General features: G+C 40.3%; 2 protein-coding genes across 2 annotated transcripts; one reads left to right on the top strand and one right to left on the bottom strand.

Annotated features, from left to right (window-relative positions):
* The first annotated feature begins 1,245 nt into the window (after positions 1-1,245).
* GPC4 (glypican 4) lies at positions 1,246-120,629 on the top strand. The gene is made up of 9 exons (XM_059679919.1): positions 1,246-1,992; positions 82,228-82,386; positions 98,758-99,149; positions 110,367-110,532; positions 115,785-115,915; positions 116,008-116,154; positions 117,026-117,162; positions 117,799-117,974; positions 118,069-120,629. Exons 1-9 carry the CDS (start codon positions 1,833-1,835, stop codon positions 118,269-118,271), a joined length of 1,671 nt encoding a protein of 556 aa, XP_059535902.1. The 5' UTR covers positions 1,246-1,832; the 3' UTR covers positions 118,272-120,629.
* Positions 120,630-125,375: 4,746 nt separating this feature from the next.
* On the bottom strand, positions 125,376-125,802 carry LOC132224966 (small nuclear ribonucleoprotein F-like). Its single transcript, XM_059680148.1, has one exon. The coding sequence runs from the start codon at positions 125,707-125,709 to the stop codon at positions 125,449-125,451; it is 261 nt and encodes an 86-aa protein (XP_059536131.1). The 5' UTR covers positions 125,710-125,802; the 3' UTR covers positions 125,376-125,448.
* Positions 125,803-144,179: the final 18,377 nt, after the last annotated feature.

A 144,179-nucleotide genomic window follows, 5' to 3' on the forward strand; every position in this document is an offset into this window, starting at 1 on the left:
GTCTCAACAAACCCTACGAGGGTGATAATTGTAATGATGGTTCATATCTTCACCCTATGTAATTTTATGGGAATTGAGAGTCTAGCCAAATAATAAGTTCCAGCCCCTTTTATCTGCCCAGTTCCCAGCACACTCCCGAGGTGTCTGAGACACTTCTCACTGTAACTCTTAAAGCAGATTGTAACAACACCGGTAATGACAAGTTCCCAATCTGCACAGTTCCCTTCATTAAAGGAGACCTGGGAGTTTCAAAAACACTCATTAATGGAATCTGACAAAGCTTGGAAGGAGGGAAGACTCGCTTATTTCCAGTTTTCTGACGGCTAAGGGGAGACTGGGTCCAGGAGAGGTGAGGGTAGAGAAAAATTGGGGGTCTTGGGCTACCTTTATTGCATGTGACCCGGGAGTTGAGTCCAGAGTTCTGGTCCCAACCCACCTAGCTGCAGGCTATTAGCAAGTCGCTTCCCTTCTCTGTGCCTCAGTTTCCTACGTGCAGAGGAGGGTTTGGGCCAGGTTTATAAGGTCAATCTTGACTTTGTCCCATCGCCTCTAAGTTTTTTTTTTTTTCTTCCGCACTTCAGGGTTTGGTTAGACTGGTAGCAGAACCAGGCGTGGTGGAGAGGGGTGGAGGCGGGGAGGTGAATGGAGCAAGTCGATGTTCCATGAGCACCATTTGATGGGAAGCAGGTATGAAGAGCCCAGGTGAGGAGGCTTTAGGGCCAGTTCCGAATCTCAAGTTCCCCTGATGCCTGCAGAGAAACAAATGCGAGTAATGCCAGCGCCTTTCCCTCCTGGCCCAGGAACTGGGCGGTTAGGAGCGTCCTCTGGCGGGGCTGCAGCGCGGGGGCGGGGAGGGGGGCAGGTATGGAGGCCAGAGGGCTTCACCTGGCTGTGGACTGCGGGTACCGGGTCAGGTGGCCGCGTGCAGAAGGCCTAGGACTCGGACGTGGGCTTTGGGACAAGCCCCCACCTGTTGGATCCCCCAGGGCTTGGGCCCTTAATCCTGGAGAAGTTAGCCTTTCCTCTCGACTGGGGCGGTGGGCAGGTTCTCCGCCTCCCGGGAGGAGGGGAGGAAGGAGGAGCCCAGCGGGGCGTGTCTCCGGAGGGAGCGCAGCGCGCCCGGTGCGGCCCCCTAGGAAGTGGATTTAGCTGCTCCAGATCCAACCCCGCTTCCAGGTTTTCTCCCATCCCGACCCTACCAGCTCCCGCCCGTCTCCGGCACCCCCTTACCCCCCTCCCCCATCGCCCGCCCCTACCCCTTGTGCCGCCCGCTGGGCCAAGTTTGCCGTGCGTCGCAGTGCACGCCGGCTAGTCAATCAGCGGCGGAGCTGAGGAGGGCACAACCGCGAGGCCGAGGGCAGAGTGAGTGAGCCGGGTGGAGTCAGGAGAGCGGATCAGCGCCGGGCAGCCCGAGCCTCGCGCAGCGAGCGCCAGCCGCCGCCGCTCACACCCTCCGCGGCCCCCGCGGCGTCTGCCACCTTCCACTCCTTCCCCGCGTCCCTGTCCGCCGGCGGCCAGCTCGCCCCACTCACTGTCTTCGCGGAGCCCCGAGGTCACCGGTCCGCGCCTCCGCTCCATTGGGCCGCGCACCGCCTCTACACCCTCCTCCTCCTCCTTCCCCAGCCGGGCGCCTGGCACCGGGGACCGTTGCCTGACGCGCGAGGCCCAGCTCCACTTTTTCGCCCCGCGTCTCCTCCTGCGGATCTCCTCCTCCCCCAACTTCTCCAACTCCCTCGCTCCACTCACGAGCCCCCGACTCCGCTCCTCACGGCCCGCGCCCGCCACTTTCCGTCCTGTCCCGAAGGTGGGAGCGCGTCCGTCCTGTCCGCACCATGGCACGGTTCGGCTTGCCCGCCCTTCTCTGCACCCTGGCCGTGCTCAGCGCCGCGCTCCTGGCTGCCGAGCTCAAGTCGAAAAGTTGCTCGGAAGTGCGGCGTCTCTACGTGTCAAAAGGCTTCAACAAGAACGATGCCCCTATGCATGAGATCAACGGTAGGTGGGAACCCTGGGGGGCGAGCGCAGAGACGGGCGCCCGAGTGAAGGGGCCACAGAAGTCCCTTCGCCCCGCCGCCCCCAGCGCCGGGCGCAGGTAGCCCACGGGGAGAACTCCAGAGCGAGCCCCTGCGGCGTAGAAGGTTCCCGCGGACACGGCGGCCCCCCGGGGCGCTGCGTGTGGCGGGGCGCAGCCGAATTGCCCGTTGCTACCCCGGCACTCTGACCCTTCGCCCCCAGTCCCGGGAAGCCCCAGAGGACTCTGGTCCGCAGAGTGCGCGTCACCCGCTCCTTGGCCTTTTCCGGGTTGAACTTCTTACGGGGCTCCCCGCTTTGTTGTGTGGGTGACAAGAGGCCGGGTCGGGGTGGACGTAGCCTGTGGGGTGGTGGTGGGGAACCTTCTTGCCAGAGTACGGGGAGCGCAAAACGCGGGACTTGAATTGATGTTTCATTGATGTTATTTAAAAACCCTTTGCCCACCTCTTTCCCACTGCTGAGACGGATTAGTTTTAGTAGCTACAGCGGCTTTAGTCGCCTTTAAAAAGCAAAAGACTCTCCACCCCTCCAAATCTGACTTTTGGGAACTCTTCTGAAGGTGTTGGGCGAGAAGGGTATTTCCCCCCCTTTCTTTTTTTCTCACCTCATTTTAAGGGTTAATTGCACGTTGAATTACAAACCTTTGAAAGGACTGATTACAGGAAACCTGAATCTCGGCTAGGAGATGGTTATGCAAATGGAGACTGTTTAGCCTGTGAAAAAGTTCCCCGGATTTTGGCGCTTGGGGGTACTTGGAGGTATTTGTGAAAGTCCTTCTTGGAGCGCCTGGGAGGCAGCTTTCAGGCCGGCGCCCTTCACCCCTCCCAAGGCCGGCAATGGCCGGGCGGGTCCCCCCTGGGTCGCACTCTCATTCTGAGAGGCCAACTGTTGCGTGCAGCCCCGCGGGCCGCGCTGGGGCCAGAGGCTGCGCAGGTAGCCCGTTTGCCCGTTTGCCCGGAGGGTTCAGAAAGAAATACGAATCTCGCTGGCTGGTGGCCAGAATAACCTAACGGAGAAGTGAGCGATTCGAGCTCAGGGGCCAAGCCTCCATTCCGAACCTTTCATGGAAGTAAGCAGAGCGCGCCTTTGCCTCTAGGTTTTGGTCGCTCGGGTGGGGCGAGCAGGGGGCTGGCAGTTGGCAAAGGAAATACTGTAATATCAGCCAGGCACTCCCAAAGGCTTAAGAAGACTTGGGGATTATTTTTTGGGAGGACTATTAATAACCTTGGAGATTAAGTGCAGTCATCAATTACATATAAATTACAAAGGTAATTGAGGGAAGTTTCTGGGCACTTTCCGAATGTAATCAGCAACTGTTTAGAAATAGAACCCAAGAAGTTGTTGAAGCAGCATAGAAGTCCACTGCACCTTGGCAGTTATCAAATAACTCCCACACTACTGATTGGAGACTGTTTGCCCTTGAGCTGCCTGTCTTTTGGGGAGCTCAAGTATGTCCTCACAGTGGCACGATTTTATTGGTGGTAGAGCTCTAAAAAGCCCTCTTTCTTTCCACTCTCCCTCCTTCCCAGGCAGAAAAAGTGAAGTGAACCAGCAGCCACTGAAGCTTGGGGGCTCTACAGGTCTGACCTGGGTCTTTGTGCCCTGCATGGTTTGGGCCTGGGCCCAGCGGAGATGATTGGCGTGAAGGTTACAGTTGTCATTCCCACATTTTGAAGGGATAAATGCAGTGATGCACTTAATGGGAGTGTGACAAGTTTTCATCTTCTGATCATGCAAACAATATGTGCCTTTGAGATAGACTGAAGGTATTCAGGGAGTGGGTTGTGAAATGGCCCTCCCCACTTTCTCCAACTTTGCTCTGTGCAGTCTCGAAGCTGCAGGACATCTTCCCCAGGCAGCATCTCAGGAAAAAGGAAGTTTGATGAGTGCTCAGAGAGTGTACCAGGTGTTCCCTTTGATTGTCATGATCCCCAGAAAACACCTGAGGAATACTTTTGCGTGAATGTCTATCTGGACGTTTTCCCTCCAAAGATAGGAGAGTTATTAGTGACCAGCAGCAGGAAATGGAAGCTAATGTGCTCACACCCAAAACATTTTATTCTTTTTGTCTTGTCCTTCATCTCCCTCCCAGGGCTGCTGCTTTTATTTCCCCTTTTGAATGACCTACTGGACTGCATTCTCCTAAGGAACAAAGGAAGTGCCTTTTTAGCTGGAATCCTTGGAAGACCACCAAGGATTTTAGCTCATGCGGTGCAATTTCGCACCACTTTCAACAATAACAAAAATGCATGACTGAATGGCTCAAAAATGTGGAGTGTTAGAGGCATTCATTTGAGTCTAGGACACTGTCACAACACAGACAGACCCAAGTAAATACCTTTAGACGGCTAGTATAGAAACAGGGTAATCTTTACCATCAGCCAGCCTGGCCTCTCCAGATGCATACATTAGCCTTGTCTTCTATGGGCTACACTCAGATAATTTTGGTCATTTTGGGGAGTAAAGTCATATAATGACTTGTATTCAGCTTATGTTTGAATGAATGAATTGTTGAGCACTTTCCCTGGTGTGTGGTGGAGGGGGGGTATATATCTGTATTTAAATACAAAAGTCCAGGCGCACAATGTCTGGGTGCCTAGCCCAAGGTTAAGGTTTTGTTCCCAAGGGCCTTGCACTTGCCTTCTAGATGTTTGAACAGGCTGTTAGAATACTCCATGTTCTTAAGTACTCTCAGTCTTTTTAGATCATAATTAAGATCATTTGATATGTTCTCAAGTGTGTTAGGGAGTACATCATGCTGATAGGGCTTCCAACTGAAGTCCTGCATGTACCTTTATACTTACCAAGTAATGGGTAGCTAAGATGCCATGATCACAAGGTATCTTTAACACAAAGGATATGTTTTTGGTTAGCTTTCAATAGGTATATCTTTTTGGAGTGCCTACTATGTGTAATATTTTGTGCTTGGCATAGTGGAAGAAAGAAGGGCAGGAAGGCCTCTGCCACCAAAACCTTTCCTGATAGTAGAGATAAGCCATGCACACACATAGTTGGAATAAAACATAGTGTGTGATAAATACTATGTGAGTGGTACAGATGAGGAGGAAGGAGTGCCCAGGAAGTTCCAAAGGAGAAGGGATTAGGACGCAAGTGTTAGCTAGGTAATTCTAGTCCACAAATAAAAAATTATATTAAAAAGAAGTTTTAAAATCTAACCATTTTCAGTGTGCCTTCCTCCATAAAGATGCGATAAACGATATGCAACAATTGGCATTTTATTACTAATCTAATCTTTGTTGAAATTGTCTTTAGGGGTGAGACAGAAACATTCTTAAGTTTGCCAGAAGTCTCTTCCATAGTGTCATTGAATGATATCAACAAGAACTTTGTGTCATAGTTGTGATTTTGGAATTTTTGTTTCCTGTTCCCATCTATGTTCATGAACAATACACCTGTGAGTATGCTGGTGGGAGCACACATACACAAATGTATGCCCTGAAGCAGGGGTGGGAAATATCCAGCCTGCGGGCAAAATCATTTGGTCTGGCCCTACCAAGGCATTAGGGGTGAGTTAATTAAATGTTTGACCAAATATAGCAGGTTAATTTTAAATTGATAATTTTCTATGGCCTGTGAATGTTGTTATAAATATCCAAATGATCCTTGGCAGAAAAAAGGTTCCCCACCCCTGCCCTAAAGGATTCTGGATCTATGTAAGCTATGTTAGGATTACATGGAATAAAAGTGTGTGTGAAGGGAGAGGTAGGAATACTTTTTGCTACTGAGTTGATTATTATATGTAATACACAAAACATACGTCTTCAAGATTTGTATTCTCTCTTCTCCAATATAAGTAGATGGATTAGATTTATAGAAAACTTGTGATCTTCTATTCTGTTGGAATCATCAGTTTGGCTCCCTGAATAAAACATGGTGTGTGTTAAGTACTCTGTGAGTGGTACAGATGGGAGAAAGTGCCCAGGAAGTTCCAAGGGAGAAGGGATTTGGGACTCAAGTGTTAGCTAGGTAATGCTAGTTCATTAATAAAAAATAACATTATTTTTTATTAATATTCACTTGAGAAGAGGGTCTAATTGAGCCACAGGGCCTGTCAGTATAGAAATTGTCCCAGGTATTATAGTAACTACCTCCTAGATGTGCTCATAAAAAACTTAGTAAAAATTCTGGATTATGCAGCTCTATCTCTCGTTAGAACATACAAATATAAAATGTTTTATTCAGCATAATTACTATTTTCCTTTTTTTTGACTCACATTGGGTTGCATGCAATTTCAGGATCAGCTAGGACTGGACTAAAAAATGAAAAAGGGAATTTTTGTTTTTACAAGGGAAACAACATCAATGCTAATCTAATCAGTTGGAAGTGAGTCTCTGGCTCCCCAATAACAGTAACTTTTATCACTGATGTTGTTTACAGATGTGTTCACAAAAAAATACATTTTGGCCTCATGAAAAGTAGCTATTGAGTGTTTTCTCTGGACCTGGTGTCCCTAAGGGATTTACATGAGACCATTTAAAATCCACAGCAACCATATGAAGTCAGAATTATTTTCATCATCCCCATTTTACAGACAAGGAAACTGAGATCCCAAGGGACTTCTAAATATATTCAGTCTCACAGCTAGGGAATGGTACAGGTGCGATTTGAATCTAGGTCTTATCTGACCCAGAGTATGGTCTGTGCTATGTTCTACAGATAGTAAGACAAGAGTGTACCTTTGCAACTCCCATGAGGGCTAGTTTTAGAAATATAAGCTGTGAGGGGATCATCAGTTAACTAGTAAAGGACCCATCATCATAGCACTATTGTGATGCTGTAGTAGAGAGAAACCAATCCTGTCCTTTGCAGGCCACTTCTTATACCCAGACATAGATAATCTATTGTTAATAGTAGAAGCAATATAAATTGTAATTCCTGGGCCATGTGGAACCAGTGATGGTTTCTGAGAAGGTAAATGTCATTAGTCAAGCTGTTTTAGGAAGATAGCTAGTGGCATAAAGGCAGGGAGAGCTGTTAGGGAGCTGTTTTAAATAATTCTTTACTGGTCTACCTGCCATTGTCTTGTTACTCTCCCATTCCACAGGGAACATTGCCAGCTTCATTTCTTTACAGCAGTGTTTTGAATGGAGTAATTTCTCTGCTTTGAGCGTCAGTGGCTTCAAGTTTCTCAAATGATATGTTTATGGAGTCACTTTTGAATTTCTCTTCCTCCTAATTCCCTTCTTGAGTCTGGTCCATGGTCTTTGCACACAGTTGTCTTGTTTAATAGTTAATTGTATGTGCAGGCACACATGTGTCTTTTCAACTTTAAGCAACCTGAGGACAGAGGTGGTAGCTCCTGGTGTTTTGTGTGCCCAACAGTATACCACGTGCAATAGTTAAAACAAGTGGGGAGGGTGTGGAATGGCAGACAATTCCACATTCATTTCCAGGACACCAGTGTGATGATGGGATTATACTACCTGATAATAGATTGTCATCCCATGGTCTCTTGCACTCCTGTAAATCTTTTGGATCTTAGCTTCTGAAGAGAAATACATTTAGGGTTAAATCTCCATGATATGTTGGTATAATGTGGAGAATATTGTTATTCTTTTGGGGGAGTATTTACTTTACCACTTCATCAATAACCAAGTGTTGCAGGAATTTTTCAGAAAGATTCAGAATTGAGTTTTTCTTTGCACTTTGAGTTATATAACATATATTGATTTCAGAGAGGGAGGGAGGGAGAGGGAGAGAGCGATAGAAACATCAGTGATGAGAGAATCATTGATTGGCTGCCTCCTGCATGCCTCCCAATGGGGATCAAGCCCACAACCCGGGCATGTACCCTGACCAGGAATCGAACGGTGACCTCCTGGTTCATAGGTCGACTCTCAACCACTGAGCCACACCCACCGGGTGAGTTATATACTTTTAAAAATATACATATATTATTGATTTTTTTTTTTACAGAGAGGAAGGGAGAGGGATAGAGAGTTAGAAACATCCATGAGAGAGAAACATCTATCAGCTGCCTCCTGCACACCCCCTACTGGGGATGTGCCCGCAACCAAGGTACATGCCCTTGACCGGAATCGAACCCGGGTTCCTTCAGTCCAAAGGCCGACGCTCTATTCACTGAGCCACACCAGTTAAGGCTATACTTCTTTAAGTAACAAACAATCGAGACTTCTGTGATTAGGCAATTTAGAACAAATTTAGAAGTATAATTTAACGCATTAGGTTTAAGATATAGAGCTGTTCAATGCACATTGGTTAACTTTATAAAAATAAAACTTGACTTTATTTTCTTTACTGAACAGGAACACAGGGTTAAGGATACCAGAAATTTTTATATAAGCAGACATACTAAAATCCGAACAAGTAAGAACTAGCATTTTAGTTCCTCTTGGTTAAACATCTGTTGCTTACTATAGAGAACATGAAAGTGTAGAAAATTCATGAAGCAATTCCATCCTGGAGGTAATTTGAAATATTATATTTAAGTTCTGATGCATTTAATTCAGCAATCTGGTGGGAGAGAAAAATCAAAGAGATCTATCAGTCAGGTATTCAACTTTGGAAAAAGAAACTCTAACAAATGTTAGAAATTAGGGAAAAAATTGAATGGAAGAGTTAAAAAAGTCAATAACCTCCAGGAAGCCTGGAAACTATGTAAAAACATCTTATTGGAAGCCCAGATAAATGTGTGCCAGACATCAAAAAGACCAGCTGCTTGGGGGAAGAAAAAAAGAACCCTGCATGACTAACTGGCAGAGTAAAAGAGGCTGCTTCAGGGAAAAAGGCATCTTTCACAAAATGGAAAGAGTTTAAGCCAAGAGAAGATGGAAGTCCACAAAGTATGGCAGGGCAGGTACAAACTAGAAATTAATTGAGCCAGAAGAGAATTGGAGGTGATAGAACTTAAGTGGGCTGAAAGAGAATGGTAGGTAAACCTGGCAAGGGATTTGAAAGAAGGCCATGTGATGATAATGGTGAAAAAGATGGGCTGAGTCTAACTTATCAGAGGAAAAGTAATATGGCTTTAAGGGGAACCATGCCTGATTAAACTCCCAAAGTTCTTTGAGAAAAAAGAAGGGATACTATAGGGAAGCAGACATACATAGTTTAGGTTTTCAAGAATTATACAATAGGATTCCAAGGCAAAGAATATTCAGAAAATGCATTTACTTTGGGACAAGTGGGGATGTTGGTTTAGTGAGGATAGAAAATAATGGAAGAGAATCTCCACTGTCCTAGATAGAGTAGTTTACATGGAGAGGACATAGTTTCTTGGAAAGAGCAGTCCTAGCCTACCTCTGTGACAAATTAGTTGTTTGATACCTTTGGTGAGGTGTGTTTTTTTCTCTCCTTTGTCTGAAAAAAAATGTGAGTGGGGTATTAGAATGCTGGATTAGGTCAGGGATTCTCAACCCTGGCTACACATTAGAACCATCTGGAGAGCTTTTAAAATCTTATGTCTGGGCACCACCCCAGACTAATTAAATCATACATTCTGGCAGTGTAACTAGGTCATGGTAATTTTTTAAGAGCTCCCTAGTGGTTCTGATGAGCAGCCATACTTAGAGCCACTACCCTAGATGATCTCTGATGTCCCCTCCATCTCTGACATTGTGATTCTAAACTTTCCAATGAAATTCATCACGAAGTGTTATCTCATTATAGAGCTTTAATTTAGACTCAGTGCATGCTTGTTTTAATTTTGACTAACTTGGAGTTAAGAGGAAGGTTTGTTAAACTTGGAAAAACATATTTTTAATCAAGATTTAGTATATGCCATAACCAGTGATGATTTGCTGAGGGTAGAGAAATAAGACTAGGGTATTGAAAGTGCTTTGGAGAGAATTAGATAGAAAGGAATCCAGCCTTGTCATGTATTGATTAGGTGTCAGTGTGTTGGGTGATATTTTTCCCTTTCTCTTTATTGGTAAAATAAAAAAAAAATCTCTTTATCCCTTACTTTAATGTCCTCTTTGCCATGTGTTTATTCTCTTCAAGTATCTTATCAAGAAATAGAAGTACGGTAAATCCCTAGGCTTGTGGCCGGCACAGCCATCCAGAACACAGCTGGGAATGTGGAAGTAAGCAGGAAAGCTAAATGATGGAAACAGCTGTCATGAAGCCCTTGCATTCTGTCTACTTGGGAAAAGCCTTCAGAAATTTATCATCTGCAATCACTGAATGAAGAGCTCTTCCATCAATAGCAGAATGCTAGGTGCTGGGGATTCAGTGACGTTTAAAACAGGAACAAAGCTTTTGAGGTGCTTACATTCAGATTAGGTAGATAGGGTTTAAAAAGGGAAGATAAAGTTTAGGTTATATAGATTCTCATGTCATAGCTGGTTATAAGTAACAAGTAGTGCTGGTTAGGGAGGGGAGGGGTGAGAGGATGGTCTGCTTTTATTTATTTATTTATAATATATTTTTTTATTATTGATTTCAGAGAGCAAGGGAGAGGGAGAGATAGAAACATCAATGATGAGAGACAATCATTGATTGGCTGCCTTCTGCACACTTCACACTGGGGATCCAGCCTTACACTGGGGATCCAGCCTTACACTGGGGATCCAGCCCACAACCCGGGCATGTGCCCTGACGAGATTGAACCAGGACCTCCTGGTTCATAGGTTGATGCTCAACCACTGAGCCACGCCAGCTGGGCGAGGAAGGTGTGCTTTTAGAGGTGGGCAAGGTGACATATGGGAGAGGTGACCAATGCCAGTGTGAAACAGGGTGGTGAGACCAGAAGTTGAAAAATAGACCCAGAACTTACTGATCTTGGCAATTTGAGATATTTTAGGAGGGGTGAATGCTCAGAGGTACCTCTGTAAACCTTGAGAACACTAGTATGTTTCAGGATAGTATTAAATAATTGTGTTTGGTATATTCTGGTTTCAAAGTTTAGAAAGTTTTATTTAGAAAGAGGGGGCATATTTAAAATACAAGAATTGCTCTTGAAAGAGGAAAGGTAAGTAAACTTACATATTTACCTGTTTAGAGCACCTAGTTTCCCAATAGTGCCAGATCAATAAGGAGTGAATTCTATGTGCTACTTTGCCCTTTCTGTAAAAAATAGGTTAAAGACTGTATATTATTTATTCAGAGGCTTATTCACTAAAGAGATTTTGGTTGATGATTTTGTTCCTTAGTATCTTCTCTTCTAAGCCTTCTAGAACATCTGGGTTATATGTAGTTCCTAATACTGTCTGCTGTGTTAAGCTTGGGAAACTAACATTCTGACCTGAAGTCACAAGAGGCAAGAGTTGGTTTTTAGTTACAGGTGACAGGTTTAAATATTTGAATATTGGTTTCCCTTTCAAACATTTACCAAACTAAGTAAATGTATAATCATAATTAAAGAAACACTAGAAGTTAAGGATAGGAGTGCTGTATTAAAAATGAGGGTATATTTGATGGTCCTTGTCTCTGACCTTGTGGTTATTTGAACGCTAAAAAAAGCTCTTCTTGCCCAATCATGCCTGATCTGAGAGGCCACATATCTCTAATTTATATCACATGGCATGGCACATGGTAGGTGTTTGAGAAATGTTTTCTATTCAAAAATAAGTTCAAGCATGATTTTTGAATTTTTGTACTCATTTTAAGAATGGATATTTTTATTTAATCCCCTTTTAATGAATTTATTTTAAGCTATATAGTTTCTTTTAAATTTTAGATTACATTCAGTCTTGGATGCCTAAGTAAGAAAGGGAAAATAATCTTTTTTTAAAAACACACACCTAGAATATAGTGTTATTTATTCCTTGGCTTACTTAGAGGTAGGATCTGAGTATTTCATGTGGTTTGTTTTAATCCTGGTCGACATGGTTTCTTCTTACATTGTCTATTCTAGACATTAACAGGAACTTAGCTGTACCTGCAGAGGTGCTTGTAGAAAAAGAGAGGCCGCCTTGGCTCCTGTTCCTTGCTTCAGCTTTTCTATGAGGTGCTCACTTCCCTCTTCTCCAGGAAGCTTAGGTCAGGTCCCAGGCAGGATTGCTGTCTTTGTCTAGTCTAGCTCAAGGTCACCTGGTCTCAGCTTCATCCCAGCCGTTCTTTTCATGCTAGTCCTTTCTTCTCATGGCTACTTTGTCAGTTGGCTTTCTATAGCCTCTTTCAGCCTGGCTTCATTCTTGTATGTTGGGCTTCTGTCTACAGGAGCAGACTGGAAGTGGTTTCTTTTGGACTGCAGAGGTTTTCTTAGTTCTCCAAACCCTTGACGTAGGCATTCCAGCAAGCATTAGCCGCAGAATATTTTTTTCCTTCAGTTATTGTTTCTTTCCACCACATGGTTTGTCTCCATTGAGTTTTCAGTCTGGTGTTTGGGTAAAGAGGAAAACAAAGCACTGTGTCCTTGCAAACTGCAGTGTAAAGCATGTGGTTAACAGTTACTACTTGCAGTGGTCCAGTCTGAGTGGGAGTATCATTTTTCTTGGCAGTCACTTCACAGCAAGTCCTGCTTCTTTGGTGCCAGAATAAGCAGTCATTACATTCCTTACAATTTATAGTCAAATTATTATCTACTATTGTTAAAATTGCCTTAATTATAGAATATTTCCCCATGCTAAGATTTGAAAAAGCAAAAAGGACAGCTTTTAACTGGTGCATTTTAGAAATAGTCCTTAAAAATCACTCCCTGCCTAGGATGTTGAAGGCTATGATGAAGAATAGTTTTTTGTGTGCATTTATGGGGAGAATTTTTATAAAAAGGGAGGTGTGCAATGGGATCACTTTAAACTGAATGTGAACTAAATGTCTCCAGATGGCTGGATGGTTAATATTCTGCCTTGTTTATCCCCAGTTTATAATTAACTTTTTTCCTCCTGTCCCTTTGGGTCCCATGGGCCTGGGCACACTCTGGGAAGAAGATTCTACTGGCGAGAGGTGGATTGATCATTAAGCAGTATGGCAATTTTAGAAGATGGTTTCATATCTTCCAAGTTGGAAAACAAATGAAGAAATCACCACTTTCCCAAATAAGGGATTGTGTCAGTTTTCTTGTGATCTGGACAAAGATTTGGAAATGTTCTGTTTAGACAGTCTCTCATACTCTCTGCCTTTGGGCTCTGCTTTCAAGATAATATCCAGAATCTGTCTTCCTCTTCCCACCTTGACAATTACTAGCCTGATCTCATTCCCCATAATCTCTTGCCTGGATTATTGCAGTTGCCTCTAGCTAATCTCTGCTCTGGCTCTTGCTCCATTTGCCCCAGGCTATTCTCAACACACCAGCCAGTACCATCCAACTCTGTTAAATATTACTCTGTTAAATCTAATTCCAAATCATATAATTTCTCTGCTCAAAATGTTCCACCTGCCCCTCTTGCCATTCAGAGTGAACGCCAAAGTTTATGAGGCTTTACACAATCTGCCCATTGCCCCCTCCCACGGCAGTTTATATCATCTCCTCCCCTGTCTCTGTTCCTCAAGCACACCAGGCACACTCAGAGGGGCTTTTGTGCTTATTCTCAGTACCTAGAACACTGATCCCAGATAGCAAGCAGCATGGCTCACTTCATCACATGTTTCAGGGCTTTGCTTACCTATCACCTTAACGGAGAAAGCCTTTCCTGACCTCTACATGAAGTTAAATGCTCCACAATACACTTTGCCCCTCTCCTTCTCTGCTTTATTCTTTGCAGCTCTCACCATCTGACCTGAGGGCAGGGACTCTGCCTCTTTTATTCACTGCCCTTATACCCAATGTCCAGCACACCGTCTGACACTTAAAAATGTTTGTTGAATGAATACATGAAACAGTACTCCTTGTAAATAGGATGCTCTTAGTAGAAGCTTTCTGAGGGCACAGTTGACTCTTTAGGACTTATGAGTGTGAGGCTACACATTTGAACCTCCATTTGTAGAAAGAGCCTGTCTAGTAAATAGATGCTGAATTCATTTAGCAATTGTTTACTGAGTGCCTACTAATTGCCAGGCATTATGCTAGGCACTGGAGATAATGCATTGATCAAAAAGCACAATAGGCCAGGCTTCACACTTGGAGATCACAGCCTAAATAGAGAGATAGATATTGACTCAGGAATTCTTCAAATAAGTACTTAGTTACAGTTGTGATAACTACTTCCAAGGAGCAGCACTTGATGAGTGATAATCAGGGTGCAAAGTAGTGTTCTTGAACATGTAGAGCAGGGGTCCTCAAACTACGGCCCCCGGGCCACATGCAAATACAAATATTGTATTTGTTCCTGTTTTGCTTTTTTACTTCAAAATAAGATATGTGAAGTGTGCATAGGAATTTGTTCATAGTGGTTTTTTTTTAAACTATAGTCCGGCCTTCCAACGGTCTGAGGGACAGTGAACTGGCCCTCTGTTTAAAAAGTTTGAGGACCCCTGATGTAGAGTCTGCATTTAGGCCCAATGTGGCTCTTCTCATTTCCTAGGAATAGTGCTTTTTATGTGAAATTTGAATGGCCAGCCCGTTTCTCACAGTGGGTAGAGGTTAATTCTAGAGTACTTAGTGGAGCAGTGTAGGGAGATGGGCTGAAGTTAGTGAGGTTAACATGGAGTTCTCTTCGATGGTTATAGACCTTGGCCATCATTTTAGGAATTGGGCTTACACCAGAAAATGCAAAGTGAACTGTTGTGTCACTTTGCACTATTTTTTCTCTTCTCAGAGTGGTCTGCAGAGGAACGACCACAGTACTATGAATATAAAAGCCTTCTGGCTTGTCTTGGCTGGGTAGTTTAGTTGGTTACAGCATCACTCTGATATACCAAGGTCAAATTGATGTCTCCCCCCCCCCATCAATTGATAAATAAAATTAAAAATTAAAAAAGAACTTCTGGCTTTTGTAAAAGGTCGATATCTACTCTCATTCCCCATAGAGACCACAGAAATACTTTTTTCAATGGTGAGTGGCTCAAAATGAAACCCTCTAGCCCAGAAATGATTGTTACAGGAGAAGTTTGGTTCAGCAACAGATGAAACAGATGCATCTGTCAATTGGTAGCAGGATTCCTTCACTTCCCCAAACCTTTATTAATGGTGACCAAATGTATAGGTTGTCAAGAGGAGAGGAGGACCCTGACTATGGGGAACAAGTGCAGAAGCTGCCAAGAGATAGGATTGTAAGCAAATGCAACCTCAGTGATAAGTGTTTGCAGTTATACAAGGATGGGAAAGGAGGCTTCCTTGCCACACTGAGGCTCTGAGAACAGGGTTTTCCCCATTTCAAGTAAGATTATTTTTTTGGAATTTTATTTTATTGTTAATGGAAATATAATGGATGATTTCCAGAATTTTAGATGAATATTGCAGATAAAAGCAGGGCCCTGTTTTTGTTAATTTGTTCAGAAATTTAGAGCTCTGATGAGGGACTCTGAGGATGCAATACATATAGGCACCACCTTGCGTGCCTGGCAGTTTTACTTAGAGGTACATGAGTAGTCCTGAAATCCTGGTATTCTCAGTGTTTCCTGGTTACAATCCAGTGTTTTTAGCCATCTTCTAATCTAGGCCCCTTGTGTTACACCAAGGGTAGACTAAATTACATTGCAATGACAGAGGCTGGAGCACCAATTTCTCCACTTAATGCAGTGTACTGACTGTATGGTAGTGAATTGGGTGCATAGTTTGTATACAGAGGCCAAGCCTTACTTAGATATGCAGATTAAGGTGTGCCTATTATAAATATCTATACTAATAAAAGGGTAATATGCTAATTAGACCAGGAGACCTTCTGGGAAACCTTCTGGACGTCCTTCTGGACAAAACCATGGTGGCAGGGCTGAGGCAGAGGTGGTTAGGGGCAATCAGGCCGACAGGGGAGGGCAGTTGGGGGTGAGCATGCCAGTAGGGGGAGGGGCAGTTGGGGGCGATCAGGCTGGCGGGGAGGGGTGATGCAGTTGGGTGCAAGCAGGCTGGTGGGGGGGGGAAGTTGGGGGCGAGCAGGCCAGCGGGGAGTTGCAGTTGGGGACGAGCAGGCCAGAAGGGGGGGCATTTGGGGGCAAGCAGGCCGGAAGGGGGGCATTTGGGGATGAGCAGGCCGGAAGGGGGTGTAGTTGGGGGCAATCAGGCCAGCGGGGGGGGGGGCAATTAGGGGTGATCATGCCAGAAGGAGGGGCAGTTGGGGTGATTAGGCCAGCATGCAGAGTGGTTAGGGGCAACCAGTCAGGCAGGCAGGCAAGCAGTTAGGAGCCAGCGGTCCCGGATTGCGAGAGGGATGTCCAACTGCTAACTGCGGCAGTTGGACGTCCCCTGAGGGGTCCCAGATTGGAGAGGGTGCAGGCTGGGCTGAGGGACCCCCCACCCCCCGCACGAATTTCGTGCATTGGGTCACTAGTTAATTTAAATATGAAGATTGTGGCAGATGCCATGATTTAAATACTATTATTATAAGGATAAACTGCCCGATTAAGGATAGAAATAAGCATTTTGTTTCCTGTTGTCTAATCAATCTAATGGTCCATACACTATGAAGTAGTCATGGTGTAGACTAAGATGTGAGTTCATGAAAGGACAAACCAATCCTTAGTTATCTTATGGTAAACATAGCTTTAACTTTAGGGGGAAGTGATTAATTTGTCTCTGCTATTATTTTTAAAAGACACAGCATGTACCATTTTCACCAGTAACTTCTTAGTGTTTCTTTCGGAGCCCTGACATTTTCTTGGTTGCTACTAAACTCAAGAATGAAGTAAAATACAATGAAATTCTGGGGTAATGGAGGCTGAGGCTTATCTTGTTTATCTATGTTATGTAATAAAAGATTTTGCTGAGCAAATGAATGGTGTAAATACGATAATAGGAGATATTTAACACCTACATAGGAGGAGAGAGTATTTCCAGACACCTCAGGAACAGCCATTTCATTTCATTTCATTTATTTTATTTTATTTATTTATTTTTAAATATATTTTATTGATTTTTTACAGAGAGGAAGGGAGAGAGATAGAGAGTTAGAAACTTCGATGAGAGAGAAACATCGATCAGCTGCCTCCTGCACATCTCCCACTGGGGATGTGCCCGCAACCAAGGTACATGCCCTTGACCGGAATCGAACCTGGGACCCTTCAGTCCACAGGCCGAAGCTCTATCCACTGAGCAAAACCGGTTTCGGCTTATTTTATTTTATTTTTTTAAAAATATGTTTTTATTGATTTCAGAGAGGAATGGAAAGGGAGAGAGAGATAGAAACATCAATGATGAGAGAGAATCATTGATCCACTGCTTCCTGCATGCCCCATACTGGGGAGCAAGCCCACAACCCAGGCATGTGCCATGACCGGGGAATCGAACCATGACCTCCTGGTTCATAGGTCTGTGCTCAACCACTGAGCCACGCAGGCCAGGCAGGAGCAGCAATTTTAATTCAAACCATTGTGTTAATTATAAATGTGTATGTTTATTAAAGTAAGTCTCTACATTACTTTAGTTGGCAATACTTCCCTGGTGTGTGTGTGTGTGTGTGTGTGTGTGTGTGTGTGTGTGTGTGAACTTTGTGTATGAAAGTGATGTTTGCATTTCTTTATTCCTTCCTGTTAGTCAGACTTAGAGATGACTTTTCTGTAATTGATCATATTAACATGAGAGACTAATTAGTGGCAGCTATGCTGTTAGTAATAGGATATTTGTTTTCCTTCTTGAAGTTCCAGCCACTGTTGTATCCTCATATTTTGCAGAAAGAAAAAAAAAACACCAAAATTGAGATGTGTTCTTAATATGAAAGGAATGCCAGCTGATCACTTAGAATAAAGGGAATGATTACATTTGGTGTGGTTATTAATTTCAGAAATGTCTTTGAATCTGTTACATGCTTGAGTGTTATGCCAATGTTTTGTGGTTTCCTGGGTTGACATTTAAGAAATGTAGATTTAGATGCTACATTTTGCCAAATATTAATTGACTCAAGTATTAAGTATTTTTCTTAACAAAAATTGGCAGTAGAGGAGTTTTTCACCATTTTCAACAGTTACTTGATGTGTGATCAGAGTTATGTCAAACCTTAAAGTTTATAATATTATATGTTTAGTAGTATATGCTCTTGAAGAAAGTATAACCTCAGCTGCGGACAGTTTTCAAGGGACCATTACAATGTACTTAAAGTATTTTAATTGTGATAGTCATTCTTTGCACAATAAAGGTAAATTTTTATCATTAATCTAAATAAGGAATAATAGCAGGACATTTTACTCAGGTAAATGTAAAATGTTGGAAATTTCTTCAAATACTACATACCTTAAGTATGTTTCTTAGTTGTATTGAATTTTGTCCACTGAAGCATTGGACTTTATGCTCAGGTTTCTTTTTAAACAATTTATTATGACCTTGACCAGACCTTTCTCTTCTCCTCTCTCTTCTCTTCCATTCCCAATATTTATTTTGTTTAGTCAGTCAATATTCATATTTTTTTCATTAAAAAAGAAACAACCAAGAAGAGACTAACCTGGTTATTTCTTCAGCCCTCTAATTGCTTTACTAATGGAAAGCTGTTGATCCCTTAAACATCAAGGGTGCAGTTTTAAAAGGAACTAGGGACCAATTTTTCAACCATATGTCTTGAATTCTTAATCTTGAAACTTTAACAAGTCACATCATTTTCTTCCAATGCTTTAAAAATTTAATTGTAATATAAATCCTACTTACTTAAAATATTTAATGCATATTCAGTAAGATCTCTACAATCATAAAAATAATTGTTATTAATTATTATTTTAATAACAATAGATGGCATTTACTGATCACTCACAATGGGTCTTTTTTGAATTCATTATGTAGATTAACCCATTTATATAAACAGAAGAGAAAAAGGCTCATGGAAGAAGGATGGGATAAAGAATTTTAAAAGCAAGGCTGTTACAGCAAATGAGCCTTCATTTGTCCAGTAGTCATCCAGATAACTGAGATAAAACAGGATACCAAACTGGTTTGGTTATGCATTTCCCACTTATCTGATAAAAATAAAGAACAGTTCTTCAGGCAAGACATTTTCTTGTTGATGCTAAATCTGGAAAGAATTTATTATATAGGTTCTTATGTAAAAGACATTATTAAACAGTATAATAGTGTCGTCAAAAAGATTTCATTTCTTGTACTGTTCTCCCATAAAACCCAAAGAAATAACATTTGAGAAATTTAGTCAGGCTTTTATGTCCATTTTCAGTGTAAAGAAGCAAACCCCTCCTACCTTCCTTTTTTGTATATTCATATCTCTTGGTCTCTGATTATGAATTCTCCAATAAGTAGCTCAAAAAACCATAACAGCAAATACAGCTACCTGCAATGGCCATAAAACCAGGAAGACTTACATACCAGGGGAAGTGAAAGCCTCTGGGCTGACTCCATTTCAGATCTAGGAATTGAAACCATTTTGGAGCTCTGGAAGGCACCTGTGCTTCTTCAGCCATTTTTATTCTCTCTGCCTTAACTCTGCTATCAGGACTTTGTACCTGGCACTAAGAGTTGTCACAGTATCATTTGGCTTCCAGAGATATTGGTTTATGGTAGGTTAAATTTTTTCCAATTGAAAGGATGATATAACAATAGTAAAGAGTAACTTCTATATCATTTGCATATCATAGCCCAATCCCTATTCACATGTATACATTTTTATATGGCTTACATTGTAGTATATACTACTTGGTATATCTGATATTTTTAATATAACATGAAATTATAAAAATGCTTTTATATCTATACAATTAAATTCTTCAAATGTCTGAATAATATTTCCCTGAAGCTGATGTGCTATAATATGAACATTTAGATTATTTTTGGTAGTTTGTAGGTGTATGTGGGGTGTGTGTGTGTGTGTGTGTGTGTGTGTGTGTGTGTTTGTGTTTGGTTTTATATTGAGCACGACAAAGATCATCTTCATTCCTAATGAATTTGGCTTCTATTGAATAACTTTCTTAAGTTAAATGATATGGTATTTCTTGTTTTTTAAAATTTATATTGTTGAAGTATTACAGATGCCTCCTTTTTATTTCATTACTCCCCCACTCCTCCAGGCGTTCAGTGTACTACTATCTGTGTCCGTGGGTTCTGCATATATGCCTATAATTTCTGTGTTTTTTTTCCCATTTCACAAGATTTAAAAGAAGGAAACATTCATCCTCCTTGTGCCTAAAGCCTAATCTAACTGCAGCACACACCAAGCTCTTCTGTTCCAGGTATGCAGGGAAGGGAAATGAGAAGAAATCTGAGGTTTGAACCTAAGAACTTGGTCAGTTCTAAGAGTTAAGTTTGTTTATTCTTCCCAGCGTTTCCCAGATGCACCCTCTCTGAGCTCTTGCCAGGAACCTGCATCTAAAAACTTAGTTCAGCAATATTCCCATAAAAAGCTAAAATATTGGCTGGTGGGAGTGGGTTTTAAACCTGAAGGCAGTACAAATTAGTTGCGTAAAGGGCAGTGCCTTTTTCTGTGGTTCGTCTACCCTTTGCTTGGAGGAGTTTCCTACATGTCTGTGTTTCTCACTTTAAAAAACAAATCCCTTCCTAAAGCATTTGTCATCTGAACAGAACTTCCTAGAAAGCAGTGTCATTGCTTCTAAAAGGAGAGGCTCGTAATAACCCTCCATTCTCCCTCCTCTCCCACTTTTTTACAATGAAATGATTTTATGACTATTAGTTGTGAAATGGCTTAATTCAGCTTCTTATTCTTTATGGAAAATAACTTTGCTATGCCTAATGTCTGTCTCTGGTCAAAGGGCGTTTCCTGTGTCATTGGCTTCCACGGTTTGTCTGCTTTCAGCTTTGTGATCGGGAGGGTACAGTCTCGCCTTTTAAATTGTCTGCTTCATCTATTATCTTTCAACAGGTCCTGGAAAGAAATCATCCAACAGCTTATTTCCAGTGTCAGTTTTTGAAAGATCTGTGTCTTGTTTTATTTTGACAGGTGGCTGGTGAAAGAGGTGCTTAAAGGGTGGGGTAAAGGCGGGGGTGGGCGGCATATAAGTGGAAGAGGAGAGCGGTTAGCTGCTTCTTTTGGGGCTGTCTAACAAATGGTGAGTGATTATTCTGCTCTTTTTCCTCAATTGGGCCTTGAAAGAACAGTTTGCCAATAAGACCTGCAGTTGGAAGACAGCTGTACCCTTTCACCACCATTTCTAGGTCTTTACCTTTTACTGGTGTACCCTCAATGGGAGCAGAATCAGGGTATAGAAGATGTAACTCTGCAGCTTAATTTCCTGTGATGAACAAGAGTGATAAATCATTCACAAGTTTAGGTATCCTTCTCAGAAGGAACTGTCCCTTTGGACCGACCACAGAGTCCAGGTCAGCACAATGTCTCAGATGATCCCAGGGACCCTGGTGTTAAGGGATATCTTCCTATAGCCCTCATTTGCTTTAGCCATGCTTTTTTTTTAGTTTATTACTGGGGCTAGTACATTGACTATTGACTGCCTAATGGATAAACTCGTGCTGCTTTGATATAACTGAGATCACTCCCCACCACTTTGAATCATTGGTTGTTTGTTGGTAGCTTCCTAAGATTGTCACTTCTAGGGTCTATGGGCCTTTATGATATCTTAAAAATTAGAACTATGCATGTATCCCTTTAAATCTTCTCTACTATATAAGACTCCCCTCATTCATCATCCCACTGTATCCCCCGATTCTCCATAATTTTAGCTGCCATCTCACAAACTTTCAATTTACATCTTGCTTCATGCACAACTCAACATTATACAGTAATATTCCAGGTGGCTTGAATCTTTTCTGATTCCTATGCCCTCCTGTATGTGAACAATTTTTTTGTATTGTTGATTACAGTATATATAACATTAAAGCCTGTTAATAATTAAGAACAAGATGTAAGGTTGAAACCGACTTAAAGAATTAACGAGTAGAAACAATTGAAGCTATGATAGTACATAGCTAAAATAATCTGGGATCAAGGCTATTATTTTCCAGGTCCCCTTTTCTTTTTCAAATATATTGTAATTGATTTCAAAGAAGAAGGGAGAGGGAGAGATAGATAGAAACATCATTGATAAGAATCATTGATCGACTGCCTCCTGCACACCCCTCCACTGGGGATGGAGCCTGCAACCCGGGCATGTGCTCTTGACCAGAATTGAATCCGGGACCTCCTGGTTCATAGGTTAATGTTCAACTACTGAGCCACAGCGGCCGAGAGAGGCACCCTTTTCTTGTGCTGTTCCGATCCTGGATCACAAGTGGCCACTTGGGGGGAAATGGAGAGGTCAGCAAGGGTAAGAACAGGGAGCAGAAAGCAGTCCACATTGCCTTTTCATACTAGAACTCTGTTGTAACAAAGACTGCTTGGAAAGAGGGCCATCTGCTGAGGAGAGAAAACTTTGACATGAAGGGATGCTTGTTGCGTGGTGCTTGAGGAATTCACTATTATGTAGAGAGACCTGATATTAAAGATGATGTCTCAGTCTCATAAGTGAAGGTAGATGATAGCAATAGCACCAATAATATCAATAAAAATTGATTAGGGAGGTGTTTCTCAAAACTTGATAATATACATAGCTTTTAATTCCTTGTACTGTCCTGCTTACTTTTCAGTTTGATGTTATGAAATTTCAATATTTACAAATAGACTCTATTTTTGCCTTAGTTTAGTTTTTTTGTTGTTGTTTTTCTCTAAGTCGACATAAGTAGTAGCATAAGCACATAAACATATGACTGCCAGGCAGGAGAAAGGCTTGGATGCTATGCTGCTCCCTGCTCTGCCACTGGCCATCTGGGTGACAGGCATTCACTAAGTGATTATATCAGGGCCTTGTTCCTGGTGTTCATAAAATGAGAGCGTTGAACTAGATTATCACTAAGATCCTTTCTGGCTCTGATATTCTGTGTTTCATGGCAAATGTATTGAGAGCTGATGAGATGATCTGGAAAGATAAGAGAAATATGAGAAAAGCCTTTTCCTCATTGCATATGTATTTTTGAATACAATAAAACCTTGAAATGAGCAGTTCTGGGTAACTGAGCTTTCTGAATGGTTTTTGTCTCCTTCCTTGCTGTCAGCTGTCATTCTGTACTGCTGTCAGTATGCCTGCTTTTAGCAACTCCTGTCTGTCCTTGTTGGCTGTTTCCCTCGTGGTCTTAGAAACCGTAGCATTAAGCTTACCCAAACTCTTCGCCAAGTGAGCCTACACAAGAGTGGGGGAGGGGGGTGTCCAGCCCATGGACTTTAGCTAATCAGAGACTTTTAGGGTTTGTTTTTAGGTTCCAGATAGGTGATGTGTCACTATATCCCCATTTGTCTTAAGTTAGATATTAAGTAGAGTTGATAAGCACATTTCTTCTCTGTGCTAATTAATTAAGAAGGAAGAATAGATGAGTGGGAGGAGGCAAGGAAGAACTTAGACTAGGGAGGGGTCTATGCAGGGCCTAGACAAATAGCTAGACATGTATCAAAGGAGACCTCATTTCATTAAGAGAAAAAAGCAGGTTTAGGTGAAAAGCTAGGCCAAGGAGCTTTTTGAAAAAGCTGGGATCACCCTTGTTGCTTGGATTCTGAAGAGAAAGCTGGATTAGTTGTGCCTCTCTGCTTGAAGTAGGATGCTGGGAAGTGCAAACTGCCTCAGCCAGTGTGTGTATGTTTATGGTTTGCTTGTCTGGCTGGTGCCTGGAATGTTGCCCATGAACTTCTGAAAGGCCACAGAGACTCTGCTCCCCGTGACTCAGAGTGCAGTCCCACAGTGGGAATTTTAACCAAGTCATTTTTTCAGAAAGTTAAATGGCAAGGCATTAACATCTAACATATGCTTCTTTATTCCAAATTTTCTTTAAATTGCTGCTGCACAAAATATAACTCAGGATCAATTTTTATGTTCAGAATACAGTTGACCCTGAACAACATGGTGGAGATGGGGCACTGAACCCCCATGCTGTTGAAAATCCAGGTATAATTTTTGACTCCCCAAAAACTTTACTAATAGCCTACTGTTGACTGGAAACTTTATCAGTAATACAGGCAGTTGATTAACACATATTTTGTGTATTATATGTACTATATACTGTATGTGTACAATAAAGTAAGCTAGAGAAAAAATAGTATTAAGGAAATCATAAGACAAGTATGTTTACAGTATTGATTGAAAAAAATCCACATATATATGGACCCTTACAGTGTTGTTTGAGGGTAAACTATAGTCTTTCTGGCCATCAGAACAATAGCAGTACACACCCTCAATTTGCAGCATTGGCCACATGTATATTTCGTGGTCACAACACAGTCATCTGGGATAGAGGCCCTTTACCCACCCTCTCAACGTTTCTACCCTTCCTGGCTTTATGTACTCCTTTCCACACCCTGTACTCTATCAATATATAGCCAAATCACATTATTCATTCCTCAAGAATAGCCCTGACTGTTGTTCCCAGCCCAAATTCGTTCTTCTCCTTAAATTTGCCCCTTCTGCTTCTGCCAACTAAAAATTCTCATCTCTCATAGGTCTTTGTATCTGTTTTTCTGACACCCATGGTTGGACATCTCTCCTTCTTCCATATAGCATTTTACTATGAATGAGTAAAAATAGACAAATGAATAGACATTAGAATAGTTGTTTATTCATTTATTCTGTTAAGTATTTATTAAACATACTTTATGTGCTCAGCTAAGTTGTTTATTCTGTTAAGTATTTATTAAACATCCTTTATGTGCTCAGCTAAGTGTCAGTTGCTAGTGCTAGAAAAATAAGACAGTCCTAAAGGAAATAATAACTACCTTATCTTAAAAGTGGCTATTGATTTTATTACCTCGAAAGGGTTGTAAGCTCCTTGAAGTCAGGTGTCATGCCTTGCTCAGCTTTATAATCTCCCATCATGCCTTGCAGACAGTATAGGGGCTCAGTAAATGTTTATTGGTTTGATTCAAAAAACACCCAGCTGCTTTCCCATGAAGAAACGGGGCATACGTTCCCACAACCCTTTCCAAAGCATCCCCTTTGGTGCAGCACTTCGATTTAACAACAGTGGGCATGTTAGACTTTGAAAGCATATTCTTCTCTCCACATTAAGTGGACTGAAAACACAGCGGGGTTAAGACTGCCAGATACAGGAAGGGTTGTCCTTTCACTGTGAAGCCTCAAAAGTAAGGACTTCTGACCATTTGTGCTAATAATTGCAAATAGTGTGCAGATAAGTGCACATTCCAGTCTGCCACCTATTTTGTTATGCCCAGAGTTGCTAAAGTGTATTTAGCTACAAACCTGTGCATCATTTGAAAAGATTGGATGGCATCTACTCAACTGTAGGAGAGCCCAGCAGAAGAATTATTCCAGGAACAATAAGGCTTTTGGACAATACAGAAATGTTGAGGAGAACAGTTTTCTGATAATATAGTTCTTGAACTTAAGCCTAGCATGAAAATAATATAGCTAGGGATAATATACATTGAGTGTAAATGGATGTTGAAAGTTAGAAACCAAAGAACTTACTGAGGGAACTCAATTAGAGCATTTGGGCCCATATGTGAGGCACTAGAGTTAGGATAATGAAGGTCTGTAACCTCACAAGTTCAGCATACCAACATACCATGTGGTTAATGGTAAGCAACAAACATTTTGAAGTACAATGATAAAATTAAATCCAGCTCTAACTTACAGGAAACCCTGCCTCTAGAACAAATTATAGACTTATTAGTTTTATCTGGCAATACTTGTCCTTTAAGTGGTATATAATTATTCCTAAACCTTTCAGGAAAGAATTTGAGAATATTTTAATACCATAAGTTGTAGTTCACTAACAAGTGGAAATCTCATTGTCTGCCGTGCACTTTGTAAATTTTATTTATTTATTTACTTATTTATTTATATAACTTTATTTAATGTTCAAAAGTTAACCTTTCCTCACCAGAATTGCTTCCAATCCTCTGCTGGCAGACAACTATAAATAACAATGAATTAATATCCCTACAAAAATGCTTCAGGACAATTATTTGCAGCATATAATTGAATCCCACTGCTGTCTTTCATGCATCATTACTACAGTAGCAGGAAATACTGGGAGACGGAAGGAGAGACTTTCATTCCACCCCAAGGATAACTGTAGGCCCTTGTCCATAAAGCCACTTTGCTTTTGAGATATGTTAGGGCCAGGTAAGATTTAGTGGACATATGTGAAAACAGGGTCCTGTCAGGATGCTGATCTTAAGTCATTGAGCAGATTTACAGCCTCTTCACAGAGGTGCAGGTATTCCTCCTCTATGTCCTGCTGATCCCAGCTTCTACTGCCACCAACATGCCCAAGTTGCATGGAACTCCCTGATTGAACTCTCAGAGGGGAGAGACTGGGGGCTTCTGACTGTTTCCCCCCTCAAGTATTAAGACAGATCTGGCCTCTAATGGATATGAGAATTAGCTTGTGGTCCAGAAGCACCAAGCAGATTAACATATGAGTGATTTTCCCTCTAAAATCTAATGCTGCATAAAATTAGCTCTAGTTTCAAAACAAATTAAACGGACTAGAAACTGGAGCAGGGAGGAGGTAGTTCTTTGTACTCAGAGAATAGGTACTTTTACTTCAAGTGTGTCAGAGTGAATTAGGACTATTAATACTTTAATAACTCTGCTAGTTATTGAGTCAGTCCTTAAAACAAGGGAGGCAAAGGGGGATCTGAATAGGCAGATCTCTGACTTAATAGCCACTTCTCAGGTTGTTCTTTAGTTTCTGGGTATGTGCACCTGCCTCCCATTTCCATTAATACCATTAAGGGCTGCTTATTGTGTGTAATACAGGATCATCAAGGTCTTCATTGCTGTACTTTGAAAGGGAATAAAATCATGTCCCTTTCATTCTCTTTGAAACATTACATGTTACAATTAAGAGCCCTTGTGCTTTGCCCAATTACTTTCCAAAGTTTCTTGATGATGTGCCTAGAAGTAATTTTAATTTAAACAAGCAAATATGAATTCTGCATTTAAACATTTTCCAATTCCATCTGTGTTCCTAATAGAATCCTCTGAAAAAACTGCTTAGATGAAAAAAAAAAAAAACCCCAAATGAAAACCTGAAGTAAAATGGACTCTAGTGCCCTTACTGCTGTTTAACAGCCACCTCTCCACCCCCCACCCACAAGGCCGCCTCATAGAGAAGTTGATGCACAAAGAACATGTATCAGTGTTCTCAACGAAGCTGAAATCCCAGTCCTCTCCTGTGCAAAGTTGCTATTATTTTAGAAATATCCTTTAATTTTAGCATTGGCTTAATAATACCTACACATATATAATCCATTCTCAAAGCAACCATTAATTTTGGCTGCCTCATTTTTCAAGATGTAGATGTGGGATAGCAGAAAGAGCTCAGCAGTTAGATGACCTGCATTTTAACTAATACTGGAGTGCCTGTTTGTTAAGCTTGGCATTTCCTGTATTTATTTCATTGAATTTTGTATTGACTTCATAAGCACCGCAGAGAGGATTTTTATCTTAATTTTTCTGATCAAAACTGAGCCTCAGTTTCTGTAACTGTAAAATGGGACAATGTTTTCAGGGCTTCTGGTGAAGACAAAATAAAATAGCATGTGAAGAGGCTTTAAGCACCATATGCTGGTGGGCCTGGGGAAGTCCAGACAGGCCCCTCCTGGGGTACTTGCTTCTGTTTCTCAGGGTTGCATTATGGGCCCTTTTCCTCCTTTCACTTGGGCCTGGCCACCAACCTCCTTTAATCCCATGATCTGTACCCTGCCCTGAGGTTTACTGGTTCCTTGTTGAGAAACTAAAGCTGGGAACATGATTGACTTAACCCTTTAGGTATTGTTACTTAGGTAAGTCAAGTACCTGGCCTCACCCACCTATGCTGTCCCTCTCCCAGCCTAACTGGTATGGTAGTCTTGGCCATGGAAACCTAGGCCTGCCCCTTTCCTCCTGACCCACCAGGGGTATTCATTGGCAGCAGCTGTTCTGCAGTGGCCCTCAGTTGCTTGTTAGTAAATGCATGTGATATTGTTCTACCGAAGAAGCTGATCTCTGAGAGCTTGAATGGGCTCAGATGCTGTCTCCATTAGGCTGAACCCTGCCCCTGTGCATGTGTTCTCTGCCACAAAGAAATGTTCCCAGCAGCGGTGTCCAACTGGCCCTCCTATCTTTGGACCAGAGTACACTCAGGGCCTGCTAAACCAATCCACAGCTCAGTGGATTATCCTCATGGCCCCAGTGCTGAGAAGGATGGAGGCCCATTGTAAGTTGTTTGTTGCATTCCTCCCCTACAACCTGCCCCAATGTCTCAGCCATTGCCTTCCTTTTGAGACCAAGTGTGGAAGGCCTATTAGCTGTTTTCCTCTTTGACATCCTAATTTTTGGCCTGTGCAGGCAACAGCCTTTCTTCAGGACCCCATCAGTGAGAGGCCAGAGAGGCTGAGCCCTGACTTTGAGCTGAGTCAGGGAGGAGCAAAGCGATGGTCAAGGTTGGCCCTTGCCCCTCAGCCCTGTACAATTAAAGGTATGAGCCTAGACCAGTGATGGCGAACCTATGGCATGCGTGTCAGAGGTGACACACGAAATCATTTTTTTGGTTGATTTTTCTTTGTTAAATGGCATTTAAATATATAAAATAAATATGAAAAATATAAATCTTTGTTTTACTATGGTTGCAAATATCAAAAAATTTCTATATGTGACACAGCACCAGAGTTAAGTTAGGGTTTTTCAAAATGCTGACACACCGAGCTCAAAAGGTTCGCCATCACTGGCCTAGACTGACTTCTGCAGCACTGGTGTGGAGGGACTGGGACCAGACATCAGTCTCCAGGGGACAGAGCCCTCCCCTCCTCCAACCTACCTTGTTTGGAAATATTGAGTTATACTTTAAAATGTATTCAAGAGAGTTCCAATAAATTTTTTCTGTACTTTACAGCTTCCTGTCCTGCAAGTTGTCTAAAATCCTAGCCCACTGCCTCCCACTTCTGTGCAGGCCAGGGTCAACCACAGGCTCCACTGAAGGGGAAGAACGGTGCCATGTGACTCTCAGAGAGGCTTCTCAGTCACAGCTGTTTTGACTCGGCATGTGGCCACCTATGAGCTGTACAAGCTTGGTCTGGTGAGGAAAGCTCTTAGAACCTGGTTTTCCTGGGTTGTAATGTTCCCATTTCAGGGCTTGTGTGTGAATATTCAGTGAGATGATGCGTATGAAATAGATGTGCATATTAAGCACACTCACAGTAGAATCTCCAGAAAATGTAGGCCAGTCAAAAAAAAAAAAAAGCACCATATGAAAGGGATGTTGCCATTAAGACAATTACTTCTGTTCTGATTCTGAATACTTGCAAGTAAAAATCAAAACCAAATGAATGAGCCTAATCTTTTAACTGTTCTTGATTAACAATTGAATTCTTTAGTGTTTCGGAGATTTCTACTAAGACAATCTCTATTACAAACATTTTTATGCTTCTCCCCCCTCCACCTGCCACCTCATAAAAACTGATTTGCAAATGTTACTCTAAGTCACCCAGTTTGCAAGAAATACTGAGTCCTTGAACTAAATGCTGTACTACAAAGTCAAAATGGATCTGTTCCTGTGAGGCAGAAGCTGTGTGGCACATAAATACATTTACTTTTTTCACCCACAAGTTGGAAAGGTGCAGGGAAATGGTAAGGAGGTAATACTAAGCTCTCCGAGGCATCATTTACTTGTATTAAGATGTATTTTATTATCTTTATGCAAATAAATGTGCTATTATTGTGAGTCTGGGCAGGGGGGTCTCTGGCTCTGATCTGTGGCCTCTTTGAATCCAGAAGGCTTCTACAGAGATCCTGAAGGGCAGTGCTTCCCAGCAGGGTTAGAGACTATGCAGAGAGGGCCTTAGTTTTCAAGCTGAGTTCAGCTTGACAGGTAGCACAGTTATTCTTTTTGTTTTGTTGGGAGTGGGTAGTGGGACAGAAAGGGGAATGCTGGCTAGTAAGATTAGCAGGACTGCTGAAAGGTATTCTTTAAGAAGAGGAAGAAGAAAAAGGAACTCTTACCATTTGCCACAGCATGGATGGAACTGGAGAGCAGATAAATACCACATGATCTCACTCATTTGTGGAATATAATGAACAACATAAACTGATGAACAAGGACTGATCCAGAGACGGAGAGGCATTGATTGGACTGTCGGGCTTTGGAGGGAGGGGAGGGGAGGGTGGGGGAAAGGGGGAAAGATCAACCAAAGGACTTACATGCAGGCATATAGGCCTAACCAATGGACACGGACAACGGCGGGGGGGGGGGGTGAGGGCACGAGCGGGGGCAGGGTAGAGGGTAACGTGGGGACAAGGACACATATGTAATATCTTAATCAATAAAAATATATTTAAAAAAAAAAAAAGATTAGCAGGACTGTGGGGATGAATGTGCTTGGGATCTGACATCTTTACTGGTAGCTTCTTAAGGCTCCTGGTTACTCTTAAGGTCTTTGACAGCCTTGGTAAGTGATACCTGACCTTTTAAGGTCCCTGTTTGTACATGTAGTTCATGTAGTTCGATAGCCCGAGGTCTGAAGCTTTCCGGAAATGCTTTACATGTGCCAAAGACAATGGCCAGAGTCTGTGTTTGGCTTGGGCTCTCACTCCTACTTAGGTAATTGTGCATCCTTAAGTAACCTTTCCAACTGAAGACTGAAACATTTATAGCAACCCTAAAGTTCCTCTCATCTCCTCTCCTTACTCTTTTTTTCTTTCAAAGTTTGAACTTTGAAATCCTCATAAAAAACTTTTTAAAAGAAAGAAATGACTTGAATTGACTGCAGATTTAACAACAGGGTATGGCTTTACTGCCATCTTTAGCTGAAGGACATGGCTTTGTTTGACAGAGATCCTTGAGTCTTATTAACTTTGAAAAGTTGATAACACTGTTCCTTTCAGGAAAAAATAGAAAAAAGATTGTATGGCTTCTTTTTATTAGAAAGGAGTAAAACTATCACAATTAGTTAGGGCTTTACAATTTTTATCTTGCACATGGCCATTTGCTCTGGGTAGTAGTTTCATTTGGACACATGAAAGTGTGATTCTTTGTGCATTTTTGTTTCTCCTTAGAATATTCTCATCTTGCTTTGTCACAATAATAAGCATAAATGTTTTTGAAAGGGCTTTTAGACTTATTTAAGAACTACCCTTAATATGTTATAATAGACTATTTTTAGAGCAATTTTAGGTTCACAGCGAATTTGATCAGAAAGTACAGAGAGTTTCCATGTGCTTCCTGCCTCCCCACACATGCACAATATCCCCCATTGTCAGCATCCTGCCCCAGAGTGGTACATTTGTTACTGTTCATGAACCTATATTGACACATCATTATCACCTAATGTCCATCATTGCATTAAGATTCACTCTTGGTGGTATACATTCTGGGGTTTTGATAACTATATAATTGCATGTATCCACCACTATAGTATCACAGAATAGTTTTACTGCCCTAAAAATCTTTACTTCAACTATACATTCCTCCCATCCCCCCCAACCCTTGGCAACTACTGATATTTTTACTGTCACCATAGTTTTGCCTTTTCCAGAATGTATGTAGTTGGAATCATACAGTATGTAACCTTTTCAGTTTGGCTTCTTTTACTTAGTAATATGCATTCAACATTCCTCCATGTCTTTTGTGGTTTGATAATTCATTTCTCCTTAGCACTGAATAATATTCCATTATCTGGATGTACCACAGTGTATCCATTCACCTACTGACGGACAGATTGCCTGCTTCCAGGTTCTGTAAATAAATACCAGTGTGCAGTTTTTATGTGGAGACCAGTGGCCTGGTGCACAAAAGTCATGCACATTAAAAGGGAATTAATTAAAGGAAATATTTCAGTATTGCTATTTGCCCATTTTCTATAATAGAAGTGTCAGAGATGAAATAAAATTAGTAAAATGTATATGAAAATCTTCCTCCTGTCAGAGTCTGGGGCATGCTGCAGGACCCAGAGTCAAGTCCTCGCCCACCCACATGCACCTCAAAATCATGTGAGACACAGACCCGGCCGGCCTCACCCCCATTGGGCGAGATCCAGACCCGGCCAGCTCCACCCCTGTCAAGCCCCGCCGGGTGGGGGGCGCAACCTCAGGTCCCCCGTCAAGCCCCGCTGGGCAGGGGGGCACAGCTTCAGGTCCCCTGGCCCGGTGCTGGGGTGGGTGGCGTGGCCTGAGGTCCCCTGGTCTGGTGCCAGGGTGGGGGGCATGGCCTGAGGTCCCCCGTCAAGCCCCACTGACAAGAGGCACTGCCTGAGGTCCCCCGTCAAGCCCCACTGGGTGGGGGGGCACAGCCTCAAGTCCCCTGGCCCAGCGCCACACATCCTCAGGTCCCTGCTGATAGCTTATTACAGCTCGTTATGGGAACTCCACCTCCACTGTGGGTGCAGCCATGTTGTGTTACAGGAACCCTGCCTCCACTGTGGGCACAGCCATCTTGTGATGGCGTGATGGAGTGAGGGTCAATTTGCATATTACCGCTTTATTATATAGGATGTTTTCAGCTCATTTGGATAAATACCAAGAAGTATGAGTATATCAAGTTTTGTAAGAAACTTCCAAACTGTCTTCCAAGGTGGTTGTGCCGATTTGCATTTCCACCATGAATGAATGAGAATTCCTCTTGTTCCACATTCTCACCAGATTTTGGTCATGTCAGTGTTTGGCATTTTAGGCCTTTTAATAGATGTGTAGTGGTATCTCACAGTTTTGGTTTTTTTAAAAGATATTTTAAAGATTTTAAAATTGATTTTTAGAGAGAGATGAAGGGAGAGAGAGAGTGCAACATAGATCAGCTGCCCTCCTACATTCCTCCTACAGGGGATGGAGCCTGCATGTGATGATGCCTTTCCAGGAATCAAACCTGTAACCTTTTGGTGCATGGGATGACAGCCAGCCAACTGAGCCACACAATTGTTTTAATTTGAATTTCCCAATGACATATGATATAGATCATTCCTTCATGTTTGTTTGCCATCTTTACATTTTCTTTTTTTGTTGTTGTTGTTAATCCTCACCTGAGGATATTTTCCCATTGATTTTTAGAGTGAGTAGAAGGGAGGGAGAGAAACAAAGAGAGAGAAACATCGATATGAGAGACACATTGATTGGCTATCTCCCACATGCACCCTGGCCAGGGCCAGGGGTCGAGCCTGCAACCGAGTTTCGAGGTTTGAGCCCTTTGCTTGGAATCAAACCCAGAACCCTTCAGTCTGTGGGCTGATGCTCTAGCCACTGAGCCAAACTGGCCAGGCCCATCTTTATATTTTCTTTGATGAGATGTCTGCTTAGGTCTTTCCCCCATTTTTATTTTTTTTAAAGATTATTTTATTGATTTTTTTTTTTTTTTTTTTTTTTTTAGAGAGAAAGGGAGAGGGAGAGAGAAACATCCATATGAGAGTGCAACATTGATGGCTTCCTTCCTGGACATGTGCCTTTAACTGGGAATTGAACCAACAACTTCCTGGTGCACAGGCCAATTTGCCCAATCTACTGAGCCACATCAGCCAGGGCTATTTCCCTATTTCTAATTGAGCTTGTTGTCTTATTATTCATATTTTTTTATCCTATGAAAAAAGTATTTTGGTCTTTTCTAACTAGCACCTGGACGTTTTGATTCTGGTACATATTCCACTTAAGTATGTAGAGTTTAAGGCAGATCATGCTGGTATATGTTCCTCTGGGCATGCTGAAGGATTCACGTTTATTAACAGGTTTCTGGTGAAAGGGCAGATAGTGATCTACTCTACTCAGTGTGCAGCAACTAGTTAACTTATTGAATATACAAACACTGAAGGAAAGTATAGTCAGTTCTATTACACAACATACTCTTTCCTAAAAAATCTCTGTGCTATGCCAAAACATGAAGTGAAACCACAGGCCTTATCGGAAAATTGGGGTTAGATCACTTCAGCAAAAATCTTTGCCAGTGGCTCATTGAAAAATTAAGGAACCTAATAAAAAACCAGTAGCACAGTTTTGTACATGCTAAGTGGTTAAGAAATAAATATTACAATAAATATGGCATTTTACCTTTAAAACCACCTGTACTTTGCTTGTGGACATGGGCATATAACGATGGCAGCTTGTGAGTTGTGAAGTGGTAGAAGGAAGGTGATCTGAAATCAGATGGAAAATTGTTAATACTAAATGTGAATGGATGTGACTCTTAACACAATGAACTGAGGGAGCTGGTGGATGCTTGATGTGTGTATGTTTTGTGTGTTCTTACAGGGTTGGTTTCAGCTAGTGCAGTTTTTTTATTTTACCCAGTGTTTCTTGATGAAATCACAAGTAAGCAAACATGAGATTCACATTATGCTCAAATTGTTTCCTAATACATCCGTCACTTTGGAACAAATTCAAATTTTCAAAATAAGTGTTATAGCATAGACCATAATTAATATCCTAAGTTGCATTCTGGAGCGCAGGTTCCTTTTATCCATGTAGTAGCTGCTCACATATGACCTGCTTTGTATGTGCTACTCAGAAGTGCTGCCATGGAGAGCAAATGGACCGAAGCTCTTATCAATAGTCTGTGCTTCCACCAAGGGTCTTTTGTGTTGCTTGGGAGGGCAAGTTAGCATGCAAAGAGCTAACTTCTGGTTTTAGGTTGTTTCAGATTTAGGTTGTTTTAAGACTTATTGCTTATTCAGAATTACTGGTATGGATGAAGCATTGACCGGGCTGAGCGGTGAGAAAGCTTCCCTAGAGCCAGTCTAACCAGGGTTGGATGCATGTTTGAGCCATCAGGTGGACTGTCTTCATAGAGCAATTAAAAGCATATTTGAAGCAGGTCTTCTTTCCAGTTTCTGGCCTTGGATCTTAATAGTATTCAGTTGGGTCTGCATCTCTTTTCTGTGCACATTTCCCCTTATGGATTACAAAGTTCCCTTGCTGTGGAAACATTAAAAAATTTTTATTGAATTTATTGGGGTGACAGTGGTTAATAAAATTATATAGGTTTCAGGTGTAAAATTCTATAACACATCATTTTTATATAGTATTGTGTGTTCATTACCACCAGTCAAGTCTAATTCAGTCACCATTTCTCCTCACTACCTTCCGCTACCTCTCCCACCTCCCTTTTCCTCTAGTAATCACCACACTGTTGTCTGTGTCTATGAGGTTCCCCCCCCCCCCCCGCCCAATCATGTTAAAGACTGGTTTCAAAGGGAAAACAACACCTTAGAGAGGAAATTATTTTCAAAAATAGATATTCACATTACATATAAATATACAGACAAGTGCTCCAATAACAACAAAATGCTGCCCTTCTGTTCTAGGAAATAAATACCTTATTTTCATTGTGGAAGGAGGAAATCTTCACAAATAGAAATGCTCTGCTCTCTGTGTATTATTTCCTATAATCCTCCCATCCCCCACTGAAGATGCTGGGGACTCAGAGTGGCACTATTAATATTTTTTTGAAAGCTTTAGGTTTTCCTTTAGATTGACTGATATGCCATCCAGGAGCTATATCACATTTATTCTAGGTTTGATTGGGAATGGTTTTTGCTTGCATTTTTTTTTTTTATTGCTTAAAGTATTACAAAGGGTTGCTTGCATTTTAAAAAGGTTTTGTAAAGAAGATTCAGGACTCTCATCTCTAGGTCAAAGCAGTCCAATTTTATGGAGCCCCAAATTTCTCTATCATTTGCTATTTAGAACCACTCTGTTGTATATAGAAACTTCATTGGTTCAGGTGGAGAATAGGAGTTGGTATCTTTGCTTAGAGTAGGGGTAGGGAACCTTTTTTCTGCCAAGGGCCATTTGGATATTTATAACATTCTCAGGCCATACAAAATTATCAACTTAAAAATTAGCCTGCTATATTTGGTCAAACATTTAATTAACTCACCCCTAATGCCTTGGCAGGCCAGACCAAATGATTTTGTGGGCCTTGTGGGCCAGACGTTTCCCAACCCTGGTTTAGAGAGTGAGGGCAGTGATTTAAATCCTTGGCTTACTGATTGCTTCTCTTACTCAAGAACTTACTATGCACCAGTTATGATTTTCATGTTTTTATTCTTTAATCCTTGCAAGACATTGTAAAATTAGTTCCTCCTCCCCCATTTTTCACTTGAAACTTCTCTGAGTTACTTGCATGCAATTTGAACCCAGAAAAAATTTTTTTAAAACTTTTGCTTCATTTTTTATTGAGGTGAATTTCACATAACAGAAATTTCGCCATTTTAACCATTTTAAAGTGTACACTTCAGTGCTATTTAGTACATTTACAATATTGTGCAATCATCCGCACCCTAGTTGTAGAACTTTTTCATCCTCATAAAAGTTAAATCTTATACCATTAAATGACCACTTCTCATACCCCCCTTCCCAGTCCCTGGTGAGCACTGATCTGCTTTCTGTCTCTGGATTTGGCCCATTTTTGATATTTAATGTAAGTGGAATCATAATATCGAACCTTTTGTTTGGCTTCTTTCATTTATAATATTTTCAATGTTCTTTTCCATTGTTGCATATATTGGCACTTTTTATGGCTGAATAATATTCCATTGTATGGACATACCATATATTTTATCTGTTTGTCATTCATTGGTCATTTGGGTTGTTTCCATCTTTTGGCTATTGTGAATAGTACTGCTATGAACATTCGTGTACACATTTTTGTCTTAACACCTGTTTTCAATTTTCTTGAAAAAAATGTACAATGAATGGAGTTGCTGGGTCATATGGTAATGCTGTTTAACTTTTTTAAAAAGTTGATTTCAGAGAGGAAGGGAGAGGGAAAGAGGGATAGAAACATCAATGATGACAAAGAATGATTGATCAGCTGCCTCCTGCATGCCCCCTATTGGGGACTGAGCCCGCAACCTGGGCATGTGCCCTTGACCGGAATTGAACCCAGGATCCTTTAGTCCTCAGGCCGATGCTCTATCCACTGAGCCAAACTGGCTTAGGGCCTATGTTTAACTTTTTGAGGAACTGCCAAACTGTTTTTTATCATGGCTGCACCATTTTACATTCTCATCAACAGCGGGTAAGGTGAACACAAAAAGTTTTTTACTCCGGTGGGTGTGCTCATTTTCTTTGGCTATACTGTGTCCTAATAACTCCCCGAAGGTTCCAGCAACCCCTTGGTAAATCTCATCTCCAGCCAACATAAAAGCATGTTGCAGGATGTCTCATGTTTCAAGGGGAAGTTGTTGGTAATCTGACTTTGGCTTGGGGAAATAACAGGTGTTTGAGATTTATCAATGGACACTGTCCTCTTCCTCAGTATCAGGTAGTAATTAAGAGTATAGGCTCTGGAACTACAACTTGTATGATTCCAATTCCAAGAAATATCCAAAATGGACAAATACAGAGAGAGAGAGTAGGATCAGCAGCTGCCTAGGACTTAGGGAGTGATGACTAAGGTATGGGATTATGAAAATATTCTAATATTGATTGTAGTGATGGTTGCACAACTCAAAATATACTAAAACTATTGTATGGTGCACTTTAAATGGGTGAATTGTATGGTATGTGCATGATATCTTATTAAAATACTAGAGGCCCGGTGCACAAAATTCATGCATGGGTGTATGTGTGTGTGTGTCCCTCAGCCAAGCCTGCACCCTCTCCAATCTGGGACATCCCTCTCACAATCCAGGACTGCTGGCTCCCAACTGCTTGCCTGCCTGACTGCCCTAACCGCTTCTCCCTGCCAGCCAGATCACTCCCTAACCACTCCCCTGCCAGCCTGATCGATGCCTAACTGCTCCCCTGCTGGCCCAATTGCCCCAAACTGCCCTCCCTTGCCAGCCTGGTCACCCCTAACTGCCCTCCCCTGCAGGCCTGGTCGCCCCCAGCTGCCCTCCCCTGCAGGGATGGTCCCCCCCAAATGCCCTCCCCTGCAGGCCTGGGTCCCCCCAACTGCCCTCTCCTGAAGGGATGGTCTCTCCCAACTGCCCTCCCCTGCAGGCCTGGTCGCCCCTAACTGTCCTCCCCTGCCAGCCTGGTCACCCCCAACTGCCCTCCCCTGCAGGCCTGGTTGCTCCCAACTGGCCTCCCCTGCAGGCCTGGTTGCCCCCAACTGCCCTCCCCTGCCGGCCATCTTGTGGTGGCCACTTGTGTCCACATGGGGGTGGCCATCTTGTGGCCACATGGGGGCAGCCATTTTGTGTGTTGGAGTGATGGTCAATTTGCATACTGGTTGTGACTAATTAGCATATCAGGGCTAATTAGTATATCCCTCTCTTGTGTTGGAGTGATGGTCAATTTGCATACCGGTCATGACTAATTAGCATATCCTGGCTAATTAGCATATCCCTCTCTTATTATATAGGATTAAAATAGTATTGTAGGCACTGGAGCTTTACTACCACTTATTAGCTCTGATCTTTGACAGGTTCCTTACTGACTCTGCTCTAGTGTTCATATATGTAAAAGGGGGTAAAATAATAGTTTTGTACCTACCTTACTGAGTTGTGAAGATCAAAGGAGCTAATATAGATAATACAGTACTTCCTCTGGTACCTGACACATAGCCAGTGCTCAATGCATGTTACTAACTGTCAATATTAGCATCATAAATATTTTTTAAAGATTCAACTGATAGGTGGTGTTAATGAGAGGGCAATGAAGACAGGAAGTAGATAGAATTCCTCTTAAAATTTAAATTCTTAGTTCAACCCTGTTGCCAAGGAAAATAAGCAATATGGAACAATGTAATGAGGCAATAATTTGGATAGGAATGGGAGATGAGGTCATGTAGCAGGGGTGTTGAGTAGACCTGGGGGCTAGAAAAATAATTTTGGTGCTGATGTAGGAGAGGAAACCGTATTAAAAAGATTGTTGTGCCCTCACTGACAACAGATGTTGGGAGGTCTTGGGCTCTGGGCTCCAGGGCTTCTGACACCCTTTAAGTTCTCTCTTGTTCCTTCTCCAACACAACCTCACAGTTGGAGAAGTCCTGGTGTAGATTAGCTTCCTTGGATATGGTTTCCTCTCTATTTTCTTAAAGCCTCCCATCCTTTGTGTCTCCAGGACCCTGAACGTAGGTGCTCATGCTAGTAAAGAAACCAGCAGCTTTTCAAGAGAAACAGGGAAAATCTGGGATGGGATAGAAGGCAGGAGTTTACAAGACACAGATCTATGAGTGAAAAGAAAGCAGAATAAAACACTGAGCTGCCCGACTGGTCCAGTTACTCTCAGGTTGCAAGTACTCCAGAAAAAGCATCCTCACTGTGGTCTGTGTCCCTGCAGGCTCCAGGCATTAAGCTTCTGCCCAGGGCTTACCAGTCAATGTCCTGTTGAGGGGCAGGCAAAAGCAAAGGTGAGCAGCCCCCTCCCCACAGCTACTTGAGGAGACAGGCCCAAAGCAGACACTTCCAGAGAACAAGCTTGAAAGTGCAAGTGGACAGGCTGTAAACCAAGTGTGTAGAGTGCCGAGGCAGTATGGGTCACACTTTATTTTCACCAAGTGCGTTGTTGCCCTCTCTATGCCTCCTTTCAGTAAGCCAGTGCAGTGGGTGGACTGATTCTGTTTTACAGCTGGGGAAACCCTGAGCTACCAACATGTTAAATAATTTGTCACTGAGAAAACATTGAGCCTTGATGTCTGCTTCTGCGAAGATATTTGTGTTGGATTGCAGGGAGCTGATATAGGGTTAAGCCTCGGACTGACCTGTGGGCAAAGTCACAAACAATTCCCAGCTTAGAAGGCACAGTCCTCTTAGCATAATTAGGCTTGACCTTATAACACTCCCTAGATCTTATCTGGGAAGCTAATGGGCTGAGGAAGTGCAGGAAGTATAACCATGGTGTAAACAAGTGAAACTCACAAGAACAGTGTAACTTTGGTAACCACTACCTTGTTTACCTCTCACTATAAAATAAAGGCTCAGCTTGCCTTGGGATCTCTCTCTGAGGCCTCAGCCAGGCACAGGGAAGATCCACGGAGACTAAGGAAAGCTAGAGAGTTCTGAACGCTGTCTCCGTGTAAAACATTCTTCACCGACTCTGTCCACACCTTTGGGAACCCCTGGACCCCTGGGGTTGGACCCCAGCATTGGATTCCATCATGGAGGTAGGAATGCTTATGTCAGTTGAAGCTGCACACGTGCACACCCATGCCCAACACATGCCTGGGCAATCATGGCCGAAACGGGGATTTCATTGCCAGAAGTCTGGTGAATGTGAAATGCCATTGGCAAGGACTGGGGCTGGAGTGGGCAGCCTTGTTGCCCTGGGGAGGTTTTTCTGGGTAGCAGGAGAGAGCTTGGGGGTCAGATTTGTAGCTTCTCCCTGCCCATCCACCCCTCCCCAGCCTGCTGTCTGTCCATCAGCTGCAGGGCCATTGGCCTGAACATACAGGGCTGCTCCTTGGCTTTGAGCCAGTGGTGAGCTGGGAGCCTCTGACTTTGAGACTTGGCCCTTTTCAGTTCTCTTTGTTCAGAAAAAAGTTTCATCCTGGCTCTTCTTCAGTGGCTGCTGAGGATTAGGAGAACCCTGGGGAGACTTGGCTATAGGACAGCTCTCAAAGCTCTGTTGGGAAATTTGAAGAGAGGCCATTTCTCTCTGTCTTATTTCATGTTACATTCTTCTCTCCCTTCCTAAATGAGATTTTACTGTTGCAAACCCTACGGCATAATCCCCTAGTGTACTTTTGTGATTCTGCAGCTATGTGATTCTGCAGCTATGGAGGGGATTAGATCAGTATCTGGACCAATAAAATATTTTAAGGACCGTACAAATGGACAATATGAAGGAAAGTTCCAATCTAGGTGCTTATTTTTAATAGTTGCATCAGTTAGAGCCACTACTTGCTTTCCTTGGTTAACATTTCTTGTTCTATTTTGTTTTCTTTTTTAAAAGCCTGCTTTTCAGTGACTGGATAGAAAAAGAAAGAAGGGAGGCTTCGCTCCCTTGAACAGAGTTGGAGAATTTGATTGCTAGATGGCCAAAGTCTGTGGTATTCCCAAGTACAAGTGGACCATTTTCAAGAATGTATAACTACTTGTAATATCTCCAGTTTAATATTTTTAAGAAATGGAAATTGTCTCGGTTGTAAAGTGGTTTCCTATTAAACTTTCATTTTCTTTTTGTTGTTTGTTTTTTAGTGTTTGTGGCTTTTACCTTAAAAATATGATTTATTCCAGGATCATGAATAGATTGTTTTTGAAAATATGATTACATTACAGTAGATGAGACAGATATTTTATATTTTCCATATACTACCCTTTGGTGTAAATCTTAAATATCCCTTTATCCATCGTGTTGTTATGTTTCTTTTGGTAATTGGGGAGAATTTTACAGTGAATTGCTTCCATTAGAATTATTTTCTTGGGGACACATTAAGAAATCCAAAGGCTGTAGACTACTACATATACACATACCAGGGGTGCGTAGTTCAGTTTCTGTAATCCCACAATACACAAATGTTGGCAGGATTTCACTAATTGCATTAATCCTGTGAGATACTTTGTCATGCATGATAGATGATATTTACAAATTGAGGTCTGAAATGGTCAGAAGCTTTGAAGATGCTTTATTATGCAGCATGTGGTGATGGAAGTGTTTATATTACTTGTTTTAGAATATATTGGCCAACCAGGCAGCAAAAAAAATACAGTCTCATAATAGGCTGCAACAATTTCATAACAAACCAGAAGCTTTCTGGCGAGTTTTTACATCCTATGCCAACAAGGTTTGACAAAGGTTTTTTCAAGGTCTTAAAACCCTATGGAAACTTGGAGGGTTTTGATATCTCATATGAAATTTATGTCATCTACATACCTGTTGAATGACTTTATTAGTAAATTTCTGTATAGTGAACTTGCAGTGGAATATGATAGCCCTTCTAGGAGCTTCTGGCTCTTTAAGGTCTCCCCTTGATTAATGAGAGAGGATTTGAGTATAATTAGGAATCACATTGTGTTTGAAGACTGGAAGTGGAAGCCCAAGAAGGGTCACTGATTTATTCTCAAGGTCATAGAGTCAGATTGTCTCACTAGGCCTTGTTTCCTCTCAACATGTGTAACAGACTGTAGGTTTTTCTTGCCCCTTTCTCCCACTCTCCCAATTAGATACTTTTAAGCTTTTGAAGGTTTCCATAATCAGAAATTCTAGGTTCACCCTAGCCATACTCTTCGTGACTTCACATATTTCCCTTTTCTTTCCTTCATCTACTTTCACCCGTTAGTCTGTTTCTCTCACTGGGCTTCTACCTTCCTGTTCCTTTCATTTATTTGCTACCTTTTTCCAGAAAGTCTCTTGGTAGTGTTCATGAGATTTAGAATAGCATATGGTATTCTAGGCACAGATGAATTGCCCTATTGTATAAAGAGTAGGGTTGCTTTTTTTCTTTGGTGGCTATGGGGGCGGGGGGCGGGGGCGGGGAATGTTTGTTTTGTTTTCTCTGACCCTTCCATGTGATGCCAAACACTTGCAGCCACAGCAGTATCATGGATTGGGGTAATTTCCCCCCAGATTTGTAGAGCTAAAAGTCATATACTATAAAACTCACCTTGTGAAAGTGTACATTCCAGTGGTTTTCAGTATATTCACAGAGTTGTGCAACTATCACCATCATCTGTTTTAGAACATTGTTTTTACCCTAAGAAGAAGAAACTGTACCTTTTAGCAATCATTCTCCCTTCATCTGTCTAACAGCCCTAGACAACCACTAATTTGATTTCTGTACAGATTGATGTGGCGAGGGCCCAGTCTACCATCATTTCCTTGTAATAAAAGCAGTCACTTGGCTGGTCACTTGTCTACCAGTGGCCTTCCTGATTTTTGCCCATTTCCCCTTATTACTTTGATATGTCAGTAACTATTTAAGAGTCAAGTAAACTTGAAGATGAGTGTACTCTGCACACCATTCTTGTTCTATAGACCCTAACGTGGGACCCTAGAAAACCTATATGTGAACTCCCTTTCTGATGTCTAAAGTTCAGCCTCATTTTGTCAGATGATCACTTATCTTTTGCCTCTGAGCCCAGTTCTAGTGGGGAACCCCAACTAGAAGCTTTTCTCAAGGCAGAGACTTTGTAACCCCAGCTCCAAGCCCAATGCCTGCTGCCACATGGTAGACACTCACTGTTCACTGAATAATGAACTCATGCACTGATATTGAGGATTAAATTACCCTAGCTTTTTGACACATACCTGTCATAGTTAACTAATTGAGCTCATTTATACTTCTGTGCTTTTAAAAAATATATATAACTATATATATAACTGTAGAATAATTTTAAAAATAGCATGTAAAGCTGATGTCAGAATAAATTCTGGGTGTTCTGGTTATATCCCATTTTGTATATTAATTAGAAATGTATGCTTTTCTCTCTACCTTTTGTTTCTTATCTTGTGAATCTGGTCCTATCCGGGAGAAAACAACATGATGCTTAGAGGACATAGTTATGTTTATTCTTTCCTACTAATGCTCTAGAAATCAGTACTCCAGGTAGCTGCATTGATTTTTTTTAGCTCTTTTTTCCTTATCTGAGGATGAACATCTAGGAAGGAATGTTTTTCCTTGCAATCCAGGACATGCCTGTTGTAGTCAGAACATAAATGGGAGTGTAGAGATTCTATCTCAAATTCCTTTGATTGCGCTAACAGTGGGTCTGGTGTAGAAGTATGAAAAGTGCCAGTAAAATGTTAATGGGGATACTCAAAGAGTTCAAGGCATTTTGAGACATAGGACATGTTCACATCCCTCTGGTGTTGGTAAAAATTCAAAAGTGAAACCTATAAGAGTCATTTGGTTTTAATGTTGTCCAATAATAGGATATGAAAAGCAACACATTAAGGACAGTATTGACAATTGCTTTGCGCTTTCAAAGCTTGCTATCTAAAATATCCCAGCAAATTTCAAAAAGTGATAAGCAGGAAGTGCAGCAGTTTGGAAGACATATGCTTGCTCTTAAGTAAACGCCTAAAATGCTCCTAATTTGTACCAGAGGCCTTATCAAAGAGTTTTGCAAAACTTCCAGTTCGGCAATTATGAGTGTTAGTTGAGCTTAACCTCTGAGTCGTGGGTTGGGGAGTGGGAAATTATCATTTCATTCTACTTTCAAGACAAGTAGACTTTTCTAAGAGCACACAGTGGGCTAGAGGAAAAAAGGAGGGAATTTGAGAGGTTCCTCTTTTTGGAGCTGGTACACATTTCTTCTAAGAGGACTTTCGCTACTGAGCAATCTAGATATGAGTGTTTGTAATAAATATTAACCCCACCAGTGAAAATTGGCTTCATGTTAAGCTTTGAATTTTACCTGTTCCAACCCTCAAGCCCTATTTAGTTATGATACAACTAGGAATCAAGGTTGTTGTTTTTACAATTCCTTTTACTTTTAATTTTTATAAAGACTTTTTAGCAGTCCAGAAGACAAACTCCATATTAGGACAATAGTGACACATATCTTGGTGTCTGTGACTTTTAAGTAATAACTCATTTTCCTAGAATTGGGATCTGTGTTTCTTGAGAAGTTTTAAAATACAGTTAATCCTTGTAAAAAAGACGGTCAGAGAAATATTGTAGGAGATGCAAAGTATCTAACTTTTTATATATAACTGTCAGCAACCAGGATTTTTAAAAATTGAATTTATTGGGGTGACATTGGTTAATAAAAAAGCAACAAGGATTTTAAAATAATACAATCTTCTTCAGGAAAGATGAAGGGATACTGGTTTCTTTATGAGTAAATGGAGACCATAGTTATTTTTCTCTAACATGGGGCAATGGAGTAAAAATCTTTTACTATATTTTGGCATTTAGAAAAAACTGTTATAACTTGGAGAGGAAGAAGAAGAGAGAGAGGGAGAGGGAGAGGTAGAGAGAGAGAGAGAGAGAGAGAGAGAGAGAGAGAGAGAACACATTCCCCTTTATGCCAAGAGTCTTGATTTTTAATCATTTCCAGAAAATGTTAAAACCTGGAAGAATTCTGAAGGGGCTAGCTAGTAAGTCAATGAATGTTCTTATTGAACCAGAAACTATATTTTCTCTGAACATCTGAGGTGTGGTGTTGGGAAGAAACCTGAAGCTGATGGGCTGTAGGTAGTTGTAGACAACTCTAGAAAGTGTTAAGCTTTGGAAGGGGTCAGGAGATTTCTTTCTGGAAAATGGACACCAGCATGTTATGATTACCCTTAATTTATACCCTTGGGGCTGCCTTACCAAACAAAAACTTTCTGGAATTCGAAAGCAAAATTTGGATTTCCTATAAGCTCTTTCAAACTGTTGAGCCAGGGCTGATGGAGTGGCTTGGTGTTTGGGCAGGGTGTTGAAGGAATGAATGTGTTCATTTATGGTACGAACAGTACTCATTTCTATGAAATCACCTGCAGCCCTGGCTCAATTTTAGAATGACTTTTAGAATGTTCTGGAAATTAAATTGCTTATCTTGGGGGCCTCAGTTTCTGTTGGATAAGTTAATTGCCTCTCCCTTTGAGAAACATAGTAAGAGGCATAATGACCTAAGGTTTATTATATTTGTATTAACCAATTTGGAAAAGAGAAATCAACTCAAGGATATTTTTTTTCTGTCAAAGAAATGGTATGCTCATTAAGGACAAGCTTCATGTATAAAGGTGGCTTTATTTATATTTGGAACTGATGGCTGCGGGCTTTTATTTGATAAGTTTGTTTAGATAACAAAACAGTATATTTCAGCATTGAGGCATGGAGGCTGCTGAATTTTCTCAAAAGACAAGAGTGGTTTGAATAAAATACAAGAGTTTGTGGTAATATATGTGTCTTTGGGTTTTTAGTCCTGAAACTGAAGTAATTTAAATAATGAACACTGCAATTCAAAGTACTGCATATTTGCTTTAGGAATGTAACTGAATACAAGTTGTTTCTTAGCAATTTGTAGTTATATTCTCCTGTCTTGTGTGTTCAGTGGTTTTGACAGACTCTACGAGAAGAGATACTGAGGCTAGTCTAGGCATAGAAGTCAAGAATTAAAGTACGTTTTTAATTAACAGTTTTTAAATTTGTCATAGTTCCCAGTTACCTTTATATTTGAACAGGAAAAAGGCTTAAGACTTTTCTTAATTTCCTAATGGTGCTCATAAAACACATTGAATGGAAATTTGTCTAAAATTAATTTCATATGTGAGTATACACATACACACATCCAGACACACAGCAATTATAATGGGATGACTTGGTTTAATGAATTTTTCAAATATTTTAGCAAAGGTTTCAGAGCACTAATGAAACAAAAGCATTAAGGATTGCTTGTCATAGCTAATAAAGTTTGCTTGGATCTCGTGTAATTTTTCTGCCTCACTTCACAAAGTAATTGAAACTTCCTTTTTGCTTCTAGCCCCCCCCCCTTCACCCCCAGTCCCAAGAGCTACAGTCTTAAAAGAACATCTCTTTGGTTAGCAAGTCTATGGAATTTTTCTGAATGTAGATCTAGGTCCTCAAATAGTGACTGAGCTAGTGATCATTCAATCCTTGGAAGGGAAATGAGTTAAATCTGTCAGTGGCTTCTAGAGGCTGAAGAACATCCAAGGAGAAAAAAGGCTTGTTACACAATTGGAGCATTTGAAGCATCTCTTGTGAGCCTGAAAATATGATCCAGGTTGAAATGTAGAGATGATGGAACTGTCCCTCTGGAACAATGAAGGTAGGAAAAAAAATAATCCCTAATCTATAAAATACTGAAGAACTTCTGTAGGTATGGGAACTGTCAGTTGAAGCAGATTAGCCAAAATGATAAGCTTTCCCAATGTTCCACATCCAGTTGTTTGCTTTTTTAAATTTCAAGTAGTTCTCTAGAAAATTGCTCACCCCCCCCCTCAAAATAAAACAATCCCGGAACTCTTAACCATCTCTTGCAAAATAACTACCTTCTTCCTCCCTTCCAACCATGTTTTGTTTTGGGTTGACAGTCAAAGACAAAACTGATTGTTGACTTTACCAGAAAATTTTGGGGACAGATTTTGCTGCTGCGGCTGCTGAGGTGAGCAAAAACCTCAGATTGCATATCATCTATTCTCAGGACAACAATTTATTTTTGGAGCAATGTGGGTGGGTTGTGAGGAGCTCTTCTGTTTTTGTTTTAAAGCATTTGCTAAAAAGACACTTGACTTTGAAATTTTATTTTCATATGTACTGGGCTGAGAAACCTGACCTCCCACCTCCACTCAATCTAACTTGTCAACTTTCATTTTTAACTAAGTACTCAACTAGTTGACAAAACTTGCTTATTTTAAAAGCAATCATATGGGAATAATTTGGCCTTTTTTTAAAAATTAAGTTGAGTGTTAATTATTTTGATCTGCTTTTTGAATGGTGGGTTGTTAAATAATAATATTAGTCACAGCTGGGCTGTGAGTGCTTGACTCCAGATTCCTTGGTTGAATGTTTCATAAGTCACTAAACAATTTCCTGATGAAAATGATTTATTTAGACCCTAATTCTCAATCATTGTCTTTCCCCTTCCAATCCTGTAGGATAATTAAATGCCCAATACTGTACCTATAACTAGTTATTTGCTATTCAAGAATCCTCATTTAGCCCTTGCTGATTTATGCAGTGGTTAGGGTGTCGGTCAGTGGACCCAGGGTCATGGGTTTGATTCTTGGCCAAGGGCACATATATCCATTGCAGGTTGGATCCCCTGCCCCAGTCGGGATGAGAGTAGGAAGCAACCAATCAATGTGTTTCTTTCACATGATCTCTCTCTCTCTCTCTCTCTCTCTCTCTCCCTCCCCCTCCCCCTCCCCTCCCCCTCCCCTCCCCCTCCCCTCCCCCTCCCCCTCCCCCTCCCCCTCCCCCTCCCCCTCCCCTCCCCCTCTCCCTCTCCCTCTCCCTCTCCCTCTCCCTCTCCCTCTCCCTCTCCCTCTCTATCTCTCCCCTTTCCTCCCTCCTCGCTCCCTCCCTGCCATCCACTCGGTCTAAAAAATCAATGCAGAAAATATCCTCAGGTGAGGATTAAAAAAAAAAATCATTTAAATGTCCATATGCAGAAAGTTTTATTTATCCAGGAAAGGAAGCTTTGTAAATACTGGGGTGTTTAATTCAATTTAAATTGATTTTGAAGAGAATAGTACCATAGTTGAGTAATTGCATTATAGTTTACCATGCAAACAAATCATTTAAAAATATTTTGACATTGTTTTTTTCTTTTATTGATTTTTTACAGAGAGGAAGGGAGAGGGACAGAGAGTTAGAAACATCGATGAGAGAGAAACATCGATCAGCTGCCTCCTGCACACTCCCCACTGGGTATGTGCCCACAACCAAAGTACATGCCCTTGATCAGAATTGAACCTTGGACCCTTGAGTCCACAGGCCGATGCTCTATCCACTGAGCCAAACCGGTTAGGGCAATTTTGACATTCTTGTCTAGGTTTTCATGCCATTCTTTATCAACTGTGTTGTAATACTATATTAGTTTTCTTTATTTAGCTCACACTATCTAATAGGTACAAATTTAATATCATTTAAGACAGACTGGTTATTTCATGAAAGTAACAATGCTTCTATGAGAACTATAACTTAACAGAAATATAAGAAAAACAGGAACTAGGCTCAAAAACCCCCACAGGGTATAAAAGAGTCATAACCTTTTTCAGAGGAGACAAACTTAACTGATATACTAGTTTTTAAAAAGCACTTGATTGTATAAAGGAATGCAATAACAGGATTGAAAGTAAAGATATAGCACATATAAGGATTAAATTAATTATGTGACATGCTTGGGGGAAGATTTAAAGGATGTGGTTTTATATAAAGTTATTTAATTGTAAGTAGGATAAAATTAATTTCCTGGTTTTGCTTTTTTTTAAAATGTATTTTATTGATTTTTTTTAAAAATAGATTTTATTGATTTTTTACAGAGAGGAAGGGAGAAGGATAGAGAGTTAGAAACATCGATGAGAGAGAAACATCGATCAGCTGACTCCTGCACACCTCCTACTGGGGATGTGTCCGCAACCCAGGTACATGCCCTTGACCAGAATCGAACCCAGGACCCTTCAGTCCGCAGGCCGACGCTCTATCCACTGAGCCAACCCAGTTAGGGCTGGTTTTGCATTTTTTTAAAAATATATTTTATTGATTTTTTTAACAGAGGAAGGGAGAGGGATAGAGAGTCAGAAACATCGATGAGAGAGAAACATCAACCAGCTGCCTCCTGTACACCCCCCACTGGGGAAGTGCCCGCAACCCAGGTACATGCCCTTGACCGGAATTGAACCCGGGACCCTTCAGTCAGCAGGCCGATGCTCTATCCACTAGCCAAACCGGTTTTGGCAAGGTTTTGCATTTTTAAGGTACTCTAAGGGTAGGATCTACTCTTAGATATATGAACAAAAAAAGGGCCATGTCAAAGTATAAAAACATACCACTTAACATTATATTAATTTATATTGAAATAATTTCGTCAGTATTTTCTTAAGTAGAAAAATTGCCATGCTGTTCAAAATCTTAAGAGAGTGAAGCTCTAAATCAGGGGTCCTCAAACTGCGGCCCGCGGGCCACATGCGGCCTGCCAAAAACATTTATCCGGCCCGCCGGGTGTTTTTGCTGCCGCTGCCTGTCCTGCTTAGCAGCCGACTTGTCCTGGGCCCGCAGTGCGCATGTATGGAACGTCTGAGGGACAGTGAACTGGCCCCCTGTTTAAAAAGTTTGAGGACCTCTGTGAATGAATCAACAGTCTTTTCGACGATAAGTCACAAGAGTAAAAAACATGTTGAAAGATGGCTAATTTTTACTAACAGTGCTTTTATGAATTAAAACAACCCATTAGACTTCGGTGTGGAGGATGGAAAGAATGAGGTCTACAGTCAGTTCGGATGTTTGGAGTGCTATAAAGTGTGCTACATTGCTGTCTCCAGGATGTCTTGTTCAGGGAGGCCTCCTGCATACTAATTGTAGGGCCAGGATTGGCCATCCAGATAATTGAGATTAAATAAAGACTGCATGTGCTGCCAGAAAAAAAATATAGCACATCCAATTTATTTCCTATTTCCAGTACTGTTTCAAGATGATTCACATTTGAACGTTAGATGGAAAGCAGGTTTAAGAGTTACACATTTTTTGAACCCCTTTATTCAAAATAATCGTGGTAAATAGATACTTTTCTTGAACAATTATAGGTAAGGGAGAGGCTCATTGTTCCAATTTGCCCAGCACAATCCAGGTTCACACCTGTTGTCCCAGCATAACTGTTAATAGCATCTCCTTTCACTCTCAAATGTGTCCTCATGTGGACTATAATTTATGGTCACCCTAAGGACAGGAAACAGTATATTCACAAAAAGAACTTGATAATTAAAAATGATTTAAAATAGTTTTGCTTCAAAAGAATCTTAAGTGAACTTGAAATTCTTTGCTAGATATAACTCAGCCTACGGTTGAATAATGAGGCACCATCAGGTTGATCTCCTGGCTAAGCAGGTTCTACATAGCAGGTTGGAAGAGCACTTTTCAAAGAGGCAAGAAAGTCATATATACTAATGTCTAAAATGAATCACAGAGTCTGATTCTGCAGGCACCTCGGGGCCATCTTCGTGAACATCACTTCCCATTACCTTGGTTACACATGCAAATGCAATAAGAGCCAGGGCTCACTCCCTAAGAAGAGTTTTCTGCCTCCACAGAGCTTCTGCATAAAAGTTGCATACAATAAAACTCAACTGCATTCCTCCAGGGCCTTCAATGATTTTGTTTTTGAAATGACCAATAGAGCAAATCTTTTATCTTTCTGAACCTCTTCCCAGGGAGCAACAAACAGCAGCAAAGAAAAAACGCTCTTTTCTGTTTTATTTGTGCATTTTGTTTTTCAGAGTGGTTGCAGTGCCATAGGCTAAAGTATGAATTATGGTTTTGTGCCCAGTGATCAAATATCGTCAGCCTAGGGAATACCATAATACCTGAATTGTACAGAAATGTCCAGCTAGTTTAGAATAGGTGCTTTGGAATCAGATTTATGTGTTTATTATTATGGCATGTGGTTTAATGGACTTGGAACTAGGAGACTGATTCCTGAGCTATATGGAATGACCTTGGATAAGTCATTTAATCCATCTGTGCCTCAGGTCCCTTTTCTACTTTCTGAGGCTTAACAAGATTACAGAAATCCTCTTCTGGTGTTAAAGAAGTGAATTGCTTGCTTCTAGGAGATGTATTTACGCTCTCAGCCTTGTGTCTCACTTGCTAAAATAGGAGAGCTCATGAAGGGTTTTCTAAGTGTCTTCAGCTGCAATCCCTGCCCTAAGCCTAATAAGATTCAGAATGTGGAGAGTTCTTGACAAGAATGTGAAACCTAAGTGTAAGTGGGAGTTAAGAAGGCCTGAACACTTGTTCCTCTTAGCTAGACCTGGCCAGCTTGGGACAATAAGGTGGGTCAGCTTCCAGCCCCTGCACAGTGTTTTAAACTGGAGCCTTAAGATTTAAGTTGGGCTAGCCCAGTCCTGTAGTAAAACTTAGTTATTTGGGCACTAGTGGGTAGGTCAGTTAAGTTACTTACCCATAGGATATTTCAATTGAGATAACTGGATTACCTTGTAGCAATTGGCAAGTGCTTCTTAAGCAATCTGGTTCAGAGAGACCATGATAGAGGGGAAAATAAGGCAAGTACCAAGGATAGAATCCTAGATCCTCTGTGTTTTGAAAATACCTTAGCTCATAAAGTCCAAATTTGGTATCAAGAAGTTTCTGGATCATCTCAGTATGCTTTTCATGGAGCGCTTGCAGTTCATGGTAAGAGGGCTTAAAGTACGGACCTTTGTAGTCATGTGAATAAGTTGTTGGTCTTGCTGACTTTCACTATTAGAACACTTACTTCTTAGGATTTTATTAACCTTAATCATTGCAAGTGATTTCTTCCGGATACTTTTAAATGAAAAATTAAATAGGGAGAGACCATAATACATTCGAGCTGGAAGTAGTCTGCAAGACATTCATTTTGATAGGGTAAACTGAGACGCCCAAAAGGTAAGTGCTTTGATTGAATACAATTTATGAAGTTTTTCTAATGGACTTCTGTCCTGCCAAGCCTGCACTGAGGGTAGGTGAGTCTGGCACTGACCATGGGATAAATGTTTGCCTTTATTCATTACTGTTTAATTACTGCTTTTCAGTCCTTCACCTTTTCATAGAATGGGAATCATATTTTGTTTCTCAGTGATGGCAGTTTAAGTTGTCTTCTAAAGCAAAAGTCTGCAAAGTGGCCCTATTTATTTTCTTTACACATGCCCCTCCCCCTCCCTCCCCGTTACCTTTATCGGGCTTTTAGCCCTACAGACATAATGGACTGACTGCTGGACCCTAGCTTTTAGCATTCATAGAGTGGACTATACAAACCAAACCTCCCCACAGAGGTAAACAGCTTTGATCTCATAATTTGTAAAAATACTTTTTACTCTCTTTGGCCTGCTACTCAATGCAGAATGTAAGAGGCGGGGTTTAGGGAAGAGAAAGTACACTTCAGAAGCAATCAGACATGATCAAAGGGCTTTCCTAAGAACCTCTATGGACCTCAGTTGACTAAGAAATGAGAGGTTGGTCTACATCTGTTGCTCTGAAGGATCTTTCCAGCCCTCACATTCATCTGACAAGTCTTTGTTGAGATCAACTCAACCAGGAACTGTGGCTCTGAGGATGCACAGGTGAATAAAATAAACATGGCTTCTGGCAGAACACCCAGCCTAGGAGCTCATTTGGGGGGCTCAGGTTTGTCGGCCCTGCCTTCCCACAGGAGGCCCCTGGGGCTCCTGAGAAACAGAATCATGGTAACATAGGCTATTAGAGCTTCTATGAATGTTGGAACCAGAGTGGAGATCAGAAGTCATTTTACAGATGTGGTCATTGAGATTCAGACAAGGGGATACTTGCCCCAAATTATTCAGCTGCTTTGTGGCAGACTTACTTTGAGACTTACAAGGTTTCTGATCTTTTTCATCATTGCTTTTATTTATTTAAAAAAATCTTTATTGTTGAAAGTATCACATATGTCCCCCTTTCCCCCCATTGTGTGCACTGTTGTTAGTCTCGCTTTTTTTGTCCTAAGGGAACATTGGATTGGTGTCATCTTTGGTGACCATTTGCTGAAGGTCCATTTGGAGAAGGGTTCACCATCCTTTTATAAATTATTTTCATAATCTGTCTTAAGTGCACCAGCTCACTGAGGTTTCCCTGCCACTTTTTCTGCCCACACAGTAGTGCTTAGTGTTGGCTGCAGTGGATCACAACCTTTTGTAGTCTGAGAAAACTGTGGTGTTCTATAAGTGAGACAGTATTCAATGTTCAGAAAGTCCTTGGCAGACCTATAAATCCATAGACTCTTGGAAGTACCTCTAAGATCCACAAGCTCAGAACCACTGAACTGAACCATTGAAAACATATGTGTGTGCTTTTATCTAATGGTAACATTTGGAGCTTTGGTCTTAGAACTTGATATTATGATCTGAAATGCTTTTAAACTTGAATCATCTCAGTGCATACCTGATTCGTGCTTTTATTACATACTTTTGGCTTGAAATCCATGATTCTGATAAGGTCTTGAGATGGCTACACTGATAGCATGTAAACACTTGGAGAGCTGATGAATGTTCTTGTATATAGTATTTTATCCTTTCTGTCCAGCTTTTCAGGGATTGCTTATTAACATTTAATTATTCAGTGTTTTGCTATTTCTGATCTTACTGTCTAAAATGTATGCCCTCTAACCTAAGATGTTGTTCCATACTTTTTCAGAAAAAGCCTGTGAAACAGCTGCAACTATTTAGGAAGAGTGAGTAATGCAGAAAAAGTGCATATATGTAGGTTTTAATAGTTCTATTTTCTTTTCTACCAAAAACTAAAGAAAAAAATCACCATCTTTAGGTTTGGAATATCTTTGAAAATAAAATCATATTACCTCTGGTTTTTATTAATTGAGGGTAAAAAAAATCTTAAGATTTTCTTGTTCTGAATAGATTTTCCTATCAGTGTTGTGTTCAGGATCAGAATAAAAATTGAATAATTTGAGTTATGATAGAGCTGTTCATCAGATAGTCCCCTGGGAACAGAGAAGGTCAATATAGCCAGAACTGAAACTCAACAGGCTCTTGGATAGCTTTGACATGGAACCTTGGCAAGATACTGTCATACTGGGTTGGAATGGAAATGTACAAGGATGAGCTATTGGAATAATTCATACTAGACTTTGAATTCCTCGAGGGCAGAAAGTGTGCTCATTTTTTATTTTCAACAGTAGAGGCCCGGTGCACGAAATTCGTGCACTTGGGGGAGGGTGTCCCTCATCCCTCAGCCCGTACTGCACCCTCTCGCAGTCCCGGAGATCGATTGTCAGATTGTCCTGCAGAGGGAGGCCCCGCCCACCCGTTGTAGCGCTGCTGGCCGGATAGCCTGGGCCTCCCTTTTTGAGATGATCCTGTGGTGATGGTGGGGGCTCCCCTCTACCCTCCCTCCCACCCCGAACAATCACATCACACCTGCCTTGCCTGTCCTGGCACCAGTGTGTGTCATAGCATGGTCGTCTTTACGGTTGTTTGGCCATTCTGTCGATTTGCATACTAACCTTTTATTATTACAGATTTGGCACCATGCCTGACACATATTAGGTACCCAATAAATGTTCTTTGAGTGATTAGAGAAAGACAAGTTAACTGGTGTGGATATAGGTAAAGCAAGCATGGATAGTGGTGAAAGATTAATGAAATTGGGATAAAAGTGAAGTTTTAAAAATTAGGTTGAAACCACAGGGTTTATCTGCAGGCAGTCACCAAAACTACAAGTGAAATAGAATAAAACATTAAGAAAAAAGAAAGTTGGGGAAAATTACTTATTTGGCTTTGGGGCTAAAATTCTGCAGCTGTGATCAGGGAAAATTCTCTGCCCAGCAGCCTGAGTAATGAATAAAAGTAATTTTCAGAATGAAGAGAAATCAACAAACTCTGTGACTTTCCACAGAAAGGCCAAATGCTGCCTCCCACTATCTTTGACAAGAATGACATTTTACCTACTGAATTAGTCTCTTAAAAATGAGTTGATAATGTTTGCATTAGTAGGATCTCTTGATAGAGAATGAGACCATTTTAAATGTCTAAGTTACTCTAGGAAACATCTATTTTTCATTTTAGCTCTGTTAGAAACAGTGGGTATTATTAGATTTTCAGTAACATTCATATCTAGATATCTTTTGGATAATTTGTTTTCTGATCCAGAAAGTTGATTATGTATTCCTTTAACCATTTCTGAAAGATGTAATTTGCATAAGAGTTATTAAAGGAAAGGGGGTATCTGATTCGTATTTACTATTTTATTCCCCTTTCATAATTATGCGTGTGTATTGAAGTTCAGAATGCCCTGTCTAAATTTTAGGATGAAAACAGGAAGTAGTGCTAAATTTAAAGTGTGTTTTCTTATTTGAGGAATTAAAACCCATGTTTTGGAGTTTGTTTTGTTTTGGTCATCATTCCCAATTTAAATGTCATTGTTGTTTCTCATGACCAGAGCAGCTTGTGGAGACCAAATAACTCATGTTAAGATTATATCTGAGGCCTGTCAGATGGAATTTTACTCTAAAATGTTATGGGTGGGAGATTCTCAAAAAGTTCAGCATAGACATTTTGGCCTATATTGCCCAACAATCCCACTACTAGATATATACATAAGAAAATAAAAACCATTTGTGGAAAAAAAGAAAAGAAAAAAAGAAAGCTAAATTTGAAGATTATTAGGATTTTGGTATTGTAAAGAGGGTTTCCTACCAATATTTGTATTCAGCATCCAAATTCAAACAATATAATTTAAGTATGTTCATAGCAGCATTATTCACAGTTGCCAAAAGGTGGAAAACAACCTAAATGTCCACCAACTGATGAATGGATAAACAAAATCTAGTGTATCCATACAATGGAATATTATACAGCCACAAAGAGGAATAGAACACTGATACATACCACAACATGGACAAACCTTGGAACCCTTATGCTTCATGAAAAAAAGCCAGTACAGAAAGACTACGTGTTATATGATTCCTTTTATATGAAATGTCCAGAATAGGCAAATTAGTAGAGACAGAAAATAGATTAGTGGTTGTCTGGGCTGATGTGTGTAGGTGAGGGAAGGGAGTGAGAATGACTGCTAATTGGTATGAAATTTCTTTTGGGGGTGATGGAAATGTTCTGAAAGTAAGTAGTGGTGATGGTTGCACAACTCTTTTTTTCAAAGCTCATTGAATATACTAACACCCAATGAACTATATACTTTGGTCGTATTATATGTGAATTACATTTTGACTTTTTAAAAGTTGAGGAAAATGCCTATTGGAGGGCAGGCAGCATGTCTAACAGCATGTTGGTCTCATGAATTTCCAATTTGCAGTTCTCTAAGGGCTAATGTCAGGGTTCACCTCACTGATTAAGGGATGGAAAAATCACAAACTGGACCACAGGAAATGAGGGTTCCAATCCTGACCTAATAAGTTACTGGCTGTGCTACCTTGGACACGTTCACCCACATTTGTAGGGAACTTCATCTCATCTTGTATAGACTAAGGAAATTAGATTTCAAGATCATAGTTTTTTACAGTTTAGTGGTTGGAATCTTTTTGTTGTTGTTGTTGTTGTTGTTGTTAATCCTCACCCTAGGATATTATTTCCATTGATTTTTTTTTTAAGAGAGTGGAAGTGAGGGAGGTGTGTGTGTGGGAGGGAGAGAGATATATATATAGAGAAAAACATCGATGTGAGACATATCAATTGGTTGGCTTCTGCATGCAACCCGACCAGGGCTGGGGATCGAATCTGCAACCCAGGCACATTCTCTTGACCAGGAATCATACCTGAGACCCTTTGGTCTGCTGCCTGATGCTCTAACTATTGAGCAGTACTGGCCAGGGCTAGTGGTTGGAATCTTTAATTGCATTTGCTTTCATGCAACTTACATGGTTTATTTACATGCAACCTTATGTCAGTGTTTTCCATCTCCGGAGAATGGAGAGGTGATGTTGGGAGGTGTTGAGTGGGAAAATGGCATAATTCTTTCATAATAAAAATATTGAGGGTATTTGGGGAAGGGTGAGAGAAAAAGGAGCTTGTCTTAGTCATTTTGGGCTAAACTGAAAAAATACCATGGATTGGGTAGCTTAAACAACAAAATTATTTTTCTAGTTTTTTAGGCTGGAAAGTCCAAGATCAAGATGCTGGCAGATTCAGTGTCTGGAGAGGGCCTCTGGAGCCTCTTTTATAAAGACACTCTTCCCATTTATGAGGATTTTTTATTGTCTAAAGTTTTACACAAGTTTCCTTTTTCCCCAGTTGACCCCCCCCCCCCGCCTCAGCCATTCCCACCCTGGGCAAGCCCCCACTTCCCCAGTGTCTGTTTCCATTGGTTATGTTAATATGCATGCTTACAGGTCCTTTGATTTGCTCTCTAACCCCCACCCCCTCCCCTGCCATTTGTCTCTGTATCTATTCTTGCTCATCAGTTTATAATGGTCTTTATTATCCATAAATGAGTGAGATCATGTGGTATTTTTCTTTCACTGACTGGCATATTTCACTTAGCATAATGTTCTCCACTTCCATCCCTGCTGTTGCAAATGGTAAAAGTTCCTTCTTTTTTATAGCAGCATAGTATTCCATTGTGTAGATGTACCACAGTTTTTTAATCCACTCATCTGCTGATGGGCACTTAGGCTGTTTCCAAATCTTAGCTATGGTAAATTGTGCTGCTATGAACATAGGGTGCATATATCCTTTCTGATAGGTGTTTCTAGTTTCTTGGGATATATTCATAGAAGTGGGATCACTGGGTCAAATGGGAGTTCCAATTTTAGTTTTTTGAGGAAACTCCATACTATTCTCCACAGTGGCTGCACCAGTCTGCATTCCCACCAGCAGTACATGAGGGTTCCTTTTTCTCCACATCCTCTCCAGCACTTGTCATTTGTTGATTTGTTGATGATAGCCATTCTGGCAGGTGTGAGATGGTACCTCGTTGTTTTTATTTGCATCTCTCAGATGATTAGTGACCTTTGAGCATGTTTTCATATGTCTCTGGGCCTTCTGTATGTCCTCTTTCTATTTATGAGGATTTCAACCTCATGTGACCTAATCACATCACAAAGGCTCCACCTTCAAATACCATCACATTGGGGATTGTTTCAACAATGAATTTCTAAGGGACACAAACGTTCAGGCTATAACAAAGCTATATGTTAAAGCAAACTTTATTTCTTAAACCATTGGGTGAGGACATATATGTATGGTTAATTTCTATTCCTGAACCAAGCTGGGTATTGACAGTGACTTACCCAGGCACCCCTTGGCCTTTCTGCCATGGCATTCTCAGCACTTATGCCCTAGATTTCTGTCAGAATAGTAAACCACCACCACCATTTGTTTTACCAAGAGGAATCATCTCACCCAACCCCACCCCCTTCTGTCCTTAGCCTGGCAATCCTGACTTGATTTACCTGTTTTTTATAGTAGGAGAAGCTATGCAATGGACAGGAGTTTGAGGGGGGTCCAGAACCACAGCAGCACTCATCACTGTGAGAGGAAACAAGGAGTTTATAAGCTTTCACTGAAAATTCATCATTGTGTCAGTTTTCATGAAATAAAGATTGTCTGAGCCATCACAGAGGGCTGTTTTCAGGACAGTCTTCACAGAGGATGTTTGTTCCTCTTAGAAATGCTTGCCATATTGTAAGCTTTTTATCCCTTCTTTAGCAGGGCATTACTCTGGTGCTTTTAGTGTCTGATCCTGCTAAGAAGTAGGAAATATTAAGAGGGCATTGTTCTAAAGAAATGATCTCCGAATATCATTGCTAAGCACCATCTATGACCACACATATGTCCGTTTATAAAATGTCCTGTGAGTCTGGAGCAGTGATGGGTTTATATCAAAGTTCAATCTCCAAATCAAGGCCATTAAACTTGTAAAACTGCTCTTATAGTTTCAAATGTAGAAAATTTGTATTGTGTTGGTGTTACATATATGGTACAGATATGGCATGTGACACTTGATACATTGGCATTTTTGGAAAGAAGAAGTAAGCCACTGTTTTTTCCTACCTTTTCTCTGCTCATTTTCTTCAATGTTTTTGTTTCCATTATTTTATGTAATTTGTTTTGGGCTCTTTTCCTTACTCAGAATCCTATACTTTCTCTTGTTCTCTTTTATAAGAGATGAGCAAACTTTGCATTTGGGTACTCTAATGTACAGGAGAATGAACAATATAATTTATGCAGTTTTGTTTTCAAGGAAACTTTGTTATTTTCGCCTGCAATATGCTATACAGGATTTATCCTATTTCATTTTCCTGGAGCACTTTAAGACTAGCAATGATGCCTTTGGTGTGCAGTGGCTTGTTCTAAGGCAGTGATGTCGAACCTTTTGAGCTCGGCGTGTCAGCATTTTGAAAAACCCTAACTGAACTCTGGTGCCATGTCACATATAGAAATTTTTTGATATTTGTAACCATAGTAAAACAAAGACTTATATTTTTGATATTTATTTTATATATTTAAATGCCATTTAACAAAGAAAAATCAACCAAAAAAATGAGTTCACGTGTCACCTCTGACACGCGTGTCATTGGTTTGCCATCACTGTTCTAAGGCATGGCTTTCTCCCTGGATGTTTCATCTCTGTTTTCTTATGAAGCACAAGTTGTCTTGAGAGAAATAAGGAATGGTGTGAAGTACAGTTCATAGAGTCTGTTCCCAAATGGGAAAATATGTGTTTGAAGAAATAAATAAGGCTATTTTGATAAATAAACCTTATTTTTATGTTTACTTAACTCTTGTCTTCCAAGTCTTCTGGTATTATTTTTGGCAACATGAATCATCTGTTTGATGTCTTTTAAAAGGAAAAAATATCCTTGTTCCATGGGTCAGCTCTCTGCCCAGTTGTGTCTCAGGCAAGGACACCATAATTTAGGTGGAATGGAAATGTTGTTTTTTTGGAACACAAATTCAAAGGACCTAAATGTATATAAAACAAGCCAATTTTTCTTAATATATCACTTTGTTGATCTGCGCTCTGAACACATGTAGAACTTCTGTGCAGCACTTGAATTACAACTTGTAATAACTATTGACCTTCCACTTGTGGCTTTCAAGTAATGTTTTAGTTATCTTGCTTCATATGATAAAGAAATATTTTGAGTAAGAGATTTTTCCAGATAATTGTCCTTTCACATATCAAGCAAACTTTAAAAAGTGTTCTCAACATTTCAATGGAAATATTTCTGAAATATTTGTGCCCTTGCCTTATTAAACAGAAGGATAAAACCGTAATTAATTAGTTAAAGAAGACACAGGGTCATCATCATGGAAATTATTTAATAAATGGTGCTCTAATGCAGTGATATCCTTAGGGCTCTTTGAAGTAGGAGGAACTATTTGCCCCTAAACTAAATGGCCCCAGACTGTTCTGTTGCTGTTGCTTCGGCCTCCCTTTTCAGCTGTCACTTCTGCTGTCATTGATTTGGGTTCATTCTTTGTCCTTTTTAACCCAGGGCAGAATTGAATGTCTAGAAATCAGACGGAAGAGTCGGTTAAATATGCAACTAGAGTATTTGTGTGCAAAATAAGGGCTATGTCCCAGAGGGTGGCTCCAAAAGTCTACAGTAAATTTCACAGACTTTAAATATTTCTTTCTTTTCTTTTTTTGTTAGACCTTGCTTATTGGGTTGACTTGAAAGTTGAAGCAAAGTGAGCCACTGCTATATTTCTAAGGTTGCTTATTGAATGGCTAGTATATCAGGAGGCTATAAAAAGACCACTTTTAATGACTTTCTGTATGTTTGATTAAAAGAAATATTCCCATCTTTCCACACTGAACTTAAATTTATTTTCCTTTGTCTCCCCCACTTCTTTCAAATAATTACTTTGATCTTTTTATCTAACTTCTGAATTTGGCTTATCTCTTTTGTAGCTTTTAAGACATATTGCCAGTACACATTAGCATAGGTACATGATAATACTTTGTTGTGTTTTTAGCACCTCCATAAATTTTATCTCTTTATTCAGATGCATTTTCTCTTTGCAGTGACCACCCCACAACCTTTGGTTTATTACACCAACATGATTTTTCTCCTTTGCCAAAATATTAGGTTTTGTCTGTTCCCCATAGGCTTCATTTTGTAAATGGGCAGTGATTTCACCTTTATTGTGAAGTTGGCCAGCCTACTTGATATGGAAATGAGTTTTACTTGTTTTTACTTCCCAGGATCCCTTCTGGAATCCTTCTTATGAATAGGAATCACATTGACAAGCACCAGTCTCTCAGGCACAGTGGCTGTTTGTAAAGACAGCCTACACATGTTGGCCAAAACAATTTCACCCTTGAGTTACTTCAAAACTGACTGGTGGATACCATCTGGTCCCAATGATTTATCTAGTTTTGGTTTGTTTATTAGATGCAGAGCATCATGTTTACCACTATTTGATCTAGTACCTCTGACCTGTGGACTTCAGAGTTCTCGTTTGGGAATGCGAATCTTCTTAGAAGACAAAAGATTCATTCAGTCTATGGACCATCTCCTTTTTAGCCCCGTGACTGTGATTAAGTGGGTCCTTGGATGCTGTAAATGGCTTCTTCCCTTTGCTAGAGCGAAAGAGCCTCTTACTCTATTGGCTTTGCAAACTCGTGCAAGTTGCTCCTGCCTAATTTTTATTTTGTGTCTAACCTGCTATGCCTTCTAGATTTTCTCTAGTCCCAGTCTGGACTAGCTTTTTATTCATTGAAGATAACCTTCACTTCTTTTCATTCTGCCTTTTAGCCACACAGAAGGTTCCCTTCTCTCTCTCTCCAGCCCTTTCCTCAAAATCTAAGTACTTAGGAGCACTTACTCTTAGGTAACCATAGGTAAGGTTTTTTTTCTCCCTATTTTTAAACCAGTCTCCAGGCACCTTGCATGTTGTTTACTTTTTGAACTCTTTCTTCCCCAGTAATGCCTAATTTTGTCATAGTGTCTCACTCTAAAATAGAAGAAACACACGTGATGGGTTCTGAACTTCTTTCTCTCCTATCATGTTAAATTTAACAGTGCTCTGATCAACATTTCATACTTTTATCTAGTTACTTGGTGCCTTAAGTCATATATATACTCAGCGCGAAGGCCAGCGTATCTCCCAGGGCTCCTGTTCCTCCCTGCGTCCTTGCAAAGTCCTTACCCTTCTCATAGAAACACTAGTTCAGGAAGTAGTCATTTTTCATCTCTCCAAACCTTGCCTACCCATCCTGGCAAGTAAGTATTATATTATGTTGATGAATTCTTTTTCTCATTCATAATTGTGAATCTTATGGACAATTATAAGGGGATAATGAAGGGAAATCTATGGTACCGGTCTAAAACCTAGTAGAGGAAGACTTATTTGACAGAAATATTTAAAAAATAGACTGTGGAGAAGTAATCACGTGACGAACTGAAACAATCTGAAGTCCATATACTTTCATCAGCAACATCAAAACATCAGCACTTAAAATGCATCATAATTGTGCAGGGAGCTGTCATTTCCATCTTTGTTCTCCCTTTCTTTGATGTGATAGGGAACAAACTCCCTTCATCTCAGGGTGGTTTGTTTTTTTGTTTTTTTATTGGACATACATTTATCCTCAGATATTCTAATAATTTCTGAATCATCCACCTTTATTTTATAGAGCAGAGTATGCTTTCAACAAAATGATTGGCTGTTAGGAAGGAACTGATCATTTGTCAGGATTGTACTGTTGACTTAACAGTGCATACTCTGGGCACACAAACATTTTAAGAAGGTAAGATACCTATGTAACTAAGTAAAATAGTGTCTTATTTTAATGTTTTTAATTGTGTTCATGAGTGCAAGAATTCTAGAACACAAATTATTCCTTGTTTATATGTAGAAATATTTGGATGTTGATACAAAGTTAATTCTTATGTGAAATTACTGAGTTGACCTTTTTTTACTTAAGGTAATGGCAATTTCATATGAATCAGTCTTTACTACTTTGTTTTTTATTAATGTCCAAGGTCTTAACAAAGTCATTTGTTTTGTTTTGTTATTCCTCACCTGAGGAGGATATTTTTTTTCATTGATTTTTAGAGAATGTAAGGGAGGGAGGGAGGGAAAGAGGGAAAGAGGGAAGGAGGGAAGGAGGGAGGGAGAGAGAGAGAGAGAGAGAGAGAGAGAGAGAGAGAGAGAGAGATGGATGTGAGGCACGATTGATTGCCTCCCGCATGTGCCCCGACCAGGGCTGAGGATTGAACCTACAACCCATGTTCGTACCCTTGATGGGGTATCGAACCTGTGACCCTTTGGTGTGCAGGCTGACACTCTAACCACTGATCTAGGGCTTAACAGATCCATTTTAGAATGAAAGAAAGCGTTCTCTATACAAACCCCAGAGTGATATTCCTATCGCCTGATTTTTTTTTTTTAAACCAAAGGGTAGTTTCTGTTTTGGCTATAAATAAAGCTAAATTAACATTTGGTCTGTAATTTTTAGAAATAAATGCTAAGACTTAATAATACTACTACTAGTAGTAGTAATAACAATAAGAAAACAAAAATTCTTTTCTTTTGATTAAATATAGCTGAACCCTGAAGCACAGAAAGGATCCTCCTTCTGAACAATATATAGCATCTTCAGACATCAGCATTCATTATAATAGCCACTATTAGATGAGACACTATATACATTTAATGCTTCCAGTGACATTGAGGTATATCCTGTTTTTTGTCCCCATTTTACCAAAGATGAAGTAGTCTCAGAAGTGAAGAGACTGACCCAAAGTTGCACAGGTAGTAAGGAACAGAACTCAGTTCAAACCCAGGCCTATTTAATCCCGAAGCCCTTATGCTTTCTTTATCACATGGTGCCTACCTGCCTCAAAGACTTAGCACAAGTACTGAGTGTTGTAAGCTTTTCTATTCTCTTGGTTGAGTTTTCTGCTTATTGTGACTTTGTTTGTATTGAACTGGACTGACCGAGGAACCTTGCTGATGCTGAGTAATCTGAAGCTCTTGGTTCTTGAAGAGCCTGACCCTTCCATTTCTGAATTGCTATTCACTGTTGGGATAAGAAGCAGCTTGGGTTCTGCATGCTATCAGAGGGCTACCAAATTTGCCAATGCTATTATAAGAGTTTTAACCAATAAACAAAATGTGTCATGATTTTTTCTTAACATAGGTCCATTTTGTAATAATTCTCAACATCATTTGCTTATGTTTGAAGCCACAAATCATGAAGGCTCATTTCATAATAATGAAACAATTTCTTTTTTTTTGTAATAGCATGCCCCACACTTACCCATACCTACTGGTCATTAGGCCAAATGGAAGCTCAGACTTGTATTACCAAGCACCTATTCAAAAACATGTTTATGAAAGTTGAGAGCGCTATGGTTCTTTTTTAAGCTTATTTAATTGTAGTGTTGCCATTCTATGTGATTAAATTTACCATAGTAAAGTTAAGCTTGGTTTACATTAGTTGGTCTTTTTTTGTATTGGGCTGTGTTCATTGTCATATATTAAAAATAGAAACACCCATCGGCAAAAAATAAGTATTATTTTCCAGATAGCCTGGTTGGATTCATTCTGATTTAGGCAGTTAGTTTACTTGCAAAAATCCAGACTTTAATAATGGATTTTTGTTTTGCTTCAGCTTTACAAATCCCCCCTCCACCAATTGAAACTGATTCCAGACTTGTACTGTGGTAATGTATATGCTCCTCCTGTAACATTGGATATAATTTGGGATTATGCCACCTTATCTCAGAGTTAAAACATAAGATTAGGTAGATTTTTTAAAATGTGACCTTGCACTGTTTATTATCCTATGACAGAAAGAGAATTAAGCGAACTATTATGTATTCTTGTATATTTCTAGTTACCAACACTTATCTAAGTATACTAAAATGTTTCCTAATTCAAACAGATAAGCATAGCACTGCCAATGTTATCTTGAAAAACAAGACTAATATATATTTAAACACACACACACACACACACACACACTAGAGGCCCGGTGCACAAAATTTGTGAACTCGGGGGTGGGGGGAGGAGGGGTGTCCCTCAGCCCAGCCTGTGCCGTCTCGCAGTCTGGGATACCTCGGGGGATGTCCACCTGCTGGCTTAGGCCCGCTCCCCTGGGGAATCGGACCTAAGCTGGCAGTCAGACATCCCTCTGGCAGCCCAGCAGCCCTCAGGGGATGTCCACTTGCCAGCGGGGAGCAGGCCTAAGCTGCAGTCGGACATCCTTAGTGCTGCTGAGGAGGCAGTAGAGGCTCCCGCCACCACCGCTGTGCTGGCAGCCATCAGCCTGGCTTGTGGCTGAGCAGAGCTCCCCCTGTGGGAGCTCACTGACCACCAGGCGGCATCTCCTGCATTGAGCGTCTGCCCCCTGGAGGTCAGTGTGTGTCATAGTGACCAGTCATTCCCAGTCATGCTGCTGTTAGGGTCAATTTGCATATTACCCTTTTATTATATAGGATAGAGGCCTGGTGTATGGGTGGGGGCTGGCTGGTTTGCCCTGAAGTGTGTCCCGGATCAGGGTGGGGGTCCCCACTGGGGTGCCTGGCCAGCCTGGGTGAGTGGCTGATGACCGTTTTCAGGCTGGTCATGCCCACAGGCTAGAAGCTGGTATCTGGGATTTATTTAACTTCTATAATTGAAACTTTGTTGCCTTGGTCCTGCTCCAAGCCTGGGTTGCCCCTGCAACCCAGGTTCCCAGCCCCTCCTTGAGCGGAGGCAACGCTGGCTGGAAGCAAGTACCTGGGATTTATTATTTTTTTAAATATATTTTATTGATTTTTTACAGAGAGGAAGGGAGAGGGATAAAGAGTTAGAAACATCAATGAGAGAGAAACATCGATCAGCCGTCTCTTGCACTCCCCCTACTGGGGATGTGCCCGCAACCAAGGTACATGCCCTTGACCAGAATCGAACCTGGGACCCTTGAGTCCGCAGGCTGACGCTCTATCCACTGAGCAAAACCGGTCATGTATCTGGGATTTATTTATCTTCTATAATTGAAACTTTGTAGCCTTGAGTGCAGCTCAAGGCAGGTGGGAAGCTTGGCTTCTTCCATCGCCGGGGCAACCAAGACTCCTGCTCGCTCCAGCTCCATGGCCACCACCATCTTTGTGATGGAGTGATGGTTAATTTGCATATTACTCTTTTATTAGATAGGATAAAATGTATTTTATTGATTTTAGAGAGGAAGGGAGTGGGGGAGAAAGATAGAAACATGAATGATGAGAGAGAATCATTGATTGGCTGCCTCCTGCACACCCCCTACTGGGGATTGAGACCACAACCCAGGCATGTGCTCTTGGCCGGATTCGAACCTGGGACTCTTCAGTCCGTAGGACAACACTCTATCCATTGGGCCAAACCAACTAGGGCTTAAAATATATTTTTATTGATTTCAGAGAGGAAGAGAGAGGGAGGGAGAGATAGAAACATTATTGATGAGACAGAATCATGGATCGGCTGCCTCCTGCACGCTCCCTACTGGGGATCGAGCCCGCAACCTGGGCATTTTTCTTGACTGGAATCGAACTCAGGATCCTTCAGTCTGCAGGCCGACTCTCTAGCCACTGAGCCAAAACAGCTAGGGCAACAAGACCGATATTTAATGTTAGTTATCCTTTGTTCTTATCCTAAACACAATTAAAAAATTGGTTGGTGGGGGGATGGGTAGAAATGGTGAAAGGGAATATAGTCCATAATAATGAGATAACTTTGCACCGTGACCGACACTAGAATTAGTGTGCTGCTCATATTGTGAAGTATATGAATGCTGAATCACTATGTTGTACACCAGAAACTAATGTAATATGCATGCCAACTATACTTTATAAATTTTTTTTTGAATCATCTCTTGTTGGTTACTATGGGATCAGGTATGAGCTTTTGCAAATACATGTTCTGTCTGTAAGGCTACTTTATTTTTTTTCTTTTAAATACATTTAATAATACTCTTAAAATATATGCTGAACCTCATATGATTAATCATTTTCTACATAGGATAAAACATCTTCAAGGAGTGGAGCAAAAAAAAAAGTATATTAAAATGACTTTTCTGTCAGGAGGTCTTGGTATGAAATTGTGTCCTTAAATTTTCCAAAGGAGGCTGTATTTATTGCCTTTTTTTCCCTAAGAAGGGCCATTTTAATAATTTATGCTATCACATCAAAGACTTTTCATGATAATTATAATCAATAATTGCAGTAGTAATGCTGTGTGCCATCTGCAGGCTCTATGTAACAGAAACTGGAGAGAAAAACATGTCCCTTTGCTTGATGGGAGTTACTGTGGAACCTGAGGCCCTGGTGCCAGATTGCCACTCGCATCAGTTTTAGGTGGCCCTCCCACTTCTCAGACCTGGGTCATATGCTATCTTTTATTTCTCTTGCCCCTTAATGGCTGTAGTCCAAACTGCCCCTCACCCCCCATGGTTTTTGTTCATCCTAAAGTAGCTGATGGGCTTTGATTGGGGGGGGTGGTCACATTCTGGGACTGGAGGAGTAATCAGAACTTCTTTGGGAATCAGATATTTGACCAAATTAATTTCTTTATAAATGAGCAGTTGGCCCATGGCCAAAATATTTATGGAAAGCAGGATATTGCAATAGGTAACCACTTACCCAGTTAGCATGGACAGCTGTCTGATACTTTGAATTTTGAACATCAGGTCTCAAACTTGTCTTTTGTCCAGAGTTCAGGAGCTCTGGGACCTCACTTAGGTTTTATGACAGACAACACCATTCTATAGTGACTCCATTGTTAGCCCTATGGCAGCAAACTTCATTTCTTCTTTGAGGCTCAAGTTAGAATGGCCTCTCTCCTTTCATCCGTGCCCCAAACAAAAATGGTAATAGGCACCCCCTTCATTCTTGGTTATCTGATATTTCTGCAGTAAAGAGGGCAAGGCTACCTCCAATTTACTAGTTGTTTTTTGGGATATTCATATCTATCTCTGTGGCCCTGGGGTGGTTCAGAGTCTTCTGATCTAGCAGATCTGCATCTGAGGATCCTCAGGACTTGCATAGGCCTGTAGGGACTTGAATGCAGAGCAATTGACTGGTTTCTCTCTTTTCCTTGTCACTTGCTGGCAAAGAGGCACTCATTTTTCCATCTTTTGTAAGGAAATAAATTTTTTGAGTCATAAATAATTTATTACATGAAGACTAATTTAGTGCCCAATACCTGCCTTTATTTTCCCTTCTCTGATACTAAAGAAACCAGTGGAAAGTGGTAGGTGACTGGCATGGCAGCCTACCTAAAGAATTCCCTAAGTGATGCCTTACATTTAATTTCAAACATCTTTTTATTGGTGTTTCAGAGCCCAGAACAAACTAGGGATTATTCTTAGTGTGATAGAGAGAAATTGTGTTGTTTCTCAATTCCTTCATTGTGTGGTGTGTCAGTCACTTAGAAGCTCCTTCGCTGAGACCTCAGCTGCAAACATTGAATGGCGCCATCCCAGTGATTTATTGACTATTAGAATATAAGTTTAGGGAATCTTTTCATCAAGTGACCACACTTTGATTTTTTAAATTATCTAAGCATTGCCTTGGCCCATGTGGCTCAGTTAGTTGGGTGTTGGTACCAAGAAATTGTTGGTTCAATTCCCAGTCAAGGGCACAAGCCTGGTTGTGGGCTCTATCCTGGTAGTGGGTATGCAAGAGGCAACTGATCTATAGTGCTACGTGTTGCGTTCTCACATTGATGTGTCTCTCTTTCTCCCCATCTCCATTCCTCCCTTTCTAAAAATCAATAAAGTATTGAAACAAACCAAAGCATTGACATTATCCAAGAAGTGGCTTTTAAAAAAAATTATTTGAATTTTTAGTGATTTGATTTGTCAAGCCAAATAAGTAAAAAGCATTTATGTGAGAAGTTTTTGCTTTGTGGAATTTGCTTCTTCCCCTCTTTGCAAGATTCTTCTTTGAGTTCAAGATAATATCTTCTGTAGTTATGTATGACTTAACAAATGTACATGGCATGTCTCACAATGTATAGATTATATTTGTGAATCTCTCCCAATTTGTCCAAAGGCACCTCCTAAGGCACATCTGTTGAAATCACAATGTGAGAAGCATGGGTTGGGTTGGATTGGCCTGAAATAGTATCACCTTGCCTCTTGTCTTTTTTAAAAATTAAATTTATTAGGGTGACATTGGTTAATAGGATCATGAGGTTTCAGTATGGATTTCTATGTTATTGATCTGGATATTGCACTGTGTGCTCATCACCCAAAGTCAAATCATCTTTCATAACCATATATTAGGGCCCCTTCACTCCTACCCCCTTCCCTCTGGCAACTATCACACTGCTATTTGTGTCCATGAGTTTCAGTTTCATATCTCACATATGAGTGAAATCATATGTCCTTAGCTTTTTCTCCCTGACTTACTTCACTTAACATAATATATTCTCAAGGTCCATCCATGTTGTTGCAAATGACAGTATTTCATCCTTTCTTATGGCTGAGTAGCATTCCATTGTATATATGTACCACATCTTTATCCAACCCTCTATCGAAGGACACCTTGGTTGTCTTCATGTCTTGGCCACTGTGAATACTGCAGTGAACATAGGGGTGCATATATCTTTGTGAATACATGTTTTTGAGTGTATACCCAGGAGAAGGATTGCTGGGTCATATGGTAACTCTTTTTAACTTTTTGAGAAATCACCAGAATGTTTTCTGCTGAATTGTTCCAAGATATGATCAGATAAACTCAGATAGTTGGTGGTGTGTGTGTTTAGAAATTCAGATTATAGAATAAGGAGGGAAGAGGAAAAGCATATAGAGCAAAAATAAAATCTATTTCTGTTCATCTTATAATTTCAAGAGGGCAGAATCCAAGCCTTTTCTATTTCTGCACTGATGGATGGCATCTGGCAGATAAAAGGTACTTGATAAATACTACATTAAGCACCAACAATGTTTTTCTTATGTTGTCGAGTTGGGTCAAAGGTTAGTTTGGGAGAAGTGAATTGATTCTTTGATTTAGACTTGGGGGAAATTTTTAGGGCCGGATACCATTTCCAGATAATCTCTTAAGGTGGACTGGTTGAAGTAACTAGGTGAAGAAGTGGTAAATATAATATTTTCAAATCCTAATGAACAAACCAAATGTAATTAATCAATAGGTCTGACCCTGAAGGAAATATTCTAAAAGATCAGACTGGGAAATTGAGTAATGCCAAGGAGCTAGTACATTGCCATTAAGATAAATCCCAATCAGACCTGGAATGCCTAATTTACCAAGCCAAGGAAACTTAACTGGCATCACCACAGAACTGTGGGACTCTTTCATCAAATGTTATGATGGACTTTTAGACAGGCAGCAGAGGGTAGGTATAAAAAAGATAATTCTCTAGATAGCAACATTAACAGTGGCATTCTCTCCAAAATTAGGACTGAGACAAATTTTACTTACAACTCCAATCAATGACCTGGAAAAGAAAGTATACATTGAAAACTTTACATTTGTCAAAAAAGTTTTCTAAATAGCAAAGTGTCCATTAAATGGGAATCAGTTCTAGAGTGTATGCTCCAACGGTGGCAGGCCCATGTGTTAGGGTACAAGATAATGAATGGCAAGGAGAGGAGATTTTTAGAGGGTTGGGGAAATTCAACCTTGCAAAGCAAGCATGCTGCCCCTCTTCCACCTGCCTGTCCTAAAGTTCAGAAGAATTTTTCTCTCATGTTATAAAAATTAACTCCTGTTCAACTATGACTCATGTCCATGTCCGTTGGAACTGAAATTAATAAAGAATCCTTCAGTGCAGATCTGTGTTAGAGTTAGCTGTAACTTACTATGACCTTTAACAAGAATTCTGTAGAAGTAGATTTTAAGGGATGTAATTAAGTACAAACATTGAAAATGTGAATATTTCTTTCTCCTTTGTCATTTCATTGATGTTGGCTAGAATTTTAAAGAAAGGTTTATGTGCCTTGAAATCTGATGTTAGAGAGTCATTTTTCTTTATGCGAAGCAGCGGACTTGGCTATCACCTTAGTGTAAAAGCTTTTCTAGATAGCTACTTAGAGAAATATCTTTGGAAGAATTCATGATGAATGGATATGCTTAGGTATATTTTTCCTAGAAAGTAGATTAACTGAAAACCTATTCTGATACTCTACCTTGGAGGAAGGAATTTGAGGTATGTCATGAAAGGGAGAGTAAAGAAAACTTGAGGGTTTTATTTTCTTAGCCAAAGATGAAAACAACTATGAAAAAATGTTAAAAATCTTCATGACCCACAACCCATGAAATGTACATAAAAAGAAAGGTATAAATATTTGTATTAGAGCAAGTGTCTCATATCTGTGAGGCCCCCTACCCCCGCCCCCACCCTCCCACTACATTTTCTTCTACATTTGCAGTAAACCATGACCCTTTGTGATCTTGCTGTGAAACCTAAATGGCTATGGCAATTTATGTGAGACTTGGATTCCTGGAGGGTTCTTTAGAGATTATTTGGAAATAATAAGGAAAATCACTCTCCGTTGGAAGTCCTGGTGTTCAAGCCATCCCCCTGGGCGGAGGAGGAAAGACATGTCTCCAAATGTTTTTCTAAGGATATCTTCCTCCTTTCTCTTTCTCTAATTCTCTAAGGTTGCCGGGAGCCGGTCCATCCTTGCTGTTTCAAAGGACCTGGCATATATGGCATACTGTTCTTAAAATGTTTGCTCACCTTCTTGGCACTATGTGTTTTAACCAAGGTCTCTGAGAAAGGTTGTTTCCCCAGGTAGGGATTTTCCCCTGAAGTTAGGGAGGGAATAAAACCTCTTAACTAAGTGCCAGGCGGGTAATTAATCACTTTAACTACGAACAATCATGCTTAAGCTACATAATCTTTACTCCCTGGAATGGAGATAAGAAACACCCTAACCTTTGTAATAGAGATTGATAGGATTGAATCAACTGGTATAGATACAGATGTAACAAGACAGCAAGAAACAGAACTAAGAAGACAGAACCAAGAGAGACAGAACCTAGGCACAGAACCTACAAAGAACGTTCTCTAGAGACAGAAGAACTTCGCTGGAGAGAACATGGCAAAAGATCCTGGACAGAAACTGGCCTCAGAACCTAGCGAGAGAACATGGCAAAAGATCCTGGACTGAACCTGACTACAGAAATTGGCAAGAGAACCTGACTAGAACCTGGTGACTGAACCTGGCTGGAGAACCTGGACAGAACCTGGCTGGAGAACCTAGCGAGGGAACATGGCTACAGAACCTGGCTGGAGAACCTGGAGAACCTAGCAAGAGAACATGGACACAGAACCTGGCTGGAGATCCTAACCAGAACTTCGCTGGAGATCCAGACCAGAACTTCGCTGGAGATCCAGACCAGAACTTGGCTGGAGATCCTGGCTAGGCTGCTGATCAACTGAACGCTGTCTCCGTGTCATTCCTTCTTCGCCGACTCCGTCCACACCTTTGGGGACCCCTGGACCCGCTGGGGCTGGACCCCGGCATAAGGTCTTATGTAGTTACCCACAGGAGATCGACTGCTCTCAGGGGCAATCATAAGACTTTAGCACACTAGTGGTGTTGAGAAAGGGCAAGATGCTGCTGGTGGCCAGCATTCTCCCAATGATCTCTGTGATGCTCCAAGCCCAGTCTGATTAGCTGTCTTCGAGATGGTCCTACCAGTGCTTTGGTCTACCAGGGTTTTGATCCACAACTTGGTACACAGGTTCCAGAAGTACTATTGGACACCAAAGAAAAAAAATGTTGTAGCCAATGGTGTTTCCTCTCTAAGCTACTTTATATTTGTAGATGAATGTATAACTGAGGTATTTGGAATCATTTATTTATCCCCAGGCATTCCATTAAAGTGTGAGCCCAATGAAAATCATAAATTAGTATTTCAGCTAATCTCTCAATTGATACGACCATGTCATGTGCACCTAAATCATTTACAATTAGTTGTAAAACAGGAGCACCCCATCTTTTCCTACCTGTCCATAGCCTATCCTCTATGGTTCCCCAACACATTTCTGGAGCCTCTTATTAGCATTAACTCCTGAGGTAGTATTTATTAGATCCTCAGGCTTGTTGAAGAGTTTTAGGTTAATCACCAGTATTACTCCTGTTGAGCCCTGGACCTGGACGAAGTGTTAGAAAATGTGCAAAATAGATGCAGTTGCTCTAACTGCTCTAAAGTGTTGGTAAAGTAGGTCAATGTGTTCATTTCAGGCCACCCACTCATTTTGGTTGATATCTTACTTTAGTAAACGTTTGGTACAATTCAGATGGGGTTTTAAGATTGCCAGATATAAACTTTGGTTCATAATTTGCTTATTTAAACATCAATATAAAGCCCAGCTTGATTTCTATTTGGAGTGGATTTTAAAGCTGTTGCAAGCTCAATGAAATGAAGTATGGAGTTTAAAGTAGCAACCCTAACTCTTCCAACTACACTTAACACGAAGGGTATTCTTAGAAAAATATAATGAAACTTATTTTCAAAACATGTGTTTTTGATTGCCCTTCGCTATCTTACCTTGTAGAATCAGTGCACCTAAAAATAATTGACAGTCTTAAGACCTCCAGAGCTATATTTTGGCAAGGTTTTAACAAAATGCTAACTATCTGCATTTCTCCTACTGATGGGTAGGTGATCTCAAGTCATACATTTGCATAATAACTGTAATTTATGTGCCTTACTATTAAGGTTTAGGTCAAATGACTTTAGGCTTTCGGTGTGCATAGCACATTATATGCAATAATTTCACTCCTTTTTGCAAGGGGGAGGATAGATTAATGTTTATGGTCCCCCACCTTCCTGATATTATTAAAAACTTTCAGAGATTTTATTTCTTTGTTCCCATGAAGTTGAGCATTGTATATTCCTCCTGGGGTTCTTAGGTAACTTGGAGGAGCTGGAGTTTTACAACAACCTGCATTTTAGCTTACTTTGTGGCCACCTGACTTTAGATCTAGAAAGTGAACAGAAACTATTTTGGTAATTCTTTTTTAATTTTAAATTATTTTAAAATTTATCTTTACCGTTGAAAGTAGTATAGATATCCCCTTTAGTTTTTGTTGTTGTTGGTTTATCCTATTGACTCCCTCCACCCCACACCCACCCCTCCCAAGCCTTAACTGGGGAACTCAATATGCATGGTTGTATTTTGGTAATTCTTCAGACCAATGACAAAGAATTGTTTTACTTTCATTACAAATAAAAATAAAAAAGTGAAGTAGAAATCGAGGGATTAAGAAAATCACCCCCTCAATTAATAGCTTAATATAGCTTCCCAATATTAGAATTATATCTTTTTTTAAATTTATTTTCCCTTTATTGATTAAGATATTACAAATGTGTCCTTACCCCCCAAGTCCCCGCACATATTCTTTTTACTTTGAAAACTGCTTTTTTAGATAATCTAGCTCTTCCAGGATAAAGTATTACAGAAAATGGAAGGATAGCAGAGTTTTTCTAGACCCCACACCCAGTTTTTCCTATTATTAACACCTGACATTAGTGTGTGGTACATTGTCACAATGGATAAGTCAATATTGATGCATTAGTATTAACTAAAGTCCATACCTTAGTTTTTTTTACTAACAGTTTTATTGATATATAATTCATATCCCCCCAAATTAAACCATTTGATTACAATGGCTTTTAGTGTATTGTGCATCCTCACCAAAATCAATTTTTGAACATAATCATTTCAGAAAGAAATCTCATACCTTTTAACTATAACCATCCCCCTTTACTTCCCATTAGCCTGACTCGCACACTGCCCCCTCAGCCCTAGGAAACAATAATCCACTTGCTTTCTCTATACATTGACGTGTGCTAGGCCTTTAAATAAAAGGAATCATATAATATGTGGGCTTTTGTGATTGGCTCTTTCCCTTAACATAGTGTTTTTGAGATTGAGCTGTGTTGTAACCTGTATCAGAACTTTATTCTTTCTTATGGCTGAGTAATATTCAATTGTACCAAATTTGTTTATCTATTCATTGTTGGACCTTTGGCTATTATGAATAATGCTGTTCTCGCCATTTGCATGTGTTTGTTGATTTCCTTAGTTTTCCTATAATGTCTTTTTATGTACCCACCCAGAATAACACATTATATTTTGTCATCATGTCTGCTTAGGCTCCCCCGGCTTTGCTTGTGATGGCATTTAGATCAATGTCTCGGCTTAGTTGTCATCATTTCACCATCACTTATGCATTCTACCCAGCAACTAATTGATCATGTTTTCTTTTCTGGCTGTATTTACTACCCTAAAATCTGTCTTCAATGAGATATGTTCCTGAAATACATGGAAGAGAGAAGATGCTGCTCTCCTGGCCCCTCTCAGTACAAGTTGTCTCTTCATGGAGAGCCTCAGTAGCTTATCAAAGTATAATAGATGGTCTTCATTTCTGCCTTTGTTTTGCTATTGCAGTTTTAACATTTACATAATGCTTCCTTGTTTGCATAGGACTTTTTAGGCTCCATTGGGTAAGTGACTTTCCCAAGAGCCCACAGTGAATTATGTACAGCTGGGACTCAAACCCGGATTCCCGATTCTCCAGATCAGTCTTTTCATCCCTAGGCAATCATTCGCCTTGCAGAAGGAAAGATCCAGATAGTGCTAAGTATTTGGAAGCTTTTAAATTAACTTCTTAAAAACCTCTCCTAAAGAGCTAAGTTTTCTTCAAAACCCAGGTGAGGCACACTCAGTTTCTGCAAGAAAGGCCAATGCAAAAATCATAGTCTCTTACAGTTGCAGTTTACAAAGTGCTTTTCAGTGTGTTCTTTTCAGATGTCCCTCCCTGCTGCTCTTACCCTTAGGGTGCAGTTTGTGTCTCTATTATTTACCAGAGGCATTTGCTTGCTTTATTGATGAAATCATTTGGGGTGTGTCTTACAAATCATGCCGGTGCAGGCAAGCCTGGGTTCTCTGCCACTGTATCCCATGAAGGTTTTTGGTTCCTCCATTTAGGACTCTGGGACAGTAATCTCTAGAGATTTATCTCCTACAGTTTCAGAAATCTGACACCTTAATGAAAACTACAAGTATTCCTTTATCACCCATCCCCTGAAAATGTGTACGAATCTGAGAGACATTTTTTCCCCCTGGCATCTAGTTGGACTGCAAAATGAATATTCTGAGAGAGCTGTAGAAATGGTTGTAAGTTATGGTTAAAATTGTAAAGTTGATAGTAAATAAGCTGAGGGCTGGCCTGAGAACATAACAGCAACCAACGATTTTTACGGGAAGGTGGGTTATGAGCAACTAAAAATTAATGGGCATTAGCTGTATCCCATTTATACATCAGAGCCAGCCTTTGGTGAGACCGTTAAATGAGATAAAATGACAAAGCACAGTTCCACAGATTGTTCACCACAGAGCCCTGGTAAAGGATGGAATAGATTCCACATATTCAATGCCTACTTCTTTAACTATTGATTTGAAGTGCTGAAAAAAAAAAGAAAAGAACCAATACACACTCAGCGGGATTGAGTAGGAATTTATTGTGATTATCTTTGTTTAGCTTTGAAAACTCAGGCCTTGATATTGACTAAAGAGAAATTATATAGAGCTGGTGTGATTAAAAAAAAAAGTATGGCTCTTTCGAGTGATTTTTTTAATGCCATAGAGTTAAGCTTTAAAAAGCATGCTTCATTGAATCTCATGCAAGCCTCCTAGTATAGGACTAGGGGACTGGTTTTCTTTTGAGGACCACTGACCCACAAAGAAAAAAAACTAATCAAGAGCCGTGTACTAAAAACAACTTTATTTAGGTGCTTCCTTTGAAAACCATAAAGCATTCAATTCATTTGCTTTTAAAATTAGAACAGGAACTCTCAACAAGTACAACAAATTTTTAAAAATCCTTTGGTTTCATGTTATGTGCAGTTAAAAGAAGTAGGTGGAGTAGGGTAAGAAAGAGCAATAAAGGTAGAATAAAAGAGGGGAAAACAGAAGAGCTTTAAGGGAGTAGAAGAGAGACATGGAGAGCCTACACAGCATTGGGCATAGAAGCAGGGGATTGAATTAGGAAAATATAGGAGACAAATGTTAGGTGTGGATCATAACTCACTGTTCACTTGAGCTATATTACCTGCTCTTCTGTGGCTCTAATGTTTAAGCCTTTCAAGTAATAATTTTTATGTGAGGTTATGTATCAGAGTCACCTAGGTCCCTTAAAAAATACATGTACCCAGTGCCATTTCTGTAGTGGCTCTCTACTTGTCGCATATCGGATTCCATTGCCTCTGTGCTCAACCCTCTCAGCATAAAGAAAAAAAATGAAATGTTTTTTAAATGAGAAGTATACAGGATCACCAGGTTTAGAAAAGAAATTTCCAGAAAGAAAAGACATTTCTCATTCAGGCACAGAATTTTAGAAGCAGTCTCAAACATCTGTATTATTATGTCTTTCAAATAATGTATGCCCTGGCTTTTAATATAAACATTTTGGGTGATTAAAATAGAAATAGTTGTTTTAAGAATCAAATTAGTTGCTCAAGCCCTAGCCGGTTTGGCTCAGTGAATAGAGCGTCGGACTGTGGACTGAAGGGTCCCGGGTTCGATTCCGGTCAAGGGCATGTACCTTGGTTGCGGACACATCCCCAGTAGGGGGTGTGCAGGAGGCAGCTGATCGGTGTTTCTCTCTCATCGATGTTTCTAACTCTCTATCCCTATCCCTCTCTGTAAAAAATTAATAAAATATATTTAAAAAAATTAGTTGCTCCAGTTCTTACCAAATGTGGAGCTATAATTCCATTTTTAAATGCACCAAGCCTGTTCCCCCTTTCCCTCCTTCTGCTTCTCAAGAACAGAATCTGGTCATGGCACTGAATCCCAGTAGCCTAAGTGTATCTTGGGATTTAATTCACAAGTGTGTTCTGGACTGCATGTGTTTCAGCAAAGCTTTTGGCAAGAATGTCAAATTACATTTTCAAGTAATGCTTTTTACTAGGTATACCGGTTAATGCGTATTTTTTTCAATAGATGGAGTTACACATATGTTGATATATATGTGATTTGATATGTATGCTCTTTTGTTGTATTGACAAGCTTCAAAACTTCATATGTCAAATTTTCTGAAGGTGTTAACATCATATTTTTACGCTTAAAATGTTGAATTTTGTGCCAAAAAAAGAGCATTTGCGGGAAGTTTTAATTCATTATTTTGAAGAAAAGTGCTGCTGAAAGTTTGGATCACAAAATCCGCACTATTAACCGGTTAATAATTAATCCACATTATTAACCTGTTAATGGTTAATCCGCACTATTAAACAGTTAATGATTAATTCACATTTTAACCAGTTAATAGTTAATCTGCATTTTAACTGGTTAATAATTAATCCACATTATTAGCCAGTTTAATGATTAATCTGTATTATTAACTGGTTAATAATCTGCATTTTTAACCAGTTAATAATTAATCTGTATTATTAACTGGTTAATGGTTAATCTGTATTAGCTGGTTAATGATTAATCTGCATTATTAACTGTAATCAAAGAAAACACAATAATTTCAAGAGAAACATCAAAAGTGCTTTATTCAAAGTAATGTCCATTGCTAGCTACACATTTCCCCCATCTTTCAGGTAATTTGTGGATACCATCCCAATAAAACTTCTTTTGTTTTGAGGCAGACCATTCAGAGACCCAATTTTCCACTTCTTCATACATTTCTGAGTGCTGCTCAGAAAGTGAGTGTGCCATCGATTGGAACAAGTGGTAATCTGAAGGAGCAATACAACAAAATCGTATACATATCAAATTGCATATATATCAACATAAGTGTAACTCCATCTATTGAAAAAAAATCTGCATTATTAACGGGTACAGGTAGTAGAAATGCAGGCGGAGTAAGTGGTGTGTTCAAGGCTGTATGGGCAAAATTTGAGTGTTGGAGTTAGCATGTTTGCACTGAGGGGTAGACAACTTTGCCAGCAGAAGCATTAGCCAAGTATTTACCCTGTTGTCATCCTTTACACAGGGCAAGCCTTTTACCATTAGACAATTTTTTCCTGGAATGTTCTCTCTAAAATGAAAGTGGACTCTCTTTTTATTTTTTTATTAGATATTGCCAAAACAGCGATGTATTCCAGTGTTCCGATATAAGCAGGTCTCCATAAGGTCCTGCTAAGGGCATCTGGTGGATATGTAAAGGGCAGGGCACATGGGCCCTGCTGGGCTCTTTACATGTGCCAGTGTAAATGGTGCTGTGTACTTTCAGCAGGTTACCAGTAAAATTTTTATTGTTGTTACCTGTTTTTGAAGATTGTCTCCTTGACGTAAAATTCCTGTGGATAAGTTTAAACCCTTCAATGTCTAGCACCTTCTTAAATGTAGAACATTATTCTTTCCTGCTGTCTCTTAGAATTTGCTGGCTTCAGGTCAAGTGTCTGTGCATGTATGCATTGGGGGGGTGGGGAAAGGGGTGCTTTTCCTTGGATTTAGAAACCTATTTTTATAAAATCCAATAAGTGACTCTTTATTATATGTGTGAACCCTGCTAAGACTAGGTGAACATATTATTTTCCAAATTCTTGAATTGTTTTACTTTGGAAATCCAGTGCACTTCCCAACAGAATCTTTGCAGGGGCTTGAAAATCAGCCTGTGATGAACTTTAGCCCGTGATAACCTTAAAAAGTAGCTGTTCCCTTATTATAATTTGTTTAAATAGCCTTGTGTGTCTTAAGTCCTTATACTGAGCATTCCAATTCTATGTGGGATGTGACTGTGATGTTGATTATTTAGTACAGCTGCAGCAAACACTGTAACTAGTTGGGGTCCTTCATATTATTTTATGTATTCAGACTGTATTGGGGGAAATCCTCAATCTTGAAACCAGGAGACAACTGGATATCTCTCTGTTAATGATATTATGTACTAGTACCGAAGGCCTGCTGTGAACTCATTAAGCCAGTGAAGGAGGGAGTTTTGTTTTGGTTGTAACAAAGATGTTTCCAGAAAACAGCCTTAGCAACCTTTCTTCTTTCTTTTCTTAAAATAGACTTTTATCATTATTTGAGAGAGAGAGAGAGAAAGGGAGGGAGGGATGAGAGAGAGAGAGAGACAGAGACAGAGAGAGCGAGAGAGATATCAGTTGCCTCCTGCCATGCCCTGACTTGGGATACAACCCACAACCTGGGTATGTGCCTTGGCACCTTTTGGTGTGTGGGATGACACTCCAACCAACCAAGCCACACCGCCAGGGCAACCCTTCTTCTTTGACTGATGAGAGCTAAGATATTCTAAAACTTCACAGCTCCTTAATTCTTCTACAAAATCTACCCTCCCTCCTTTCTTGTTTGAATTATCTGTGGACCAAGGGTTTCTAAAATGCCAAAAAAACTTCCAGCAGTTCTGGATGAAGAAGTTATTTGAAGATTGTTTCCCTTACCCTCTTCCTTAAAATGTCCTTTAATGCTGCATACCCGTATTGTCTGGCAGTAAGACTCTCCACACTTTTTAATTGCCAGGAAGGAAGAATGATCAGGAGTATATACGATTATATAATGCTTGTATATGTGCAGTTGATAATCCTAGTATTAGTCAAATAAATTGCCAGCTCAATTGTATCCAAAGTAGTTTCACACCCCCCCCCCCACCCTACCTCCAACCCTGAGCCACTTTGGTATCTATCTTACGTGAAGACTTATTTCCTCTAGGCCAGTGGTTCTCAACCTTGGCTGCACATTAGAATCACTTGGGAATCTTTTTAAAATCCTGATTTCTGGGCCTCATTCTCCAGAAATTCCGTTTTCTTTGTTACTAATGTTGTGGCCTCAACCCATAACAAAGAAACAGAATTTCCAGAGGATGAGGCCCAGAAATCAGGATTTTAAAAAGATTCCCAGGTGATTCTAATGTGCAGCCAAGGTTGAGAACCACTGCTCTAAGCACACATAGCCAATAAACAGCAAAGGCCAGCTCATGTTCAATTCCCATGGTTATTAGTGTTGTTAGAAAGATTTGTTCTTTATTCTTCATCCCTTTATTTATTGTACATGCTTACCATTGGCAGGCTCAAGTGTCTTCAATGTACTCATTCTTGAGTTCTTGAGATCTTGATTTTTTTCAGATCCCATTTGTCTTATATGGAACATGGACAGCAATAGCAGAAAGAACAGTGAAAGTGAATCCTTGTAAACATTTGTACTATGGTATCTATACCACACCAATTAATATTGGAGTGAATAAAGTACCTAGTGGATTTATTTTCCAGTGGCACTGCATCTCTTGGTCATTATGAAGGAGAGTATGGCTTCTTTAAAGCACAATTTTGGTCCTGTGATAGGAGGAGTAATGTGTGGGTGAACTCTGGGATCTATTTAAAAAAACACCCACAGTCCTCCAGCCCCTTATGGCTAAACCACAAGCAAAATGCAGTTGGATGAGGGGAAGGGGAGGTACTTTGTGAGTTAAGCTGCTGTAGAGTGATGCACCTTTGACATTTCTCTTGACCCTTAGGATTCCTTCACTACATAAAGATTATTTATTGGAAACCATTAGTCTGTACTAAAATGAGTGGCCACACAGCATCATAAGGTCAATACAGTATTTAACATCTGCACAGAAGTTGCTGGATGAGAAAAATCTTAAAATTAAAGATCACTTTATATCATCCTTTGACTTATCATAGACTCAAATTATCCAGCATGAATTCCCTTTGTTTCTGCTTGACTGATAACTTCTTGAAATGCACTTATCCTATTGCTTCCTCCAAGTATAACTATTTCTCATATATTCATTCAGTTTTTGGTTGTTGTCACATTTTATAAATACTTCTTCATTAATGGTGCCCTCTCTTGGAGTGTAAACTCCCAAAGCTAGAAAAACTATGTCTCATTTGTGTGATTTGAGACATAGAATCATAAAGAATTATAAAAGAGAAATGGGTTGATACTGAATAATACTCTGTTTACTGGCCACACTAGTGTTCCTGTGATGTAGCACACTTCCTGATTGGAAAGCTCTTTTGTCTTTTGGAGGTGGCTTTATTTTATTTTTCCAAGAAGGTAATAAATAGTTTTGCTCTTTTTAAAATATATTTTTATTGATTTCAAAGAGGGAGGGAGAAGGAGAGAGAGATAGAGAAACATCAATATATAGAGAGAATAATTGATTGGCTGCCTCCTGCACGCCTCCTACTGGGGATTGAGCTCACAACCCAGGAATTGAATTGTGACCCCCTGGTTCATAGGTTGATGCTCAACCACTGAGCCACACTGGCCAGACTGAATATTTTTGTTTTAATGAAAGCCTCCATACATAAGATGCCTAGGCCTTAGCAGCATCCTCACAGATGAAAATGAAGCAGAATTTGTGTACCTAAATCAAATTCTTCCCTCTTGAACCTGATGAATGATGATGGAAATTGAGTGTCCTACACTTTATCTTTCAGGTGATCATTTGAAGATCTGTCCCCAGGGTTATACCTGCTGCTCTCAAGAGATGGAGGAGAAGTACAGCCTGCAAAGTAAAGATGAGTTCAAAAGTGTGGTCACCGAACAGTGCAATCATTTGCAATCCGTCTTTGCTTCCCGTTATAAGAAGTTTGATGGTATGTATTGTAACTTTGGTCCAGTGAGCATTCACATTTGCTTTGTTCATCAATTTCTTTTACACTTTTTTAAAAATAAATCTTTATTATTCTGATTATTACAGTTGTTCCTCTTTTTCCCCCCATAGCTCCCTTCCACCTGGTTCCTACCCCCCCCCATGCCCTCACCCCCCCCACTGTCCTCATCTATAGGTGTACAATTTTTGTCCAGATTCTTCCTGCACCCCCCAAACCCCCTTCCCCCTGAGAATTGTCAGGCCTTTCTATGCCCCTGATTCTGTTATATTCACCAGTTTATTCTGTTCATCAGATTTTTTATTTACTTGATTTTTAGATTCACTTATTTTTTTTTGTTTGCTTTTTTAAAGTTTATTTTATTTTTTTAAATATATTTTATTGATTTTTTACAGAGAGGAAGGGAGGGGGATAGAGAGTTAGAAACATCGATGTGAGAGAAACATCGATCATCTGCCTACTGCACACCCCCTACTGGGGATGTGCCCTCAACCAAGGTACATGCCCTTGACCGGAATCAAACCTGGGACTATTCAGTCTGAAGGCCGACACTCTATCCACTGAGCCAAACTGGTTAGGGCTAGATTCGCTTGTTGATAGATACGTATTTGTTTTCACTTTGTTGTTCATAATTTTTATCTTTACCTTTTTCTTCTTCCTCTTCTTAAAGGATACCTTTCAGCATTTCATATAATACTGGTTTGGTGGTGATGAACTCCTTTAGCTTTTCCTTATCTATGAAGTTCTTTATCTGACCTTCAATTCTGAATGATAGCTTTGCGAGGCAGCAAGTACAGGTGTGTACCTATGCCACCATCTTGGTTCCTCCTCTTTTTACACTTTTTATTCAAGTCACATTTAAGAGGTGATATTCAAGTTTGTACAATTGCTTTTTCAGAGCTCTTCTGTTCTCTCAGTGTTCAAGTTTTCTCTCAAGATGTTCCTTCTTGTTGGATCCTAAGGGCAAGTTAGCCCTATAGCTTTATTGCTAGAATCCTTCTGGATGCACTAAAATCTGTATGGTAGGCATTATGGAAATATGGTCACAGGGAGCCAAAAATAGATTAAAGTAGTTTAATTTAAATGCTTTTATTTCTTTTCTTGGGTGAACACAGAATAGTGTCGTTGACGCACATCACTTAAAAAAATTTTTTTCCTAATAAAAAGCAGGCATCTATACAGATGCTGGACTTCAAATTAAATTTCAAAATGGTTCCCCAAAGATAACTAAAATTCGTAGAAACTCTGTAGAACACAGAGAGGATCAACACTCAGTTCTTGAGTTTCCATGCAGCAGTAGCCCAGCGGTAGCAAGCATACTATAGTCTTCATTAAGCTGATCTCCTTCCCTGGCCTCATTTTAGCGGTGCTCTGGCTTAGTCTATCCATGTAAAGCCACAACCAAACCCGTTTCAATCCTCTCTGCCAAACATGGATTCTCACGTGTACACTTTATTTAATAGTGAAGAAATAGTCAATATGAGCCAATCGAGAAGCATTTCAATCATATCTGGAGCAATGTTACATATAAAGGATTTTAAAAACTAGAATATGGGGTCCAAAACACCTCAGGATCCTTTTCTTTGGCACTGTTCACTCAGTGTGAAGATTGTTATGATGAAGTAGATTTAATTTTAATAGGAGTGATTTTCTTTGTGCTCATTTTAAAGGCCATTCTAATTACATAGTACCTTTGATGCATGCTTTTCTTGACATTATGTGTGGTGAAGAAGTACAAGGCAAATTTTTAAGATGTGAAATGTCTTTGAGTATTTCTGCAAAGGGCTCGTTACCATGGTGAGAAGCTGGACTAAATTAGATTTGATATAGAAGGCAGTCCTTAGTTAAAGAACAGGTTATATTTCAAATATTGGTTTTCAGATTTGTTATTTGAAACTTATAACCAATTTAATAAGTGTTAGTTTGGTTCCCAGGCTAGACCATGAAAGCATATTTTAGTTGTAATGTAGTTGAACTAATTTTTTTCTATGTAGCATACCATATATTGTACCCATTATTTTTCTAATACTTTGTATGCAGATTGTATGCAAAGTTATGTTTAATCTTAATTTTATCTTCTCCTTTCCCAGGATAGATGGAAATAATTTTTCCATACCTCTCAACACACAGGACTGTAAGCTATATTTAACAATATGTTAGCATCACAAGAAGATCAAAGTTATTGGCAAAAGACATTATTAGACTCCCTCTGTCTCTCTTGGTCACTAAATTACTAGTATGATTATTAAAAAGAATGGTATTCTCTTAACTATGACATTTCTCATTCAAAGACAGTAACCAAAGCATTTTCTTTTACTTGAGGATAAAACTTAGAAAGATAATCAGATGGTCATCTTAGAAAACTTGAGATGCTGATTATTAAAAATTACTTCTTGGGTGATTAAGAAGGAAATTAGAAATTAAGATGGAATTTAGAAGGAAAAAATCCTGCTCTTTAGAAATGGCTAGCCTATTGGTAGCATGCTGGGGTGCAGATAAAGCTATTTTCGGGTTCCAAGGCCACCACCTCCAAGTTACTCCATTTCGTATTAGACATTAGTGTGGCGCTCACAGTGATCTCTCTTGTCTATAAGCCTGCTGGTTTAGCTTTCTTTCCCCTGCTCGCTCCCCATGGTTTTATAGCATTACTTGTATGATTTCAATGTGTAGTTTTTAAAAAGCCATCCAGTAAGTGTTAACATATGTTTTTGAAAAAAGGACAGAAAACAGTTTCTCTTGCCCTTTCCTTTCAGGCTTCACATTCAATAAATGTGTTAACACTTTTTATCAGTTTCCAAACTGGTCACAAAAATGATTATGAAATGCCAGTGTGTTTCTTCAGACTTTAATTTAAAACATAGCATTGAGAATAAAGATAGTAAGCATAGATTATTTTTTTGAAGTAGTTGCTGAAATGTGTTTGTTCTAAAGATCAGAACCGAACTGGGATATGTTGTATAATTCTTCCAAGTTAGGTTTTCTAAGACAATTAAATACTTTTACAGTAAAACCTCAGCTGACTGGTATCTAACAAACCATAATCCTAAAGTAGGTTTTGCATTTATTGATTGGTTGACTTTTAATCCTCAAGGCCTAAAGATGTTGAGTAAAATTGTATAGGGGATGTCTTCACTTTCAAAAATTCAAGGATAGGGTGCTTTGGTTGAAGAATTGTCCAAGCCTTTATAAAAGCCAAACCCTGGGTTATTGCTGTGAATGAAAAGAGGAAGTAGGTCAGAGTAACAAGATGGCAGCTGGAGAACCAGGATGTGGGCAGTGAGGCACCACAAAGAAACCTGAAGACAAGTAATAAGAAAATAGCACAAGGATACATGGAAACCTGCAGGGTCAAGCAACTTCAGAAGGGCATGTATTGCTATCTCCAAGATTACAGTATAAATCCAAAGTGTTGACCCTGAGCCCATGCAGCTTCCTCTATCATCAAAACTCTAGCCATGTTTATGAGGTACCACTTTTTCTAAGGCAGGAACAATTAATTTTTATAAACTCTTCAATAAAATAAGGCTTGGAGGCTTTTAGTGAATTAACTTTCTTTAATCAGAAATTATCCCATTTTCCCAGTTTTACATTATTCTGCCTCCATGAGCTCCAGTCAGCTGTGGCATTTTGGAGCCAGATATCTCATATCCCTTATCTCTAAGGTCACTGTTTTTGTTCTACACATTTAAGTTTCTATTGTTTGCATACCTAAAGAGACTATAATTCTATAAATTAGTTTTTAAGTTATAAATTGTGTATGTGCACATGTGCATGCCCCCCTACACGTGCATTTTCAGACCTGAGTGAAGTACAGAAGAATACTTCTTTAGGCAGCAACAAAATTCTCAGGTTTCCCATATTTTAAACCTGTACCTCTGAGTTTAAAGATTCACCTCTTTCCTACACAGTAATCTTTTAACTCACATTTTGACTTAGATATTCAATACCAGAAATCTACCATCCTAGACTACCATCCATAGAGCCTAAAAATGGTGGTGACAGAGCTAGCTGCTCCCCCTTTTGGCCAGCACTGGGATTTTTAAATTTATTTTTTAAAGTAGAACTGCTAATTAACATAGCTGAATCAGTTGTCTCATGAATATGCTAATCAGATACTCAGTTCAGGGGTCTTTGAAAGAATTGCTTGGCAAAGGGAATAGAAATAATAGAAGTGGGGCATAATCCATGTTTTGGGACTACAATGTAAGACCCACCCTAAAATGTCGCATTTTGTGAGAGACTTGTTTTTAAAAGAGGCATAATTATATAACAACTACAAAGATATATTATTGCTTAACAACTCCCCAATCAAATTGTTTACTAGATATTTTGCATCTTAAAATAAATGTTAAGGAAACTGTCAGGTGCTAGTCTATTGGGAAAACTTTGTCATTTTAGAAGCCAAATGTAGTCACTTTGGTCTGGAGGCAGAGCACACTGAATTGTCAGCCTGGTTCTGCTGTGAACCCACTGTGACCTGAGGCAATTAACTGGTCTCAGTTTTCCAATCCATAAAATGAGGGGGTTGAGCTAGATGCTCTCTTAAGACCCTTTCAATTCTAAAAATTCTGTGAATCTTCTGAACATGTGACTACACCAGCTGCTTTAATGAAAGGTCTTGCAAGATGTTAATTAGCCGTCTGCATGGTACTCTCTATTTTCCTCCTATCATTTCTGAACTCTCCGCTACTTTCACCAGGTCTTTGAAAACCCTCCTGGGAGCCTGAAGCTTGTTAACTTGCATAATAGTAGAAATTTTCTGAATTAGCTTACAATGCACATAAAAGAAATAATTGTCTGTTCCATCTATCTGCATGAGCCAAGTGTAAATCAGAGTGGCCACCCTTTCCTTAAAGCCCCCTTGTTTTCTCTCATTTCACAAAGGCAGAACATGAAGCACTCTTCAGATTTAGCCAAATCTGTGTTTTAATCACTGACTAAAATTTTTCCATAGTTCATAATGGGCATTACTTCATTAGGCCACCAGGAAAACCAGTGTGGAGGCTCAGTGAGTGGAAGGCATTAGAATTCACATACCCATGAAAGTAATGACATCACTGGGAGTGAGCTGGCCACTCACCTTAAAAGACAAATATATCTAACTAAGTTTTATGGCCATTAGCTAAGCTGAAATTTGTGGAATTTTTATGACCCCTGAACTTAACTAATTTTTAGCAACATGGTTTTATCACTGTCCTTTGGATGGCCATACTGACTTACTAAGACCTCCTGGGAGATTTTCACATTAAAAAAAGTTGTAAAATAAATGTGTCATAGAAATGTATAGCACACATACAAAGGATTGGTTTTTAATCCTCACCTCAGATTTCACTCATTAAAACATCCTTTTAAAATTTGTTGCTTTTTAAAAACTTCTGCTATAGTGCAGCAGGCAATTTCACAGGATGAGTAGCTAAGAAAGTACAGAGAAAGACATAAGGCCTTCTGGCCTTCCAGCAAATGCAATGTTCTTTCTAGATCATGCTAATGTTCTTTGATTTAGTTGGAAAGCACAAGTACTTTTTCCTTTACAATTCTATTTTCTTTTCCTTCCATGTGAAGGAGACTAAAATGCTGGGTATTTTTGCTAATTCTTTTTATAATCTGTGAAAGTTGATGAGAATGAGCCGATGCCAGCTTACTGTAATCAAATCAAGAGCTCAGACAAAACACACACATTTCTGTATTGACAAAGGTTTTCTGCCTTTTGAGTTGTTATCTGAAGTGTGACCAATTGTGGCTCTAGTATTGGCTATTTCATCGGATTGAAAATGCTTGTGCAGCTTCCAGGGAGCCCTGTGCACTTTCACTTTGGGCCACTGCTGTTAACTTTGACTTATTAAAAAGACATGGTATCAGCAAGAAGGAGCTGATCTGTTTGGAAGCAAGTAAATAAATGGAAGAGCTTTGGATGAACTGCTTTTATCTACTTTGTTGGTTCATTGCACTTTGAGCCTGGGAGTTGAGACAGTTGTTCACTTCTGCCCACCCTTTTTCCATGTGTCTGTCTGTCCAGGCAAAGAAAAGGGCTTATTTGATCTAGCACTGACTCCAACTGATTGACTGAGAGATTCCCAAGCCAGTCAGGCTTTTCTTGTTCATTGTCCCTGCCCATCTCTCTCTTAAAAGAATTAGCAGAGCAATTGAAACTCTTGTAATAAATGCGACTCAAATAGGGAGAGTGATACATGGGCCCACCTTTTCTGGAGGTCAATTTGGCAATGTGCCAGAAGTTTTGAATATGTTCATACCCTTTCATTTAGTAATTTCTACTTTTAGATATTTATCTCAAGAAAAGAAAGATCTGCATACAGATTTATGTACAAGGATGTTTATCACAGCAGTGTTTATAATAAGGAAAATAGGAAATCAGCCTATTATATGTCTTATGATGATTACATTTTCTGTCCCTATGGTGTCATAATATGCAGTTGTTTAAAATGATGTTTCTGAAGAATTTTTAACCACACAAGAAATGCTAAGCATGCAGTGTTATATGAGAAAAGGGTATAAATACAGTACGATCTGAACCATGTGACAGTACATATCTTCATAGGAAAAAGACAGGAAGAAAATTCGATGAACCATCATTGATCCTTTTTAATGGTGGGATTTGAGGTGATTTATATTTTTTTCATTACTTTCCATATTTTTTAAATTGCTACAATTTGAAAGGAATACTTAATAGGAAAAATTGTACTTTATAAAATAAAATGTAAAAACTGCTTTGGTTTAAAAAAAATATTTGAATTTTTTCCTTAAGTATCACAATGCTCATTGTAGACAATTTGGAAAAAGTATGGAAAATGCATCGAAGCCTCCAGCAATTAAGTTGAATTAATAGAGTAAAGATAAAGTTATTTTTGAAAGCATGAGGACATATGTTTTTTGACTATAAAATACTACTCAAAAATTAGAGTGAACAAAATTGAAAAATATATTGAAAACAAATTACCCCAATGTAGGACTGTTCCTACATTGGTGGGATCACAGGCAATCCCACCAATGATATGTTCCCAACACTCAACTCATTACCACTGTATTTACAGCATCTATTTGTGCAGGTAGATAATACACATGCATACACACAAATTGGGATGATAACATTATGCTATTTTGTGTCCTGGTTTTCTCTTAATATTAGATCATGAGCAGATCGACTGTATTATGAGGTTTGTATATGAGATCATATAATAGATCCACATACAGGTTAGTGTACAAAACACTTGCAATGGCTGCTTCAACATCCTAGCTTACTGAAACATGCCCTCAGCTTTCTCTTGGCACTTTTGAATGTGAGGGAATATGGGTGTACTATAGTGAATTGGGTAGCTGGTACTGAAAGTACCCTTAGTAGAAATGGAATGGAGTCCAGTGAAAGCTGAACCTGTTAGCCAAGTTAGCAAGAGACAGGAGCCATGAAAGATAGACATTGATTGTCTTATGCAAAGTTTTACACCAATGATATGATATGTTAAAAGCCCCTAAGTGCTGCAGCTGGCAGTTGTCTTCTCATACTAGGAAAGATCTATTAATGTTCTATCAGTTGATGAACATTAATCAACTACATGTTCTATTAGTACTCCATACCCTAGAAGGCACTTTTGATGATTGAGATTATGCCCAAATAAAGGAAAGTTGGTGTTAAAAACTTATACATTACCAATAAAGCAAGACATTTGTAGATGCTTATGTTACCTGTTCTTCATTAAGTACTTGATCTTGGGTGAAAAGAATGGATGGGCATAACTCTGAGTTTCCTTAACAGTGTGAAAAGTATGATTTGTAGCATTTACAAGTAGGCTGCTTTTCTCAGGAATTTTGTTGATGTGGTAACTTAATGTTCGCATGCCACACCAGGGCTGCGAAATACAGCCTTTACAGTAAGTAAAGAGGAAATTAATCTTTATATGTAAAAGACAGCTTCCTAATAATGTAAATACAAGGTGGTAATCTATAGCACCAAGCAAATGGATTGAATAGAAACAGCTTCCTATCTCTGAAGGTCACAGGTTAATTCTAGAATGCATTCTAGTTAGTTAATCAATGGGCAGTCAATTGTTTGCAGCAGAGTAACTGATGGCATTTAATAGCAGAACTGAGGGCCTTTTGACCTGTTTTAAGAATTTTGGATGTTTATTTGATGCAAGACAAGTGGCTGGGGATAGAAGTTCCAGAAGTACAGGATGTTCTTCCTCTTTTTTTTTTTTTTTAAAGACAGGATATTTAAATAAACAACTTTTATATGGAAAAGTTTTGCCTTTTCGCTCTAGTTTTTCTCATGTTAAATTGGTACTAGTATTGACATTAAGCATAATCATCTTTTAAGAGCTAGAAAATACTTACAATACCTTAGTTCAACCCTTATATTGAGCTGACTTTGGCAAAGAAGGTAGTATGCAAATGAAATATGTGAATAGGATTGGAAATTGACCTGCTGTTTAATTCTTAATTTTCCTTTCCCTAATTCTTTTGCCTAATCCTTTGCCCTGATTATATATATAGTGTTCCAAAAATATATACACACACTTTGAATAATTATAAGGCATTGTTTATTAAAATACATTTCATTTTCAAAATTGAGCTATCAGCTGTTAAAGTGTATATATATTTTGGGGGACACCATATATGGGTGTGTGTGATGTGTTTGATATTGTCTCTTTTAATATAATGTAAAATCTCTTCTCTAGGTTGACATTTCTCTATTCTGTATTTTTCACACAGTATTTGCTCCCACCCTCATAGATGTCTGGGACATTGCACAGCATTGGAAGCAAGAGCCATTAAGCATTTCCTTTAGCTAAATTGCTCCCAGTTTTATAAGGCCTTGGGTCTTCTTAACTGATCTCCAGCAGTTTTGGCTTAATTTATGTTCCCCCCAGATGGATAATATTTGACTCTACCAGTAAAGATTAAAAACCACCCTTAAGAGATTTTTAAATGATTGTAGATATAAACTCTAAAGCTGACAGTATCACCTCATGTATTATGAATACTGTCCATTTATTGAGCATCTATTGTGTGCCAGGCATTATCCATATGAGCTGAGTTAGTAACACCTCCATTTTATGGATGAGGCATCAGAGTCAGAGAGATTAAATCTTTTGTCCAGTCAAGGTCATATGGCTCATAAATGGGAAATCCCATGCTTTTCCTACTATGTAATGCTGCTTTAGATATGTATCATGCTACAGTGTTTATTTCCATCTCTACTTTAAGTGCTCATTCATGAGCCCTAGGAGTAGCAGTTGCTTGATCCTTAGAACATAAATTATTAAGCCTCCAAACTGAAAATTGAAAGGGAAATAAACCCTGATCACAGACACCGTATTTCAAATGCTTGTAAACTATCTCCTTTCTGACTCTCTTTTCAGACACCAATACCATCACTTAAAAGAGACTCCCTGAGCAGCATTTTTCATGAATTCAAGCAGTTGCTGCAAGGGAGATCTAATTTCCAATTAACTCAGCTTCTGATCGTTGTGGAACTCTGGTTTTTACACTGCTCCTGGCTGAGTTCTCTCTTAGCCACCATGTGTCTTATAATTGGCTTCAGGCATGATTATGAAGGGATGATTGCTAGGTGTTTCAGGTCTACACAATTTTTCTTTAGCAGTTAAGATCTGACTCTAATCCTGAATTCTGAATGGGGGATGGGGGGAGTGGAGATAAGCATTGCAACGATTAGGATTAGTGAATTTGCTATTGATGACCTGAATGTCTAATTTGTGTTCTAGTTCTCATTGTAGAAGGAAATGTCATAGGAAGAAATGAGGGAGCCGGATGTGAAAGAATTATACAAGAACATCGGAGAGCTGCTTATTTGTTAGGAGGAACCGATACAGAAGCTTTTATTTTCCTTATAGCAAATTATGCTTTGATTGATATTGTACCTAATTGGTATGGGTTTTAGAATTTAAATTATTTCTGCCATCCTTAAAATGTCTCTGAGGCAAAAAGCACAAGTAGACTAGTCCAATTTAACAGGGTCAGTAAGAATAAGTCTAAGGTGAAATGAGTTTTAGCCCTTTGGGTCTTTTGCTTTTTGTTCTTGATGTCCATAGGTGTTACAGATGAATATTTAAAACTTACTCCATGAAGTGAAGGATTAAGGATTTTATAGGTGCTTTAAAAATTTCTGGTGTACTCATAAAGCCATTTCTGGAGAGTGGCAGTATAGTAAAGGTGAATTGGATGGAGGAAATTTGTCTTTCTAGAAATTTTCATTACTGTCTGATTAGAAAGGAAGGTTAAGATGCATGGTAAAACTGTGTGCTTTGATTCGAGGCATTAATAGCCACTCAGTACATACTTAATCATTGTAAAGCCATGTGGAGTGATTAGATGATCAGACTTTAACTTTTTAGGTCAATTTTACAGAATTTCTATATGAAGTCCACTCAAATTATCTTTATATTTGTAATATATATGGCCACACTAAAGAGTCTTTTAAAATGTGAAGGAAAGGAAATTAATTTTATGAATGATTAAATGAATTAGAATTTAGTATGTATATAACACCAAGCTAATCTCTTAAAGTATAAATTAATATCTCTCTCACCCTCTCTCGTGCGCACACACACACACACACACACACACACACACTTTCTAGACAGAATTTGAGTCATGGGAAACAAAGTAAGGTCCATGGTGGTGTTCCACAGAGGGTATGCCAATTTGAAATCAATCCTCTTAATTAGATCATTTCTTTTATACTTCATAGGCCCTTGACCTGAATGAAGAACTCTAAGAATACTTTATTTTTTTCCATAAAATGTTCATTGATTCATTGGTTCTTTGACCTGGAGCACTTTGAACTCTGATATTTCATTGAAGTTTTAAATTAACACTAAGCTCGACATGTCCCTCTGCCCCACCCTCAAAACCAGTACGGCTGTATGTGCCATTCATTAGAAATTTAGGTGAGTATTCAGAATTATTACTAAATGAGTCATGAAAGCACAAGTAAAATAATTCTCAACATCTCATTTCTGCACTAAATGGTGTGTACCAATTATAGTATAATATAATTAATATAATATAATATATACCAATAATAGAGGAATATGCAAGTTGTCTGGGACACCATCACAGTAATGACCAAACAGCAGGCTGTGTGGGGCGACAAGTCCAGCAGGGGGGGTAGTGAGGAACGACCAAACAACTGAACAGCAGGCTGTGTGGGGTGACCAGGCTGGCAGGGGGGTTAGTGAGGGACAACCAAATGACTGACTAGCAGGCTGCATGGGGCGACCATGCCGGCAAGGGGGGCAGTAAGGGATGACCAGGCCGGCAGAGGGGGGGCAGTTGGGGGCAACCAGGCCAGTGGGGGGGCAGATGGGGACGATCAGGCTGGCAGGCAGAGGCGGTTAGGGGCAATCAGGCTGGCGGGGGGGGCAGTTAGGGGCAATCAGGCCAGCAGGCAGAGGTGGTTAGGGGTGATCAGCTGGCGGGGGGGGGGCAGTTAGGGGCAGTTAGGGGCAATCAGGCAATCAGGCAGGCATGTGAGCAGTTACGAGCCAGTGGTACTGGATTGTGATCAGGTGCAGGCTGGGCTGAGGGGGACCCCCCCCTCCCCCGTGCACAAATTTCATGCACTGGGCCTATGTTATAATTCACAGTAATGAGACAAACATGCAAATTGACTGTACCTTCGCTACATCTTAAGTCACGCCTACCAGCCAATCAGCGACTATTTGCAAATTAACCCAACCAAGATGGCGGCCAGCAGCCACGGAGCTGGAGCAAGCAGGAGGCTTGGCTGCCCCAATGATGGAGGAAGCCAAGCTTCCCGCCTGCCGCGGCCAGCTCTGAGCTCCACTCAAAGCAATAAAGTTTCAGTTATAGAAGGTAAATAAACCCCAGATACATGCTTTCAGCGGGCCGTGGCCACGGAGCTGGAACGAGCAGGAGGCTTGGTTGCCCCTGGCAATGGAGGAAGCCAAGCTTCCCTCCCGCCTGCCCTGGCCGGCTCTGAGCTCCTCTCAAGGCTACAAAGTTTCAATTATAGAAGGTAAATAAATCCCAGAACAAAAAAAAAGAAAAAAAGGAGAGGATGGGAGCTTCCATCGCCGGGGGGGGGGGGGGGGGGGGGTTAGCCAGCCTGAAAATGGCCTTCAACCCCTCACCCAGACTGGCCAGGCACCCCAGTGGGGACCCCCCCACCCTAAAGTGGGTGTGCCCAGCCTGAAAACAGCCATCAGCCCCTCACCCAGGCTGGCCAAACCTCCATGGGGTGAGGGTCCCCACTGGGGGGGGGGGCTTGACCAGCCTGCAAACAGCCATCAGCCCCTCACCCAGGCTGGCCAGGCACCCCAATGGGACACCCTTCAGGGCAAACCAGCCGGCCCCCACCCATGCACCAGGCCTCTATCCTATATAATAAAAGGATAATATGCAAACTGAGCCTAACAGCAGAGTGACTGGGAATGACTGGTCACTATGACACTCACTGACCACCAGGGGGCAGACGCTCAATGCAGGAGATGCCGCCTGGTGGTCAGTGAGCTCCCACAGGGGGAGCTCTGCTCAGCCACAAGCCAGGCTGACGGCTGCCAGTACAGTGGTGGTGGCGGGAACCTCTCCCGTCTGCTCAGCAGCGCTAAGGCTGTCAGACTGCAGCTTAGGTCTGCTCCCTGCTGGTAAGTGGACATCCCCCAAGGGCTGCCGGGCTGCCAGAGAGATGTCTGACTGCCAGTTTGGTCCCGTTCCCCCAGGGAGCAGGCCTAAGCCAGCAGGTGGACATCCTCCGAGGGGTCCGAGACTGCAAGAGGGCATAGGCAGGGCTGAGTGACCCCCCCGAGTGCACAAATTTTTGTGCTCCGGGTCTCTAATATAATATAATTAATATAATATAATATAATATAATATAATTAATCCTATATAATAAAAGAGAAACATGCAAATTAACTGTCCCTCTGCTACGCTCAAGCCATGCCCACAAGCCAATGAGGAGTGAGTATGCAAATTAACTCTATAAAGATGGCGGGTGATTTGCATATACAGAGCAGAGTGGGAGAGCTGGCAGCTTGGGGGGACATGGCTCCCTCGGTCACCAGACAGAGAGCAGAGCAAGAGAGCCAGCAGCTTGGTGGGATGTGGCTCCTTCAGTCAGGGAAAACCTAGAGTGCGGGGACCACCACGAATGCTGGGAATCGTAGTTCTGATGGACACTAGAGCAAAGTGAGCCTGGAGCAAGTTACTGTTGCAGTTGGGGATGGAGGGAGAGCAAAAGTGAGAGACATAAGTAAAATCAGTGTGTAGGAAAAATTATAGGGAATATATCCTAAAACTTCCAGGAAATCTCCACCAGTGGATCAAAGAAAAAAAAAGCCTCTATTATGCTGTGAGCAACAAACCAAACTGAGTAGGGGGTCTCAGACAATTTGCTCATATGATTGCAAAGACAGACAGAAACTCCCGGATTGGAGAGGGTGCAGGTCGGGCTGAGGGACCCCCCCCACCCTTAAACCCCCAGTGCATGAATCTTCGTGCACTGGGCCCCTTGTATAATATAATGTAATGTAATGTAATGTAATGTAATAATATAATTTAATATAATATAATATAATATAAATACAATATGATGCACCTCAACTGACAGTGGAGTAACTTATATTCTGATAAATCCATTGTAAGTTGAAGATCTTCTAAGTCAAAAATGTCTTTAATACACTTAACCTACTGAACATCCTGGCCTGGCCTAGCATATCTCAAATGTGCTCAGAACACTTACATTAGCCTAAAGTTGGGCAAAATCATTTTGCTGTCACTATACAGCATTACCAGAGAGCATTGTACTGTACTGTATATCACTATCATGGAAAAAGATCAAAATTTGAAGTATACAGTTTCTACTAAATATGTATTGCTTTCGCAGCACCATAATGTCAATTGTAAGTCAAACCATTGTAAGTCTGGGACCAGCTGTATAGGGAAGGACTTATGGTTGCCCTTGGAATCTAGTGTTTAGATTGTAAAATATTAATAGCACTGGGTTGACATAAAACTTGCACATTGATCTCAATGACCACATTCTATTTTTCCATTATGTGAGAGCTGTCTATGTGTGCAACATACTGGGCATATAATAACACAATTCAGTGTCCTTTCTTTTATGTCCCCCCAAAATCAGCCCCATTTAACAAGGATGCTGGTGATTCAAGCAAGAGGTGGAAAGTGGACCAGATGATTTTTATGGTCTCTTTTGTCACCTTGAGACTCCCCAACTTTGAATTCCAGAGATGTGCCACCTGCATTTGACATTTACTTGAGAGACAATTCCACACAAGAAAATTTGCCCCCAAAACATCATTAAGAAATCACACTCATGATTGCAGCCAAAAATTTAAAAAACCCAATTCATTACAAAGACACTTTCCACTAATTAAAACATGAACACTCACTTGAATTTTTCACATTCAGCTCATTGCTTGAGCTGGTGGTCATTGCAAGTGAGAGGTAAAATGGGAGAAGTCTCACTGACTAGAGCAGTGGTTCTCAAACTTTAGGGTGCAGCAGAGTCACAGGTGGCTGGGCCTAACACTCAGGGTTTCTGATTCCTAGTAGGTTTAGGCTGAGGCCGAAGAGCTTGTATTTCTAACACATGTCCTTGTCATGTTGATGCATGCCCATCATTAGACCACACTTGAGAACCACTGGGGATTTTGGAGAGAATCAGAGACCTTTCCAGATACCTGATTTGAATAATGCTTTTCATGTGGTTCCTTCAGCTCCTTCTGTACTTTCTGTCCTTCTTCCAGGGAGAAAACATTGGTAAAAATGCCAAGCTGTACACTTGTGATGGGGATAATGGAGTAGTTGACTTGCCTAGTTTTTAATCTTCAGAGGGAATCAATTTCCCTTTCTCTGAAGATAGCCCAGGAAATAAAAGGCAAGTGGTAAAAGAAAGAAAAAATAGACAAACAAAACACACACAGTTTGAAAAGGTGGGCCCAAAGGACTATGAACTTAGCTCCAAGCCTCATGAACCACATGGAGATGATACAGGGGCATAGGTATGGAATCTCTTGATAGTGAGGAAAGTCACACACATTCCCTCCAAAAGGCTTCAGTGTTTTCAGTCCAGGTTTAAGAAACTATTTGTAATAAGTTTTCAGCCTCTGGTTTGCCCACCCACCATGAACAGAGAATGGTTTGTAGTGCTATTGCATTTTGATAAGCTCCCTAATGTTCGGGCTTTGAAGGAGGCATCATATTTTGTTTCCTGCTCCATGTTCACTTGGAGGCAGTTTCTTATTTGATGTGGTCCTTATATTTTGCTTTGGTATTTATTACATTTCCTACTTAAAAACTTGATATCATGAGGTATTTATTTATTTTTATACCAGGCATAGATTTTTTGAGAATGATTAATGTTACAGATACACTGTTAGCTCCTCTTCATTGAATTTCCTGAGGAAAGCTTCAGGAGAAACTAATTTGCAATTTGTACTTAAGAGATTAAAATCTTCAACACATATGTTGTGGGCATGTGGTGGGCAAAATGTAAGTCTGAAATAATGTGGTATACTTATATATTTTTTCAGTTATTTTTCCCTATTGTCTTTATATTGGTTGAATCTGTTATGCATTTCAACTCCCTCCCCCTTTCTCTCCCCCTCCCCCTCTCCCACTGTCTTTCCCTCCCTCTACCCTCACCGGAAGAAAAAACTCATGATGTTACTGTATGAATTTTTAGCAACTCAAGGTCAATTTGGATACCCCAATTTGAACCAGTGGCACAAGGGGACACCTAATTTTCAGAAAAATTATGTGTTTGCTTCTTGGTGTGTTTCATTATTTTTCTTGGCTTCAAGCATTTCCCAGGCAGTTTTCTTACTTGTCATGTGGATATAAGGAGGAGAGAACTAAAAAATATGTGTTCAAATAAAAGAACACCATTTGAAAACACCTGTCCTATTGTCAAGTTACAATTAGGAAGCATTATTAACATTGGTTTAGATTCTTGCAGCATAAAGTTCTGGGACACTTCATGTTATAGACTTCGTGTACTGATTTTTTTCTAGCTTTTTATCTTGTGACTGAATAAGAGAGAAGAATGAGTGTGTGTGTATGTGTGTGTGTGTGTGTGTACATATATTTCTTTTCTTCTGGCTCCTGATAAGTTAGTTTAAAATTCCATTTTTCTACCTCTCTTTGTGTGATTTTGTGCTATAGATTTCTTTTCATTGACAAATGATCAGAGATGCCACATTCACCAAAAGAAATCTACCCTATATCCAAGCATGTTTTCCAATTAAATTTAATGATTTTTTTATTTCAAATTTACCTGAAAAAAAGACTTGGTTATTTAATTACTGAAAACCTTTTTCTTTTTTGTTGTTTTGTTTTTAGAATTCTTTAAAGAACTACTTGAAAATGCAGAAAAGTCCTTGAATGACATGTTTGTGAAGACATATGGCCACTTATACATGCAAAATTCTGAACTATTTAAAGATCTCTTCAAAGAGTTGAAGCGCTACTATGTGGTGGGAAATGTGAACCTGGAAGAAATGCTAAATGATTTCTGGGCTCGCCTTTTGGAGCGGATGTTCCGCCTGGTGAACTCGCAGTACCACTTTACAGATGAGTATCTGGAATGTGTGAGCAAGTATACGGAGCAGCTGAAGCCCTTTGGAGATGTCCCTCGGAAATTGAAACTACAAATTACTCGTGCATTTGTAGCAGCCCGTACTTTTGCTCAAGGCTTAGCAGTTGCAAGAGATGTAGTAAGCAAAGTCTCTGTGGTAAGTGCTATTTGCATTCTGTGTTTTTGTTTTGTTTGTTTTCATTTTAAAAGAAGCTTTAGGAGGGGTAGAAAAAGAAATCAGCAGAATTCCATTGCTTCAGTAACTCTTCTTTCCTTTTCAGTTCTTTTTGCCTCTTTTCTCCTACACTTTGTGTTTATACATGTGCCTTATACAGTTATAAACAATACTATGATGAACATCTTCATATATCATTATCATTCTTTTCAGTAGCTTTTTTTTTTGGTAGCTATTCTTAGAAGTAGAATATATGTTCACTTTGGAACCTTAATTTAAAATGGTTTAATACCTCCTTACTCATTTTCAGCTTCTATTCCATTTTCCCTGCAGAGGAAGAAACATTCACAAACAGGCTCCACATTAGGTTGTATTGAGTGACTCTGTTTGAGTCTACTAGTTGTAGTCTAGAAAAGCACTTAACATCCATTGCTGTATGTTTCTTTGTTATAAGGTATATACCTTAAGAAGACAGTTTTCAATGACAATGTGGGCCACCCACTCTTGACTTATAGCTTTGTTTATGGAATTACCAGTAGAGGAGATGAAATTGAAATATGTGGGCAAAAGCAGATGAACTGAGCCACATTTTCTTCATTTGTAAATTAAAGGAATTGGTCTTAGACCTTTATTTTTCAGACTGTGTTCTTTGGAATCAGGTCTAAGGAGGTGCTTCAGGGGCTTCCTTGAGGAGAGAGGCAAGGGAGATGGGTGTCTTCTAGTGGGTGAGACTGTAAATCTGTGACCTTATCTCCTGGCTCTACCAGAGAAGCTTTGCTTTTCTCAGTTTTATGCTGTAGGGTTTTGAGCAAGGTTTGAAGGGGGGAAAGGTTCTGTGGTTCCTTCACTCCCCCACACTCTACCCCACACCACCCCACCAAGATGAAATTTGAAAACTTCTTTTTTTTAATATGTTTACTGATTCAGAGAGGAAGGGAGAGAGAGATAGAAACATCAATGATGAGAAAGAATCATTGATTGCCTGTTTCCTGTACAACCCCTACTGGAGATGGAGCCTCCAACTCAGGCATGTGCCCTTGACCAGAATTGAACCCAGGACCCTTTAGTCTCCAGGCCGACACTCTATCCACTGAGCCAAACTGACTAGGGCATAAATTGAAAACTTTTTGAAGGCCTTTCCACTTCTACCCTTTCATCACTCAGTACCAGTGAAGAAATAGAATATACTGGGCCAAAATTATCTTTGCAAGATTTATCTTAGTGCTAGTACCTTTAGGCCCTCAAAGGAAAAGCCAAATTTTAGTGCATTTCTAAAAATCCTGTAGACAAAAGGACAACAGCTTATACTTAGGTCATTTGGTTATTTTGAAGACTAGAGGAGTGGTCAATAAAAATTAGACAGCAGTATAAACACCAGAATATTAACCTGATTGCCTATTAGAGAGTTCATTTAGTGTTACAGTATCACGTAATTTATTGCCCAAACTAGGACACTTAATGTCTGGATCAGGAAGTCTTATTAGCAATCCTACCCAGACAACATTGCCACTAATTTTTAATAAGGAACCAGGACTTTCTTGGACAGACCAGGTTGCATGGTCACCCTAGGTAGAGAGGGAACTAACATTCACCAAAGTGAAGATAGACATTCTAAAGAATTGTGAGTTATTAAAAAACTAGAGTCCCATTGCACAAAGAGATTCATGCAATAGGCCTTCCTTCCCCTGGCTGCCAGCACTGATTTTCCTCTGGCACCCGGGACCCAGGCCTTTGGAGAAGCCAAGCCTCTTCAGACTTCAGTCTTTAGTCTTCACTCAGCCAGAGCCTTCAGTCTTCGCTCTGCGCCTGTGTATGCAAATTAACCTCCATCTTTGTTGGGTTAATTTGCATAGTCACTCTGGTTAGCTGGTGGGTGTAACGGAGTGACACCAATTTGCATGTTTCTCTTTTATTAGTGTAGATGGGTGCTTATAGGATATTTCATATTGGAATTGGGAGATAAAAAGGATTTGGTGATGGGTTGCACTTATTATAGTTTTATTTGTTCTCTTATCTCTGGGCCAGAAACTGTCAGGAAACAGTTCTTTCCAGCATGTTTTTGTTAGTCTTTTTCCCCCTGATATTTTTATTGTAAATTGCAAAACATTTTTGGGGCATATGGGAGTGGGTGGGAGCAAGTGGGGAGATGATTGTTATAATTGAAGAAATAATCTGGTTCCTGAACTTCTGCCCATTTCAGCAACCATTATTAATCTTGGAGATGCTCATGTCAGAGCCCCCCAACAAGGCACAATTAATCCAGACCAAACTTATTTCCAGTGTAGTTCACATAACACATTTGTCCTCCTTCAAAAATTCCTTCATTTCATCCTAAACTGAATAGGTGGAAAGGTGCTGCTGTGTGGTTTGCATGTGTGTGCCTACAAGTAAAGGCAAGTGTTTGGTTGTTTGTGGCTTATTTACATTAACCATCCACCTTCCTTTGAATTGATTCTTAGGAAGGACCAGGGAGCTGGCTCAAGCCTGTCTTGTTCTTAGTCTCACTTTGCACGGTTGGAACCCCCTTAGGGAACTGAGATTCCAGAAAGTCCAAGTTGGAGTGGAGGGTGGTTGATGAAACAAGGAAGCAGTTTAGATAGAACTCGGTGCATGTTAGAAGATTGAGGAGTGTAAAGCTTGCCATTGTCTACATCATCCTAGCTCCTTAAGGGAGAAGTGAGCAGATGTAGCTTCCCTGTGTTGTATTCTTCTTCACATGGTTCTCAAAATTAACTGTAGGAAATTAATAAGGTTGACTTTTGTATTTAGTTGCAGACACCCTTGCTTATGCAATAAAGAGTATGCGACCCAAAATGAAATAGTCACAATCAATTTCTGAGGGTCCTTTGGTATGATTTTTTTAAAGTAGGAAATAGATTTCCTGTGTAACTTTGTATTGTTAAATTGTTTGAGAAAGTTACTTTCTAAATATAACTCTAATTTTTAAAGAATTTATCTCTATTCCATATTCATTGTACTTTCATATCTGCTTACAAGATATTTCCATAGTTATATGGGAATACAATGGATACAAGCAATAGCACTTAATTTACTTTGAATAAACATTACTTGCCAATTGTTTAGTTGACAACACTGTTTTATGACTAAGTGTTGTAATTGGAAACTTTAAAAAATAATATTTTGCTTCACTACTGAGTTTCTTCTAGACCTAAGGATCAACTTGAAACCAAATCCTTCAATGAAGTTGGGTTAGGTTATCAAAATTATGTAATAATAACACTCAGGAATCACATCAACTTTTAAAGGTGCTAAAACATAAATTATGTTAAAAAATCTATCATCTATGTAATATTTCTGTTTAGAGGAAGCATACAAGGAATATAGGAATATTTCCACATTTGAGAAATATTTCTTATTAAATTTTGGAGTATGCCTACCAGTTAAACTGGTTGTTTTAAATTGAATTTATTGGGGTGATGTTGGTTAATAAAATTATATAGGTTTCAAGGATACAGTTCTATAATGCATCATCTGTATGCTGTATTGTGTGTTCACCACCCTAAGTCAATCTCCTTCCATCACCATTTGTCCCCACTTTGCCCTCTTCAACTTCCCCCAACCCCTTTCCCTCTGGTAATCACTATACTATTGTCTGTGTCTATGAGGTGTTTTTTATTATTATTATTTAAGGTACAGTGGTATGGGAAGACAAAAAATAATTTGGCTGTCAAAAACATATTTAAAATTGAACATGCTGAAAACTCTACATTTGATTAATACAATAAGTAAGCTTTTCAACCAGTTTGGGTACCTAAGCAGTATTTTTTCATGTGGGTTCCCACTCCTGCCAACTGCTATCCCAAATGTAGTTTGCAGATGAAACTAAAGCAATCTAAGAGATAAACAACATTCCTTCTTTTGCTGTCCAATAGAATTAATTACCTTGGGTCTGAAAAAAGACCTTTCAGAGTGGAGAATGTATTTCCTAATTAAAGAGAGCTACCTCACCTACTTCATCTAGAAAAAGGTCTTTAATTTCAAATATGAAAAGCATCTCGGTCTTGAGGCTAGTTGTTGCGTACTTAAGATGTTCCCAACCACCTCTTCATTAGTGGATGTCCTGCTTTTCCAGTTTACTTCTGCAACAAAAGGTTGCGGTTATATGTTGAGCAATGATTTGATTATCACTAAGCTATTTAAAGGCTGTTAGCATCAGCAAGCCTAACTTGTTTCAAGAGAAAGTCACTTTTTAGTTGAGGTATACTTGTCTTGCTTCAGTTTTTCTGGGCCCAAAATATTCAGTAATTTCAGCTTACTCCATTTGAGTTTTACAATTCAAACTTCAGAAAAGACCTAATTAGTAACAGATGTTTCAAGAAAGCCTGGTGCTACACATCTTTGTATTACTTATTCCATCTTTACTTGTCATGGTTCATGTGACATTTCTTATTTACCTGCTTGTAGCAGTTTTGCCTGGAAGGGTGAAGTCTGTTTTGGTCTTTCGAAATGCACAAGTGGTTACATGTACCATGAAAATTAATAGCTCCTATGCCAAAGAGAGTTGCATTCTCATGGTTTCAATTAACACTGACATAATGGGGCTATGTCTACATCCCCACCCCAAACTACAGGGACTATAATTAGAAATCGGTACCTTTCTATTGTGATGTCTTAATGACTGTCCTGCCTTGAAAACAATTTCCATTGCTCCCCCTTCATTTCAGTCTATTCAAAATGCCCAACACCTACAAAGTACTACACAATTTATTTTGTCACTTCCCTGAATCATTATAAATACAACTTCTATAAATGGTCAATATAAAAAGCTTTTAAGAAACAAAATGTAAATATTTATTTAACCCTTAATATTCTTTTTCACTCCAACTCAAGAACTGGAATTGCAGGAAGAAGGTGGGACTCTAGCTATGGTGGCAATGGAGATGGTGATGTTAAGAGTATGTTAAGAGTGTGGAAAGTGTTAAGAACTGAATAAATTGAGATTATATATTCTCAAAACAAATAGAGTCTTCTACAAGGGGACTGATTCCATGATGCTTTGACTTCTAGGTCATAAGTGAGTCTAATAATTTGAAACAAAACAAGACATACTTTTAAGTATTTATGCAACTTCGGTTTTAACTACAATGTATCTACAAACATTTAATGAATTCTAGCTTATTCCATATATTTTGTTATGTCTTTAACATTCTGTTATCAGGGAAATAGGAACATCTCATCGTCCTTCCTTTGTGTGTATATTGACTTCAAAACTAGTTAGGAAGTTGTTGAATAAACTCATCACTTCTCACTACATGTTTGGGTACCCTATCTCTTTCTTTTACCATAATTTTGGGAAATATTTCCTGTTTTTTTTTTATTGGGTGCTTATGTTACCAAGCAACAGATAAAATCTAGACCTTTTCTGCTTGTTTGGTACTATTGGCTGTGCAGGAAAAAAATGTTGCAGCAGAATGTATGTTTGGAACTGGAATAAACTAAAAGGAAATGTGTTTTTAACTTCAGTGCAGCATGTTGACTGCCATCACTGTGTAATGTGGCTTAAGGCTCATTCTGAATTACTGAAATGAAATCCAGGCTGCATAAAGAGTACTGCTCCAGTGTTTTTCTTTTTTCAGGATGCTTGCAGTAGTTTTTAATGTGGTGTTTGGAAAATGCAGATTATTTTGTAGAAAGGCTCGATTCATATTAGAAGAGTCTTTGCAGAGAAAGGGACTTTTCTGCAAAGGCTTTTAATAGCAGAAATGGTGTACAGATGTCATGTTAAATGTATATCCCGAGGAAGGCAGGAATAAGTATTTTTAAGTCTTAATAAGTTAAAAAGGAAATCAGGATTCTTTCCCCCACTGACTTTGACCATGAAACATAGACTGCCTTCTAAAATCTAAATTATAAGGCACCTCCTAACCCTAACATTTAGAAAGCCCTTGGTGAGTTTTGATGGATTTTATAAGGCTTGAAAATTAACTATTATGTATTGTCATTATGTGTCAGTAACTCAGATAGATTTTGATTTGTTAATATAGAAGTATTGAGTCCAGATGATGGTCCCTTTCTATCTTACTGCTCCCTTTCCCCAAGTAAACAGATGAAACCACCTCAGTCTTATATAAATAATGTCAAAACCTTTTTCTTCTATAAATAACATCACACTTTCTAGCAGAAATTAGTAACCACTGCTGCATTTAGCTGAAATTCTTTCAAAATGTTAAAAATTTGGTAAATGTGTTGTTTTCTGTTTTGTTCTACTCAAGTGAAATCTTTTCTCTCCATATTTAGCAGTGTTTACTTGTGCCTTTTACTTTGTGAGCAGGCTATGATGAGTGATATTGCATATCTAAATATATATATCTGTATTCATGTATATTTGTATATACCTATATCCATGTATATTTGTATGTATATGTGTATGTGTGTGTGTGTGTGTGTGTGTGTGTATTCGTATTTTTGTTACCCCTGTAACATATTGAACCTAGGGAAGGATATAGCATTGACTGAATAATTCATTATTGTTTATTATTAAACAACATAATATCATCCAAGTATCCATTCAATATTGTTCCACATAGAACAGTTGCATACATTTGAAAACAGCAAATTCTTACTAGAAAGCATGCAGCCTCATACTGAGTGCTCACTGTATGTGGATACCCTGTACTAGGTCTAGGAGCTATGGAGAAGGTCTAGCTCCATGTATTTCCCTTAGGGTTCCTATGCTCTATTGTGAAAAGAAATCATTCAGATAACCATCAAGGGAGTCCAAGGTAGCTGCTCTATAATCAAACTTCTTGGGTTCAAATCTTGGCCATTTATTGGAAGTTCTGCTGTGAGCTCCATAATCTCTTTGGGTTTCTGCTTTCTCATCTGTGAAATGAAATGATAAACTCATCTCATTATTTTTTAAAGCTTTAAATGAGTTAAAATGTATAAAGCATAAAACAGAGCCTGGAACATATGTATATCATGTAAGTGAATAAAATCCAATGAAAGTTATCAATACACAAGTTATTCTGACAAATAACAATATTTTTCTCTTGAATCTTGACATCAATACTTTCATGATCATGAAACCATAGGAATTAATGAAGCATTTTCTCTTTTGAGAACATTAATTTATTCTTTGTGTTTGTGGTTCAAAGAGGGAAGGGAGGAGTGTACAGTTTTCCTTTTCCTGTTCTTTCTCAATATAATTTTGAGAAACTATTTAATCTATAAAAGATGTCTGAAATGTGACTTTTATAAAAGCAATAAAAGTCACACCTGACTCTAGCCCAATGGATTCTGGAGGTCACTGACATCTGAGCTCAACAGACCCTTCAAAACAAAAGGAAACTATATCAAATGTTAGTCAAGTGCTGTGACCCAAAGGAACAATCGGATAGATCATTTTCAGTGGCGTGCCATACATAGAGAATAAATACATAGCTGAAGATTATACTAAGATCTTGGAGCATGGTTACCCTTTTGTGAATCCCCATGTGGCATGATCTACCACTTGGTCTTAAGTCTTTTGGAATAAACAACTTCTGTAAATAAGTAATTGATTTTGAATATTATAAGGAAGTAGACTGTGAATGAACTTGAATTTCTATTAAAAATTATTTCCCAGAACAAGGCATGATTTAGTCCACTACTATATTTGTTTATTTGGGGAAAGGTTTGCCCTGGTATGGTAAAGAGACCACTGAAAGCTAATGAAGGGGCACCCACCAGAGCTTGGTGTACCATGATGTGACAAACAAGAGCCATCATTGAATCAAGGAGATCCAAGACTTATTCCAGAAACTCCACAAGAGCCCTAACTGGTTTGGCTCAGTGGATAGAGCATCAGCCTGCAGACTGAAGGGTCCCAGGTTCGATTCTGGTCAAGGGCATGTACCTTTGTTGTGGGCACATCCCCAGTATGAGGTGTGCAGGAGGCAGCTGATCAATGTTTCTCTCTTATCGATGTTTCTAACTCTCTATCCCTCTCCCTTCTTCTCTGTAAAAGATCAATGAAATATATATTTTTTTTTAAAAAAAGAAACTCCACAAGGTAATTTAAATAGAAGTGTCATATGCTGTTTGGCTTTTTCTTTCCTTTGGGTTTTTGATGCTCATGAAGATTCCAAAAGGAAGTCAGCTATTTTTTTAATCCCCTGGGGTAGTCCAGAGTCAGAGGTAGTGCTGGTCTTTGGCACTCTTAAATTCACCATCCTGAGCTTGGGCAGGTCGGCAAGAATGTGGGGACTCAAGACTTGAGGAGTGGTCACATTATTGGCTTTTTCTCTGGAACCCTTGTTTCTTTAGGTCTCATGACTATTTTACAACTCTTTTCTTATACGAGGGCTTCCTCATCTCACATGAGGGGTTTATTTCCTGGGTTCTGAATTCCCTTCATTTAAAATACTGCCTGGTGGTTTGATTAGTGCTTGTTAGTCAAAAGACAGATTATCTCCAACTTTGGTATATCATATGTCTTTTCTTGTCCCAGTTTTCTTATAACTTCGCCATTTCTCTTCTTAGTTCTGGTATTATTTAGTGTTTCCATAGCATGTAGAGCCACTTCCTTGTAATCATTTTTAGTAGTTAAGCAACAAATCATATGCAGCACATGAGCCAGCACATTGCCAAAGAATGAAATGAAAAAACTCCGCTAAACCAAGCTTCATAATCTCTTTTAAATAAAACTCTACTGTGTCATTTAGTGTGGTCTCTGTTTTTAAAACTTGAGCCATTAACCTACTTTCAGAGAGGGTACTACAAGGTCTACTGCATAAGTGATTTAGATTTACAGTTAAACTAAGAATATAGTGGACTGCTTCCTAGAGTTAAAAAAAAGAAAAAGACTTATTTGATAAAATGTTTCTGGAATGTAACTATTGGATTTAAAATTTTTGTTTATTTCCTAAAGGCTTATACTATTTTGGAATTTCTTCACATTTTCTAGAACAGGTTACATATTCTAAAATAGAAATTCCTACTTGCCTTGTTATCTGTTCACAAATACATTCCAGAATAATCCCTGACACATAATAGGTGCTCAGTAACTATTTGTTGACACTTTGGCCTTCTATATTTCTTCATAGTAGGATATTGTTTCCTTTTAAGCATAATATTCAATAAATTCCATGTGCTATTGTGTGATTTTTCTTAGGCATTTACATAATAACTCTTTACCTCTCTAAAATCCAGCTATTCAGTAGTCTCACCAATGTGGAACCTGAATCTAACTAAGATAAAGAAAAAAATGACTGATGCCTACTATTAGAGTTTAATATATTCTGTTTTAAAAGGCAGGGAAACATGATACATCTGGGAAATCATTTCATCCCAAAGGTTTGATAAGGTGCAGTACTATAATCAAATGTATCAGGGTGGCTGTCAGCAAGTCGATTCATCTCTTTGGCTTTGCTTTTCTTATCCCTTAAATGTGAGAGCTCTACTCTCATCTCTAAGGCCCCTTCCAACTCTAAGACTTCTATAATTCTCCAGCTACCTCCTCTTTCCAGGCCTTTTTGCTCATCTGTAAAATGAGGGGGTGGACAAGTATCAAAGTCTTAACTATATGTGACTTATTTAAAGGAATGAACTTAAATCTATCCAGAAAACCTAGCTATCTAGAATGGCCACTCCTCTAGGGTATTGATTAGCCAAGATTTTATAGCAATATATAGTCAAAAAGACTAGCTTAGTGTCTAGGAAAACATTTGGGACTGGTTAAAATTGGGGAAAAATCCTACTTCTTCATAGGGAATGTTGACTTTCGTGTATATAATTACCATGTTGTTGGATGTTTTCTCCCCCTCTTCTAGGCTGTTTGCGATAAGAGGGGGCATGTTTTTCTTCTGTTCCTCGGGGTACTGTTGATAAGTGGTATGCAACATCACACCCCGAGCAGGTGAAGTGCACTGCTGGACAGCCCTGTATCCCTGCATCTGTTCTCTGCAGTGGTATCTGCTTTCAAAAGTCTGTGTTTGCAGAACTGGTTGGTACTGATAGAGAGGAATGCACTAATCCTCTGATACTGACTGCAAAAGAGGAGGGTGGGGCAGAGAGAGTAGGGAGACCAGAACATTTGGTTAGCAGCCAGTCTGTGATACGTAGCCAGGATGCTTTCTAAGCATTGATGGAAATGAGTGACAGGATGGTATGAGCAATTCCATGCCCAAGATAATTTTTCACTTTATGAAAGTAGGAAGATGAAACTAAGTCTCATTTCTCTGCAGAGGATGGCCAGTCCAATCTAGTTTAGTACTGCTTTCACCCTAGCTCTTCCCTTTCCTCATGAACTTTCAGTAGTCCTGTCTGGTTATGCCTGATGTTGAAGCCCCTTTAAATTCTGTCCATGCACACATTCCTTCCTATGTATCCAACCTTATCTCCCACAATTCCTCAACCCCATTCTAAGATGCCAGGATATGCTTGATATATTCTCTTGCAGCTTTTGTTCATTTAGTGCTTTCAAATTGCATGTTCTTCCTAATAACTTAAATCCAATTCCTTCTTCAAAATTTAACTGCAGTCCCACCTTTTCAGCAGGTTTTCCTGAGGACTCTGCTTTATTGCTCCCAAGCTTTGGAAGGCCCTCACATAACTACAAGTTTAAATTTATTCATATTCTTCCCTGTAGATTACATTAATGTTGCCTTCTGCACAACTATAGGTATAGAATGGGGTACATACGAGGGTACCCTTCTAAACCTTGATTAGTGGGTTAAGTTTCAAAGGCAGTTATTGAAAAGAAAGGTGTGCTTGTTTTCTAGTCTGCCAAGGCAAACACAGTGATGGTAGAGGCCATAATAGCAAGCCATGCACAGTGGACAGGTAAAGTAGCCTCTACTAATGTTTCTCATAGATGATCCTGGAAAGATATTTGTAAAAGAACTTTGAAATAATTGAGTCATTGAATGTGAGTGAGAGTGCATATGTGGCTGACAGAGATTGAGAGACAGGAAGGAGGAGTGAGAGTTTACAGAGAGTTACCTGGAGCTTGGTTATTTAAGGTAATGCAATGTTAATCCCTATCTTCCCCCAATCCTTCTTCCCAGCGCACACCTTTTTTATCTAACCTTGCACTATTTCACCTCTTCAGGAAGCAGGCCAGGCCTGCTAAATGTGATTCATCACAACTGTTCTTAAGTTAAAGTCATGGCCAAGCCTTCAAGGTCATATTGATAGACTTGCAACTTCTGTGTCTATCTTTGCTCCCAACACTGTTTCTTTCTTCTCCCAAATTAGGTAACACCCACAGCCCAGTGCACCCAAGCCTTGTTGAAGATGATTTACTGCTCCCACTGCCAGGGGCTAGTGACTGTGAAGCCATGTTACAACTACTGCTCAAACATCATGAGAGGCTGTTTGGCCAACCAAGGAGATCTTGATTCTGAGTGGAACAATTTCATAGGTGAGCAAGCGATTCATGTATTTGTGTCACTGGAAATAGTTCAGCTTCCTGCCACAAGGAGTATTGCAGTTGTCAGCTATGCAATTTCTATTTGTTATTTAATGTTTGCCAATTTAACTCTACTCAAAGTTCATACTGTTCTACAAGTAAATGTTCCCTTGAACTAGTAGTGGCATTTTGAAGACATTTGACACAGTGAATACTAAGTTTTAATAATGAGAAAATGGCTTTTTGACATTTTCCCCCAAAGGCCAGTTTGGGTAATGCATCATGGGCTAGTATCCATAAAATGCTAGTTTACAGTCATCACTGTGCTGCAAAAGTGGCTTTGAAAATATTGTATCTGTTACACTGCAATTAAATCTTCTGCACACTGGCCAGATACCCATTGGATATTTGGATTAAGTGAAATATGACTAGAAATTTAGGGGGTTCTCTTTCTATAGGGGATTTTACAATAACAGGCTGCTCTGGTGAGATGGAAAAATGTTTACCTTGATAATTTTAGAGGTAAATATTCTTGCATATACTTAAAACCTACAAAGACATTACTGAAACCCAGACAGCAGTGTAGTGAAGTGGCCAGTTTCTAAGAGGGTTAATTATGATTTGTGGGGAAGGATAAATTAAGGATGATTTAGATATCCACTCATTGACTCCTTGATGCCTACCAAATACACATGTTAGTCCTGAAGCAACCGTGTTGAAGCTCCTAATACTGAGGGTCTAGTTCAGGGGTGGGCAAACTTTTTGACTCGAGGGCCACAATGGGTTCTTAAACTGGACCGGAGGGCCGGAACAAAAGCATGGATGGAGTGTTTGTGTGAACTAATATAAATTCAAAGTAAACATCATTACATAAAAGGGTACGGTCTTTTTTTTTTTTTTTTTTTTTTTAGTTTTATTCATTTCAAACAGGCCAGATTCGGCCCGCGAGCCGTAGTTTGCCCACGGCTGGTCTAGTTGGACCACACACACATACTAATAGCTCATATGAACAGACTCAGATTTTTTCCCATCCCCAGTCACATTTGCATAATTGCAGAATTTGAGTATTTTTATAAGCATCTATTTTTCACTTATTTGCCCACATCACGAGAACATGTATGCAATGTGCTGGCTTTTTTTTTTTTTTTTTTTTTTTTTTTTTTTTGGTGGGGTGGGGATTGGTTGTGGGGAATGCTTTTTAGTCTGCAAGAGAGCTAATTATCATTTTAACTCTGTTTGAAAGTGCATCAATAAATTGGCTCCAACAGATTCTTGCTAACACTGACACAGGAAAGAAAAAGATGTGAATATTAAGCACTTCAGCACAATTGTAGCCTAAATAGCTCAAAGCTAGAAGAACTGAAAAAAAATCTTCTATGCACAGAAAAGCAGAATCCCATGAAAGGGAAGGCGTAAAACCAGCAAAGACATACACTCACAAATGGCACATCACGCCCAGAAAGAAGCATGGGAGAGAGTGTTGCTTTAAAATATTCCAAATGGAAATAAAAGCCCAATGGCACTTGTAGATCTAAAGTTGATGTTTTTTCTTTCTCTTTTTTTAGTCCCACTGTCACCCCATACCCAAATGTCAAGTTTGCAATTTATTTGTGCTACATTTATTTGTTTTAAGTTGGTAGCCTTTTCACTTTCCCCTATAACTTCTAGCCCACTAGTTCTCTGGGCAAAAGGAGTAGAATTTGCCACATGGTACAAAAAAATGTATGGTGACAGTGATCTAGTTTTGCTGACTTTTCTACAGACACATCAATAATAAGGTGCAGAAGGGCATGCCATTTGCACTATCCTATTATTCTAATATTCTGGCCAAAACTATAACTCATATCCTGTATTAAAATACAAATTCTTATACATATATTTCCAAGAGTTTGCAGGTTCATATGAAATCAAAACCATACTTGGCTTGCTTAATAAATATTCTCAATAAGATTACCTAAAACAAGGAGGGCTTAAGTTCTTGTTGTGTGTTTTAAAAATGACATTTGTTATCTTTCAATAAGGAAAATTAAACCCAAGTAGAAATTGGTAGAATTTCTGAGTTAATTTTCCTCAGTTATTTTAAATGATACTTTTTAGAGGGCTGAGGTGTATAATTGTATTTAAACTTTATGTTTAATGGGTATTTTACTCTTTATTTTAATAAGCTGATATAAAAGGCCAAGAATAATAGACATTGTTAATCTCCGGTGCTTTTTCATGAATTTTCACAAGGGTCTAATTAATTTGCTCTGTGGTTGCAGAATTCAGCCCCAATTTACATGCCTCTGCCATACGTGCTGTAAGGTGTTTTTTTCTTTGTAAGGAATTTTTCTTTCCCCTTTATATGATTGCAGTTAATGAATGGTCAAAGGTTTTTTTTTCCCTCCCACTTCTCTAAATCAGATCTTGGGGTTAAGTCGGGAAACTGCCTTTTGTTCTTCCAGTCCAGTCGCGAGGCCAGTGTAAAAGGAATCGCTTTTCCTAGTGAGGAGGGATGGCTTTGTTGCTGGGGCGGGGAGCAACTCAGTGCAGAGATCCTGAGCACTGAAATCCTGCAGTTGGACTAGACTTGTGGTCCCCAACATGGGGTACACGCACCACAGGGGGTGCAATTTGATTTTTAAGGGGGGCAATTTTTAAACAATTTCTTAGTGATTTCTTCTTCAGTACTTCAACTGTCCTTTCGTTCTTTTATTTTTCTCTTTCATGGATGCCATGTTCTTTGGAAGCTTGTTTAGACCAAGTTAATGGCCTTTAAGGCTTCTTCCATGTGAATAGGAATTCACTTTTTGAATAATAAGAATTATATGTCACATGGGGCATCCGAATTTTAGAGATGCTTAGGTAGGGCATGGCCAAAAAGATTGGGAACCACTGGACTAGACCCTTTAAGAGACTAAGAATGAGTTTTCCAAATCTGCCTTCTGGTTGTCATGCCCTTCCTTTCCTCTCTCTAACTGCATCTATTAAATTATTGTCAACCTTTATCAAGGTGGATCCAACTTTTTGAAACACCTTGGACTTGGTTTTGTAAGAGATTCGTTCTATGAAACCTTCAGTTTGAAGACTTCCTGCTCTCCACCTCCAACCAAAAAAGTCAGTTTCTGGAGATTCATAAATTATGCTTAGGTCCCACTTGTCCTCCATCACATACTGTATTAGTGTTAACATTGTTGGACTTCTTGCCAACCTTATTAATGTCACATGTTGCTGCCAGTGGGAATTTAGTATTGGGATATTGGGATTGCTGGTGGAGACACCAGCCGATTCCTGACAGAAGGCACACAATCAAATATCCTGTAAATGAGACCTGTGGCCTAGTTCAACCAGAAGAAAACCAAAACTCCAAACCAACCATCTTTGGACTGAGATTGGTACTTCTAGTCAGGGCTGGCTGCTGCAAGGAAGAGCCCAGTTGATAACCAATCATGACTTTCCCCAGGGGTTAGTGGCAGCTTTGGCTCCTGGGCTACAGGCCACAAGCAGAATTCGCCCTCATTCGCATTCTTCAGCCTCGCAACACGCAACGCCATGGCACCGGCCCCAACAAAGGCCCAGCTTCACTCTCTATTCCCAGGCCCTTCTGTATGGCCGGCTCAGAGTTTACAAAGACGCCAAACAGCCAGTGAATTGGGGTTTATGTTTCTTTTCAGTCTTTCACAAACACATTAGTGATCTGGCCTTTCCTCACCACTAGGGGAATAAGTAGTTACAAAATGCGCTGTTTTCTGTTGTTTAAATTCTGCGTTTTTGGATGTTTATTATCTGTCTATTCATAATATTTTTATTTGGAGCAAGAGCTGACTTCTCAGCTATGAAGGAATGTGCTTTCTGTACGTGGCAGCCCTGCTGCTTTGACAATGATGAACACATTTAAGTTGTGCTCCACTTGTTTACAAAAGTCTCCTTTTGCTAACACATCAAAAGCATTTTTTCTCTCCACTAGTACAATGGTATATTCATGCTGGCAGGCTTTACTTAGAGGTTGGAAGCGTCACTTTATTGGTGCTTACCACAATGCAACCTGAAACTTCATTTGTTATTACTTGTAAAAAAATTGCATTTCACGGAAATCTATTTGTGGTTTGTGACATCGGAATTGTAGTTTAGAGAAATGACCCTGTGCTTTAAAATGCCATGTTGCATTTGTTCTAGGTTGAAGGTGAAAGGTTGATGACCAAATTTGATTTCATTGATATGCTGATGTTGAAACTCCTTTTCACTAGAAAGCTTAGGTAGAAGTTCAACTGTGGCCTGCAGCGTTCTTTGAGGACACAGACAATCTTCTGGAAATTAACCCCTGTCCTTGGACTACCTAAAGGTTGTGGATAATGTGGGCCTCACCATCCTTTCCTGCCATGCTTTAAGCACTAGAGTGTAAAGTGGAGATAACATGGTTACGTTTTCAATTTCATTTAATTTTACACAATAGGTATCAGGCCAAAATACGAAATCTCATAATCCCAACAAACATGCGTGGCAAGAAAACAAGTACAACATATTTTGTTTAAGAGATTCAATGTGTGCTAAAACATTCCAGACTCTGCCAATATGTAAAAGTGACTTGAGTAATCAGTGAAGATATGCTGTGAGTACGTGGTTTGTGTGTGCTGCCTCTTGTGTCGTGTTTTCATCCAGAGCAGTACATCTTTTGTTATAAAATAAATCAAGGCCCTTATATTTGAAATGGGAAGTTTTTCTTATTCCAAAATTTGTATTTTTTAAAGTCATTAGAATTCAGAGGAATACTTCTATTTGTGTTTTCTCAGGCATCTGGAAGGATTTCCTAAAAAAAAAAAAATAAAAAAAAATTACATGTTGGTATGCCAGGATTTTAAGTGATGTATATTTTTGACTCTTGTAAATGGAACCTGAAATGAAAAGATCCTAGGAAGTCTGAGAGAGCTGGCATGTTATTCTGCCTCCAGCTTTTGGTTTGTCAGCTGGGAGCTAGCTCAGAGCCTTGCAGTGACAGCCACTGGCACATGTAGTAATGAAAAATTAGTATAATGGAAGATTCCTGATTGGATTTCCTTGCTGGAGAATGAAGCATTCATCTGGCCACTTCACACTTTAGGTAGCTGGCAATACATAGTGACTTAGTATAGTTTGGCGTAATAGAAATAGATATAAAAACATTAATTATGATGTATTCCTTCGCCTTCCTCCCCCAAGAAACAGTAAAATAATCAGACTGATTACCTAAGGGTGAACTAATTATTTACTTTTTATGCTGTATTATTCTTCCCCAAACCTCATGTTAGATGCAATGCTAATGGTGGCGGAAAGGCTAGAGGGCCCTTTCAACATTGAATCAGTCATGGATCCCATCGATGTGAAGATTTCTGATGCCATTATGAACATGCAGGACAATAGTGTGCAAGTGTCTCAGAAGGTAATGAAGTCAGGATGTTAGAAAAGGGAGCTGGGGGCCCTCTCCAGTTTGTGATGTGACTTCCCTAATATGATCATGCTGCTCTAATGCAGGTTTTTCAGGGATGTGGACCCCCGAAGCCCCTCCCAGCCGGACGCATTTCCCGTTCCATCTCTGAGAGTGCCTTTAGTGCTCGCTTCAGACCATATCACCCTGAGGAACGCCCAACCACAGCAGCTGGCACTAGTTTGGACCAACTGGTAAGCACTTTGCCAGGAATGGCCATGTTTAATGACAAAAAAAATGAAAATATTTGTTCCAAATACATTTTTAGTTGGAAGGCTTACAAGTGTGGGTCTTTCAGGCGAAACTTTTCAAGAAAATTGAATGTGTCAGTAAATCTTCATTCATTTCTAGCTGAGAAAGTTCATATGTAGCCTAGAACATGTGATGCAGTAAGTCTTAATTTCAACTCCTTCCCCCCCTGTTGTTTTACCATGCATTTACTAAGCATCTCCTATGAGCCTATCACTACTGTGGTATTTACAGGGTGGCTCAGAAGAATAAGATAGGTCCTTATGCTGAAAAAGCCCCAAAAGAGAGGGAAATGCAGACATCCCAGCTTACTAACTAAGGTGATATATAGTTAATGATAAGCTGGGAGAAGGATAAGAAAATGTAAGCAGGACTGCATTATACACAGCAATGTGCTTCAAATCTAGTAGTAGGAAAGAACAAAGAGGAGGGGACAGCTATCAGGGAAAGGCAAGTATCACAGAGTGGACAATATATAAGGTTGAGCTTGAGCATAAAAGTCTTGTGGGAAGAGTCTGTGTCTTATTGTATCTACAGGGTATGGAACCTGGTGGGCCTCAGATGGTAGTTACAATGAAAAGGTAAGTGGACAGTGGATCCAGGCAGCTCAGCTCCTTCCGAATATTTCAACTTTTAATTTATTTGAGTGATTTTGTAGTTCTAAGTATAAATTTGATCTTCATTTTTCTCTGTTGACTAAAGTTGAAAATGAATTGCATGTCATTCTGGAGATACTTTAGAAATGATCAAAAGGCACATCTATAAGGTAGTTTTGTGTTGCTTTATAGAGGTCTCTCTCTTGTTTTTCTTAATTAGGTTACTGATGTCAAGGAGAAACTGAAGCAGGCCAAGAAGTTCTGGTCCTCTCTACCAAGCAATGTTTGCAATGATGAGAGGATGGCTGCGGGAAATGGCAATGAGGATGACTGCTGGAATGGAAAAGGCAAAAGCAGGTTAGCCTTAGTTGCATGGATTTGCAATCTCTTCCTAAATGCCTGGGTAACCTTCAGGGAGGGTTTCCTCGGTTGTCAATCAAGAAGCAATTCAGGGTAGGTAGCAACAACATGGGAGGCTTCTAGAGTTTCTTAGGAATGGGTTGTATTGTAGAAGTTTTGAGAAGGTACCCACTTACTTGTACTGGGCAAAACTTTATCGTAATAGTCATACTAGCTTTAGGACCCCCACCAGGGATCAAGCTGTTCCAATAGTGTCATATAAAAATATTTAATACCTGTGGTCCTTTGCCCAATGGCTTGGCCTCATAAAGCTCTAGATCCATTCTCTTATTTGACGATGCCCTGTGTCCCTCCCCTACACACTCAGTAACTTAAGTATTCACACTTCAGTACTTTACTCTGGTCCACCAACCTCTGCAAAATGGGTAGCTTTCAAAAGGTCATGGTCAAGTTGGAGAAACAAGATGTTAAAAAAAAAAAAGATGTTTACCCAGATAAAGGAAAAATTCAAGTTCATTTAGAAATGGAAATTAATTGTACTCAGTGCAAATACTAGAATCTAGGCATAAATCTTTGATCTTGTGCAACTTTTTGTCTTACTGATAATCTCAATGGGGTCATTTCTCATCTCAGGTACCTATTTGCAGTGACAGGAAATGGATTAGCCAACCAGATCAGTAATCCGGAGGTCCAGGTTGACACCAGTAAACCGGACACAACGATCCTTCGTCAAATCATGGCTTTGCGGGTTATGACCAATAAAATGAAGAATGCTTACAATGGGAATGATGTGGACTTCTTTGATATCAGTAAGCACTTGTGGTTCTAAGGTACAAATTGTTCTTGTACACCTTATGATGAGAACAAGTGGAATGAAATCTCTATTCTGTTTTTTGTTAATAGGCGATGAAAGCAGTGGAGAAGGAAGTGGAAGTGGATGTGAGTATCAGCAGTGCCCTTCGGAGTTTGAGTCTAACACAACTGACCACTCTGGGAGGAATGCCAATGATAAAGCCAACCACGCTGGTGCCCGTGTTGGAGCTCAGCCCTACCTCCTCACTGTCTTCTGCATCTTGTTTCTGGTTATGCAGAGAGAATGGAGATAATTCTCAATCTTAGAGAAAATGTGTTCATCATCAGAAAGTTAAAAGGCACCAGTTATCACTTTTATACCATCCTAGTGACTTTGCTTTTCAAATGAATGGACAGCAATGTACAGTTTTTACTATGTGGCCACTGGTTTAAAAAAATTCTGACCTTGTTCTTTCATTCAGTTTTGCGGGAAAAAGGGACTTGTACATGAAGTAAGTTCCTGCTTCCCCAGAATCATGTTAAACGTGGCTAGCGGTGTAGGTACAGAACTGTAGTTAGTTGTGCATTTGTGATTTTATCACTCTCTTGTTTTTCTTTATTGTTTGTTTTTGTTTGTGGGTTTTTTTCTTCAATTATGATCTCACCTTGTTTCTTACAAGAAAACCAGGGTCCTTTCTTGGCATGTAACATGTACGTATTTCTGAAATATTAAATAGCTGTACAGAAGCAGGTTTTATTTATCACGTTATCTTATTAAAAGAAAAAGCCCAACAAGCAGTAAAATTTCCATGTATCCCTGTTGTTTTAGTTGCCTTATCTGGAGAGAAGAGGAGATGATTTTGTTTGTTATTATTAAGTTAGGACAGAATGTGAAGGCACAAAGGGGTGTCTAATCCACTTGTCGGGTTGTATTCAAGCATCAGTATAAGAAGAATGTTATATTTCACTTATATCTGGTGACTGGAAGAGACTGCAGACTACCCATCTCGGTTGAGTTGAATTGCATAAACTTAAGATCACATATAGTTTCACTTGAACCACCTAAAGTGTAACCCATTTAAAAGATTCTTGATACATTTTCCCTAGAAATATATAAGGCCATATAAGGTGTTTGAGTTATCACATGTTCACACATTGTTTAGGGGTGGGTTTTGTTTTGTTTTGTTTTTTATCCAGTCAAGTTAACAAGTCACGGTGTGCTGATCTTCGTGGCCACACGTGACCCTCTTTGAATTGATATCCCAATGGCAGAAATAAGTGACTAACATCTCGTTTGGTACCCCCTGTTACAGTGTTCCAGATTTCAAACCCAGCCACAGAGAGGGAGCTGTCTGGGGGATAGAACTGGGGTGGGTATACACAGCCTGTGCTCAGGGAATAGCATTAACACTTAAGCAAAGTTTTTGTCTGTGCATTGTGTTTACATTCATTTTGGCATCCCAGTTTTTTAAAAGAAATTCTAAGGTGTCTTACGTGTTTTTCTTGCTCAGCACCCTGTGATCAGAAAGGCAAATGACTTTCAGTGATTCATAGCTGTGTGCTACCCCATCAACCAAAAAACTCACTTCGGGGGAGATCTAGGTGTCCAGATTTTTAAAAATGTTTTCTTGGTTTTTTTTTTGGGGGCGGGGGGGCGGGTAGTGGAGAGAGTAGAGCTGAGAAGACTACATCTTAGCGGTGACCCTTAGCCATGTGGGTGAACTGGCTTAGGCCTATCTGTTGTCCCAGGCCAAAGACTAACAGCTGGCTTGGCCCCTTAGGAACCTTTTTCTTGTGTCCTTTACAAATGACAGCTCATAAAACTATGAGAATATAACAAATCACTTTAAAAGGAGTTCCCAAAAGTCCTCAGAAAGAAGAAAATTCTGCAAGTCCCTTCCTGCTTTAGACAGCCATTAAGATCCCAACAAATTCTACAGAAGTTAAAACCCACAGAGAGGTTGTTCGTGTTATTGTTCAATCTTCAGTTGTAAGAGTAATTCTCTATTTTTATATTGAAACATAATTACTTGATAGCTCAGGGTCTACATTTCATTCAACTTTTTACACCAAATTCTGCAGAATGGTCAAAATGGAATATTGGGGGCTGTTGTAAACAGAGGCTTAATTTTATTAGAAGTAGTCAGTTATTTATTAAAGCATGATGTTAATAAAATAGGCATATTCTGGCTGGTGTGTATAAGTGGTTTTTTTAAACAATTCACAGAAGACAAAATTGAAAAGGCACTCCATTTATGTATGAGGAAAAATGGATTGTAAATAGCTAAGCTGCCTTGTGAGAACTTGGAAAATGTGCTGATACTTAGTAACTACCTCAGTTGTGAGGAATTTCCTTTTTAGCTTAGACTGCTATTACTTTTACTTGGTAGAAATGAAACTGGTCTCCAAAATGTGGCTCAAAGAGTTATCCCCATAGACCTTGTTAGATTGTTTTTAATTTAAAACCTTGAACTCTGCCCAGCTGTTTTCTTTCAGTCAAGTTCTCTAAACCAATAACATTTTCCGAATTAAATGTTCTTGAAGGTTCTTCTGGACTCTTACTGATTTGTTTTCTTTCTTTGTATTTTTTCTGTTACTCTTTTATTATTTAAATTGTCTCTTGCTTTTGAACTTGAACTATGAAATAAACAAATTGTAGATTTTTCCATTCAGGTCTGACTGGATAACTCTTGGCTTCTTACCAGCTGGCAGGCTCACTCTTTCCCCCCACCAAAAGAAAGAATAAAGGCAAGTTGAATATTTTAAAACCTGAAGAGTTCACAGTATGAGGTAGAATAAAAGCTATGTTAGGAGAACTGACTTTTCTAAAGCCTCAGTTAATAGCATGTGAAGGGTTTGTGTTTTACAAAGTCACTTCTAAATTATTTTTCTTTCAAACCCTTCACCCACTCTATCTTAAGAAAAAATGTTTTGTGAGTCTTAGATTTATATTTTCTTTCAAAAGTAGTAATTAGCAGCTACTATTTTGATAAAAGAAAAAGTGCAAAGAATTGACTTGCATCTTTTAACTTTAGAGCATATTAGAAATCTAACAGTTTATACATGAAGTAAAATTTATCATTTGTGATTACAGAACCAAAAGAATTAAGTGTAGATGGTTCTGCATAAAATTCTACTTTTCCATTTGTGTTGTCAGAGTCTGCATAGCTAAAGGGTAGTATGTTAATAACAGTATCTACTACAGGAGCGTGTGTGTGTGTGTGTGTGTGTGTGTGTGTGATCACTCAAGCAAATGCCAAATTACCAAATACGACTTTCAGTGGGGAAAAAAAACAAACATAACAGCATTCCATGATACACTTTACAAATTAAGTTTCTACTTTTAAACTCTTAATATTTTCTTCTAAGAATTCTTTATATATATATATATATGGAAAATATTTGAAAGATGACCTATGGTAATATAGGAATTCAAGTCCACCAGTAAGGCAATATTTACTTTTCTAATTTAGATTTTAAGTAGGTAATATATTACCAGGGTTTAATATATATAAAGGTATAGAGTGAACATTTCCCTTTCAATTCTGCCCATCTGCCGAGTTATCCTCACACCCTAAATAAACGTAGTTTATATACATCTTCTTCCAAAGTTTCTTTTTACATATACAAGTAAATATGAATATTTTTCTCTTTTTTACACGAAATGTAGACTATTATACTCTATAATGTTTTATGTTTTATTTTAACTTAAAAAAGTATTTAGAGGAAGGTGGCTTCCAAAAGATACAGATGTCTATTTTAAAGGCATGGCTTCTCCATGGTACCACATTTTGGATTTTTTTTTTTTAAATATATTTTATTGATTTTTTTACAGAGAGGAAGGGAGAGAGACAGAGAGTTAGAAACATCGATGAGAGAGAAACATCGATCAGCTGCCTCCTGCACATCTCCCACTGGGGATGTGCCCGCAACCCAGGCACATGCCCCTGACTGGAATCGAACCTGGGACCCCTCAGTCCGCAGGCCAACGCTCCATCCACTGAGCCAAACCGGTTTCGGCCATTTTGGATTTTTACTGCATTTTACACAGATTAAGTAATTTTCCAAGAAACAAACATTGAACTGAACGAGGAGCAGTTTGGCATTATCCTATCTAATAAAAGAGAAAAATGGTAATTGGCGTACGACGATACCCTTTTCATTGGCTAATCAGGGCTATATGCAAATTAACTGCCAACTATGATTGGCAGTTAACTGCCAAATATGATTGGCAGTTAACTGCCAACAAGATGGCGGTTAATTTGCATATGTAGGCACAATGCAGGGAGGCGAAAGGGAAAGCAGGAAGAAGCCCCCTGCCACTGACAGTGATCGGAAACCCAAGGGGGAGCTAAGAGCTGGGGGGCAGGGCAAAGGCGGCCCTGGGGCCGCCTTTGCCCTGCCCCCCAGCCATGATCGGAGAATCAGGCGCCTTTGCCGCCCTGGCCAGTGATAGCAGGAAGTAGGGGTGGAGCCAGCGATGGGAGCTGGGCACGGTTGAAGCTGGCAGTCCCAGGAGCTAGGGGTCCCTTGCCTGGGCCTAAAGCGGAGCCCACGATCGCGGGGCCGCTGCAGCTGCGGGTCCCCGCTGCCTGAGCCGGACGCCTCAGCCAGAGGCGTTAGGCCTGGGCAGGGGCAGAGCCTGCAACCGCGGGGAGCTGGGGGTCCCCCTGCCCAGGCCTGACACCTCTGCCGGAGGCCTCAGGCCTGGGCAAGGGGCCGATCCGGTGATTGGTGATCCAAGGGTGATGAGGGTCAACTCCTCTGGCCGAGGCATCAGGCCTGGGCGGGGGGCGGAGCCGGGGATTGGGGGGATATGATGGTCCCCTTGCCCAGGCCTGAAGCCTGGGTCAGAGGCGTCAGGCTTGGGCGGGCGGTGGAGCAAGCGATCAGAGGGAGATGGGGGTCCCCTGCCCAGGCATGATTCCTGGGCCAGAGGCCTCAGGCCTGGGCGGGGGCCAGAGCCAGTGATCAGGGGGAGATGGGGGTCCCCTGTCCAAGCCTGACACCTCTGGCAGAGGCGTCAGGCCTGGGCAAGGGGCCGATCCTGCAATTGGAGGGTGATGGGGGTCAACGCCTGAGGGCTCCCAGTATGTGAGAGGGGGCAGGCTGGGCTGAGGGACACTCCCCTCCCCACACACACCCAGTGCACGAATTTCGTGCACCGGGCCCCTAGTAGTTTTATAATCCCGGATTGCACAATTAAGATGTTCTCTGTTCATGTTAAAGTTAATTTTGGGTAGTTTCCATATTGTCCCCAGTGAAGAAGACATTGGCCAAAACAATTGGATGCATACTCTTAGAATACAGTATATTAACACCACTATTAATGCTTGGGAATGATTCAAAGGAAATGTGTCCTGGAATTTACTCATTCTATTAGAATGCAGTACTTTTAATGTTTTCTCAATCCCAAATGCCTTGAAGCAGCATCAACTGTCACACAGGATAAAGATGTAATTAATATTAGGAAAATTTGCAACTAGATCTTGGTTACCGCATGAATTATCTGTCCAATGGTAAAGGAGTCATTAAAATATGTAAATAACTGTACAAGTTCAGTTTTCATGTAAGATTGCATTTTTGCTCATCAATGTTTCAAGAGACTTCTAAGTTCAGCAATAATCAGTAAAATCTACAGAAATCCATTTCTCAGCATGAGTGTCCACATGTGGAATTAAATGTATGTTTTACTCTGCTTTGGACATTTCTTAAAGAAATGTTAGGAATTCTGGAAATAGCACAGTATTGCTGGAAGGAAAAAAGGTTTTCATGCATTAATTCTACCAGGTAAATCTGATGGTGTGGTTAAAGAATGAAGATAAAGCCTGAGAGTGATGACCTAAGGTACTTTTCTAAAGGGTCTTATGGTCTTGTTCTCTGGGCTTTGGGGAAATGTTGCAACAGCTTCCTTGCCACTCTATAATATTTTGTTTCTTACATGACATGGTTGGAAGTGTGTGTGTGTGTGTGTGTGTGTGTGTGTGTGTGTGTGTACACAATCATCTACATACAGAGATTTTTTTGTCTATTTTCAAACACTTAATCCCAAGTAGACAGGTAGACCTTACCTTGTCACTTATGGGCTGCCTTACCCCTGCTGTCAGTGGTGTGTGCTTGGGGAATGCAGGCTAATTTTAATGATAGCCTAAGGGAAACATAATTAGGCAGGTAAGTCTCCTGCCAAGAAAAAATACACGTGCGCGCACACGCACACACACACACATGCGCACACACACACACACACACACACGCAAAATGCATTCCAAATAGTTTTGTTTTTTAGATTTACCACTGCCTGGGATTTGCTTTTCTTTTTCACCGTAGATAACCTAAAACTGATGGTAACATGCTGTTTTGTGGTGACACTGCTCAGAGCAGTTAGGACCTGATTGGCCACAAAGAAATAATCATGGTCAGTGGGTGATTTTCTTAATACACATTAGGATCTCAACCCTCTTCACTGCATTTGCCTTTAAAGGTCTTCAATGCCCTTGCTCTCACCTTTCTTTTAAAAATAATGAAAAATTACTACTTTGCAGTTTCAATTCTGAATACTTTACAGTCAGTAGCAGCAGCAACAAACAGTTTTGGGGACATACTATTTACTGTAAAATGAAAAATAGTTATCTGAAGTTTTATCTGTCATCTCTCAACCAAGCAGTGAGGTGGGATAGAGCTGTGTGCCTGGCAATAAGTCCAGGCCAGGTTGATTATCTCATGCAATCCTGCATGGTATAAATTGTTCCCATTTTGCAGATTTCTGAGAGGACTTGAAGTTAGGTCATTTGCATAATGGGTGACAATTAAGAAATGCAAGAAGCAGATTTGGAGCAGAGCTTGATCTGCCACCAGAACCTATTTATTTCAGGTGCTAATTTTTATTTGATTACCCTATTCCCCTTAGTCCGTGTTATATGAATCATTAGGAAGGGACAAGCTTGTCAGGTGTGCCACATGTTAGCTATCCTGGCCCTGCAGAATGGCCAGGTTAAGGGTCATGGCAGACATTAGTTGACTTGGCTTACCTGATTATAGGGGAAGAAATCGAGGAGTACCTGGAGATAAATCTTAATGATAAATCTAATCTCACACAGCGGCTCCTTGCTTAGTGTATTTTAATGCAGAAAGAGCTCAGATGATTGTGCATGGGGACCATGTGACCTCTGCTAGTTCTGGAAGAGCTGTTATTAAACCAAGTGATCCTGTTCTTCCTCTCCAGGACACCTTCATATGACCCTGTGTGGAAGGGTACTGCATTGTTGGGAAGGGTCAACTTGCTGAATACTTAAGCAAACACAGTCTGTTGAGAAAAATACCATGGTTTACACAGGAAAAATTCATACCTGCTTGATCACTTGGAGCTTTGTAAGGAGGTAAATAAACCTTGGGATAAGAGGCAGTGGATATAATTGGGCTTTTTTTTTTTTTGAAAAAATAAATTTTTATTGTCTAGAAATGTATATAAAAAGAAATTCCCCACAAAAGATGCTATTCTCTCATTTCTCCATCTTCTTCCTCTTCTTCAACACCCCTGATATAAAGGACATTATTACACCTTATTAAAACTTCACCCAGGTGTCCAGACAAGGCTCCAACTATGTATTCTTCTGTGTTTGCAAGCTGCATGTTCATATAGCCATCTACAGATACCAGGTAGCCTTTGTACTCCATTCCCCACTTAAGTTTCACCATTACTGGCTTTCCTGTTAATCCGTTGAGGAAAGGTTTGGGATTGAGGGGCAAACTCATTTCGAGGACGAGCAAATGGTGTAGGCTACTCGCTACCAACCCAGCTCTTGTCCGTCCCTGGTGCTTGAAGCGCCTACCCCAGCTTGGACCGCAAGAAAATCTAATTTGGGCTTCTTAACCCTGAACAAGATTCCACCTTAAAATTTACACCTGGTAGAATTAATATGAAGATATCCATGCTACACAAAGCAATCTATAGATTCAGTGAAATCCCCATCAAAATACCAATGCATATTTCACAGATCTAGAAGAAATACTCCAAAAATTTATATGGAATCAAAAAAGACCCTAAATAGCCACATCAATCTTGAGAAAGAAGAACAAGGTTGGAAGGATCACAATACCGGATATCAAGTTATACTACAAAGCCACTGTAATCAAAACAGCCTGGTATTGGCACAAGAACAGGCATATAGATCAATGGAACAGAACAGAACCAAGAAATCCACCCAAGCCATTATGTTCACTTAATATTTGACAAAAAAGTAAGAGTATACAATAATGTGAAGAAATCCTCTTCAATAAATGGTGTTGGGATAATTAGGCAGATATTAGACCACCAACTTGCACCATACACAAGAATATACTCAAAATGAATAAAATAATTAAATGTAAGTTGTGAAACCATAAAAATCCTAGAAGAAAACATAGGTAGCAAAATATCTGACATCTCACATAGCACAGTTCTCACAGGTACATCTTATAGGGCAAGAGAAACAAAGGAGAAAATAAATGGGACTACATCAAAATTAAAAGCTGCACAGCAAAAGAAACCAGCATCAAATTGAAAGGGAACCCACTTATAGGAGACCATACTTGCCAGTGATACATCTGATAAGGGGTTAATTTCCGAAATATGTAAAGTACTTATGCAACTAAACAAAAGAAAGCCCAATTAAAAAATGGGCAGAAGACCTGAATAGATAACTTCTCCCAAGAGGACATATAAATGGCCAAGTGACATGAAGAAATGCTCAACATCGGTAATCATCAGTGAGAAGAAAATTACAATGAGGTACCACCTCACACCAGACAGAATGGCTATCATACTGGTGAGGGTGTGGAGAAAAAGGAACTAGACACTAGACCATTTGGTCTAGTACACTGTTGAAAATGCAGACTGGTACAACCACTATGGAAAATGGAGTTTCCTCAAAAAAATTAAAAATGGAAATGCCATGTGACCCAGTGATCCCACTTCTAGGACTATATCCTAAGAAGTAAAAAACACCAATCACAAAGAATAATTGCCCCCCACCCCCATGTTCATAGCACTGTTGTTATTTACAACTAGGGGCCCAGTGCATGAATTATTGCACCTTGAAAGGAACTGTGGGCCATGAGGCTGCAGTGGGCACAGGGGTGGGTCTTGGCCCATCCTCTGTGCCCCCGCCCCACTCCTCCCACCATGGCCCCCGATTCCCTGTCTGTTGGCAGCTCTGCTACGGCTCCCACGCAATGACGGTGCAGGCCCCACTCGCACCTGCTAATGGCGCAGAACAATTGGGGCTGGTGCCAGCAGCAGGTGCAAGCAGAGCAGGTGCTGTCAGTGGGCGCGAGCAGGGCTGGCACCGGCAGTGGGTGCAAGCGGGGCTGGCACAGGCAGCAGATGCAAGTGCCTGGCAGGACTGTGGAGCATGGGAGCAAAGAATTTTCAGTAACCACCAGAGGTTCACCCAGTGACAGTGACCGGTGCCCCGCCTTGGTCTGGCACCCCCTCTCCACCTCCCGCCGCAGCTGATGCCCTCTATGTTCCACACTCTGCTGCCTACTGCCAATGCCCACTATGTTCCACGCACGCCCCCTGGTGGTCAGTGCACATCATAGCAACCAGTTGTTCCACCGTTAGGTCTATTTGCATATTAGGGTTATAGATGATAGATAGATGATAGATAGATAGATAGATAGATAGATAGATAGATAGATAGATAGATAGATAGATAAGATAAGATATGATAAGATATGGAAACAGTCCAAGTGCCCATCAGTAGGTGAATGGATTAAAAAACTGGTATATTTACACAATGGAATACTATGCAGTGTAGAAAGATATTTTACTCTTTGAGACAGTATAGAGGGACCTGGAGAGTATTATGCTAAGCAAAATAAGCCAGTCAGAGAAAGACAAGTATGACATGATCTCACTTATATGTGGAATCTAATGAACAAAATAAACTGATGAACAAAACATATCCAGAGACATTGAAGCATGCAACATACTGATGTATTTCAAAGCTGGGGCAGCGGTGGTGGGGGGGATTAACCAAAGAACTTGCATGCATATATGCATAGCCCATAGACAGATAATAGTGTGGGGGAAGGCCTGGATAGGGGACAGGAGCAGGTTGGTGGGGCTCAATGGGCGGGGGTGGGTGGGACATCTAATACTTTCAACAATAAAGATAAATGTGAATAAAGTAAAAAGCAAAAAAAAAATTTACACACTAGGGGCAGAGATTGGACACATGGAACCCAGATAATAGGCACTTCTGTAAATGAGGTGTGTATAACAATAGTTTTCTCTGGCTGGATTGGTCTTAGTACAAATTAGAAAACACAACATCTAAATATAAAAACCTGTGCTTTTGGGACAACAGATTTTGACACTTTTTAACCAGGAATGAAACCTAGGAGCTTTTGTTGTGTCCTGAACACATGTCCCAGCATGCCCATCAGGCAATATATGCTGAAAAAAATAAAAAGGAAAGGTCTTGATCTAGGGGTACTCAGATGCTGGTGTCTGACCTTGATGCGTAACCTTGATACAAGGTCCAGAGAGAAATATCTAAGACCAGCGGGGACTGAAGGCTCTGCCTCCAAGTGGAAGGCAAGTGATGCTTTACTCATCTGTACAGATTGAAGCTGAGAGGCCATATAACTCAAACTATAGAATCAGGTGCTCTGGGAAGGGTGAATTCCTGGAACTAAAGGTTAACTACCCCCTTAGTACTAGTAAATGATCTACTTTGAGCAAGCAGGAGTTCTACCTTACTCAAAGGGTAGTGACTTAAATAATTTGTTAAACCAAAGGTGCCATAGGCTGATGGCGACCAGTTGTTGGTGAACAAAATCCCTGGACTCAAGAGGTGGATCAGAGTGGTGTTGGGGGACGGAACAGCATCTAAGGTGGCTGCTGGAGATAGGCATTCTTCTTCAACTTGCTCCTTCAGCCATTGGCCCACACACAAGGGAAGGCTAGATGGGTCGTTGTGTGTCCCACGTTGCATACAATTTGTCTACTGAGTTCCCTTGTGGAGAACTGTAATTTGAGGCCAACCAAAGAATTTGAAAGCCCTTATTTTATTGGAACAGACTCCAAAGATGAAATACCTAGAAAGGCCAGCCATTGGTTATCTGATGTCTATAATGGCAGTCATGCTGGCTCTGAATGTGAGGGCCTCCAAAACCACTTGGAATTTGAGGCAGTAATATGATTTATGACATCTGATCTTGGTCTCTGTATGGGAGGATGAGTAAGGATGTAAGTAACATAGTGTCCTTATTCTCAGGAAGCCCATAATTCCACGGAGGAGACAAAGCTCACCCAAGAAACATGCCAGTGAATGCATAAGTCTTTGGTCATCGGTACCTCAAAGGAGAGCAGTGCATGCTGCAATGGTCAGGGTGACTTCCTGACCTACCTGGCCCTACCTGGGTTTGCTAGGAGGGGAAGAGAGAGAATAATCTTGTGAGTCCCCGTGAGCAGGACTCATCATTGGTTTGTTGTACTCTCTGGGTGCTACAGGTTGCCTCCAATGTAAGAGAAGGGAGATGAGATAAAATGTCTAGGGATGGGATAAGTGTGAGTAGTGAAGCCGCTGAAAGGAAGTGTGTCAAAAAAGCAGAGCAGATGGGTTTGCTACTACAGGACTAGGGAAGGGTAGGATCAGTGTATGAAGCCCTCAAAAGCCAGGCAAAGCAATTTGAAATTCAAGTCGGCACTATCTGATGCAAGTTCTTGAATAGGAATTGATAATATGCTCAGGGTGTATAAAGAAGATGAATTAAGAGTATGCAGCATGGATTGTATGGTGTTGCCCTTGGGTTGATAATGTGCACTGGACTGTGTAAACTGCAGGGATTCAGCTCCTTTTACAGTACATTCTGTACATTCTAGCCTCCTCCAAACAATCTTGATTTGGAGCTTTCTGGTGGATACAACCCAATTCCACACTAGGGGTACTTTTTGGATATCCATGCTCATAATGCAATCAGACACATTAAAAGCGGTCCTCCCAGCCTCCCACTCATACCCTTGAATTCTGACCAGCCACACACACATATCTTCGACTTTCTTCAAGCATTGCTTCCACTTCACCTCCACAAAGGCATTCTGGAGCTTCCAGGCATCTTAGGCCATTCTATTCTGCTCTGGCCTCCTGACTCTGGAGAGAAACTCAGAGAATGATCCCCGGAGTCTGGTTCCCCAGACACCATTATGCAGGGACCTGGGATTACAGGGTTGTTGAAAAACCTCTTCAAGCATTAGGTAGCCAGTTAGTGAGATGAGTGGGGGCAAATATATATCAAGTTAAGAAGGAGCTACTATGATGAGGGTGTTGGAAGGGCAGAACCTCTATCTGCTTGCCTCCTGCTGGCCCAGGTGACTTATGTCATGTTACCTATATCACAGTTTGACTTCTTTCTGGGCTTTTCTTAAGAAATCATTCCCTGCCCTGCCTACTGCAAAAAGTGATTATGAGGAAATGCTGGGAAGATTCACACACACCGGATTTTGGGAGCTGGAATGCACAATGGTGTTCCAAGGTAAGTAGTGCCCTTCTAGGGGACTAGGATGCCATGAGCTGCTTCATCACAGACCTTTTCTCACTAGGCACCATGTGCACTTAGGCCCCTGGATGAGGGATGATTGCATTTCTGAGATCTGGCTATTGAGCCCCACCTCTGATAGTGGGCACAGGTTGGAGCCTGGGCAGGAAGAAACTCCCACTTCAGGGACTCTGAGATGGACACTGCCCCCACCTGCACTCTTTACACGCTCTCTGTGGGTTACACATTTAGAGAAGAGCTTGCCTCTACACCTGCCTTTGACAAGTGATAGCAGGAAGGCTGCTCTTAGATCAAAGCCTTATGGCTGAAATTTTATAGAAAATGAGTAGATGGGAGTATAAAGGTGGGTTTTTTCCTGGCAAGGAAAGATTCGAAATCTCGAATAATAACATATTCTGACTTAAGGGTTCAAAATTGGTAGAGCTCCAAATGGTCTCTTTACCTGCCTGCCCTTTTACTGTCCCCCATTGCTAACACACACCTCTTTTACCTTTTCTCTACCAGTGTAGCTAGGGCAGGAAAATTCCACACACTAAACCATTTCTTAGGAGGTAGGCAGGCAGGACACTCAGGTGACAGCCCCCATGTCCTTTTGATTGCTCATCCCCCCAACTCACCCACCCCACCTCTCCTGCCACTTTCGGTCAATCTCTGTATTTCTGGGGAGTGGCCATCTCCTCTGTAAATTTTATTTCCTCCTTTGTAAATTAAAGCTCTTCTCTCCTGGTCACATAGTGAAGCTGAAGCAGCATCTCTGGTTTCAGAGTTGACAGGGAGAAGGAGAATGCTATGCAGAAGTGTTTTCCAGTGTCAGATTTTCATCTGTATTTCCCCTGAAATCCAAAGTGGTCTTGAAGGGCAAGGATTGAGTAGGGGTGGGCTGGTGCCAACAAAAGACCAAGGACCTTTTAGGCACTTTGCCAGTTTCCTTTTAGACTGGCCCTGGGATCTTTAGTATTATGCAGAATCAAGGCTCTAGTGAAAATGAATAAAGGCAAGTGTACTTAAAGACATAACCTGTAATGAACAGTAGCCAATACCCATGGCTTTTTAGCATGATAGCTTGCTGAATGAAAGGCACATTCTGGAATAATATGAAGTTGTTCTCATTGCTGACTTCAATTTGGGAAACCATGAAAATGAATATCAGTTGTACTCAGCTTAGAGAAAACACTGTACAATTTGAACATCTTAGGAATTTGCTGAATTTTGTAGGGAGCAAAATATGCCATCAACAATTTATGTGGCCAATAAGTGCCCCTCTTCACTCATTCCACAAATGTTGAGGGAATACATACTATGTGCCAGGCACTATGCTAGGCATGAGGATACAATAACAAAGCAAGATACACTTGGTGCTCACTCTGGTGGAGCTCACCACTAATGGGGGAGATAGACAATCACATAGTCACAGCAATGGAATTATAATTACAGAGTGAGATAGGATCCTCACAGTATAAAATAATGAAGTTAGAGCTCTGGGAAGCTTTCCTGATCCCAGTTACCAGTCATGGCAGTAGCCAAAGTCTAGGGTAGTGTTTCTCCAATTTGACATGTTTCAGAATTTTCTGGAGGCATTGGTCACAGATGGCCAGGCCCCACCCCCAGAATTTCTGATTCAGTTGACCTGGGGTGGGCCTGAAAATTTGAATTTCTACCAAATTCCATGGTGCTGCTGGTCTGGAGACCACACTTTGAGAATCATTGGCCTAAGCAAAAAGATTTTGAGTCTGACCTTTGATGCAGGGCGCACAACCCTGTTGGACAGTCAGTCAGAGGTACCTCCAAAGAAATTCTGGGGAGAAAGGAATCAGACAAATTGCCTTAGACTGCAATCATTTTGTCACACTGACAGGTTAGGCTCTACTATTCCAAAATGGAGCCACAGTTCTGTCCACTATACCCCAGACTCCAGGAAAGGCCAGGCATTTATTGAGAGTCAGTGAGGTGGACCCACTAGAGGTCTCATTTTATGAGGGATCGAAGAGTTAGCTGAGCATGATCACACCAAAAGGAAAGCTTGAGGCCCTAGCTCGTTCGGATCAGTGGATAAAGCTTCGGCCTACGGACTGAAGGGTCCCAGGTTCGATTCACATCCAGGGCACATGTCCGGGTTGCAGGCTCAATCCACAGTAAGGGTGTGTAGGAGACAGCAGATCAATGATTCTTTCTCATCATTGATGTTTCTATCTCCCCCTTTCCCTTCCTCTCTAAAATCAATGAAAATATATATATATATATTTATTTAAAGGAAAGCTTGAGAAAGAATACAGGAATGAGATGCTCATACACCAGTGTTGGGCATAAAAGGCAGTCTCAACACTCCCCTCTTTTCTATAATCTTCTAGCCCAGATGACATGGATGAAAAGAGTGGTTTCACATCTCAATAACATATTGAGAGGACAAGATCCCATCAAAGATTGTGGTATTATTTAAGATGCTCTTGGCTATAAGTAAGAAGAAATTCAACTCAAAACTATTTAAACAAAAGGAGTTTATTATTATACTATTGGCCCAGTGCACAAAATTCGTGCACATTGAAAGGGAAGAGACTCAGACATGGCCAGCCCCACCCCCATTGGGTGAGACCCAGACCCAGCCGGCCCCACCCCCATCAAGCCCCGTTGGTGGGGGACACAGTGTCAAGTCCCCGGCTGGCACTGGGTGGGGACACAGCATCAAGTCCCCACCCACCCGCATGCACCTCGCACGCAACCCCGCCCACCAGCGCCTGCCACGCACTCAGCCTCCTGCTGATCAGTCATTATGGCATGAGGGCATCATGACCATTAGCATATTAGCTCTTTATTATATAGGATTATATTATATTTATTATATTATATTATATTATATTATATTATATTATATTATACTAGAGGCCCAGTACACAAAATTTGTGCACTCAGGAGGATCCCTCAGCCTGGCTTGTGCCCTCTTGCAGTCTGGGACCCCTCAGGGGATGACCACCTGCTGGCTTCGGCCCGCTCCCCGGGGGATTGGGCCTAAGATGGCAATCAGACATCCCTCTGGCAGCCCGGGAGCCCTTGGGGGATGTCCACTTGCCAGTGGGGAGCAGGCCTAGCTGCAGTTGGACATCCTTAGCACTGCTGAGGAGTTGGGAGAGGCTCCCACCACCACCACTGTACTGGAAGCTGTCAGCCTGGCTTGTGGCTGAGCAGAGCTCCCCCTGTGGGAGCGCACTGACCACCAGGGGGCATCTTCTGCATTGAATGTCTGCCCTCTGGTGGTCAGTGTGTGTCATAGTAACCAGTGATTCCCGGTCGCTCTGCTCTTAGGATCAATTTGCATATTACCCTTTTATTATATAGGCTAGAGGTCTGGTGCATGGGTGGGGGCTGGCTGGTTTGCCCTGAAGGGTGTCCCAGATCAGGGTGGGGGTCCTGCTGGGGTGCCCGACCAGCCTGGGTGAGGGGCTGAGGGCAGTTTTCAGACTGGCCACACCCCCTTCAGGGTGGAGGTCCCCACTGGGGTGCCTGGCCAGCCTGGGTGAGGGGCTGATGGCTGTTTGCAGGCTGGCCAAACCACCCAGCAGGGACCCTTACCCCATGAGGGTGTGGCCAGCCTGTGTGAGGGACTGATGGTTGTTTGCAGGCTGGCCACAGCCCCTTCAGGGTGGGGGTCCCCACTGGGGTGCCTGACTAGCCTGGGTGAGGGGCTGAGGGCTGCTTGCAGTTTGGCCAAAGCCCTCAGCGGGGACCCTCACCCCATGAGGGTCTGGCCATCCTAGGTGAGGGGCTGAGGGCTGTTTGCAGGCTGGCCACAGCCCCTTCAGGGTGGGGGTAACCCTAGGGTGCCTGTCCAGCCTGGGTGAGAGGCTGATGGCTGTTTGTAGGCTGGCCACAGCCCCTTCAGGGTGGGGGTCCCCACTGGGATTCCTGGCCAGCCTGGGTGAGGGGCTGATGGCTGTTTGCAAGCTGGCCACAGCCCCCAGCAACCCAAGTTCCCAGTGGAGGCTGGCTGGAAGCCGATATCTGGGATTTATTTAACTTCTATAACTGAAACTTTGTTGCCTTTAGCGGAGTTCCACAGCCAGCCAGGAGAGGCAGGAAGCTTGGCTTCCTCCATCACCTGGGCAATCAAGCCTCCTGCTTGCTCCAGCTCTGTGGCTTCTGGCCACCATCTTGGTTGGGTTACTTTGCATATAGTCGCTCTGACTGGCTGGTGGGTGTGGGTTGGGCATAGCGAAGGTATGGTCAATTAGCATCTTTGTCTTTTATTATGTGTAGATTATATTATAGTATAATATATTATACTATATATCATACTAGTGGCCTAGTGCACAGATTTTTTCACATTGAAAGGAAATTAATTAAAAGATTCATGCAGTAATTACGTTACTACAAAAAACTACATGTCAAAATAGTATATATAATATAGGACTATAAAATTAAAACATGGGTGTGATTGACACCAGCGAGAGCTTTATATGTACCATGCATGCACGAGTCAATGTTTATTTTTAAATTGCCAGGGCACATCATATGTACTGGCCAGTCAGTTGGTTGGACAATTGGATGGACATACAGTCAGTCACTTAGCCTTTTATATATATAGATCATATTATATCATATCATATCAATCATATCATATACCATATCAAAAAGCAATGGTGTAAGGGAAGCTCCAAAGATGGTTATTCCTCAATTTTATTATCAAGGATCCAGATTATTTTCATTTTTCAACTTTGCCAACTTCAGCATGTTGGATCCCTCATGTTTGAAAGATGGCTATAAAGCCCAAATAAAGCTGAAAGAAAAGATGGCTGTAACAGATGTAGTAATAATACATCTTCACACACCACTTTCTGTTGGTAGCAATAAGAGAATTTTTTTCTCAAGTCTCTTTTGAAGAGCTAAAAAATATTTCCTAGAAGGCACTCTCTTCAGCAAACATCTCATCTCTCATTGCCTAGAATTAGCTCACATGCCCTAAGCTGTTGAGTATAAAAACTAACCAAGATTCATGCCCTGGTCTGAGGCCAGTCTTAGATGAAAGACATGCCTACAAAGAGGAGGATGGACACTGAACAAATTAGATGATTGATAAGAAGGGAGGAATGGTTATTGGGTATACAAACAACTAGGTTGGCTAGCCCTAGAACCTATGTAGAACCAGAGTATAACACTAGTAAGAGTATAGAGCAGCGGTTCTCAACCTATGGGTTGTGACCCCTTTGGGGGTCGAACGACCCTTTCACAGGGGTCACCTAAGACCATCGGAAAACACATATATAATTACATATTGTTTTTGTGATTAATCACTATGCTTTAATTATGTTCAATTTGTAACAATGAAAATACATCCTGCATAACAGATATTTACATTACGATTCATAACAGTAGCAAAATTACAGTTATGAAGTAGCAACGAAAATAATTTTATGGTTGGGGATCACCACAACATGAGGAACTGTATTAAAGGGTTGCGGCATTAGGAAGGTTGAGTACCACTGGTATAGAGCATTCTCACTACATCTGGGAGGGAGAAGTAGAGCATCATATTAGTGCATTAGCCATCAGCAACTTTGGCAAGAGTAGGAAACTTCACTGTGCTTCAGGGATTATAGAATGTAGAGCTACACAAAAATAAATTCATCACCTTCTAGACTTACATCAGTTCAATTCAATTCCCACAGTCCCCTTTAAAAGTCATCCAGGTCAATCTTGAATCCTTGATGATTGATTATCTTCAACAATAGGCCTGCCAAATGGTTGCTCAACCACTGCTTTAAACACCTCCAGTGACAGGAATCTCACTACTTATGATGGTTTTCTATCTCTAGGCAGCTCTAAATATTAGAAAGGATTCTCTGCCAACTCCAAAGTGTACACACATGTACTGTTTGCTCAGTGATTAGGTGGCAGATCCTTTGAAGTTGATGTCAGTGTTTCCACTGGAAATGGAAGTTTTCAGATGTTTCTAACTAAAATTTCCATGTAGATTTATATGTGTTGGCAAGATACTTAAAAAAATAAACAACCAAATAACTCTTGGAAATTTTGGCTTGTCTGCGTTAAGATCTTTAGATATTTTTCATAATTCAAACCCATTTTTGAGTTGAAAGATTTAAATTTTAGCAAGATGTTAGACCATAGCACAACTTAATAACTACCATTTTGGAGGGAAATGTTTTAAGGAAATGCCTTGTGATATTAACTCTGAAAGTAGTCATTATATGTGGGCCCCATATTGCTCCTTCTTCCGTTAGACTGGAGAAGTCTAACTGATTTCCTGGTTGTTCCTGTGGGAGGAGGATATCATTTCCCTTGGTGCCACATCACACAGTGAAATTAGGATGGTGTATTTGTTGTGTTCACATGAATCCAGATGAATGGGGGATACCAAGGCTCCCACCTTGGCAAAGACATTTCCTGGGCTTGGTAGCATTGCCTGCTGTGCTGCAGCAGGTGTGTGTTAGGGTCAGAGATCAAGGGACTATTTGTGTCCCAGTGACTCTATTCTTCTCTGACTATATGGACCACCACTGCCTGACAAGACTAAAAGCAGTTGCCCAGGTTCACCAGAATCCTAGATACTAGTCAATAATTTTAAAATCTCAGTATGAAAATAATTTTTTCTATTATCAGCTGGAAAGAGTGCCTATCAGTATGCCTACACTGGCAGATCACATTTTGTGTCATCAGAGACATAATATTACTTTTTAATTCAAGGTTCATTTCATCTATACTGTCACCCTCTCCTTTCACCACTTTACTGATTCATCTTCCCTTTCTCTACCACCAACTCTGAAGCCACTATCCTTGTAACGGCCATAACCCCCTCCATCTCCCTTTGTTGGGCCTGGTTCCCCATGGATCTTGGATTTGGTTTTAGTTTTGAAGGATTATGGTTATTACAGATTCACACTTTTCTAGTAATGGCCAAGAGTTTGACATAGCCTGTGGAATCACCCTTCAGAAAATTGCTCCCACTTCCCAATAGTCGCACTTGGCCTTCTCCTTTAACAGAATTGCCCTCATTTTCCAATAGTGTCTGTTTAGGTTGTTCCTTCAAGAGGTTAGCCACTGCTCCTGCAAATCAGTAGGGAATGCCTTCCCAGCCTTCAGCAAACTTGGAGTCACTCCTACTCCTCTCTCTGATTAATACAATTTTTAAAATAGAAGTTGGTAAAGACCATATATGAGGCACTGGCCAAAGGGTTCTGTCACCAACCAGATCCTTTTGCATGTAATGTAGTTGCCAAGAAGCCAAGTTCTTACGGGGTTCCCTCAGCCTCAAGGTAATTTTTCTCAGATATGAGACGTGATATGAAAGGAGAGGATTGTTTTCACATGGCTCAGAAGTGGGTTCTGAAGATAGGTCATGTGAACATTGCTTCAAGTCACATGAGTGTGACAATATTGCTGGAGCTAGCCCATGGCCTCCTGAGGAACCTGTGAGTTGGAAGGAGCCAGCACTCTTTGGGAAGGCAAGTTCTGCTCTTTTTGTCATCAGCTTTGTGACTGTATGAGCACATAGTGGCTGATGCCAGGCTGCATTGCAAAGTCCTATCACCCTGGTGGTAAGCCTCATTAGCTCTTATCCAGCTTCCTTTAAAGGTTTGGTTTTGTCATACTGTCACCCATGGCATGCTTCTCCAGCAGTCACTACTGGCATGTAAGACCGGTCAGAGCTGCAATCTGTGTGATCTCCCACTGACAGATTCTAAACCTCGGGGTCGCGGGGGGGCGAGGGGTGTGTGAGGAAAGCCAGGTTTGTTCCAGGCCTCCTCAGCCTCCCAGATGTCAGCCTCTTACTACGACCTACTCCCTGAGCCCCAGAGGCTTACAGTATGTTTTCCCTCCTGGATCATCTGCATTTTTTAAAAACAAGGAGCAAAGTTTTCAGCCGAAGCAATGACATTGTCATTTAGGGATTTGAGGCAAGGGTAGAGAGGAAGGGCAGGGTGTGGGAGGCTGCTTCCAAGTTTCCCAAATCACTCATTAGCTCTGAAAAACACCAGCCGCTGGACTGTTTCACATCCTCAAGAGAACATGCCACCAAGATGGTCTCCAGAACCTTGTCATGACTGGCCAAGAGGAAGGTGGTTTCCATTTAGCCTACACTTTTGGCTGTTCCCCTGAGGAAAGGCATGGCTCGTCCCATTCACTGCTTTAATAGCAAGCAGGAGCCTGTCTGGTGACATGGCAAGGCTTGTCTGGTGGCTATGTGGATAAGCTGAGTGAGCACTAAGATTTGAGGGCATCATGAGTGGATGCCAGCCAGACCACCATGGCCCCGACAAACTGATTATACAGGCGGAACCCTACTCTGAGGAGGGCTGGGCTGATGGGGAATTGGAGGCTGGTTTAGCATTTGACCTAATTTGAGGCCTAAGTAAAAATGTGTGTTTGGTAATGGAGACATTCATATTGAAAACAGGTGGTGTTTGGGCTTTTGCCTACTCTCTAAAATGGATCATCTGAGGCCCACAATGCATTTCTGGCTCCTGCTGGGGGTTTGAATCTCCACTAAGGACAAGGCATGTTTGAGCCTCTGTTCTGAAGGGACTCCTTGAATAGGGCGTTGTCTGTCGAATTGCAGTTCTCGCCTAATGGTGAAGAGCAGGAAAAGAAATGGGGGCTGCCTTTATGAGCAGCAGGAAGCTCAAGTTCTATCTTGTCAGTCAACTTGTGTGATTTCAGGGGCAAATTACTAAACAGCTGCAACAATTACTTTGAGCCCCAACTATATGCCAGGCATCCTATAGGCATGTGGGAGAGATAAAGCTGGCCTTAAAACTAATGAAAGACTTAAGATGTACTGAAAATGATAACAGCAGAAGGTAACAAACACAACTGCCAACCAAATGGTACCAAGTAGATTTTTTCATATAGTTATCTAGAAGGCTGCTATAGTGTAATAAGGGTGTTTTCCAAATAGAATTGATTCATTTGTGCATTCCTTGATGAATTTATTCATTCATTTCATAAACTCTTCTTCCACAGAGAGATGTCAATCAGATAAGAGTGTGGGTAATTTTTTAAAATTTATTACAATTGTTTTATATTTTAAAAAATATTTTTGATTTTTAGAGAGAGAGGGAGAGAGAGAGAGAGAGAGAGAGAGAGAGAGAGAGAGAGAGAGACATCTATGTGAGAGAAAAACATTGATTGACTGCCTCCCACATGCCCACCAGAGATTGAGTCTGCAACCTGAGTATGTGCCCTGACCAGGAATCAAACCAGTGACCCCTCCAAACCAGTGACCCCTCAGTGCATGGGACAATACTCAACCAACTGAGCCACATAGCCAAGGACAGGGCTGGTTATTATTTAAATAATGCGTTTCCTTTCTTTTCTCTTTACAGACCCTACTCTCATCTTTATCCTGTGGTGTGTTTGTTTCCAGTGCATCCAGAATAAGTCAGAAAGTGATCTGTCCAAGTGTTGCTACTTATAAAAAGTTTATTTCATGTGTATGCCCAAGTAAGCCATAATACCCTATGTTAGCCTAAGTGACCTAATTTATAATATCTTATCATTTTTTTAAAGAAACAACACTCACCATTGCATATGGATTGTAACGGGTCAACATAGGGCTTAACTGAAGTTTTTGTAGGGTGGTACATTTGATGTGCTGGTTCCATGAATGTGGCGGCAGGGCTCAGACATGTTGAAAGGAGGGAATAGCGGGACTTCCACCACCAACAACCCACTCTGGAAATCTCATTTGGATCATAATGACAGGTTTTGGTAATGCTTGGGTGTTTGAATATGATTTCTAAAGTTTCTACTGCCTTAAATTTTAGTGATTTGAAGACAACTCAATGTAATAGATTACTTCTACACAGGTGGGAGACGGTAGCCAAGAGCTTGAGTAGCCTTATCGAGGTACAAACTTCCAGATTTAAAATACATAAGCCATGTATGTAGGGTACAGCACAGGAAATATGTCAATAATATCATAATAAATTTGCACAGTGGCAGATGGTTACTAGACTTACCATGAAGATTACACTGTAAGGCATATAAATGTCAAATCACTATGTAGTATGCCTGAAACTAATATAATAATGTATGCCAACTATAATTTTTAAAAAATTAAAAGAGTAGTGCTTATTGTTATCATTACTTTTTTAAATTTTATTTTATTGCTTAAAGTATTTCCAAGAGTAGTACATATGTCTCCTTTTTTCCCCATTGACTTTCCCCCAGTCTCTTCTACCCCCCAGAATCTTTTGTCCATTGGTTATGCTTATATGCATGCATATAAGTCCTTCGGTTGATCCCTTACCTCCTCCCCCAACCTTCCCCAGCCTTCCTTCTGTAGTTTGACAGTCTGTTCCATGCTGCTCTGCCTCTGTATCTATTTTTATTCATCAGTTTATAATGTTCTTTATTATCCATAAATGAGTGAGATCATGTGGTATTTTTCTTTCATTGACTGGCTTATTTCACTTAGCATAATGTTCTCCAGTTCCATCCATGCTGTTGCAAATGGTAAGAATTCCTTCTTTTTTACAGAAGCGTAGTATTCTGTTGTGTAGATGTACCACAGTTTTCTAATCCATTCATCTGCTGATGGGCACTTAAGCTGTTTCCAAATCTTAGCTATGGTGAATTGTGCTGCTATGAACATAGGGGTGCATATATCCTTTCTGATTGGTGTTTCTGGTTTCTTGGGATATAGTCTTAGAAGTGGGATTACTGGGTCAAATGGGAGTTTCATTTTTAACTTTTTAAGGAAACTCCATACTGTCTTCCACAGTGGCTGCACCAGTCTGCATTCCCACCAGCAGTGCAGGAGGGTTCCTTTTTCTCCGCATCCTCTCCAACACTTGTCATTTGTTGATTTGTTGATGATAGCCATTCTGACAGGTGTGAGATGGTACCTCATTGTTGTTTTGATTTGCATCTCTCGGATGATTAGTGACTTTGAGCATTTTTTCATGTGCCTCTTGGCTTTCTGAATGTCCTCTTTCGAAAAGTGTCTATTTAGGTGTTTTCATCACTTTTGATTATTGTTATTTTAAAAGGCTTGAATACAATGAAGAAAATAAATTTACTATGAAATTTTCCAATGTGTTGGGCCACATTTGGCTATCTTTTGGAATGAATGGAATTACTAGCAAAATTACCTGTAAGATTTTATGTAGTTATCAATCTCAGTACTTACTTGGATACAATGAGGACGGAATCATTGACATGTACAAATCCTGATGAATTTACAGGTGGGTATTTGCTGGGCATCCAGCAGAGAGCTAGGCAATTCTCTGAATTCAATTCCAGATCATCGTAGCTCACACCTAGCACTTGATTCAAGTAAAAATAGGGGAGAACCTGGTGTGCTTTCTGGTTCCCATCAAAATGCCCAGCAGCCTTTCTGCCTCTCTGCATTCTGTGAGCCTGAAGTTGTACAGCATAGTTATTGAGCCAAAGGGGATCTGAGATTGGAGGCTATTTAGTTTATGACTATTTTGAGGTCTTAAACACTCATGAAACTAAATGGGTCTTTTTAATTTTGTTGCTGAGTTAGTTGGGTAATTGCTTCAAATTCTATTTTGTACTGGCTGGGGACTCGTGCTCTTATTTGTTTCTTGTGGACTTGACTTGACTTTCTCACTTGAACCCTATGAGGGCGCTATCCACAGTTTCCCCTAGGGGGCAATGTTTTGGCCATGTTCTCTGATACCCATTAAACAACTGAAAAGTCCTATTCCTCATCAGTGACTGATGAAGTGGGTATTTTGACCACTGTCATGAATCTTTCAATGGACTCTCATGTGAAGCCCACTCAAACTGGTTCCTGGAGGACACCTCCTTATTAAGGGAGGACCAAAGGTCTGAAAATAGTCTACACTATACATGACCAGAGGGAGGAAAATGAGTGGGAGGAGCTTCATCTACCTTTTGGTATAAAAATATGTATTGTGGATTCGCATTCTCTAGCATGAACTCACAAAAGTAACCCAAGTAATGAACTAAAAAAAGACCATTTGAAAACTTTTCTGGTTTCTATATGCTTTGTTGAAATTCCCATATAATTAGCTATTCTTCATTTTTAAATCCAGGATAAATAAGTTATATTTGTAGGTGAAAATTTTGAGATATAAAGAGTGAAAAAAAGGTAGAAAAACATCAGATATAGTGTTTCCATTTTTTTTTTCTTAGTTGAAAAGAGAAATGAAGACTTGCATTTACCAATTTTATTACATTTTCTTCTTTTAGTACAGGATACACTGTTTTTTCCTTCCCAATTGTAAGATAGAATTTAAATTCAGGCCTCATCTTCTTGTACTTAGAAAATGTTTTCCGGGCAGAGTATTTTAAGGCACAACTTTCCTTGTAACTGATCAGTATATACAAAAAAATATTTGAACAAATGCTGCCTTTCTTTCATGGCAAATAAGGTGCTGATAAGATACAGGAACAAAAATATAACCACCTGTTTGATAAGAAAGGAGTTTCAGAGGGGAGGAGGAAGAGGGGAGGACAATGTGTGTGTTCCTGTGTATTCAACCCAAGGACTTTCCTAGTCCAAATGCCCTAAGTTACTAAAAGTGGGTGAGTCCCATTTAATATATACATAAAGTTTGCAATTTTTTAAGCAACAGGCTGCAACCAAGAACTGGGCAACACTCCTTGGTTTGGGTGGGCATTTTTCATGGACTAGTTTGCAAAAGTAAAGTGAATGAGTTGCCTGAATATTCTTAGAAAACTGCTAAGCAGGCCAAAGCTTCAAGAATGTTTATCAATGGCGCTGAAGTCACTTCTAAAACATAGGAGGAATGTAATAGCTACATTGTATAAACCTAGAGCATTTAGGCTGGAAGGCCCCTGTAGGGTGAGGCCTTTTTAGAGAAGCCAGCATTTTGCATTCAAAGTTCCTTTGTTCTTTTTTGCCTACCTTTTCAGTAATGCATTTGTCAATGACAGGATTGAGCTAAAGAATTTCCTGAGAGAAGCACCTTGTTATTGAACAAATAATTATAGTAAGAATGGTAAGATTTATGCTCAAATTGTATTTTGTTACACCGATTTCCTTCAACCTAAAGCATGGTATGTACAGCTTTAACATGAAATGATCTCTATGAAGAATTTCATTTTCCCAGGAGCTCTCAGTGAAATGGATACCTATCCACTATTGTTTTCTCTCAGGGCTTCTCTGGAGGGAGAACAGAGGGGCTATAGAAGTGTGTGCTCTTTCTTTGGAGGAGAGGCCAAGCAGATAAGAGAAAGGGATCTTCAACCAGGAGGGACTCCCCTTTAAGCAGGAATGTGAGCAGGTCAATTCTTCCAGCTCTTAATACCCTGATGTCTTAGGTTTGCGGGTAGGAGTTTGTGTGTATTAAAGTGTAGAATTGGGCTAGCCTGCCCTTTCTTCTTGGGGTCATGAATAAATTAGATCCAGGGACTCTCTTTACTTGCATCTCTCCTTAATAAAAATGTTCATCAGCACAGGGCTGGAGTTCTGAACTTCTGGAGCCTCCATTAATCAATGCCCTGGGTAGAGTTAGTTTACCAGGCACAAACCTCCTTAAGCATTATCAACCAGCCTACTCATCATCATTTTATTGGTGATACTATCATTAAAGACAATACTGTTTAGAATACACAAAAGATCAGCACAATTTATAATAGGCAGGTAAATAAGGATACTTATTGGACCAAAAAAATCTGGAGAAAGGGCTTCACTGTTTTGTAAGTGAGGAGGG

Source organism: Myotis daubentonii, chromosome X (genome assembly GCF_963259705.1).
Source record: "Myotis daubentonii chromosome X, mMyoDau2.1, whole genome shotgun sequence".
NCBI classification, from domain to species: Eukaryota; Metazoa; Chordata; class Mammalia; order Chiroptera; family Vespertilionidae; genus Myotis; species Myotis daubentonii.

Bases quoted from the DNA above. Each gene is read 5' to 3' on its own strand.
- GPC4 (XM_059679919.1), top strand. From the start codon at position 1,833: ATGGCACGGTTCGGCTTGCCCGCCCTTCTCTGCACCCTGGCCGTGCTC. The intron at 82,387-98,757 runs GTATGTATTGTA...TTTTGTTTTTAG, and splicing joins CCGTTATAAGAAGTTTGATG to AATTCTTTAAAGAACTACTT. The intron at 117,163-117,798 runs GTTAGCCTTAGT...TTCTCATCTCAG, and splicing joins AATGGAAAAGGCAAAAGCAG to GTACCTATTTGCAGTGACAG.
- LOC132224966 (XM_059680148.1), bottom strand. From the start codon at position 125,709: ATGAGTTTGCCCCTCAATCCCAAACCTTTCCTCAACGGATTAACAGGA.